Source organism: Mesocricetus auratus, unplaced genomic scaffold (genome assembly GCF_017639785.1).
Source record: "Mesocricetus auratus isolate SY011 unplaced genomic scaffold, BCM_Maur_2.0 Super-Scaffold_100045, whole genome shotgun sequence".
NCBI classification, from domain to species: domain Eukaryota; kingdom Metazoa; phylum Chordata; class Mammalia; order Rodentia; family Cricetidae; genus Mesocricetus; species Mesocricetus auratus.
Genome location: NW_024429222.1, coordinates 3,749,860 through 3,892,346, shown reverse-complemented (window position 1 = coordinate 3,892,346; position 142,487 = coordinate 3,749,860). Strand labels below are relative to the sequence as shown.

Genomic DNA, 142,487 nt, shown 5'->3' with positions numbered 1-142,487 from the left:
AGAGTTGTGGTCCAGCTGCAGGGCCACAGGCCGCTGGAGGTACCTCAGCACGAAGGCCAGGGCAGCACACTCTGCAGGGCCCACCCTGCAAAACGTCAACTTCAGGTGCCCAATGTCCAATCGACGCACAGCCTCCTGTGCCAGCTGCTCCTCCTGCATCTCATACAAGCTCCGGATAAGCCAGATGAAGCCAGGCATGGCATGCATGCTCTTGGCCTCACCAGGCACGGCAGGCGGGATGTTGTGGAAGTGTTCGCGAAGGCTCTGGGCCAGACAGGAGCGGGCACATGCTTGGCGCTGGAGCAGCACCCTCTTAGAGACCTGGCATGCGGCCAGCAGGTCCCAGTGCTCCTTGGACAGCAGACCCGCTAGGAAGGCCGCTGTGATCTGCAGGTTGTGTGGCTCAGCCTTCTGTAGGAGAGCCGCTTCGCTGCCCTTCCTGACTCTGGAGCCCTGGATACACAGGCTGGGCAGCAGCCGAACCAGCAGTGAGCTCCCCAGCCGGCCACAGCTGAAGAGGTGCCTGAGTGAGGCCGCTGACGTGTCCTCACTGACTGCCAAGTAGAACGCGGCAAAAAAGCACTGGAAGGTAATGTGCAGAAATTCCAGGGGTGTCTTGCTCCCGGGCGCAACATTTTGGGCACGTACCAGGAAACCAAGAGAAATATCATCAGCGTCGACCTGTGCCGCCTGGAGCTGCTGGGCTGAGAACACGTAGCAGCTCACGGCCAGGCCCCGGAGAGCCAGGTGGCCAAGGTGCAGGAGGGTGGAGAGGCGGCTTTGAAGGAGCCTGGGTCCCAGGCTGAGAGGGAAGGAATCCGGAGGGGAGGCATGCAGCAGGAAATGCTGTAGGATCAGGAGGTACATGTCCGTGCTGGTCGTCGGGAAGCCCCCACTCTGCAACAACAGTTCCTGGTGGCATCTGGACACCATCCATGAAAAGACAGGGAGGTGGCACAAACCATGCAGGGCCGACGTGGCTCGGAGCAGGCGGATGAGGCGGTCCGCCACTCCAGCTTCCCGGTGGTGCTTCCTCAGGTACTGTTCAATGCCCTCTTCCGAGAAGCCCTTGAGGTGGTATTCTGTCCGGACGAACTTCCTGAGGAGAGCTGACACAGCATCCGGACGACTGGTCAGCAACTTGCGAGCATTCTTTAGCAGGTTCCCCTGAAGAAGGTTAAAAAGCAAAGTCTGGACTGACGTGGGGTCAGTCGGAGAGCAGTGACGCTCCCGGTCTGTGAACCGGAACTTGAACTCATCCAAGCCATCAAAAGTCAACAGGACACGGTCGGGATGGTCAAGGAGGAACTGGAAGACATCGTGCTGGCCAACGTCAGGCCAACAGCAATGCTCAAAGAGCAGCATCTTTAGAGACAGCGGCTTGGCCGTGCATTGCAGCTGCCGGCAGCTGAACGGAAAAACGAAGAGAAACTCCTGGAAGTTCTGCCCCGTGGCCCACAGCAAGTGCAGCCGCTGCAGGAGAGTGCTCTTACCACTGCCTGCTTCACCCACCACCAGCACAGTGTCTGCATCTTTGTTCAAATGGCCATGGGTACCAAAGAGCTCCTCCAGGCCCAGGATGGCAGGGCTCTTCCGCAGGGCTCCAGCCGTGCCCACCTCTGTCCACAGCTCCAAGATGTTCTCCGTGTATATATCCTCCAGGAAAAGGTTCTCCGAGCCATCGTAAGTACTGAGGAAGCGCGACTGGGCTGACACCATGGTCCTCAGCTTCGATAGGAACCTCTGACACTCAGCAGCTGGGATACAGAAGGGCGAATGAGGTGGGGTCGTGGTCATAATGGGACCTATGCAGAGAGAAACCTACACGGGGGATGTGACATGCAGAAGAGCTGACAGGCATCTATCCCGTCTTGTCCACTTATAAGCTGTGGGCTTTGGGGACAGCCATGGAAGCTTCCTAAACCTGGCTCTTTCTTTGACATGGGCAAACACGGATGAGGCATGCCAGCTGGTAAGCATAGCATTCAACACAGAGACACTGGCCACTGTCACACTTAATATGCACACCTGAAAGTGCCAGGGAGGGTATTCCTCACAGCATCTCTATCCTGATTGTCTATTTCTGTTGGGTGGCCCAAGACGCCATTCATCCCCCACCGCCAGTTCCTGAAGGAAAATAGGGGACAGGGCTTAGGTGTCCAGGTTCTGAAGTCTGACACCTGGCCCTGCCACCTGCTTGGCAAGCCACATGGTCCTGCTAGGATCCAGTTTTCCTATCTATGGAAATGGGGACTACTAAGGCTTTCATTTGAAATGTCCCCACAGGCTTATGTGTCTGAATGTTCGGTCCCAGCTGATAGCACTGTTTTGGTAGATGTGGAACATTTAGGATCCAGGGCTAGCTAGCTGACATGGTCCCCTGGGGGTAGGACTCAAAGGTTACACCTGGCCTCCTCCCACCGGAGCTCCCTGCTTCCCATCTGTGGCTGTAACGAAATCAGCCGCATGTGTTATCACTCCTTAGGTCAAGCTACACTAGCCACCAGTCCCGGCCACGACAGACCATCCATAACTGGGACCTAAAACCAGCCTTCCTTTCTCGAGTTAATTCTGTCAAGTATTCCATACCACAATGGGGAAAGTGGTCACAAACTGTGTACAGATCCAATTCCCGGAACCCACAGCTGTGTTACCTTATATGGCTAAATGGACTGGCCAGAAGCAGAGGTTAACTCCGGGAGCTCAGGGTCACCAAGTGCCTGCGCCAAGTCCTCAACAAGATCGTCTGATACTTCCTTCTTGTCCTTTCTTCCTCCTGCCCCTCTGCATCCAGGGCCCTACTGCCTGTGCAAAGCACTTCCCCCTGGGAGCTCAGTTCCCCTTTCAGGAAATAGAGAAGGGCTGGTCAGAGGCTCAGGTTGGCAGGACGTCAGAGGATGCCAGCATCTTCACCTCACCATGACCTCAATAAACCCAGTAAAGTACCAGTCCATTTGTTCTCAACTCAGAGGCAAGCAAGTTCTTGTCAAAGAGTTCTTAGCCCACAGAAGTACCTGCAGAGCCAAGCAAAGCAGGTGCCCGTGATGGTATCCCTTCTATTTTCTTTTTTGATATGGGATCTCACTATGGGGCCCAGACCAGCCTCAAACTAGCCATCTTTCTGCTTGGGCCTCCTTATGAGCTGGGATTAGAGGTTGTACCACCACGCTCAGTATTCAATGTCTCTTGCTCCCAATGGTAAGCATCCTCGTGGCTCTTTCTACCCTTTGACTATATCAGGAGCATTGACCAAACACCGAAAGACACACAGTCTCCTTTCTAATTCCCTGACTTACAATGCCAGTCTCTGGCCATTACCAATATTACTAAAAGCTTCAAACAAACATAGGCCTGGGTAGATGGCCCAAAGGGGGAGGGTAAAAGCACTTGTCACCAAGCCTGATGATCTGAGTTCGGTCCCCAAAATCCATTTGGCGGAGGGAGACAGCCAACCCCTGCAGGTTGTCTTCTGACCTCCACATGCCTGCCCTGGTGCTTTAATATACGTGTGTACACACACACACACACACACACACACACACGAATAAAAATAAGTAGATAAGTAAATAAATGTAAAATGAAAACAGTAAAAGAATTAAATTAAAGAATATCTCTCATTTTCATTTTAAAGAAAATAAACAAAATTTTACTTTTTTTCTTGAGATAGGGTCTCATGGCTTCCAACTTGTTATTGTAATGGAAGATGATCTTGAACTCCTGATCCTCCTGCCTCTACCTACAGGTGTCTGCAACCATGTCCACCTGCTCAGTTATCGTCTTCAGAGGCAGCTCGCATCAGGGAACTGTATAATGGCTATACAGCCAGCTATACTTGATGGCCCTGTCAGCAAATGCTCACTTAAGGGCCGTACTGGCTACCATACAGTGATGTCCACATCCTGCTCTTCTACGAAATAGTTTACACCTGAGTACCAAGCATGGGCCTCCAGCCATCCTGCCCACAGGCTTTCTTCTGCACAGAGGGCAAGGCCAGAATGATAAGCCCATCTGTTAGCTCTGGGCACACAGTGCATGGATCTTCAGTCCACATTAGCTTCCTTCTCCGTTATGTGGAAACAAGACTGGGGGAGTTCCAGGCTTGCATCCTGCCTGCAACTGATGATTTCCTCTCCCAAGCAGGGAAGGTGGAGACACTACAGTCAGATCCACCTCCTGTTCCTTGCTACTCAACTCTCAGTTTTCCTATCTGTGAAATGGAACACAGCAATATCCACTTCTCAGGACCGTTGGCAAGTGATAGAGAATGCCCATAAAGCACATGGCAGGTTGCCTGGCATGTCTCAGCCGTGCCACCCAGGCCTCCTGAGCTACTCAGCTGGTGAGCATAGACATGGATGCGACTACAATCTCTATGTAGTTATGGTTATGAATTCCAGATCATGAGAAGCTAGGCTCTGTGGATCAAGAGATCCCAGCCCTATCTGTGCCTGGTGTGGAATGCAGTTTGGACAGCAAGGTATATGCATAACTGGCTGTCCGCGTACCGTGGCTCCAGGGGGCACTGTGTACTTTTTAGGGAGCACTGAAACGGGAGAGCCGTTATATTGTCATCCTCTGAATATTCACTGCTGCCAAATGAGTCAGGTTTCAAATGGAGGAACTGATTCTGGGGGAATAACGCAACCAACCCATGGATATTAACTGACGTGTGCTTTGCTCTTTAACCAGGAATCTGAGTTGACTTCCTTTTGTTTTCTGGTTAACCAGAAGGGACAAATACATACCTTCATAAGGCAGGGACGGTGAAGGTAATTCTTTGATGTGCTGGAGAAGGAAGGCAGCCAGTCCATTTGCCTTCACTGTGGCGAGGTCAAGCAGCCTTCTTGCCTACAAACCAAAGAAAGGCCATTACTTTTTTCAAGAAGACTGATGGAGGAGGGGTGTGGGATAGTTTCTATTAAAAGTTAGACTACCTAATCAGAAGACCCCCACATCTAAATGCTGTTAATAAATCTAAACCTTTTGAGTGCTGCCATGATGTTACAAATGGAAAATTGAAACATTGTGTAAAATTACCTCCAGGCCATGTGTATATGAAATATAAATGACTTTTGTGGTTAGACATGGGTTGAGCTGTCAAGATATTTGTTTATGGAAATGTTCTAAAAATCCCCCAAATATCTGAAACACTTTTGGTGCCAAGCATTTAAGATAAAAGAAACTTTCATCAATAATACAATTTTATACACAGTTCTCTTCTATCATAATGAGAGCCCAGAAAAACAACTGTGACACAGCCTGTATTTAGCAAACAAAGATATGTAGTCGTGGCTGGTGAAACAAACACACAGCCAGCCTGGCTGTCTCCAACCCCACAGAAAGAACGAATTGAATAGATAAAAATGAAATAAAATGACAAAAAAAAGACACCTAGATCTACCAACCTACAAAACCAGAAAATGATCCACCTGGAAGGCAGGAGCCTCACCAAGTCCTGTGGCCTGAATGTTTGAACTGTCTCTGCACAGAACCCACTCTTTTCCAGCCTCAACTGTTCCGAATCCGGGATCTGCACACCCAATAGCCCATTTTCTTCCTCTACTTAAATGTGTCATAAACACACACACACCACGCACGCATGCAGGCACACACGCGCACACGCTGCACACGCTGGACATGTATGTCCGACCCATAGCTGTCCTCATCCCGGCTCAAGTTCAAGTCTCCTCCATCCTTCTAGCTTTTTTTTTTTTTTTTTTTTTTGGTTTTTACAAGACAGGGTTTCTCTGTATTGTTTTGGAGGCTGCCGGTCCAGCCTGGCCTCGAACTCATAGACATCCGCCTGCCTCTGCCTCCCAAGTGCTGGGAATAAAGGCGTGCGCCACCACCGCCCGGCCCATCCTTCTAGCTTTTCATCCCAACATCTGAAGTCACCTTGAAGTCCCTTCTCTGCACTTCATCAACACATCCTGTGGCCTCCACCTTCAAAGGACCAGAATCAAGTTGCCCAACAGAAACAGAGCCCAATGCATACAAGCAAGTCACACGTGCACTGGAGCCTTCTAACAGCCACATCCTTCAGTGACAAATAATAGGTGCACTTAAGCTTAGTCACAGATAACACTTAACTGCAACATCCAAAATATTGTCATTTCAACAAACCGTCAACAAAAATGCGTTGCTTTTTTTCTGTTAAGTCTTCCGCAGCTGCTACATTTAGACTCCTTATGTGACCCAGCTGTGTGGCGGTGTTCAGCAGCCTCCCAGAAGCTGATATCTCCAAGCTACGGAGCCCTGCACACATGAGCCCTATTGCTGTCCTGCTCCAAGGCGTGCTGTGGCTCACATGGAAACTGCCTAGCTGCCTAACAACTGCCTATCTCTACACTGCCTCTGCCTATAGTCTATCCCCAGCACCACAGCCAGAGGAGAATGCTTCATGTCCAGAGGTGAGTACTTCACAGGTTAGTCAAACCTCACAGCCCTAGCATAAACATCCTAACTACAGCCCACACCTAGTGGTAAGCTCTCTTTATGTAGGCGCTTAGTGCTATGAACTTTCCTCTTATCACTGCTTTTCAAGTTTCCCATTTGGGTATGCTGTGTCTTCATTTTCATTGAATTCTAGGACCCAGGAGTGATGCAATTGAGCATTGTTCAATTTCTATGAGTTTGTAAGCTTTCTGCAGTTTGTGTTGTTGTTGAATTCTGACTTTAAACCATTGTGATCTGATACAATACAGGGGATTACTCCAATTTTTTGTATCTTTTGAAGTTTGCTTTGTTGCTGAGTATGTGGTTGATTTTAGAGAAGGTTCTGTGGGGTGCTGAGAAACAGGTATATTCTTTTGTGTTTTGATGGAATGTTCTATAAATGTCTGTTAAACATAATTGGGTCATAACTTCTGTTAGTTCCTTTATTTCTTTGTTAAGTTTCTGTCTGGTGGTCCTGTCCAGTGGTGAGAGTGGGGTGTTGAAGTCTTTCACTATGAGTGTGTGTGTGTGATTTTAAGTTTTAGTAATGTTTCTTTTATAAACGCGGGTGCCTTTGTATTTGGAGCATAGATGTTCAGAATTGAGACTTCATCTTGATGGATTTTTCCATCTTGATGGATTTTTCCTGTGACAAATATGAAATGACCTTCTTCATCTCTTTTGATTAATTTTTGTTTGAAGACTAATTTGTTAGACATTAGGATAGCTACACCAGCTTGTTTCTTAGGTCCATTTGATTATAAAAATCTTTTCACAACTCTTTACTCTGAGGTAATGTCTGTCATTGAGATTGAGGTATATTTCTTGTATGCAGCAAAAGGATGGATTCTGTCTTCGTATCCATTCTGATAGCCTGTGTCTTTTTATAGGTGAGTTAAAACCATTGATATTAAGAGATATTAATGACCATTTATTGTTGATTCCTGTTATTTTTGGATTTGGTGGTGGTGGGATTATCTATTGCCTGTGTCTTTGCGAGTGTAGCTAACTTACTTGGTAAGAGCCAAAGCAGACAACCTGTGACCCTGAGAATGCAGACTGCATCTCTCCCTGACTGTCTCCTCTTAGCACTGCTCCACTTAGCACTGGCCTCCCCCCAATTTAATGACCATTGCCCAGCATGTGCCTGATTCAGACATCTGCTGGCTACATCTCCGTCTAGAGTGCTACTAAGCCCGACCAGTGTCTGCCTAACTCTATCACCCATTCTAAGTCTTCCCTCAATGAGAACTCTCTAACAACCCTATGGGAAAATGCAATCACTACTTCTCACCCTGGGAACTCTCCACAGACTTCACTCCTATACTAACCAAACGTGGCACCTTCCAAACTCTGCAGTTTGCTTGCTCCCTTCTGCTATGGTCTGTCCCCAGCTGAAGTGGGAACATCTGCACAGCAATGTTGTCTGTTTTGTTCACTGAGGGAGTCACGATGACAGAGGCAGTATGAAAGGACTCAGCGGATGGATGGATGGATGGATGGATGGGTGGGTGGATGGATGGGTGGGTGGGTGGATGGATGGGTGAGTGGGTGGATGGGTGGGTGGGTGGGTGGATGGCTGGATGGATGGATGGGTGGATGAGTGGGTGGATGGGTGGGTGGATGGATGGGTGGGTGGGTGGATGGGTGGGTGGGTGGGTGGATGGGTGGGTGGATGGGTGGATGGATGGATGGGTGGATGAGTGGGTGGGTGGGTGGGTGGATGGATGGGTGGGTGGATGGGTGGGTGGGTGGATGGATGGGTGGGTGGGTGGATGGATGGGTAGGTGGATGGGTGGGTGGATGGATGGGTGGTTGGATCCCTGGGTACATGGGTAGAAGACTCCTGAAGTCTAGGCCCTGCTGCTGTTGAAAAGCATGTCATGCACACCCTACAGTCCACCAAGAGCTCTGCATGGCAGCATCAAGTACGTCTGTAACACAGGAGACAATGAAGATAAGGAATAAGAATTTGACGTGAATCACCAGGCTTTCTTCCCCACTCCACTAGATGCTGTCCCTGCCTGCTGCTATGGCAGCCTGGAGATCTGATAGGATGAAAGAGGATCCCAGTACCGGGAGAACCCTGGCACAAAACCACTCATCCTCTAGGTTCCCAATTAGACCTCTACACCAGGCAGGGGACTTTCTATCTGAGGAGCTTCGTAAAGCCAAGAGGAAAGACCTATGGCTAGAAACACTGCCCTTTCCTGACTGTCTATTGTAGAGGTCACAGCAGGGAGGGTTCACCTCCTTGCTCAGTGAGTTTCAAAATCTGTCATTTTAAAAATAAGGCAAATGCTGGGCATTGGTGGCACACACCTTTAATCCCAGCACTTGGGAGGCAGAGGCAGGCAAATCTCAGTGCATTCGAGGCCAGCCTGGTCTACAGAGTGAGCTCCAGGACAGCCAGGACTACATAGAGAAACTCTTACTCAAAAAATAATAAACAAGATGGGGAAGGAGGGACAATACATTAAAATCACCAGTAAACCATCAGATGAATTTCTCAAGCACAAAGATGCGAATTTCTGGATTCAAACACCTCTTGAGTGCCTTGCAACCAAGGTAGATGATCACAAAAATTCAGCATATTGTGGACTAAAAGAAATTTTGACTACTTTCAAAAAGAGACAGAAATGGTCTCTGAAACTTTCATGGCAGCACTAAACAGGGATGATATCGAAGTAGCGCAAGCAAAATTCAGAAGGAAACTGATGGCCAGAATGGTTGTTTGCATGTTTTCAGTGCTGGGAATAAAACCTGGGGCGCCACACATTAGCTCTCTATTACTCACGCAGAGCTCCAGAGCCTTCTGCTTTGAGACAGGGTCTCACCAAATTGACCAGACTAGCCTTACACCCACTCACTCTGCAGCACACACAATCCTTGTATTTGCTCTCCTCCTGCCCAGACTCCCAAGTAGCTAGGATGCGACACTTGGACTTTATTCCAGTCAAGCGGTCAGTCAACTATGAGGGAGCCTTTAGACACTCAGAAAACTCAATTCCTAAACAGTTTGTCAAAAAAATAGACTGAGGGATACATGGTCTACCAAAATGGAGTAACCAGCCTGTGTCAGCTGAGAACAATGGCTGTTCTGGGAGTCAGAACTGGCTTTAATGATCTCAGAGCAGCTGGGCAGCACAGCCCACTTCCTCGGACCACATTCCCAGGCATCCTTCCCACGCGCCTCACATCACCTCTGCCAGCTGCTCCAGCTTGAACAAGCCCAATGACCTTGTCACTGACCTACTAGCGGGTCCCTGATAGACTCCCAAAGAAGAAGCCAGGCCACATCCCAAGACCCTGGTAAGTTACTCTGACCTGGGAGCCTCCATCTAAGAAGAAAAGACAATATTGCTGTTTCCTGACATCAGTATGTTTAGGTTGCCACTTCATTGTTTTAAATAAAATATACTGTTTGGAAATTGCTAGCAAAAGATACAGAAACCATAAGGAGAAACAAAGGAATGATTAACAGACAAGCCAGATCATTGGCTGCCTCTACTGTATGCACCTGAAGGACACGCAGTTTCTGGATGTGGAGAAGTTTTTACCCTAGACACAGGAAATGCATACACTATTTTGTAGGCATGGTACACTTCCCAATTTGAAACTGTTTAAGTCTGTATTGTGACAGGAGCAAGCAAATTGGAGCTCAGTCTGTCACCTCAGCCCCACTGGCTTTAGCATCTGCATGAGTCACAGGGACAGCTGGTATGACAGTTGGCGTTGCCAGCCTGAGGTTTCCCAACAACTGTTATCCCCAGATGAGCAAAACTACATAGTGCTTTCACATCTTATGACACAAAGGGAAGTGTACACTCCCTGGAAAGAAACAGGCCTAGATTCAACTTCTAGCAGGCCTTCCCAAATGAGCAATTTGTCCTTCAACAAACACACCCTCCGTTGACGGAAGGATGTAGCAGGGCTTAACTGGGATACTAGAGAGAAGGCTCGTCCCATGTCTAGTGCACACCATCCCTGGTGCACACGCTCCCTAGTGCACACCTCCCTAGTGCACACGTTCCTGGTGCACACCCTTCCTGCGCCTGCTCAGGAAACAGGGGCAAAGGGGGCTCTTCAACTTGCATTCTGCTTTATTCCACAGTGTGTGTTTTCAGCTCCCAACCTTCAGCCAATGAGAGCCGCCTCCACAAAGAAATTAAGGGTTAGTGCTAGACACACGTTAGCTGGAAATGCCATACATCCCTCCTGCACTGAGTTAGAAATTGAGCCACCGAGGAAAAGAAAAACCAGAGACCCTGGAATGTCAAAGCTGAAGGGAACTAAGAAAAAGTGGCTTTAGTCAATTAACTTCAGGCTGTGGGACCCCTTTGTCACCTCCAAATTCTCAGAGCTGCTTTTCTGTCCCTTCTGCCGTCACATCCCTCAGCTCACTCCCTCATCTTCAGGGACCGTTTCTGTGGTCCACTTAGTCCTTCCTCCTGTCCTCCCTTCCTTCCTCCCTCCCTCCCTCCATTCCCTCCTTCCTCCCTCCCTCCCTCCCTTCCTCCCTTCCTTCCTTCCCCATGTAGCCTTAGCTGGCCTGCAACTCACTGAGTGCTGGGATTAAAGGCGTCCGGCCCCACTTTGCTCACGGAAATCCAGCCTTTCTCCTTTCTAGTAGGTTAAAGGCGCCTCTGTCCTGCTAATCCCATAGATTTGGGGAAGATCATGCTCTCCTTTCTGTTTTTCTGGGTATCTACAGGCATCCATTGGTTGCTTCTTTGGCCTGTGAGTTTTCTTGGACAATCTCAATACTTATGATATTCCTGCTCCCATCTCCTCCAGAGTCTAAGCATCTGGTGGCGCTCTTCAGAAAATCTCTCCCCGGATGCACAGCTGAACACTAGGTCAAAGGTGAGGCGCTCCAATCTGGTAACTCCTTCGTGAGCTGATTCTACCCTCACAACAGGTCAGTCACAGGAGGCACCAAGGAGGGACAAGAAACATGTGCTTTTGAGTGCCAAGGGAAGGCACACTGAGGCATACCTTCAGGCCCCTCACGCAGTAGTGAGAAGGCCCAGGTCATGAATGTGCTGTGAAGACTTAGCCAACCAACGCTGGAAACAGATGCTCATTAATGTCCACCTCGGCCTTTGCCTACCCAAACTCACCTGAGGTCCGACCTGCCCATCCTCGCACTGAAATGTATGTGGTTCTACTAACTTACTCATCTCATCAACCACTACTGCCCAAACACCTATCACCTGCAAATTCTCAACACAGCCAGCTTTAGCACGGAACCTGGCATACCGTAAGCTTCGTAGATTCCAACTGAACGAACGAGTCAAGGAAAAGTCCACCACTGACCGCCCCTTCACTACTGCGGATTTCCCGAAACTGTAAAGTAGAATGTCACTATTTTCCATGCTTCTCAGGAAGCCCGAGGATCACCATTTACAGGAAAACAGAGGTTTCAGAAATACCCAGCGATACTTTTCTGCCCTTGTGGTTTCTGCTGAATCACTGCGTTTCATGGGCAGTTACCTGCCAACTCGAATGCAGTTTCATATCTGAAATCCTAGGTGGCATTTAAACTATATTGGCACACAGTGGGCTGTACTATTAAATTCAGATTTAATATAATGCAGAATTATTCTCCATTGAGCAGTAAAAGTCTGCAAGCACAGAAAGCCAGCAGCCAGAGACGATGGTTAGTGGACTTCCCAGACGCATCTCTAATTGATGCATGGGTTAACTCAGTGAGTACCCCCCCAAACCCTTGAGCATCAGAGATTAACAGTGAGACGGGAGAAATGAAGGGTGGAGGCTAAGGCTAGGGTAGAGCAAAAGGCCCCTGCACTGCATACAAGCAAAGGAAAAGAGAAAAGAGAGGGAGGAATAGCTGGAGAGCTTCTATGTAGAAACATCCAGTCACAGGGAATTGCCCTAGAACCCGCATCATCCTGGCTGCTGAGTCCAAGCCCTGCACTGCCGAGCCACAGCTGCCCCCACCAAAAGTGACTTGCTGGCACAAGCAAGAGCAACTTTGACCTGACTGGTCAGCTCTGCATGGGAAATCTCACCAGTCATGCTATCCCATCGGGCTGACTGCAACCGTCTTGGTGACTAAGCAGCCTGCCCCTGTGAATTCTGCTGATACAGGCCGCAGCTTACCCTCTGGGATGACGTGAAGATTGGCAGCCTGATCTCATCACATTCGTACTGGCTCAGGAATCCCCGTTCCCTTGCCAGCTCCAGCATGGCTTCTACGTGGTTGTAGAGTCCCCGGACAATGGCTGGCCGGTGACTCTGCAGGACTCTGGTTGGATGAACCGAGTGAGTGTCCCAGCAGCCATGCAGTTCAAGGTTGTGACTGTTAGCCTGGGACTCCTGGACAGCTTCAAGGAGCTTCTGACAGCCCCAGTCACCCTTGTTCCAGACTGTGTCCAGGAGGCGCCTGGCAGAATGGGAGAGAGGCTGGCCGGGGAGGCTGAGGCCCTCATAGTCCTCCCAGGACAGCACATCCCAGGACAGCAGCCAGTCCAAGATGCTCTCAAAGCCCTCCAAGGACCCCGAGACCAGCAGTGCCACCAGCTGGCTCCTCTGTGCCTGGAAGTCTTCCTGTGAGCACATGTCCCAACCTGTAAGAGAGCAGGGGAGGTCAGAGGTCAGGACATGGTTTCTCTAGAAGTCAGGCTGGGGAGGAGAGGTCAGGAAATTACTTCTCTAAAAGCCAGGCTATGTAGAGAGCAACCTACTCCAAGTCCAAGTGGGCTACAGTTGTACTCAGGCACTCTCCAGTCTAAGCACCCCACAAAGGGACCCCAGGATGTCAGGAAACTAGCTGGAGTTCCCATGGGTTTAACGCAGCCAGACACTTAAATCCTGGAGGCCCTGGGCTCCCATAGCTATGCTTGCTAAGTTTCACAAGGCAGAGTTGACCGAAGTAGTCTCCTGAGGATCAGTTCCCTTCTACACAGGTCACACTCACAGCCATACGGCTTTGGAACCACTGGACCCGTTAAGGGCATCCTAAGTGCCTCATTGAAACATTGCATGTCGCACTCTCAACTTCTAGAAAGCAGGTGCTGTGGCCAGCCCCTCTGCAGAGAGGGAGCCTGAGCAAAAGCAAATTTTGTAGTAATTGTCATAGCTGGGAAAGACAGGGCTGGGATTGGAACCCAAGCAGTGGGACTCCTAGCCTGATGCAAACCTTTGTCTCTTACTGGTCTCCCCACAGGCCCCCAGCCCTGTCTGCACATAACCTATGACTGCTCCCGGGCAGAACTGGGGCTTGCTGCAAAGATGCCAGACCAGGTGAGGTAGGATGTCAGGGTGCACACAAAGTTGGCTTGAAGCCTACTGGTACACTACCCGACAGCAACACATACACAGACACACAGGCACACAGATACACACACAGAGACACAGACACACATAGGGACACACACACACACACACACACACACACAGATACACACACAGGGACACACACACACACAGGGACACACACACACAGGGACACACACACACACACACACTCACACACACACACACACCCCTAAGGCCCTTGCTCCCTCCCAAGCATGTAGCAGCACACACTGCTTGCTGCCCTGCTATCGCTATGCTCAGGAGCTAGTACCGAGCTCAGCCTTCAGTCCCAAGAGCTGGGGCTTTGAAAGCTTGGGACCATCAGAGTTTCAGGCATGGAGATCCCTGAGCCGCAGAGAAAAATCAGAAAATTTCGGTGGGCCAGTTTGTCTTTGCCACTGTCCCAGATAAGGGCTGGGCCCGTGCCCAGAGGAAAATGAAAGTGAAAGAGGACAAGGCACAGAGGGAGAGGAACAAAGGCGTCCTTTCACAATCAGGGACATTCTAGGTTGCTCCTGCAGTGGGGGGGGGTGCTGGAGTCGAAGCCTTTCCTGTTAGAGAGTGGCCATCTTCCCTCTACGGCAGGCGCCCACTGCAGGCTAGATCTCCCTCATTCTGACACCCTGAAGCTTTGCCCAGCACTGGGCTCAGTGAAAGCCCTGGGGATGTCAACTCTAAGCACACCCATGGAAGCCTGGGGCTGGAATGCTCAGGGCTAGCTTCAATCTCTAACTCAGAACCACATTACTAGCATGCAGGCCAGCAGCCTGGGGCTGGCCAGATGGGCAAAGTGAGGCGGGGAAGCTACCTAAGCCTCTGGCAGCTTAGGAGAGAAGGTATCCCTACTGTGGAGGCTACTGTAAGCCAGGAGCTGAGAGTTTTCAGTGGTCAAGCAGGTCACCTGCCCTGGGCTCCAAGCAGAGGAGCCAAGAGTAGGGGACAGGGAGACAACAGCAAGGGGCAGCGTGAGCTAGGGTCAAGTCATGGAATGCTTCTCATCTGCGCAAACCAGCCCAAGTTGGAGCACCAGCTAACTAACCCACCACGCCTGCCCAGGTCCTGAGGAAAGTAACCGCCGGCCCCTCCTACTCTGGGAACAGCACGCAGCAAGGGCAAGCACCCTGGCCTGAGCACTGAGGTGCAGTCCCGAAGTATGGAGGGTGGGAAGGGCTAACATAGGATGCCTGGCTCACTTTACCTTCAGGGTACTGGGTAAACCACCTAATGTTTCCTTCTTCTGCAAGCACAAGGGCCAAAAGGCCCAGAGGCATTGCACAGGCAGTCCCTAATCCAGGCGACCCACCCTAGGGGAAATCCTACAAGCTGAGCAGGAAGCCTGAGCTGGCAGGCCAGCACCCAGAACTTGCTAGTTCTTGGCAGTCCTGGCACAAAGCCTGGGACATCTACCCTGGCTTTCAATCAAAGACCCTAGGGACATGAGATGTCTCCAACCAATGTGCTTGCCCAGATAGAAACAACTGGGAGAGGGCAGGAGCTCTCTCCAGATATGCCAAGAGCTGGCCGGATACCCAAACCATACACACCCAGACGATGACGTCAGTGGTGTGGACACAGGCAGGGTGAGGCAGGAAAGCCGTGTGGCTCGGTACTCTGCCTCCCACCCGCAGCTGGAAATTCCCATCTTGCCAGTCTCCTGCAGACCACAAAGCAAGGCAGAGCCCCAAAGACCAGTTCCGTCAGTCCCCTGCCTCTGAGTACGCCATCTTCCTATCCCATCTTAAGCAGCTGGAAAAGAAGACCTGGGTTTGATACTGTCCTCCTGACTAGCTGAGGAGGTCTTCCATTAGCTCATCTTGTTCGGCTAAGACTGGAAGAGAAAAGCAAAAGGGGTAGATGCTCTTGTCACCTATTTCATAAAAACTGGTCCTAGAATCCTGTTCTTGCGCCTTCCTACTCTGCCAGACTCGCCCTCTCCAGGTTAAACACGACGTTCTGACCTCCCTGCCTTTTCTTCTCTGTCCAGCTAGTGCCGCCGCCGTGAAGTCACCCTTAGGCTCTTCAACATGGAACCCAACCAAAGGGGGCACCTGCTTGCTGATACAGAGGGTCAAGGGGATCTACAAAGATCCCTCTCATCCCCAAGCCCCCAAACTCGCGCGCACGCACGCACGCACACCTCCGTGCCCTAGCACCTTCCTTCCTTCCTTTCTTCCCAGGATCATCAGCAGCCTGGTTTTCCTTGAGGTTCCCAGCTGAGGATTTGTTTGAGGGCTGAGCAACTCTTGCAATGTCCCAGGCCTCCTGCAGATAGGAGAGAAAGGGTACCCAGAAGAGTGCAGGGTGCAGTTTCTGAGCTGTCCTCGTCCCTGGCTGGCCAAGCTTTCCCGGGGGGCACTAACCCCACTCTCCCTCTCCTCTGAGTTGATCCCCTGGACATCAGTTCCCCTCATAGACCAAGCAGACTAATTCACTCTCCACTTCTGCCTTCCCTTGTCTGGGCCTGATCTGCCATCCCCAAGTCCTCCCTTCATCCTTCCCCCCTCCCACAGCCACTGCAAGTGAGAATGCAAACCATGACGTGCAGTTTTGGCCTTCCTTTCTGACAAGGACATTTGTTCTACCTGCTCACCCTCCTCCCTGGAGCACTTCTCTTGAGGCCATGAAGGATTTCTCTGACCTTCCTCCCCAGATGCTAGCTGCTCTTTCTAACCATTCTACCTCCATGACGGGTAACACCCCACCCCACCCCCACGCCCCACCCTGTCCAACTGAATCACTACCACTTCTCTGAGTACTCTCCCTACATAAACCCACCTCCCCACAGGCTTAATTCCCAACTGTGTGTCAGCAATGTCATGACAGTTCTGGACAACATTTAACATTGTGTGGTGCCTACCAGCATCTCCAAACAGATACAAATCAATCACTGGACTGCCCCCTAGCAGCTCCTCTCTCAAATGAAAGTGGCCCCAAGCCCCCAGAGTCTGACACTCTCATGCATCACAGACTATCCACCTAGCCTTCAGTAGACCCCAAATTCGAAAGCCACAGATTCTCTCTCCACCTCTCTCTATACCATGACATAAGCCCTGAAGCCCCCTCATGGTTCCTTCATCTGCCATGACCCCCCCTGGAGGCCAACGTCAGTCACACAACTAGATGAACCCGCCGGGCCTTAAGTCAGAGCAGAGACCTTCTCTGTTCGCAGCCCAGCCCACCAGTGGCTCTCATCATAGTCAAAGCGAAAGCCAAAAGTCTCTACAGCAACCTCAAGCCCAATACAAGAGACCTCAGCACCCACCCGTCCCTCCTAGCCTCCATGGACTCCTTCCCACCCTGCTGTAGGTAGGCCCTAGCCTGCTCCCTCACCCTCAGGACAAGGGAGCTGCTCTGGTCTGCCGTGCTCCTGCCTTTGCCTAAGATTTATGCTCAAAGGGCACTCACTCTCTGTCCCACAGATAGTCACATGACTTGCCCATCACCTCCTTACGACTTTGTTCAGTGGTCACTGTCTCAGAGGGGCCTTCCTAGCCTATGCAGAACCGTGGTCCCCAAGCCCTGTCCCAGTCCTTCCTGTCATCTGCGATGGCACGCATTAGCAGTGCTGGAGCTCCTCTCTGGACCCTGGGCTGAATGAATGAGAACGTCTTTATTCCACACAGCTTGGGGAGGTAGCTGTGGAACCAGAGAGTAGCCACTGTAAGGCACAGGCTTTAGCCAATGGGCTAGTAGGAAGCACCTGCTCACTGGGCCACACTGAGTGCTGACCTGGGTGAGAGACAGGGGCAAAGCGGAGCCGGTGCCAGCTTGGAGCTGCATGTGGAGACCACCTGGCATCAAATGGCCAAGAAGCCAGGGGCTCCAATAGCCTCACAACAGACTGACTCGGGGAGAAGCAACAGAGCTGTCACTTTGGTCCTTTTCACCAAGAGGGCAGAGGTGGCCGATAGGACCAGCTTTTCCAACCCTGCAGAACACCAACCCTGGGGGGAGATCATACTCCACAGGAAAGTCAACACCCCTGCCCCCCCCCAGGACCCTGCAGGATCTGAATGAAAAACAGCCCGAGAGCTTCAGCCAGCTACAGACCTCCCCAGAGGCTTGGGAGCTAGCTTGCCCAGACACAGAGGCACGGATGGCTTGAGAAGCCTAAGAGAGATCAAGCCCGGCCTTGGGCAGGTGGTCGTGGGTTTCTCCAGGCAGGAGCAGAGTCTGGCCCCAGCTCCCACACTCACAAATGAGTAAGGACAGCAGGAGATGCCGGCAAGCATCGGGGAGCAGCAGCTGAGGTTAGAGAGTGTCTCTGAAAACTAAAGACAGAGAAACTGAGGCCCACAGAGAGGGGGCAAGTGGGCCAGGAATGGCTCCTACTGTGACCCAAAGCAGGATTTCCTCCTTCTGGGTAAGGACCTCACCTGCGAGTTTCCCCTCTACTGTCTCAGCCACCCCCAAATCTCAGCCTCCCCTTAGACTTCAAAGGAAGCCCGGGGGCTTCGATGGGCTTCCCGTGTCCTAAACCTCTTCATCTCCAGTGACCACGGCTCCCCTCGAGCCGCCCCTTTTCCTTCCACAGCCTATCTGCCGATGCTTCCAGGGGGAAACAGAGTCCCTTCTGGAAGGAAGCACAGTCAGACCAGCTCCAGAGCCAGCTAACACCATCACAGGGGTGGGACATTAGGCGCTCGTGGTCTCCACCACACCGAGCGCAGTCGCCCGGAGCCCTCAGTCTGCCCCCAGAAAAACCTCTTTCACACACCCACCCATTACCCCAGCACCCGCAGACCACAGAAGCAGCAGGCAAGCACTCACCGGCAGCCGCAGCGCCAGCGCAGCGCGGGGTTCCTCCGCCCGCCTGGTGGTGACTCCTCGGGGAGGCACTAGGACTCCCTCCGTGATCTCGCCCCGCCTGGCGTCCCACCCACTTAGCCAGAGACCCCGCCCACTCCGGCGGATTCGGAAGGGCGGCCACACCCCTCCTGATATCTCTCTGGGGACAGGTGGTGAGACAGGTATCTTGGAAGAAGCCTGCCTGCGATGCAGTGTGTCCTACCCTTGTGTGACCCACTTTCTGGGCCACTTTCCAATCAGGAGGAAACTATGGAGTCCCGGGAACAAGAGACAGGAAAGCCCTCCCTGTCAACAGGAACCGATGCAACACCCGGCCTCCAGCCCCTCTTAATGTTAATTTTTAAAACACTTGAATGTGAAGCCTCATAAAAAAATAATTGACACAGTTTTGTGTATAAAGTGAGGACTGATCACTCGAAGGTATGGTTGGGTGGGCAGGCATCTGGAGGGGTCCACAGCAGGGAGAGAAAGCAGTAGCTTGAACCTGGCCAGCAGACAAGACTGGGTCATTGGGTGGGTGGGGCGAATAGGGGGGAGCAAGAGAGGAAGAGGAAGAGACAGCTAAGAGAGAAGGGACAAAGAGAGGAAGACAAACGGGAACGAGCCAAGAGGGTGCATGGCCGAAACAGCAGGGCTACATGGGAATGAGAAGGTGGGGGAGGGAAGCCCCATGAGCTGGAGAAGTTTAGAGTAGGGGGCGGGGTGAGGAGAACCTCAGGTACTGAGTGAGCCTGGAGGCCAGCATGGTATCTAATAGGCGCCACAGATAGTCATTCCTGTGACTTGCTTTTGAAGCTGACAGTGTGTGCTGGCCTCTGCCCACAGTTCATCATGCCCCCACCCACAGAATACTATTCTTGCCCCTAACTTCTTCATGAAAAAAGTGAAGCACAGGAAGAAGGTGCATTAGCCTGTCCACACAGTGAAAGCGCCCGCAGCATGTGTCCCAGTAGCGAACTTCTTAGCAGGGGGACTGGATGTTTTGGGTTTATATTTAAAATTTTTACATTTATTTACTTATTTATTGTCTGTGGGTATTATGTGTGAGCATATGCTTGGCACATGAGTGGGGAATCACAGGACATCTTGCAGGAGTTTTCTCATTTCGCTATGTGATCTGAGGATCAAACTCAGGTTGCCCAGGCTTGGCAGCACGCCTCTACCCACTGAACCCTCACATACGCCCCAGCTGTTCTTACCTCGTTTTGTGGTGGCCGAAGCTGAGGATGAATTTGAAGACCTGATCATCCTTTGTCTTCCACCTCTGCACTGGCTTTCACGAGCTGTCACCCATGCTGGAGTGGGCTTTGGTGATGCAGCTGGCTTTGAGGCATTTCTGCTGCTGCTAGTAGCCCCTCACCCATACTCCTGTAAGTAACCCCATAAATTTGTTGGTTCATCAAACTGAACTTTGGTGGTATCACTACTTTGCTCTGTCGTCGAGTCTCTATCTGAGTGAGGAGGTGTCTGTCCCCATCTCCCCCCAAATAGGATCACACAGTGAGAGCCACCATGGCTGCCTGAGTTCAGATCTCCCTCACTCACCCAGGTTAAGCAGGCGCTGCTGACCGTTCTCCGTATTTCCAGCAGCATTTCCTTCATGGAGCAGCCCTAGTAAATCTCTTTCACAAAGTCAAATCGAGGGTGCTTATCACACTCAGAGTCACGCTGACACGCTCGGTGTCCTCAGAACCACATTCTTTGTCCCCTGTGATGGTTAATGTTGGCAGTCTACTCAACTCAACTGAGATCATCCAGAAGACGGACAATGCATGTTTCTGGTTGTCTATGAGGGCGTTTCCAGAGAAGCTTGGTGAATTGAGTGGGAAGACCTGCCCTAAACGTGGGCAGTATCACCTACTAGGGTGGAACCATAGCAGCCAGATGATCACTGGAGAGGGGTCCTTCGAGGTCTGTTGCTCTGACTTGCACTCTTTCTTTCTTTCTTTTTTAATTTGACCAATGGCTCAGGCTTCTTATTGGCTACCTCTTTCTTAATTATTAATCTATGTCTCTAATACAGTAAAATTATATACCATATGAACAATTATCAAATAAGAATTACATTCACAATGCCTAGTCCATTTGTATTTGGCAAATTTGGAGAAATTACTCCATTATCTACCCTATCTTGGTAAGTAAAGTTTTATACCTAAACCACTTACTATAAATTGTATTACTATCCCAAAAATATCTTTTTAGACCTTAAAACATCTTCTTCTTTTTTTTAGATTTTTATTTACATTATAAACATATCAATCCCAGCTCCTTCTCCCTCCCCTCCTCCTACACACCCCCACCAGCCCCCCAACCCCCACCCAATTCCCACTCCATTCCCCAGGGAGGGTGAAGCCCTCCATGGGGGATATTCAGAGTCTGTCATTTCATTCAGGGCAGGGCCTAGCCCCCCCCCCAAGAGTTCAGGCTGAGAGAGCATCTCTCATTGTAGGACTGGCACCCAAAGTCCATTTGTATACCAGGGATAAATGCTGATCTACTACCCAAGACCCCATAGATTACCTAGGCCTCCTCACTGACACCTACATTCAGGTGGTCTGGATAAGTCCCATGCTTTCCACACAGCCATCAGTCTGGGGTCCAAGAGCTCCCTTGTTCAGGTCAGCTGTTTCTGTGAGTTAAACAAGCCCACTGACTTGCACTCTTAAGGTAAAGAAACAGAGGTCCCCAGAAGCTACTGTCTTCCTCTGGTGGGCCAGCTACCCAGAACAGAGCTGCTGGTCGAGTCCCCACCCTTCTCTGCTCCTTTAACCGGGGTCTTACCTGTCCTTTGGTGGCCACATTCCACAGTCCCCATGGGACTCTCCTTGTGCTCTAAGCTGTGAGGACCAAAGCACCCAGGGTTCATTTCTGGCCTCTGCTTTGTCACAGGCATGACCCCAGCTTGTTGTTGAGTGACTTACTGAAAGGTGGACAAGTTTAGCCAGGCACCTGCCACTGAGCGGCCTCAAGCCTGGAGGGCCCAGTATGTCTGGATATCCTGGATGGCCTCTGTCCTCACTCCATTCCCACCTCAGAATGAGAGTCAGCATCCTGTCGGCACCCCAGTTCCTGTCCTAGGCCATCCCTGAGCTCATCAGTGAACTGGGAAGGTTTTGCTGAGAGGCTGTGACCTGGTCTGAATTCTCCCCAGTTTTACACAGTGAAATCCTGAGGGCTTGGGAGATTGTGGTGGTGGTGGTTCTGTCTTGAGGTCAGAGACTTGGGAATGGATTAGTGATCCTATGAAGGAGACCTGGGGATTGCGTGATGGCAAGATAGCCATGGAGCACAGCCACCAGCATTCTACAGGGGTCCTGATGTTGAGCAGTCCAGCCTCCAGAACCGTAAGAAATACACTTCTGTCGTTAATAAGCCAGATGGTTATAGCAACAGGGATGGCCTAAGAGCATCAAACAACTAAGAAATAAAAGCCAGCTCTCCCACCCACGTTTTCCCATTGTCCCTTAATGCTCCCGGAATCAGCTGTGTTTACAAATCTTATTTTATAAAATAAATATTCCACCACCCAACAGAGTGTTTGAAAAAAATCAGTTCCTTGCCAGGCATGGTAGTACACACTTTTAATTCCAGCACTTGGGAGGCAGAGGCAGGCAGATATCCGAGTTCAAGGTCAGTCTGCTGTACAGAGTGAGTTCCAGGACAACCAAGAGTACATAGTGAGACCCTGTCTCAAAGACAGAAAGAAGGAAGGAAACAAGGAAGAGAGGGAGGGAGGCAGGGAGGGAGGAAGAGAGGAAGGAAGGAAGGAAGGAAGGAAGGAAGGAAGGAAGGAAGGAAGGAAGGGAAAAATGGATCCTCAGCCTCTGCCTTGAAGAGGTGGTAGATGGCGTGAGGTCAAGAGCAGGCTGCTGTAAACAAGAAGGCAGAAGGGAAGCCGCAAGCCAAGGGAAGGAAACGCGCACATGGTGGTGGTCCTCTGTCCGCCCTCGTGGCCTGAGAAAACAGCAGAGCACCCAGATCTGGGACCACCCCTCCCACCCCCAAGCACCCGTCACATCTTCATCAGGCCTGATGAGAAAAGCCCCATTGTCTCCACCTCTGGGCAGCTCCTGACACAGATCAGAAAGAAGCCTCACTGCGCTGAGGTTGAGGGGAGGCTAGGACGCTCAGCACAGTCACAGGCGCTGTGAGCCTGTGGTGCAGAAATGAGGGCAGCTCTCTTGTCCTGCCCACTCTGCCTCACAAAATCAGCCAGCAGCACACTTGGCCCGTGGCTCCAATTTCAAGTCCTGCAGAACTAATAACCTTTGAGATCTTTGCAAAACGGTATGAGTGACATTACAGGTTTGGGGTCACTTGCAAAACACCTTGACAGCTTAGGTTTCTTTGCAAACCTGGAGAGATCCTCCCTAGGGATCATCAATTCCTTTTAACATTTCAAAAAAAAAAAAAAAGAGTTTCAGTATTGTAGTCTCAAGCGCGCCTGATATCTGGAGTGGTGGTGAGCAGCAGTTTATTTACTTATTCATTTTCTATTTTTGAGGCGCTGGTTATTGAGTAAGCAGTAATTCCTGGTGCTGAGTTATTGCTCAATGCAGAGTGCTTGCACATAGAAAAGGGCGGGCTTACTCTCCTTGCGGTTGAGAAGGGAGGGGAAGCTAGTCCAGGTGCACACTGAAGTCAGGGCCTGAGCTGGGGTCACAGTCCAGTTCCTTTTACATTCCCTCACTGTTCATTTGCTTTCACATGTGCTCTGTCACACAGCAGTGACCCACGGAGCCCCCACCACAGGTGGGCACTGTGCTGAGTGCTGGGGACCAGTGTGCCGTTTGCCACGATAAGTAAAAAGGTACGCCATGAGGTCAAGAGCAGGCTGCTGTAGGAGACAGAAGCTGCAAGCCAAGGGAAGGAGAAGTCCACATGGAAAGAACCTAAAAGAGGGTATTTCCAGAAAGGAAACTCCTGAGCAGGCAAGTCTTCACACCACCACGTTCCAGCATGGCTCTGCTAGGGGCAGCAAGGAATGCTGGGAACACAGCAGTGAAGTTGGGAGGGGAAGACAGAGGATGGAGTCTGCGTCGGTTCAGGATGTGGTGGGACAGCGCTCAAGGGTCGGAGCAGGAGAAACACCCTCTGACTTTGGATTCCAGAGAGGGCACCTGGCTCTAAGATGCCAGAATCTCCCCCTCTTCTGGTCTTGGTGTTGACACAAGGGATGCCTGATGTTTGGTCCCGGTCCACCATGATCTTCTCTGTTATAGACCAAATACGTCTCAGACTTTGGCATTATAATCCTAACGCCTAATGTGATGGCCGTGAGGTCACCACACCATGAGGTGAAGACCTTATGGAACTATGTCCCTTATAAAGGAGATCCCTGGGAACTCTCTAGCTTTCTGCTGACTATGGATGGTCACAGCAAAAAGGTTGCCATCCACAAGCCAGGAAACAGGCTCTCACCAAACCCTGAATCTGCTATCACCTGGATCTCGAACTTCCCTGGCCCCAGGACCGCAGGACACAAACATTTGTTGGTTAAACCTCATAGCATAGGGTATTCTGTTACAGCAGTCCAAGTGGACAAGACATTTCCCTGGTCTTTCTCTCCCCTCCTCCTATCAGGCTCTGGGCTTCAGGGAACAGCCAACACCCAGCAGGCGACGAAGTCTTCTGGTCACACTGACCCAGTTGTGTTCTTCCAACACAACCTCCGTGTCAGGTGGTTTCCAAAAAATGGGCCCCAGCCCCAAAAGAGGAAGCAGCGACTGCCACACTATTTCCCCATGGCTGCTAACTGCTGTGATGAGCTCATAGGGTGTAGAGCCTGCTCTCTCTACTCACTGTAGAGAGGGTGGTGTCTCCAAAGATTTCAAGCCTGGGCAGAGATTGGGCAAGACAGCTGCATGATGGGAAGAGGAGGGGCAGAGTAGCACAGCCTCTCTGCAACCTCCCGCCTCCTTGCCACACTGGGCCTTCTGTCAGGCAACGTGAGGCCGCGGCAGGTGAGATACGGCCCCTGGCACCAGGACTAGCGGGCCAGAGGCACGGCATACACAGCAGTTCTCGAAAGCCCATGCCAGAAAGCAATTGTTACGGATGTGGGTGCTCTTGGAATGACAGCGATGACAGGCAGAGAGACAGCACTGGTCCCACTCCCATAAACAAGGCCAATAGGTAAAGAGCACAGGGCCCCGAGAGAAAGGCAAACTATGGAGATCTTAGCATGACATCAAAGGAGATCTTAGCATGGCATCAATCGCCAGCCTCACACTCAGCATGACACCCTCTGATGTTCATCACACCTTGACTCATCTTAAGCTTCCTGAGGACTTGTGGGGTTGAAGCAGATGCAAATAAGGGAGAAACCTCTGTAACTGTGAAAGGCAAGATTGATCCAGTGGATCACGGTCGGTCGACGCTGTCTATTTATCACAGGGTCCATTAAGTGCAAGTGGGAGCCTCGGGAGGGAGAGGATATTAAGAAGCACATGCACCCAAAGGAGCATGCATGGTCTCTCTACAGCCATTAAAGTAATTCAATAAAAGACAAGCAATGGACTCAAACAGAAGAGACAGGCGGGAGACATGTGCAGGAAAAGATGTCCAGCATAATTAGTCTTCGGGAGATACAATGTAAGCTATGAGGTGACACCACTGCCCCACTGTATGGCTACGAGAAGTACTGACCATGTCAAAGACTCATCAACAGCTGGGAACGGGCAAGATGGCCACTCCAGGCAGTGGCCGGGCCCAGTCCAGTGCAGTTGGAAACTCTCTTCCTTAAAGACCCAGCAGAGTCCACTCGGACAGTCACATGTGGCTAAACGCCTAAGAATTGAACCAGTGCGGCAACTATGGTGGCACTCCAGAAACAGTGGAAATGGACATCACAGCTCCAGAATGTGAAAGTAGTGACATGTTCAAATAAGGTAACAGCAGAACAACAGGAAAATATAAAACTCAGCAACACACACACACACATGTACACAGGCATGCATACACACCAAAGAACTAAAGGAGTGTGCATGGATCAATGCATATAAAAATTGAAAGTGAGTAAAATGAAACTCGAGTGTCAGGGATCTATTCCTCGGTGTCAAGTTTATGAAGAAGGGGAGACAGATGGATCACAGCTACCTGTGCCCAGGAGAGAAGAGTAGGGCTACTCTCATGACAATGAGGGGCCTTTGGGGGCTGGACAAAAAGGTTCTAATTTTTGTATTTCTCTAGCCTCTTGCCCCTAAGGACACACACACTGGTTTCCATAAGGGACATCCCTGTGCTATGGTCTGTCTCCTCTGTAACTTTCTGTTATTAATCACAGACATAGCTTAGCTCCAACCCCATAGCCTTCTGTGTCAGGCACCAATCAGTGTTGCAAACATCAGCTCCCCTGTCTGTCAATAGAACATGAAAGTCCCCATTATACCTAGCTCGTAGCTAGGACGATAATTACTAAAAGTATGTGTCCCCAAATCCTTGTGTTAGACTGTGATACCAACAGCATGGGCTTGGGAGGTGGGGCCTTCTGAGGGCTAGCTTCATGAGGGTAGTCTTCATAAAGGGATTCATGTCATAACTGTGAAGCTGGGGTATATAAGGTGGGCTCCCTCTTGCCTGTCCACCTTCTGACGTGCCATGTCCCATGTGGCAGGAGAGCCCTCACCAGACACTGCCACTGTGCTCTTAGATGTCCCAGACCCAGAACCATGAGCTAAATAAATGTTTGTATGGAATTTTTTCAGTCTGTGGTTTCCTGTCATTGCCCCAGGAAGGGACTGAAATAAAGGACTGTGGGATCTACTCTCCAAATGCCAGCGATTGTTCAGGTGTCTAATATGCAGCGAGCTGCTGAAGGCTGCGAGGAAGTGAGGTCAAACTGCACCCCTGTGGGTGGCCTGGTACCACATGGCCTGCCCCATGTACTGCAAACATTTGCCTGTGGGATTCCATGTACATCTTTCAGCAGCCAATAAGCTGGGGCCTCTGAAGCAGACCGCTCAGCCTATTTCCTGTTTTCAAGCCGGGGACTCAGCAGAGCAGCAGACGCTCAACTGTCTTGTTGGACCTTACAACAGAGATCGGAGTGGGGCATGTGACTCTCCTGGACCCCTGGACCCACAAAGCCTGAAGATCCCAGGTCAGTGTTTGACCCCAAGCTCAGCTGACGTCTGTCCACGGAGACTCAGTGGCTTCCTTGAGAGCCCCTCTGGGAACAGACGGGGGAGGGACAGAGCGGGAGGAACCAAGGTTGGTGAGAGCCTCTATCTGTAGGGCTGTCCTTAGAGACTGGGGGCAAAATGGGCACACCCCCTTCACCTTCTAGTCCTTGTTCCTTTTGAAATGCCAGGCACCATGCCTGTTCCTGGGAACAGGTCTAGACTTGCATTTCTCAAAGAGTGAAACAGCAGCGTACAGAACCCGGAGCCAGCCTACCCCCAAGGCTGTTGGAGTGTTGTGAGGTAGACAGCCTACCAGCCTGATTTTTTTTCTTGAGTCCCAGCACTTCCTCTCCCCATCCCAACGGGGATTTTGATGCACACCCACATTCGAGGGCACTTCCTGCAATGGGGCCTCATGAGGAAGCACCAGGGGTCTCATGGTGCTCACCCTTCCCTGGCAGGGCAAGCGGGGATGCTTCAGATGACACTCCAGTGAGACCCGCGAAACCTGCCCAAGAAAGAAGGGGCTTAGAATAAAACTCCAATGCCACTCTCGCATTTCCTTCCTTCTTCTCTTTGGATGGTTGCCTCTCGATTCTTCTGTCTTCCTGGGAAGAGCAAGGGCTTTTATTACATTCTACTGGACGCTCATCCCCTCTGCAACCCCCAAGAAAGGTGTCCTAGGCTCTGCAAGTGGCCCCGTGTAGCCAGGAGGAGAGGGCAGGAGTCCCAGAAGCGGGGCACAGGGGACCCAGAAGATGGGAGAGCAGTTGCCATGCACAGGATCTGGGGCGGGGGGGGGTCACATTTCTGAGGGCCTCCAAGGCCCTGAGGAAGGCGTTCCCTACTTCTGTCCTGGCACCAGATGCCCAAATCAAGAAAGGGGATTTGGAAAGGCCTGGACCACTGAGGCCAGTGCCACATGTCACCATTAACTTCACAGACAAAACGACAGAGGAAGAGTACCGTGTGCCCACAGAAAACACCGAATCCTCGCTGGGTAAGTCAGGTGTGGTGACACACACCTGTAATCCCAGCACTCGGGAGGCAGAGGCAGGAAGACTATGAGTTCCAGGCAGCTTGGGCTAAATAGTGTGGCACTGTTTCCAAAGACTTCCATTAGAAACGACAGCACGTGGACGGACCACCTGCCACCTAAATTCTGCGTTAGCGCTTAGCACAGTGGTCCCAACCTGCGGGTCCCATATTCTGCATATCAGATGTTTACTTTATAATTCATAACAATAGCAAAATTACAGTTCTGAAGTAGCAATGAAATAATTTTATGGTTGGGGTCCCAAAAACATGAGGAACTGCATTAAGGGTCGCAGCGTTCGGAAGGCTGAGAACCTGAGGGGCCCATCCCATCACTAACAGTGGGATAAGGCTTGTAGCCACCCTTCCCAGAGAAATAGGGAAGTAGAAAACAGAAGATAAGAAATAACTTGCCCAGGGGCCATAGTCAGTGGGATGGAGGCCGTGTCTCCTGACACCTCCATAGAGCTGAGGGGTTGGGAAGGGTTATAATCTATTGAGTACCCAAGCATTTACAGAGCTGGGTCAACCAGTCTTCTGTTCTGTGCCTCTGTTTGCCCACATATAACTGTGAGGCTGGATGCAGGGTTCCTGAAGGCACTTATTGGACCAGTGCTTAGAAGCCACCCAGGAAACAGCTCAAGGTTGCTTCCAGCTGCCATATCAAGAACAGTCCCTTGAGGCATAGGCTCAAGGTCCACTAGCCTCCCCACGGCCAACTCAAAGTCCTGAGAGGAGATAATGATATCATTGCACCCTCTTTGAGTTCCTGTACTATGGTGGTTAATCTTGCCAACTTAGCTGGATTTACAATACCCTGGGAGCCAAGAGAAGTATACCTCTGGGTGTGTCTGCACAGTGTTTCCACAGATGACTAAGTAAAGGGGAAGACCCACCCTGAATGTGGGTAGCCCTATCCCAAAGGCTAGAAGGAAAAGAGCGAAGTGTGGTTCAATGAGATGGCTTAGCAGGGGAGGGCGTTTGCTACTAAGCCTGATAACCTGAGTTTGAGCCCCATAACCCATGCCCCCAAGCTGTCATAGGACCTGCATATGCTTCTTAGCTGTGGGACATGCGCAGCCATGAGCACACGTACACACAAGCATACACATGTACACACACGCATACACTTTAAAAAGCAAGAAGAAAGCTGGGCGGTGGTGGCACACGCCTTTAATCCCAGCACTCGGGAGGCAGAGGCAGGCAGATCTCTGTGAGTTCGAGGCCAGGCTGGACCGACAGCCTCCAAAACAATACAGAGAAACCCTGTCTCGTAAAACCAAAAAAAAAAAAAAAAAAAAAAAGCAAGAAGAAAGTGAGGAAAGCCTGTTAATGTAAACATAGTCTCTCCCCCTCTCCCTTCCTCTCTCTTCCTCCCCATCTGCTTCCTGATCCTGATCACCTGGGCCCTCTCTACTGTGATGAGCTGAAACCTGAAACTGAGCAAACCCTTGTCAACTGTCTCACAGGTGTTATCAGTGATGAAAAGAAACCCTAACGCATGTGCCTAGAAGGTGCCCGGCCATTTGTTCATCCGAGATGATGTTTTTATTTCTCTTCTAATTTGCAGCCATCTGTAAAAAGCATACACTTCTAGAGTTGTTTCATTACTAATTCTCAGACACCTAACGCATCAGATCCTAGTAGCAAAAGGACTGTGTAGTCCCTGGTGTGTGAAGGTCCCTGAGTTCAAACTCTATGGGGTAGGCCTAGCTTAATCCTCACACCAGCCTGTGAAGGTGGGTTCTGATATTGAACCCATTTTATAAGACGCTGGGATATAGGGAAGCTAGGTGGCCTGACAGCTACCAAGTCATCCATTCCCTATGTGCACAGACTGGACACTAGAAGCCTGCTGGCCTGCTGTTTGCCTCCTGTCCACTTCTGTAAGAGCAAAGATCCTGCCGTCAGTCAACTTGAGCTCATGTTCCAGTCCACACCTCAGCCCTTGCTGCCAGGCAGCCTGAGTCTTAGTGCCTCACCATAAAGTGAGAATATAGGTAGCCCCTGCAAAGGACGGTCATCAGACTGAGAACGTGTAAAGACAAATCCACAGTCTTGGAGGCAGCTCCACCTTGCTCCTTCCAACGCCCACCAACCACAAGACCTTGGCCTAGACCTGTTTCCTTATCTGTTATTTGGCACGAATGGCAAAGTTTTGTGGGTATTCTATTACAAAGGAATGGTGAGCCAGGCAGTGGTGGTGCACACCTTTAATCCCAGCACTCAGGGGGCAGTAGTAGATGGATCTGTGAGTTCCAAGCCAGCCTGCTCTACAGAGTGAGTTCCAGGACAGCCAGGGCTACACAGAAAAAACAAAGTATGAAGAACCAGATGAGATGAACAAGGCATAGTAAATATTTGCTTAGGAAGATAGATGTGTGGGGGCTGCACTGTAATTTAAAACTGGGTGGTGAGACATCTGAACTAGCCAGCATCTTCCTCCAAGGCAATCCCCAAAGTTATTGCTGTCATTATACTCCATTCCATGTGAAATCCAGAGCAACTGTATATACTTCATGGATCACAACGCTAACTCTGTCCATCAGAGGGGAGGGCTAGGTTTGGTCTGGCTGGGCAGCAGAGGACCAAGCAAGGTGATCTTCTGCCATTCCTCCATGCCTGCCAACATAGATTACAACCAGAATCCCAGGCACCCTAAGATCCTGCAGGAGCCCCAACATGAGCTGGCCGTCACTATTCTCTCTTGCACCTCTAGCAGCCTTGGAGCATGGCAAGTCTGGATCATCCTGGGAGCCCTGGCTGGACAGGACCCATAAGCCAATGCACACCAAGGACCAGGCAAGAAGTACTGCCCTCAGGCCCAGACCTCCCATGTCCAGGACCAGAAGAACACTTAGGTAAACTTGGGCTTGGGGTTCAGGGAGAGGGGTAGAAGGTAATTCAAAGACAAATGAAGCTCTTCAGTGGCTACACTAAGGTGGCTGGGCAGCTGACTGGGGTCACCCCAAGCATCCGCAAGACAAGAATTTGGTGCAGGCTCTTTACATGAGAGACGATCCTCAGAGGCAGAGCAAGGACTGGGAACGAGAGCAGCACCTTGTATGATTGGGGGTGGGGGTTGTCACATGACTGGAGTAGGTGACTGGGACTGAGTCTGGATGGGGGTCCATGGGAAGACGGAAAGAACATAACTAAGTGTGCATCCAAGGGGACAAAGAAGCCAGAGATTGTCCACCATGCCTTCTTGCAAACGCTGAAGAGACACACCCGAGCACGTTGCTGTGTCCTAGAGAGGCCTCAGGGCCCTGAGTCAAGGGGCTTCCCTTAAGAATCCAATAGCGCATGCTCCAGAACACAGCGGCTGCTGCCAGTGGGTCCTAGCCTGGCACCGGCAATACCTGCAATAGTGCCATCTCCTGGACGAATCTCTCTTTACACCTGTTCAAGGTGGATCTGCAGAAGCCTGACATGGGCCAGGCATGGAAAGTAAAACTGCTCACTCTCCTGGCCTTCAAGCTCAGCAGAGAGACATTAGTGAAAACGTGTTAGAAGCACCACAAGAAGGCTACGGGAACTGAAGGGGAGGCACTTACTCCAGTATCAAGGGGTGGGGGCGGGCGCCACATGCAAGTCACGTAGCACAAGATACGGATTTCCCAAGCCTGTGCCTCTTCCAATAAATGCACAAGTATTTACGCAATAGTGTTGGAGGAAACTACACAGATTCTCAGATGGGTGTGGGGCTCATGTGAGGCTTAAGAAGCACCGTAAAAAGCTGGGTGGTGGTAGTGCACGCCTTTAATCCCAGCATGTGGGAGGCAGGGGTTGAGGCAGACGGATCTCTGTGAGTTCGAGGCCAGCCTGATCTACAGGGTTCCAGGACAGTCAGAGCTACACAGAGAAACCCTTTCTCAAAACAAAACAACATCAACAACAAAATGTAAAACACTGTTGGTTTCCAGGCAAGGGAACAGGGGAGCTGAATCCAAAGCAGAGTGGCAGGTACACCGGACAGTGTTAGTATAGTAAGAGCTGAAGCTGAAACATGACCTCCTCAGGGCTTCCTCCTCCACCACACGATGCGCACTGACGGGCTCCGTGGCTCCCTGGAGTCAACGCTGTAGGGAGTACAGAAGCACATGGATGGGTCCCTGTTTGCCAGGTTACAAAATGGTCCATCGGCAGGCTGGGAGTGGGTGGCGCAACATCCCACACCGAGCTTCGTGACAAGCAGCAGTCAAGCGCTGGATTAGCTGAGGTCAACACACTAGGTAGATTCCAGGAGGGAGGGTGGAGGAAGAGTATGCTCTTCCAGAACTCTGATCGCCCATCCCAAGCAGACCCAGTCATCACCCCAGAATCCTTAAAGACACTGTCCTTCCAGAAGCCCAGGATAGCCCCAGCTCCAACTCCAGCATGACCACGAGGGAGCTACAGGAACACTGGCAGAGGGAGAAGAGCGGCTGGAGACACGTCAAGCTGCTCTTTGAGATCGCCTCAGCCCGAATTGAGGAGAGGAGAGTCTCCAAGTTTGTGGTAAGCAGCGCTTAGATGTGATGGAGGCTCTGTCAGTCACCTCTTACATGCTCCTGGGAATGTCTTGGGAGACCTCAGCTTGCCACTCAGGACATGAGGCACTGACTCCCGGTCTTCCGAGAAATGAAGGTTTCATGGTGCCACATGCAGGGTCCCCTGGAGACCAGAGATGTGTGAGTCATGTGTCTGACCCCAGGGTACCAGGTGCCAGTTATCTGCAACCCAAATTCACGGATTCTGTGATATCATCCAAACTGCTTGCTTCGTTTTAATTTGAATTGCTTTAAAAAAAAAAACACTACATTTCAGTGAAAGATCCGTTTCCTGTGACATTAAGAAAAAAATTACAAAAGTAAACACAAAAGAAAGCTGAACTCATACGAAATTCTAGTGGCTAGTCTTGGCTCTGCTGGGAGCTGCCATCTCTGTGAGACTGGGACATCAGCCTGTTCTAGGAAGATAGAAGAGTCACGCCAACCCCAGTCATTCTAGCCTCACCGGGACCAGGGCACCTCGCCATTCATCCTCTCTGGGTCCAGTACAGTAGCCGCCAGGGCATGCTGGGCACAGCTCCCTCCCTCAGATCAGTGAGTTCACTCACTTATTTAATCCCCATGTAGAAAACAGGAACTAATCCCATCCTCGAGTTAGCGAAGCTGAAGCTCAAAGAGACTAAATTAGCAACCTAAGACTAATGTGCCTAAATGTGTTATACCTGAAACAAATGCCCAGGTGTACCACGTGCACTCCCAATGCTTCCCAATTCAGAACGGAGCCCCCCACCCTCTTTAAAGATAAAAAGCCCAGAGAGACCCCAGCTTCACCAGCGAGTCCCCGTGCTCTTTTTCTTCCAAGATGCTTCTAAGCACTGTTATTCTAGGGCCAACTTTGGCCACTACAGCAGGGGAGGCACAGAGTATGCGGGGGGGGAGTGTGACAATCCTCAAAGGATGCTATACGCATGCACGAAAATGGGTCCACCAGATGGCTCAGCCAGTAAAAGCACTTGCTGCCCAGCCGGACCACCTCAGTTCGATACCCAGAACCCACATGGCGGAGGGTGAGAACCAATTCCCACGAGTTGTCTCTGATCTACACACGCACAGCGTGCATTCGGGGTTGTCCTCTCCCTCTGCCTGCAGATGTATCAGGTCGTGGTCATCCAGACCGGGAGCTTCGACAGCGACAAGGCGGTGGTGGAACGGCGCTACTCGGACTTCGAAAGGCTGCAGAAGGCCCTCCTGAAGCGCTTCGGGCCGGAGCTGGAGGACGTGGCCTTCCCGCGGAAGCGCCTCACGGGGAACCTGTCGGCCGAGACCATCTGCGAGCGCCGCCTGGAGCTGCGCGACTACCTGCGGCTGCTGTACGCCGTGCGCGCCGTGCGCCGCTCGCGCGAGTTCATCGACTTCCTGACGCGGCCCGAGCTGCGCGAGGCCTTCAGCTGCCTGCGCGCTGGCCAGTACGCACGCGCGCTCGACGTGCTGGGCGGCGTGCTGCCGCTGCAGGAGAAGCTGACGGCGCACTGCCCGAGTGCCACGGTGCCGGTGCTCTGCGCCATGCTCGTGTGCCTGCGTGACCTGGAGCGGCCAGCCGAGGCTTTCGCGGTGGGCGAGCGCGCGCTGCAACGCCTGCGGGCCCGCGAGAGCCACCGCTACTACGCGCCGCTGCTGGACGCCATGGTGCGCTTGGCCTATGCGCTGGGCAAGGACTTCGCGTCCCTGCAGGGCAGGCTGGATGACAGCCAGCTCCGGAGGCCCACGCACAGGGGCTTCACCCTGAAGGAGCTCACGGTGCGAGAGTATCTGTCCTGAGCGGGCCTGGCAGGTGCCCTGGCAAACAGGCTGGACAGAGACCTGGGTCACCATCGCTGGCCGGCTGCTTGGGGCAATCGCGGGTGGGTTTTGCTGGGCAGCTTTGGACGAAGACCTCTTTATTATTTCTGCTAAGCAGAGGGTCTCCTGCGACCCCTGGAAGAGCCATCTTGTGCCCCTTGGGTGTAAGGTTCTCTGAACTCTGAGCCCACAAGCTTAGCTGTCAAAACTTTGCAGGTAGTCTATGAACCTTGCCATCTCGGAATAGGGAGGACTTGCCTACCACAAAGAGTTCAAGGCCAGCCTGGGCAATTTGGTGAGACTGTCTCAAAATAAAGAGTTCTGAGAATGTAGCTCAATGGCAGAATGCTTGCCAAGCATATGAGATGCCTTTGATTCAACCCCTAATACTAAAATAAAAGAAAAAGAAGTACCTGTTTTTGTAAGCAGCCAGGGGAGAGATTTGCAGGCTCATCATGCACAAATGTGCAATGCACTTCCTCGAAACTGCTCCCTCCTTCTGTCCCAGATCTCCCCATTGCTCCTATTTACCCAGCATCGGTTGCAGGAGTTTCCACCCATTAGCCCAGAGTCCTAGTTCCTTCCTTTGGTGTCACCCACTCAGTTCTCAGGGGAAGCCTACCCCCCCCCCCGTGGCAATTGTGTGATTCTTTGAAGGGCAACAGGATGTTGGGGACTCAGGTGTGGTAGTTCAAGTAGGGATGCTGAGGCAGGAGAATCACAAGTTTAAGAGCAACCTAGGCTTAAAGAAAAAGTGGGTCTCAAAAAGCAAAGGAAGGAGGGAAGGAAGGAAAGGAAGGAAGGAAGGAAGGAAGGAAGGAAGGAAGGAAGGAAGGAAGGAAGGAAGGAGGGAAAAAATTGGATCAGAAAGCCACACAAGCCAAAGGCCCTGTGGCACTGGTGACTTTTGTAAATGAAGTTGCCAGTAGGGATGCTCAGCCACGGTGCCCTGGGGTGGCTTTTCACTCATAAGGCAGCTGTGCCTTAGCTTCTTCGGGTCTTGTACACACAGAGGGAAGGAAGTGGAATGAGATATGGGATGGACTTTGGGAAAGTAAAGGAATCCTCAACAGCTCCCCCTGTGAGACTCAGTGGAATACTCTGATAGCTTGGGGTGCTCTTGATGAAACCTACTGTCAGGAGAAGACAACCTCGGACCGCATTGGGAAGGGGGATCTGGACTAACGATCCGAGCTTACGGTACAGCCTGGCTTGGAGACTTAACCAGCTGCTGAATTTAGAGTGAGTGAACCAAGAGACCAGGGCACCGTTGGACCTGGGCTGGTATCTGGTATAGGAGAGTTAGGTCTTTCAAGGTAGGCATTCACAAAACTGCACCCAAACCATGATGTTCAACAATGACCTCTTGTGGCAACTACCGTAATGGTCCCATGAAGGTCTTCAGAAGGAAGCAGACAGAAAGGCTTCCTTCCCTCCAGCAGCTCTTCCAGGAAGACACTGCAAGTGGGGAAATGCTGGTGTTCTTGAAAAGCCGGTCTTGCAGGAAATTAAAGCACTCAGTGACAAAACAAAAGCTATGTCTGTACTTTGTAAGCTATTTCACGTCTTAAAGGTACTCAATAGAATACAACAAACAAAGCAGTGCTATACAGAGAGCTAAATAGGAAATTCTAGGAAAAAAAGGCTGAGTAACCAAAGAACTGGATTCGCACTGTAAGGCTCAGCACTGAGCCAAAACTTCTGCCATGATTTGAATGCCCTCACTTTGAACTCTAATTGGGAAATATTAAGAGGGCAGGAACTGAAGTGTGGGCGCACACCTGTGATCCCCAGCCCTCAGGAGGCCGAGGCCGGGACTGGAGGGCTGTGTGTTTCAGGGCTGCCTGGGATAGGCAATAAATTTCTTTTTGGCCTGGGCTGTTAATTATTGAGTTCTAGGTCAGCCTGGGGTGCCTGTCTAAATAAAGAACGGGGTGGAAACTTATTATATCTAAGTATGGTATCTGGAGATGGCACCTTTTGGAAGAAATGGGTACTGGGCATGAGGACAGGCCCCAGCAATTGCCCTGGTGACCTCGTCAATTGCACCATGTAGAAGTCCCTTTTCAGAAACAGTCCCTTGACTTTGGACCTCCAGAACCAGGCGCTGAGCAGGCCTCTGTTCTTTATGAATCCTGCCGTCCATGGTATCTGGCTACTGAACGGAAAATGGGCCAAGACTCATGCACACTCCACCCTGCAACTGAGGACAATAACGACGAGACTGAGGGGGAGAACCTCTGGGAATCTGAACTGCAAACTAGCACTCACCACACCTCAGGGCTGCCTCACCACAGTTTGGTCCAAAATAGCTCAAGCAGGGAGGGAGTCTGGGCTCAAATGCTCTCTGGTACTGTGAAGGCGATAAAAGGATTCTTATTCAAAGAGAGGGCTCAGCACTAAAATGAGCATCTCAAAACCATGGATGGGTCATGTGGGGGAGGGGAGCATGAGTAAAAGTATTGGATGCATGGATGTGGAGGAATAGTCAGTGTGCATTCTACAATAGCTATGGCATTGTGTAGGGGAGTTCTCCTCAGTACCCCTGAAGAAGGACGCGTCCTGTTTGCCTGAGAAAGCAAAAGCAGCTGCAGGACCCCTGCTCACCTCTTCCTAACGGTGCCCTGTGATGCCCTCCAGTTTCGTGAACTTTTCATTTGGACAAATTTGAATAAACATCTGTCACAGCATATGGCGCTTCGGTGAAAGAACCAAGTTTGATGCCACCAAAACTCATTTTGGTGAAACACACATTTATTGAACTTACTTACAGAGCACAAGTGAGGGTTACTTTTTGTGTGTGTATGTGTATGTGAGAGAGAGAGAGACAGAGACAGAGAAACAGAGAGAGACAGAGATAGAGAAACACACACACACACACACACACACACAGAGACAGAGAGAGACAGAGAGAGAGAGTCCAAAGCAGTGGCACCACAGAAAAGTCTTGCTCCAGCATAGGTGATGACTTCCCCACGGCTGCATAGACGGAATCCCCCTCCACTTAACCTCCCACAGTCTATAAGCTCTGGCACCTTCTGGGACCACAAGACCACGTGCAACCTTGGGCAGAATTACACACAGCTAGGAGGGAGGCGTGTGGAGGAGTGGCTGGACCTCAGTTGTGTCTGACCACCCTTCGTACCCTCTTCCATGAGGGAAGGTCCACAGGCGGCTCTAGAGGGGCTGTTGCTAGCAGTCAGAGCCGCACTGACGGCTGTGATAATGGCCTTACGCTTGGAAGGCCGTCATCTACAGCACCTGCCCGTGCCTTCTACAAGCCTTCATGGCCATTGCAGTGTCTGCTGTCTGCACACTGTGTTCAGCCATGATGGCAGTCTGAGGCCACCTTCCTGGCACCTGGAGTCAGACAGACCTTCTTGTTTCTTGGATTCCGGGTGACTCCTCCAGGGAGCTTCCACGTCGCTCAGCGTGATCCCACGAGGGGTAGCCCACTCCCGCTGTGACTCCAGGCAGCACTCCATTGCCCTGCTTCCCAGAGCTCCTCCCATCACCAAGCCTTACTTGGTCCTTGTTCCAAAGGACGTTAGGAATCGTGGCAGCTGGGCCTGGACCTCCCTTTCTCAAACCAGCTCCCAAGGAGTGGCACAGAGTGCCCGCCCTTAGTGTCCGAGGGGCACAGCCGCGTATTAGGGGTGCGCTTTGCTCCCCCACACCCTCTCCATCATGGCGTCTTTACCAGGAGAGAGGCCTGCCACACAACATCCATGGACACAGGGTCCAATGGGACGTCCATCCTCACCCACAAAGACACACGAACTCTGGCCTCTGAGACCCAGAGCCAACACCAATTTCCCTTTCTTTAATCTGTTTCTCTCAGGTATTTCTCAGTGAAATAAACACAGCAGCAGCATGAAAGCTCACAGCCATGCCTACAGACTTGCTCTGGGTGTTTAGCACTAAAGCCTGGGGACTAGGCTCCCATGTGAGCCATCCAGGTAGACATGGGCAACCTCATCACACCCTGTGTCCATGGATGCTATGTGCCAGGCTTCTCTCTCGGTGCTGCAAGGCCCACCCTGCCCAGGCCACACTCTCTTTTCACTTACAGCTGGGGACAGACACCCTGAGGTGTTAAAGTGACTTTCCCAGGGCCACGTGACTCCCATAGAACAGGAAGTGAAGCTTAGGCTGTTTGTCCCCAAGTCCTCACCTTCATCACAGGGTCTCATGCTGGAGGGTGGAGGGAGGTTGCCCTGAGTCCCTCACCCAGAAGAGTTTTTCAAGGACATGCCACCCATCTATTTACAGATGTGGAAAACACTTGGGGACATTGCATAGTGTCTGGATGGCCCATTATAGCGTGGTGGGTGACATGCTCCAACAGGCAAGGCAGATGGAGGAATCCTGGTTTCAAATTCTAGATGCCCTTGGTGGTCATCTAGCTGGACTTGGGAGGTGCAGGTCAAGATAGATGCCTGGCTTCTGGACTCCAGGCTCCGGGCTCCGGGCTGCGGGCTGCGGGCTCCGGGCTCCGGGCTCCGGGCTCCGGGCTCCATGACTGGTGCGGGGGATGCTCAGTTGTGCTCTCTAACTCTTAGCTTCTGTGACTCTCTGCTTTGGAGCTGCTAGGGCCAGTTCCCCCACTTACCCAGCTTGTCCAGCAGGCCCATCCCTGTGAGATTCGCTGGACAAGCGCTGGGCTACACTGACACACTGTCACACGCAATCTTCCTACTTGGGCCTGCAATGCCATTGCAGGTTTTGTTTTCATATAGGGTTTCCCTATGTAGCTTTGGAGCCTGTCCTGGAACTAGCTCTTGTAGACCAGGCTGGCCTTGAACTCACAGAGATCCACCTGCCTCTGCGTCCCGAGTGCTGGGATTAAAGGCGTGCGCCACCACCGCCCAGTTCACTGCAGGTTTTGTCATTTTCTATATGCTGTTTTTCTTTTAGCGGTCTGATTTACTTATGCAAATTTATCTGCAAAAGAAACTTCCTATATAACTATATCTCCAAATGGAAAGTCAGACTCCCTCGCTGCCCTCATTATGACCAACGGGCCTTGCACTGAGGCAGGTTGCAGGCCTCCGCTGGTAAGTCCCATCTGAGTTGACGGACTCTGGGGACTGGCAGGCACTGCTCGTTGGATAGGAGCGTCCACCGTGTGGTCCCCTCCTGCCACTGCTATCCTGAGCCATCTGGGTCTGGCCCACATTAACCCAAGTCACCTGTCTGGCCCAAGCAAGTCATAGACTTCATTAACCACTATTCATTCGTGAGCACAGGTCTGTGTCTAGAAGCTTGTGTCTGCTCCGACTTTGATTGCATGTCCTTGGCCCTCCGTGTCCCATTAGGAGCTGGTATTCAAGCTTTAGTGGCCAACTTCAAGCTGATTCCAGATAACGGCACCCACTCATGGAGGAAGTGGCCTGGGCTGGCCAAAGCCTGACGCTGCAGTGTGTCCTCTGAGGGAGGTCTTGGTGCAGCTAGCCATGCTGCTGCAAGCAGCCCTTCCCGACAGAGACCAGACTCTATGAGACCCACACAGGCCCTCTTGCCTGCCATGTACCTATGTTCATGTCTCCTCAGAACAGGGAAAGTTAAGGCATTTGTATGTCCCGGAGTCTGAGAGCTGAAAGGACAGACACTCAGAGCAAACAGAAACTCCGACAGTATGATGCCCCTCGTGGCTGGAGAAGACTTCTCAGAGGAAGCCTTGCTTCTCCCAGGGTGCAGAGGAGACAGCGTGGAGCCCGAGCAAGGGAAAGGAGAGCACCAGTGCTCAGGCCAGAACCCAGGTATCAGGCGCCAGCTGACAGGAAGCCATTGCTAATGACCAGCTCGATGAAAGCAAATGTGCTGAGGGGCTTGTGTTTGGTGCACGTGGATCCCTTCGGTTACAGACACAAAACCACAAGTTAACCTGACACGGAAAGAACCTACTGTCTGACAATCCCAGCCATAGATTCCGGCCAGCCAAACTGGATCAAATGTCAGCCCCCCACAAGCCATACACACACAGGCACACACTCACACATGCACACACATGCATGCATTCACACAGGCACACACTCACACATGCACACACATGCATGCATTCACACAGGCACACACATACTCACACACAACCCATGCACACTCACACACACAGGCACACACTCACACATGCACACACATGCATGCAATCACACAGACACACACTCATACACACATGCACACACAACCCATGCACACTCACACACACAGACACACAGGCACACACTCGTGCATGCACACACATGCATGCATGCATTCACACAGACACACACTCATACACACATGCACACACACAGGCACACACTCATGCACGCACACACACAAACACACACATACACACACACGCATGAGCACGTGTGCTCTGTTCTGCTTCCTTTGCCTTGGTTTTTTTCTCCGCTCAGTGTCAAGATGGCAGCAAACTCTCCAAGATCGCACAATCTTTTCTTGGCAACCCCAGATGACTTTCATGCAGGCTTCTTGTGAGATCTTCCCATGTAGGATTTGTGGGAAGCATACACCTGTCCCTTCCCGAGGGACCCAGAGGGGATCCTCACACACAACCGCACTAGCATGGGCATCCATCCGGGCAGGCTCGAGCAGAAGGAGCTCTCGAGCATGCCCTTTGTGATCCGCTTTGTAAAGCGCCGTCGTGCTGGACTCGCCTTTCTCTATAGTGTGTGACATTCTCACCCTCTGGATTTTATGCTTCACTGTAATCTGATACATCTGCCATACTTTGCCACCCTTACTATGGCACTTTCTTTAGGTAGGGGCTTACGTCGGATACATCTTCCGGCACTGGTGTACTCTCTCACCGTGCCGTTTCTGAGTTTCTAAACACTTCTCTAGAATTAGATAGTCTTTTATATTATGTTTACATTGACCAAAGTTGTCTTTGTGAAGCATCAGCACTTGCTTTAATAATCCTATTTCATTTCTCCTCAGAAAGGCCGCTCTAATACTCTTCCACTTCATAAATATGAGAGCTGTAGCTCTGTCATGTTATACTGATTAATCTAGCTCTCTATTTCATATGTGTCAATAACACTGCCATCCTAACCTAGCCTTAAGTTCAAACGGCTCTTTAGGGAGATCACGGGCTTCATCCGGCCATTCACCAGATGACCAGCAGAGGGTGCGCAACACCCAGTGCTCAGCGCTGAAAGAGTCCAAGGAAAAAAACCCGCATTTCTCCAGGAAAACGGGATTTGGCAACACTTTCAGAGGAAACAATGCTAGAAAAAAAAAGGTTGCTGCGCTGCCTCTGTCACTATGCCCCGATTTTGTTGGGGTGTCCCGGGTGAATCCCACTAGTGATTTAGGACTGCAGAACTCTTTTGGTTCCCCATCCTTCCCCTCCTGCAAGGGGAACCTGCATCTTCGTACAGAAAGGCAGATAATTTCCTGGAGGCCTAATGCCTGTTTAGCCAAGCTCCCATCCTATGTCAGAGAACCTTTCTTGATTCTACACAACCAGGAGTCTGTTCACGCCCATTCCAAGGGCTGGGCGCAAGCTTCTCCTCCGATGTACCCTCCCTCAGCCCCAGGGATAGTGGCTTCACTGGGGTTGCTGTCTGCGCTGGGGGAAGAAAACAGTTTGTGTTCCCAGGAAGGCACAACTGACTTCCCAGGGCTCACTCTGGACACTAGCCACTCCCACTTAGAAATGGAAAGAGGGCTCTGAGGTCAGAGGGCAGGAGGGTTGCCCTCGCCCACCACCCTGGGCAGCACGGCAGAGCCAATCCTATTGGCAGAGGACTGGGTGAGTGAGTCCTGAAGTTATGAGCATGGGAGAGCTGTCCCTATTACTCATCTGGCATGTGGGGATGGGGGTGGGGAGAGATGCCCTCTCCTCCCCCACTCCCTTCAATACCTGAAGCGGGCGGAAGAACAGGCCCTGAGATCAGAAGGGCCGGAGAGCTGCCCCTGTCCACCACCAGCAGCGGCACCCGGGAAAGCAGGTCCTGAGCTTTGCATGGTCAGCACAACAGAGCCAATCCCATCGGCAGGGGTGTGGGTGAACTAGCACCTACATTGCAAGCATGGAAAAGCTGTCCCCATTACTCACCTATCATATGGTGGCACAGGCAGTGTGTGTGTGTGTGTGTGTGTGTGTGTGTGTGTGTGTCCTGCCTACCAATGGCTGAGGCAGGTGGGAAAGCTGGCCCTGCCCCTCGTCAGCTACAGAACTCCAGAGAGAGGAGCCTATGCCTTGCCTGGGCTGAGCTGACCCTGAAGATGTAGGTGTAGGAGATCCAACCCTGAGGGTGTGGAAGCAGGAGAACTGGCCCCGCCCCTTGCTGTTGCTGTGCTGCAAGGGGTGAGCAGGGGATGAGCAGGGGAGCAACTAGCCAGGGCAATGCAGGAGAGCTCGCCTGGCGGTGAGGACAAGGGAGACCTGGTGGGCTGGCCAACCCTGCAACTACCCAGGCCCAGAACCAGGGTTATGGGGTGGCCCCGCCAATATCCACCCCGTTTTTGGTCTGCTGGAGCATGTGAACGGACTGGTCCTGCAGACCCAAAGCTTCAGGATCTATACGACACAGGGCAGCAACAAGATAACCAAGAAGAACTCCAGTGAGAGCCCAGCATCGATAGTGTAGCAGAGACCAGAGGCCTCGAACCAGACCAATGGCTCTTTGCGATGGACACTCCTGGGTAAAGCTACATGGACAAAAGGGTTTACTGCGAGACTCACACTACAGCTTCCATGGGGAGATTTTTCTCCATCCTTTTTTTTTTCAAATTTTATTGGGGGCTGCAAGGGCAGAGGGAGGCTACACAGGGACGGGAATTGAATGGGATCGAGATGCACGATGAGACAGACACAAAGGATAAATAAAAGGGAAGTTAGAAAGAAGAAATGAGAAGAAGGGGTTTCCTCACTGGTTTGACCACTTGAGAAATGCACTTATCCCCTCCCTCCCAATGAATGATGAGCATAAACTGTGTGGCAAGGACCAAAGCCCACTGCAGAGGGACGCCAAGGCACTCTCTAGGAGACCGGCTGGACTGCCTTGCAAGAGTGTCTCCAACCGTACCCCTGCCTGGACAGCACCCTGATGCTCGCCCACAGACAACAGCCAAGTAAAGGGCGCCCTATTTGCCAGTGGAATAGTTCACAGCCATGCAAACAGACACGGTGATGAAATACAATGGACAAGCCTCATATCTCTAGACAAACAGTCTTTGTCACCCCCAGGGCAGGAACTCGAGAGGGCAAGCGAAGCATTTTGAGAAGCGACTGCTCTTTGAGGGCTGTGCAGAGGTAAACACGGAGGAGCCAGCAGGGGACCCCAAGGAAGAGGGTACAGGGGCACAGTTCTGTAAAGAGATTTACAGATTGATTCACAAGCTTATGGTGGCTAACGCATCACACAGCCTCCGTCTGCAAAGTGGAGGCCTGGGAAACAGGAAACGCTCAAGGCAGGGAAGATGGGCGCACCGCTCAGTAGTCAGGCAGAAGGAGGGCAGGCCAACCTTCCCTGCCCTTGGCTGCTAGTCTCTGGCAGGATTGGATGATGCCACCACCTTCTTCACCCAAACCATGAAGCTCAAAATGTGACCCCGGAGACACAGATTAGCCATCGGGGTACCCCGTGACCCAAGCAAGCGGACATAGAAATCATCCACAGCAAATCCTAAGAAGACATGAGGGAAGGCTGAGAGTGGCCGCCCAGGCGATGGTCTTCCCTTCTGTAGAGTGAGGTGCTTTTCAAGGAGACATCGAGGGGTCTCAGAGAATCCTCTGAGGGCATGTTCTGGCTCTTGGTCTTGGGAGATGTGGTGTCCAGAGAGTATTTGTACAGTAACAGTTTGCCAAGATGTGCCTTTAGGTTTTATGTGCTTTCCTCCACTTTCTGCATGGATGGATGCAGAAAACGTTTGGTTTAGACAAGCACCTCCCAAGGGCTCTGTGGTCCCGGCACAACTGGAAGCTGATAGAGATGTCTCAGTGGTTAGGAGCATTTGCTGTTTGTTTGCGGAGGGCCCGGCATCCACGATGCATGAGCACAACCCTCTGTAACTCTGGTTCTAGGGAATCTGACACCCTCTCCTAACCAGGCACAGTGCACATATACATGTGTAAGGAAACACTCACACACATAAAATAAAACTTAAAAAAACAGTGAGGGAGGCCCAGTGGGAGGAAGTGAGGTCTTTGGGGTGTGCCTCTGGGGAGGGTACTGGAACTTCAGCCTTATCCTTTCATTTCATCCATGAGGTGAAGCGTCTTGCCATATACAGCCACCATGATTACCTCAGAGCACCAGAGGAAATTAGCCAGAGACTGAAGCCTCCAAAATCATGAGCCAAAATAGCTAAAACTTTCCTTTGTTGTTACTTCTTTTTGTCTATTTCTCCCCTTGAGACACGACCTTGAGACACGACCTTGCTATGTTGATGAGGCTGACTCTTAGCCACAGGTCCCCCCTTCCTCCGTCTCCTGAGAGATGAGTCACAGGTATGTGCCATGATGTTCAACCCCTGTGCTCTTTGTAAACTGATTATGCGAAGTATATGAAGTATTTCTTACAGAAATGGAAAGCTAATGACAGAGGCACTGGGTACCCTGGTGTTCAGACCTGGAGCTTGAACCTGAGGCTCCTGCCCTGTCTGAGATGTCTCGGGGCTGAGATGGTGATGGGGGAAGAGGGCTGTCTTGATAGGAATGAAGTCTTGGCCCAGGGAATGATCCAGGCCAGAGTAATTATTAATCACTTTGTGATAAAACACCACGGTCAAGGCAACTTAGAGAAGAAAGCATTTATTTGGGCCTATGGTGACAGGGGATAAGAGTCCATCACCATTATGGTGGGGAGGCGTGGCAACCAGCAGGCGAATGGAGCAGCGAGCTGAGATTTCACACCCTAATCCAAGAGCAGCAAGCTGAGAGCCAACTGTTGTGGTGCTACATTGTCTGTGATCTAATAAAGCTTGCCTGGAGATCAGAATGCAAAGCTAGCCACAGTCATAGAGGCCAGGCAGTGGCAGCACACAACTTTAATCCCAGGACTCAGGAGACAGATAGATCTCTGTGAGTTCAGGCCACTCAGGACTACATGAGAGTGAATCAATCTAAAAGAGAAACAGAGCTCACACCTTTAGTCCCAGTACTAGAGGGGTATGTAAGAAGAAGCCCGGAGTTTCACGCTGCATTCGGCATTCAGTCTCAGGGCAATGAGTCTCCAGCCATGTTGAGGACAGGATCTTCTCAGCTCTGATAGAAGTAAGAGATCTCTCTCTGGTAGTTTGGCTGCTTTGCTTCTCTGATCTTCTTGATCTTTTTTATATAATTTATGTAACTTTATTTTATGTGAATTGATGTGAAGGTGTAGGATCCCCTGGAACTGGAGTTACAGACATTTGTGAGCTGTGATGAGGGCAGGAAACAGAACCTAGGATCCCTAGAAGAACAGCCAGTGCTCTTAACCACTGAGCCATCTCCCCAGTCCCCATTCTCATTCGTGAGTGAACTAAAGTTTGGTGATGATCCATTGCCGCATCGTTTCTGCAGAGACCCCAGATCCTCGGCAGGAGGACTCAACTGTGGGCAAGGTGTCCAGAGTCTGACGGTGGGTGAACAGGACAGGAGACAGGCAGAAAATCTTTGAACAACCTCCAGGCACGGCAAAGTGGGCCTGGTGACATCTGCCACTCTGACAGAAAACCTTGGGGTTGGAATGGGGCATTCAGAGCACAGTCTGCAGCCTTCAGGGAGCCAACGCCTTCTCTTAAGACAAAATATGACACAGCACACAGGGGTCAAACCTGAGACCCTCGGTCACAGCACCATGGGGCCCACCACCAACCAGGGCAGCCACGTCCAATAACCCTGCTACTCGGGAGAGTCCCAAGATCACAGAAGACACAATCTCCAGGCTCCTGCCTCCCACTCTGGGCTTGTTCTGTTCCAAGTGCGTAGGGGGAACAAAATTGATTTTGAACATCCACTTTTTTCAAAACGGTACTGGGGCCTCTAGTTGTCATGCAGACGGAATTGACAGTCATCACATTTTAGGGCCTCCCTTACAGCACTTCTGTGTCTAGCTTGGGGCTCACTGGGACTCTGCCCCTTTCTCCATGGGGTCACCTGCTGACTCTGTTGCCTTCACCTCTCTGCACACGGCTCTGTGCGGCTGAGTCCTACAGAGCAGCTGCCTCCCAAGACGTTCTGCTTGACCTCTTGAGTTCCTGCCCCTGTAGTGACAGAGACAGCATGTGTCTACAGGTGGGGAAGATGACTCTGGAATGTTCTCTGGATCAGCAAAGAGGTAGAGAGGCAAGGGAAGCACCTTCATCCCAAAGGTATGTGCAAGTGTCACTGGTGTGGCCTGCACAGCTCTTTCTGTGGTTAGCACCTAGATATCCTCCCCTCCTGCAGCGGAAGGACAGCTCTCTTTGAGTCCTAGTTCATGCCCTTCAGATGGGCGGGGATACTGCAGCCCTCACAGCCTTCACTCGTTCCCCCTCAGTTTCCCTGTTTGAAGGGGCATTCTTTCCCTAGAACAGATCACAACAAATTAGATTTGAGACAAGGTCCAGGGGCTGCTCTGGCACCCAGGTACAGTGAGGCCGTGCTCCCTCTGAGGTCCGGAAAGACTCCCTCCCATGCCTTCATACAGCTTCTGGAGGCTTCCAGCAATCCTCAGCATTCTTTGAAGGGGTAGCTCTCCTCAGAAGCCTTCCATCCCATCACCTTCCTGCCTTCAGGACTCCCTCCTTCTGGCCACCCCCCATACCTGTCTGTCCCTTCCCTCCCAGTATCTCCCCTCCCCCACTGCCTGCTGGTTTGACTTTTTGGCTTGTGCTGGGATGGAGCCCAGGGCACCACCCATGCTAGGCCCTGAGCTGCACCCCACCCAGACCCATTTATTTTTAACAGCCCATGCTTTCATCAGACCACGACTGCCCCCCAAATGTCTGTGTAGTAAAGCCTTGGTCCCCAGGGTGGTCTGTTAGGAGGTAGTGGAAGCTTCAAGGGCTGGGGTCTGGGGCCACAGGAAATGTTTCCTGAAAGGGGATGGTAGGACTCCAGCCACTTTCTTCTTCTTACTTCCTGGCCATGCTGTGAATGGCGCCCTCCATCATCATTTGCTCCCCCCCCCCGTGTCTACTGAACCCCGACCCCCCCGCCAGTGTCTACTGGACCCGAAGAAGCTCAAAGGAATGAGCCTGCCCTGTCTGTAGGTGCCTGTAGCCCTGTAACCTCTAAACTGTAAATCAAGATAAAACTCTCTTCCTTATGAGTTGATGATCACAGGTGCCCTGTCATACATAGTGATGGAACGCTGACAGGCAGCCATATCCCACGGAGATGACCTAGGAGTCCCTTTGTGGTATAGCACACTACCTCACCTCTACAGTCCTAATCCAAGCATGGCTTGATGCTCTGCTATCACCCCCTTGATGTTCTTAATAATTTGGAATGTGTATGTAAAGTGTGATTGATGCAATAATTTTTAACAAGTATCTCACGTCTTTTGTTTTACACTTGGACTTGGAAATCAGGTAACTTGTACTGGTGTGAATAGACAGCAGACATCAAAGTAATAGCTGTTGGGTGGTGCCCAGCACCCCTTGGGGGAGGCAGACCCTGTGCGTGCCCAGGACCCACCCAGGTCTAAGCAGAAAAATAGAAAGGGGTACCGTGCTGGTGGGGGGGATTGAAAGCTGCGGAATGACCTGGATTCTCTGGTTCCTCCCCTCCCTCTGTCCCTTACCTCTGTCCCTAAGTAAGACACCTCAGAATCAGAGGCAGCAGGGCCTGAGGCCAGGTGCCACACCGAGTGTGAGAATGCTCTGAACCGGCCACCCCTGAATGCACACCTGGGTACTAACACCAGGAGGGCCCGTAGCTCTACCCTAACTCAGTGCAGAAGTGCAGCCTACCCAGTGGCTGGTCCCTAAAAGCCCTGAGACCAGATGGAGCATCCAACTTCAGGAACCCCCTCTATTTTGTCAGATTCCAATTGGTGTTCGGGTTTTTGGGGGTTTTGTTTTTACTTGTGTTTCATTCTGCTGTTTGAGGGGGCCTTGCACATGCTTGCCAAGGCTTCACCTCGGCCTTCCAGAGAGAGTAGAGGTGTCCGCTGCTTTTCATCCACAGAAGGCTCTAGAGCAGCGGTCGTCAACCTGTGGGTCGTGACCCCTTCAGGGGTTGAGCAACCTTTTCACAGGGGTCGCCTAAGACAATTGGAAAACGCCGATGACTATATTGTGTTTCATAACGGTATCAGGATTACAGTTATGAAGTAGCAAGGGAGATAATTGTGTGGTTGGGGCCTGCACAACAGAAGGAACTGTATAAAAGGGCCAAAGCATAGTAAGGTTGAGAACCAGTATAGAGAGTGGCAGGTGGCTTTCCAGTGTGCTTATTTTCATGGCTTTCCTTACTGATGCTGTTTTGTCTGTAGTGGGGAGAACTGCCCTCACTAGCACAAAGCATTCATTTGGAAAGGCGATCTCTGTAAATACTGGTCAGGTTGATGGCAACTGTGAAGGAGGTCCTGAGGACAGTTCTGTTCCAAGACCTGCTGCAGAATGGTCACTGAGGCTCAGAGAGGGAGGTACGCTAAGGGTCAGGGAGGGAGGAGGTCTGGTGGGCACACAAGAGTAGGCAGAGTTTTTCTATCCTGACCACCCGCTTGCCCTGCTCCCAAATAACCAACAGGGAGACTCGATATTAATTACAAATGCACGTCCAATAGCTCAGGCTTGTTACTAGCTAACTCTTACACTTAAGTTAGCCCATATTTTTTACCTATGCCTTGCCACATTGTTTGGTACCTTTTCTCAGGACAGCATGCCCATCTTGCTCTCTCTGCATCTGCTAGTGACTCTCTCACTTTGCCCTTCTTCATCCCAGCATCCTCAGTTTGATTGTCCCAACTGACTTTAACCTGCCTTGCTATGGGCCAATCAGCTTCTTCGTTAACCAATGAGAGTAATACACATTCACGGTGTACAGAAGGTTTATTCCACAGCACACGAGATCTTCGGCTCCCAGCTTGGGGTTCTATTCCCACTGGATGCAGCCTTTCCTGATTGCCATCCCTGATGCAACAAAGGCTGTGACTTCTGTCCTTATGGAAATCCCTCTGGCCAGAAGCCACCCCTGGTCTGGTGAGCCACTCTTGGTATCAGAGCTCACATAAGCAAGTCTGCAGTTGCAAGATCATGTTTCCACCCGGGGTCTGGCAGTGACTGCCTTGGCAGCTTCTGTGTTGTAAATGTTCTCTCCTTTTGCTGTGATCAAAGGAATTGCTTGTTCCCCTGATAGGTGACAAAAGATGTCAAAGAGACTAATGAGCTAACAGGGGCACCGCCCTTTTCCTTTTGCCTGGAGGAAAGAGACAAGGGACTGGGCGGTTTAGGACTTGGGGAGGGGTGCAGATATAGGGGTGGAGGCTGCCACAGGTACAGAGAAGGGGACCCCAACCTGGCAGGCTCCAGCAGGCGACATCAGTTGAGTGGGTATCACAGCATCCTCTGGGCAAAGCATCTTAGTCTATTTGTATGTAACACAGCCTCAAGCACTGTAGACTCTACCCCAGCTCTGAAGCTGTGTGTAGTTCAGAAGTTGTCTGTCATTGTGCACTTCTGGCCATAATGATCGACTTTGGAGTAAGCATGTGAACTCATTAGAAGCAAAGAGAAGTGGTCTTGGGGCTCTTCTAGATGGCTACTGGAGGATGCTTCTTTCTGCTGATGTTGGTGTGACAAGGCAAGACTGAGTTCCCAGGGAACTTGTCCAAGAAGAACTAAGGAACCAGAGCCCTAAACAGTGAGAAATAGACAGAGTTCAGTTGATTTTAGCACCTACATCAAGCGGCACCCAATTGGTAATTTTCTCATCTGTTTGTTTGCATAGGCCGGTTGTAATTTCCCTTGTTTGTGGTTGTAAAACAACAACAGTCAGTTCATGACCTTTTATCACACGAGCCTCCAAGACACCACACTGCTACAGCATCTGCCTTCTGAAAGTTCCCTAAGAACTTAGCAAATAGTTCCACCCACCTATCTTCACTTCTAGACATCGTCTTAACCCCTTCTAGACTTATCACACACCAACACAATAGAACCTGTGCAGCTGGACATGGTGGTACAAGCCTGTAATCCCATCACAAGGAAGACTAAAGCAGAACTGAGCATTCAGGGTTAGCCTGGACTGCATAGTAAGGCCTGGCCCCCCTCCCTCAAAGACAATCAAGATAGCTCAGAGGGCAAAGGTGTGGATGGCCAAGCTTGAAACCTGAACTCATTCCCCAGGATCCACATGGTAGAAAGAGAGAAAAGACTCCTGTAAATTGTCCTCTGACCTCCAAAGGTGCTATGGTTCATGTGCAGGTATATATGCATATAAACACACAAATAAATAAAAGTGATTTGTTTTGATTTTTTTGAGATAGGGTTTCTCTGTGTAGCTATGTAGACCAGGCTGGCCTTGAACTCACAGAGATCCGCCTGCCCCTGCCTCCTGAATGCTGGGATTAAGAGCATGTACCACTACCACCAGGCACAAATAAATAAAAGTGATTTTTTTTTAAATCTCTGCTAGCAGGTGCATGTCTAGTGAAGGAAACTGAGGTCTGCTCAAGTTGGGTGCTGCAGGGTAAGTTCCGGGCGGGAGCCACACTGTGCAGTCATTTCAGTCTTGAAGTCTTCCCACGGAATGAGACGGGGGGGATCTGAAGTCCCTGAAGTTCAGTGGGTCTCTCTCTCTCTCCCCCTCCCTCCCCCTCCCCCTCCCTCTCTCCCTCCCTCCCTCTCTCTCTCCCCCTCCCTCCCCCTGCCTCCCTCCCCCTCCTTCTCTCCCTCCCTCCCTCCCTCCCTCCCTCTCTCTCTCTCTCTCTCCCTCACCCTCCCTCCCTCCCTCTCTCTCTCTCTCTCTCTCTCTCTCTCTCTCTCTCTCCAACTTGACAGTCCCATTTTGCAGGTGTGGACACAGTGGTAGCAGAGACATTTGACACCCCTACTATTTAGACAAGGTTCCCTAGATGAAAAGAACTGTGTGTGTTTGAGTGTGTAAGAGAGACGGGGACAGAGACATATCATATGTGATATATATTTTCATTATTACGTAACATTAAATTCAATGTATATATGATAAAAAGGACCTCTTGGCTTGGCTCACAGGAATTGGGCCTGTAAAGTCCGAAGAGTGTCTGCGCACTGGAGAGGCTGAGAGCCTCAGGAGCTGTGGTGACAGTGTGACACTCTCTCAGCCAAGGGTAAAGGCAGGCAGTGCCGCGTTGTTCCTCAGACTTCTTTCTGTCCAGGTGACCTGTCAGAAGGCGCCAGTCACTCAGGGTGTGTGGCAGGGGGTTCTCTTCAGATAACCCTGAATCTTCCCTCATAGACCCATTCAGAGGTGTGTCAGGGTTCCACAATGGCTGTCTCTCCCTGGGGAGGCTCCAAGGCCGGGTGCCTCAGCAGTCCCAATCTGCTGCTGTAAACCTGGAAGTTTCCTGGAGAGTGTGTGTGTGCACGTGTGTGCGTGCGTGTGTGTGTGTGTGTGTGTGTGTGTGTGTGTGTGTGTGTGTGTGTGTGTGTCTTCCCACAGCAGCTAAAGCAGTAAGGACAGTTCTTCAGGTGTAGTTCCCCGCTCGGGTGATTCTAGTTTACAGCAGGTTGTGACAATGAAACCAACTATAATAGGTATGATGGTAAACCTCGGTAGTCAGCTTGACGGGAATCGACTGAGACACCATATTTGAAAACTGTGCCCATGACCAAATGGACACTTACTGTTGTTGTAGTCTGCTTCCCTACGGCTGTGACAAAACCCAAACCAAAAGCAACTTGTGGGAGGAAAGGGTCTCAGGTCACTGCTTATAGGATGCAATGCATCATGGGGGAAGCCAGGGCCTTTGCTGCTATTGTGCCTGCATTGGTGGAGGTGGAGCAGGCTCTGGTTCTGTAGCCCAGGCTAGCCTCTTAGGGCTGGGATTTCAATCCTGAGCCACCACACCTCACCGTCCCAATCCTTGAGGAACACACAGCAAGAGGGAGCGGACCAGGCAGACCCTCACTGAAATGCCGTGAGCAGGCCCATTTCTGCGGTTCTGTGCTGACTTTTGTTAACAGCCCCTCCATTCTTCTTGTCACGCACGTTCAGCTCTCACTCATCAGAACAAATAGCCTCAGTGTTCTCGTCTGTATAAAAGAGATGGTAAGAGTCTCACAGAGTGCAGCTGATGATGAGGCAAGGGACTCTCACGTAGGTGGGGGCGTGGGGTCTGGCTAGACAAAGGCTCTCCCTCCCCCTCCCTGGAGAGGTGAACTTTGCAGTGCTCTCTTCAGACTTTTTTTTGGGGGGGGGGGTTTCGAGACAGGGTTTCTCTGTGGCTTTGGAGGCTGTCCTGGAACTCGCTTAGTAGTCCAGGCTGGTCTCAAACTCACAGAGATCCGCCTGCCTCTGCCTCCCGAGTGCTGGGATTAAAGGCGTGCGCCACCAACGCCCGGCAAGACTTTATTTTTTTAAGCTCTACTTATTCATTATGTGTACGGTGTTCCACCTGCAGGTCGTAAGAGGGCGCCAGATCTCATTACAGGTGATCTCAGCCACCATGTGGTTGCTGGGAATTGAACTCTGGAAGAGCAGCCAGTGCTCTTAACCGCTGAGCCACCTCTCCAGGCCCTCCTTCAGACTTTCAGGGTTTCCTTGAACAAGAAGCCTCCAGGCCACAAAGCATAGTTGGGCTTTGCTTTCAGACAGGGTAGGTGACTAAGGAGGCAACTCTGGCCCTCTCTCTCAGATCATGTGGTCCCAGGAGAGCCACCTAAGTAACCTTGTATCCCGGGACCCAGACAAGGCCAGCTCCAAGTCCCACTGATGTCTGTCCATACACAGATGTGGTTGCAAAACCTACTATAGGACAAACAAGGTCACCATGGCCACCATGAGAGAGACCAGCTAAGCTTCTGGTTAAAACTAGGAGCGATTGCATCTGCCAGGTCATGTGCTATTTAAGCAAGGATGAAAGCACAGACACCAAGTGTCATCTCCCAAGGGACATCCCAAAAGGATGAGCGGGCTTGTAATCCTAGCCCTAAGAGGCTAGCCTGGGCTCAGAACCAGAGTCTGCTCCACTCCCACCAATACAGACGCAATAGCAGCAAAGGCCCTGTCTTCCCCCATGATGCATTGCATCCCATAGGCTGTGAAAGTGGTGTGTTTCCTTGTAGCATCAGTTCCTCACGGGGCTCTTGTTGGGCTTTGAGCAACGTCTGGGCAGCCACTGGACAGTGCTTAGAATGTCACTGTGTTTGACACTGGCTCCTGAACCTGTGTCACGCTAGACTCCTAAGTAGACAATGAATGCTCATTAACTACGGCTTGCAAATCAGCAGAGTGATCCTTCATTAGCTTAATTGCCTCTTCTATTTTATCAGGGAATTGTGTTCCTCCATTCCTAATCCCCGTATCTGATGCTGCCAGCTGTTAGCACGTGAGCTTGCAGACTGCGTAGAGGGAGCTTGTCTGTCCTGCTATCTCCACACACACCCTCCCCAATTACTTTCGTCAGAGAGCAGCCGGCAGCTTCCGTGCCTGGTCCAGGCCAATCTGGTGCCCGGGTCAGCATGTGTTGGAAGACAGGGAGGAAACCGCAAGATCATGTGTGGCCTTCTGCATCAGCGTGGACTGTGGACAGCCCCATTCTTGCTGATGGCAGTGTGGGATGACCCTCCCTGCTCAGACAGGCCAGCGCATGCTAGAGAGAACCATGCTAACAGTTGTAGATGAAGACAACGATCCACCCAGGACTGCGGAGCAAATGCATGGCCATGCGGGGCCTCCATGCCAGTGGGGCTTCACCTGGAACATGCCTACATGTGAGGCAGAGGCAAAAGGCACGGCTCTTTGGGAAGTCATGCCACTGAAGGCTGGGTCATGTGACCTGCTTCAATGAAAAGACATGGGAGCCAGTGAGATGACCAAACAGCCCGACATGTACGTGGTCAAGAGACACTCAAAGAAGGGAAGGAAGGCCTGAGAAAGGAGGCTGGGGTATGGGAGCAAATGAAAGCACACAGCACGGGGCCTGAGGTTCTGAACTGGAGGCAACCGCTGTAGGCCAGTGGTACAGTCTCCCAGCCTCGAAGTCCGCACCTGTAAAATGGGCATGAGAGAGACCCTGTGGTCCACAGGGGCTTTAAGGATCAATGATAGAGTTTTCCTAAGGGCTGCTTTGCCTCCTGAATGCTTTGGGCACCAGAGCCAGCAAGGGTGCGGTAGCGGCATCAAGGGCCTGTCTTCCCAGGAATAGGGCATCTGCCTGAGCTTGAACCAGGCTTCACCTGGAAGAGTTGAGTGTTGAACTAAGTGCACTGCAGACCCACAGAGATGTGGTGGCTGACTGCAGTTTACATGCCATCCCAGGGCAGACTCCCAACTCACCTTCCTAGCACCAAGTCTGTCTTCCTGGCAGGAAATGAGGGTCCACACCCTTGGAGCACACAAGTACCAGGCCAGCCTGCTTCCGGGAGCTGGTCACCCAGAAACACTTTGTCCTGGTCTGAGAAGGCCACTGCCCCCAGCAGTGTCCTCAGCAACACACCCTCATACTTACTCGTCATCTCCAACCTTGCTCTCTGCTTACTCTACGTTTTGGAGAACCCAAGCTAAGGCCAGAGGTGGGAGAGGAGGGACAAGAGTAGGCAGCGCTGAAAGGAGCAGCAGCGTGTGCCAGCACGAGAGTCAGGACAACCCTTAATGCCCAGCGTGTGCCAGCATGAGAGTCAGGACAACCCTTAATGCCCAGGGACCTCAGGATGAACAATACCATAGGAAGCCAGAAGGTGCAAGTGGAAAGACGGGGTGGGAAATGGGTGGGGGAGTTACTCTGAGGCCCAGCCTGGCATGTGAGGACCTGAGCCCTTGTCCCCAGAGCCATGGGCTGATGGGGAACCCTGATCATATTGGTGTGCAAGCATGCTTTCTGTGTGTGGAATTCGGAACCAACAGAAAGGAGCAAGCCCATAAAGTAGCCATCCTAGGCTGGGAGACAAGGAAGGAATTGTGGCTCGGCTACTAGGAGGACTATCTTTGTCATTTGCCAAATTGGGAACAAGTTTTAGGGTGAGAAAGTGAGTTCAAGGCATGTGCCATTAGAACTCTGTTAGCCTAAAGATAGTCACTGACGCCGTGGAGTAGATGAGGGCCAGGAAGGGAGTCTGAGGGGAAGGGAAGGGGCCAGGACTGAAGTCTGAATGATATCACCATTTAAGAGTCTTTTATTTGTAAAGAACCAGCAAAGACACTACAGACAGGTGCCATGCACCCATGTATGCCGTTGTTTTATGAGGAAGATTAGGTAAAGTCAGCTATAAACCCAGCTAGAAAAAAATGGAACAGGCTATGTTATCAGGAAAGCAGCTTCAGCTGAGATTTAGTTTGGTTGCTAGAGAGAGTGTTCAAACAAGAGTGGAGTTGATTTCTTCTCACAGAATAGTGTAAACACAGACATCCACCCCTCGAATAGAGACTGTGCTCCTCCAGTCCTTGGGGACGCAGACTTCTTTCCATCACCCCAGCATCTCTAAGGTATAGTCTCTGTCCTCGTGATCCATTTTGGTGGCTAAAATTGTAGTCGTGACTTCTGCTTTCCATATAGCTAAATGGAGGGAGAACAGGTTAGAAGAGGTGGTGTGTGTGTAGGAGGCCGTGTCTAAGGAAGGGTCACAGGAGCTACACTACTGGCTAGAAGTTAGTCACATCATTTAATTGTGACACAGGCCGAGAAATGTCCTTTCTCTTGAACTCAGAACCACAGGCTGTTCTGCTAAAGGAGAGAGGAGAAAGGAGACAGAGAACAGGGTTGGGGGGCACCTTTGTAGGGTCTAAGAGTCGATGGTGAGCTAAGGGGAGCTGTGGTCAGCACCCCGACAAGCTGCCCCGAGACCAGGAAACCCGCTACAGAAAGGTATCATGGGTCCAGAAACAAGGAAATCCATAGCAACGTGGCAGAGACCATGACCATTGTCCATCCGACCTGAGAGCCCTGGACCCCGAGTGCCTCATTCTTTGCAGGCAGGTGTCATGAAGACAAGGAGGTGAGAATTATTCTTCAGCTGGGAGGCAAACGTAGATCCCAAAGACTCCGGGAGAGGACAGCAAACGGATGAGGAGGAAGGTGGCCAGCACAGGGCAGCAGTCGGGGAAACTAACAGGAGGAGAGGGAGAAGGAGGACTTCCTGTCTTCTTCCGAGGTGGGCCAGGGGTGGGTGGGTGGCTGTAGGAGAGAGAAGGGAAGTCTTTGTGGAGGCATATGTCACAAAACTGAGACCTGAGGTCCTTGGAGATGACAGATGTCAGAGGGTGGGGGACAAGACTCTCTGGGTCAACTCCAGTTCTTGCTGAATCCACTTTAACCTCAGGGTCATTATGACATTTCCCCTAGACCCGGATGGGCTCCCAGGAAACAGATCCTCAACCCAACGCCAGCTGATCCTCTGGGCCGCCCCCAACCTGCCAGCCCTCTAGGAAGCAAGGAATGGGATCCTTGGCAATCCTAGGTCACAGGCTCTGCCCGTGCAGGGATCCGCTGAGCCTTGGTGCCATCCCCACCGCCCGCACACACCTGGCCCTCCTGTTAAAGCCTCTCTGTGTCACCAGGGCTCCTCCTGCACCTGGTGAGCTAAGCTGCCCCCAACAAGTGACTGAAGCAATGAGTGAATAATCCCAGCTTCTCGGCTCTGTAAGGGTGGGCAGGAGGGGGGGTGTCTACCGGAAGCTCTCCATACTCTCCTGGAGAGCAAGATTATGACGGAGTGTCCCTCAGCTGCGTCCTTCCCCATCTGGTGTTTTACCTCAAAATAAACATGCATCCAAATTATTGTCTTGAAATCCTCTCCAGAAAAAAAGCCACATAACTGGATGGCTGCCAGGTACTACAGGAGCTGTAACTCAGTGGTGGCCTCTGGGCCCCCCACAGCCTACTAAAGTCTCAGGCAGCTGGCCAGATGGCTGCAGCCTTTACATTTTGCAAGTACCTCGTGGACTACACCTTTACATCTCATAGGACACAGTCTGGTCGCACGACCTTAGCCAAACCACTCAGTGGCAAAACTGATCCCTTTGCCCAGGCTAGTTTAACTACATACTTAGGGACAGAAAGGGTGTTGTGGTCAACCATAAACCCAGATGTGTCTTTTTCAGAATAACTGTCCATGGTGGGTTTGGAAGGATCATGAAAAAGGCAGGGTTGACCATCCTTGCCAAGAAGTTTCATTTTGTCATCTCTGTCATTTCATTCATTCATTCATTCACTGAGCACATGTGGCCTGTTTCCTAGGCTCCCTGAGGGGCTCCCCAGCTAAGTGTTAGAGGAAGTGGGGGGCAGACAAAAACAACACTGGGAACCATGTATGGAAAGGGTGGGGTGCAGGATCACGCTGCTCCCACAAAATGCCTCGTCCAAGGTTTCCCCAAACCCTTCATGCCTGTGAGCCCCTTGGGTGTTCTAGGCCTTGTGTTGACACATCCTTGGCTGGCCCCGAAGTGTCCTAGTGTCCCCATCGCCGCGACACTTAGAAGCAAGCAGAGGCTATGTCAGCAGAGCTGACCTCAGCCTGGGCAGCCTTACACTGCGACCTCAGACCCCACAGGAGGGGCACGGCCACACACACACACACACACACACACACACACACACACACACACACACACACACACACATCTCCCATCAAGTTTTCATAAAAATCCATTTCTGTCCCGTTTCTGCAGTGTACATAAAAGGCTGTGGCATCAATTAGCCTTCGGTCCCTCCCATCCTCTCCTCCTGTCTTTTTTGGAAGCCTCGTTGTAGGAAAATCTCATATTTCAGCAATTTGCAGCATCCACACATTCCGCTTTGAAGTTCTAAGTTATGGTAAGAAAACGACCCACTTATCTGCCCATAAAAAATGTTCAAAGCTTATAAAGTCCTGAAACAGATGTACATTATCATTGGATTTGCGGCCTTTTTGCTGGAGCGTGCCTAATAGCTTCCGCCGCCCCTGGCCCCTTTCCCACCCCCATGAGCACAGCCTCTTCATAAAAACGCGCCCGCCCCTCGGCCCTCCGGCACCCCCTCCCCGCACTGAACCCCGCCCTCGGCTCCTCCCCACATCTCTTCTTCACAGAAGCCCTCCCCTGGCCCTTCTCAGCATCGCCTTTCCACAAAAGCTGGACCCCGCCTCTCCCACGTCTCCTCTCCACAGAAGCCCTCCCCGTCCTGCATCTCTCTCTGCAGAAGCTGCTCCCCACTGGGCCTGGCAGACTTCAAAGGTCCCCGGTTGCCTGTGAGAAGCTAGGCACAAAGTGGGAACATAGGCCCTTTTAAATCCCCACGTTAAAGTCAATACTGCACCACCCCTCCCCCACCTTCGCTTGCAGAGGGGTGCAAGTCCGCTCTTCCCTTCGTGCCGCCCTCCCGCCCGCCACCAGTTCGGCTGTTACCAGGGGCACACGCAGGCCCCAGATGTCCATCCTTGCACGCTCCGCCCTTTCTTTTAATGAGTTTGCCCTTTGACAGTTTCATATATGTGTAGAATGTATTTTGACCAAGTTCAGCTCCATCCCTCAATTCTCTTATCCTCTCCCGCTCACTCCCTTTGGAACTCTTTCCCACTGAGTTTGATTTGGATGTCTGCATGGATGCATGTGTACTGGGCCATGGGCCACTTACCACCTGCTATGACCTCAAAGGAAAAAGACTCCCCCTCAGCCAACATTCCACTAACTCCTTAGATAGGCATGGGGCTTCCTTACCATGCCCCGCCCATGCGATTGGGTTCAATCTCATGCATGTAACCACAGCCCCTCTGTGTTTATAAACGCAGTGGACACACCGTGTCCAGAAGACACTTGTCCCTGTTCTCTGGCTCTTAACATTCTTTTCCAGTCCCCTCTTCTGAAATGTTTCTTGAGCCTTGAGGGCAGGGACTTGATATAGATGTTCCATTTAGGGATGGACAACTCAACAGTCACTTATTTTAGTTAGGACTGAAATTTGACCAGTATGGGTCTGCATTAACTACTGACCGTTGCAAAAAGACTAACTTCTGGGTATGAGCATGACTATTTACAAGGTAGCTTGACAGTCTGTCCATCTAGCAAGACAACAGTAGAACCTCACCCCGACCCCGCCCAGGGATATGACCTCCCCAGCCACAGGCTTTTGATGACTTACAGACCAGGCGTGGATTCCCTCCTGTGGAGCAGGCCTCATTGCAATCAGAAAACGGTTGGTTGTCCCTGTAACGCGGTGCCACTATTGTACCAAGGGCACGTCTTCCTGGAAGGTTGGCATTGAAGCATCCAGGGCTCACTGCTGGGTAATACTGGTGACTTTTCTCCCCCAGTACTCTGAGTAGCACCCCTGGCACTATGAAAGCTATTCATTAGGGGGAGGTTTTCAGGACAGCTCTACCCTGACTTCTCTGTGTCTTGAGTCTAAAGCATCTTGCCTCTTCAGCAGTAGGGTCTTAGTATCTAGTCATGATGGCAGCCAAAAGCAACGGCAACAGCTGTATTTGGGGCATCTCTGGGGCCTCCCTGCCTAACAATGGATAGAGGTATCCTAAACCTAGTACCGGGATCTTTGTTTAATAAATTATGGCTTCTGGGAGTAGCAGTCTCCACTCATACCTGGCATCTCTGTTCAAACTCCTTTTTCGAGAGATTTATTTTGAATTGCCTTACAAAGCAATGGGCTTTTCAGCTTTCCTATACACCACTAGCTGTGCTCAACCTTCCCCAATCTCCCTCCTCTCTCTATCCATTCTGCCTCCAGCCTTGCTAAGACTCATCCACATCTTTATACTCCTTTGCACTTAAAGAGATGCGGCTTGACATCGAGGGTGGTAGGGCTGGTTCAGGATGGAGACAGACTAGTGTACCCTGAGCATCTTCACAGGGAGGCATCTTCACACCCGCTGAAGATGGTGTTGAGTCACCATGTGCATATAGTGCGGCTTCCCTGTCCAGAACAGTTTCCAATCCTTCCACCGTGCACTAGCTAGTGGCAGTGCTGTCCCACACTGCTGAGCTTCCAGTATTTTGATGTCTCCTAGGTTAGAGGGCACGGTCCACCACGCCTCCTTCCAGACTCCACCAACCCTGGCTGGTTCTCTTGCCAACCCTCATCCTCACTGACCTCCAGCCATTCACCCAATGCCTCACCTTCTCTTCTACTTCAGGTCCTGGCTGGCTTCCTATCCGGCGAGCTCCTAATCCGCCTTGCAGTCTCACCCACACATGATCCCAGCTCTCTCGCACCCTCAGTCTGTTACGTGCAGTTACACCTCCACGTACCCACAGAAGGCATCCCAGCCTATAGCAATGCAACCGTATGGCAGCTGCCCCACTAACTGTGAGCTCTGCGAAAGCCCATCGAGATGGGGTCTGCTTTGGTTCATGTGAGCACTTTTGATTGACATGAAGACTCTTCCTGACACAGTTGTCGATCGCTACATACCAGGAAAGTGTACATGGATGCAGTACTCTAGAGATAAACATGGTATGGGTGTGGCCAGGGAGCGGCCAGCTGAGTCTGAGATGCTCACCTAGTGAGGCCCAATTCTTTGTTCTGCCCAAATCCTTTGCAAATCCTATTCAAGTTTTCTATCTCCTTGTAACCACAGACTGATGAGTTACAAGTAAACTAATACATTTGGGGCACGCCCAGGCCAACACTTGGGGAAGGAGGAGGAAGGAAGCCAGCACGGGAAAGGTTGGGCCAGAGTCTCAGGACCAAACACATCACAGTCAGACACTGCCTTGAGGTCAGAGTCAGGGACGAGGGACCAAGTGACCTCAGTTAGGACAGTCAGGCTCTCTCTTCCAACCCTAGGACATGACTTGGTGGGGTCACCCAGGGCCCCTGTAGCACGGACCCCTGCTAAGACCCCACAAGATAACATCAGTTCCTCTCTTCTACATCCCAAAAAATCCACACTAGAGTCTTAGTTTTTAGCTGTGCTAACTTCCTGGAAACAGAACAAGCATGCTACAGGAGCTGGGTAGCGGGATTCAGTGACAGCAATGCCACTACCCATTTGTGCTTCTAAGTCAATCACTAAGGACACTTCTCAGGCTGGGTCTGGCTGGAGGCTGTACAAGAGCCTAGAATGTGAATCCGTTAGTCAATCCTCAGCTGGGCCCTTGATCTCCGGTGAACAGACAGAGATTTGGTGGAAACCACATAATTGACATAAACAGGTCTGAACACAGGGTTCCATCCTTGACAGGTGGCATACTGTGCTTTTAGCAACCTGTGTAACTTCGTGTGTAACTCCGTTTTCATGGTTGTTCACGAACATGGGAAGGCACCGAAACGGCGTTGCCCGGCTGCTCGTGCCCAGCTGGGGATAAACAGAGCACTGCCCTGGCCTCTTGTTCTAGCTCCCATCTTATAAACACATGTCCTTGTCACAATTTCTTTCTGGGCTATGCTCTGTGCTGGGGATTTTACTGTTTAAAATGGTCCCTGGGCTTCAAGCAGGAGGACTGGCTCTTCCTAAGCACAGGGAAGCGGCGACGGTCAGGAGGAGGAAATGCCAGGCTGGAGATGAGGTCCTACAGATACGCTCAGTGTGAGTTATCAACGTGCAGGAAACAAGTGTCTTTGAGCAGTGACTACATAGAGCAATGTGGGCTGACTGGCTGACGGCAATGTCATGACAGGCTGGCAGGGACCTCACCCTGTTTTCCCAGGAGCAGCAGATAAGCACACACGAATTGAGTGTTCAAGGCAACTTGATAGACTAAGTGCAGAGATGAGTGTGAACACAGACTGGCCACAAACATACATGATCAACACTGAGAAGGAAGCAATCTCAGGACCCATGAGCCTCTGGACCCTTGGTAAGCGTGCAGTGTCTCCAGAACTCTTTCTCTTTCAGCTATCTGAAGGGGTGAAGGTGTCCCGTGGAGAATTAGTGGTCCTGGTTAGTCCTGGTCGATGCCTGTTGGCCACTCAGCCAAAATCTTTAGAAGGCTACTATTTCTCTGAAGGGCTCCACAGACTGACAGTCTCCTGTCCTATCCACCTGTGTGGGCTCAGAGTTGTCACTCCCTGAGACCAGGGCTGGGGCAGGCTCTTCCTCTCTTGGCCAGCCCCTCCCCAGGCTCCAGATACTGACTTGTGTAGTCAGCAAGTGCCTCATGTAGGAAAGAGACCTTGAGCTGGTCTGGGGTTGGCTTCTGGGGACAAGTGTCTGGATGAGTTTGCCTACTGGAGTCTCTGTTCTCCTGTGTCTATGGTGTAAAGAGCCTTCTTGCCCAATCACAATCAATTGTTCAAAAACACAAAGAGTATTTGACTAAATTTTCATTGGTTCCAGGGGAGGTAGGAACCAACCCATCAACCAACCAGAAAAAAATGAAGACAACACAGTGGTGGTTTGTTTCTTTTTAGATAAACTAGATTATTGCTTTTGCTGTTGTGTTTTATTGGCTTTGTTGTTGTTCTAGAGATCAAACCCAAGGCTTTGCATAAGCTTTGCAAGAGCACTACCACTGAGCTACATCATTTTTTTACACACATATACCACAAGCATACATGTGTACAATATACCCCATCCACATGTACATATACATATACACACACCATAGACACATGTACACACACACATATCGTGTACACACCTCACATACATACACACCACATACACATACATACACATACATAGGTACTGCACATACACAAAACTTTTTTGAAAAAATGCATTTTCTAATACTCTGTACTTGCAAGTTTCTAAGCTCCCTTTTGACTCTTCCTCCTGGACGTGGTCACTGCGCTACATCTTAAGCATGTTTTCAAAACAAAATCAAAAGATAGCAATGCTTTTATCCTTAAGACACCACCAGGGAAGATGCCATGACTCACATGGGGCCATGAACTTTCCCTAAGACACCAGCAGGGAAGACACCATGATTTACACGAAGCCATGGCCTTTCTTGTTGCCTTGCAGCAAGTGTCTCGTCTCCCTCCCCATCTTGTTCCGTCTCCTGTTTACTAACCACCTACTGCACACTGGGCCCTGAAGAACCCCTCTTCGGAAGGAGCCCCTGCAGACAGTACAGACCCTCAGGACCAGGTTCTGAGGCACACACTGCTTGCTGCCCTCTGCTGGGCTTGCTAAGGCTCCAGGAAGAACAGCCTGGCTGGAAAAGGATCAACAGTTTTAGTGGTCAGCTTTGATGAATGCACCTGGAATTTTGCTTTTGGAAATATCAAGAAAAAGAGTAATGCCAGAACGCTTGTGGACATAAAGAATAATCCTGTCAATGCTGAGAGCCTGTAAGGTCTTTTGCTTATCACTCTGAGAAGGAAGCCCCAAATGGCTTCCCCACCTACCTTTCTTCTTGGGGAGAGGGGTCTACCCAAACATGATTCCCAAACCTGGCTCTCACAGCGACCCGGCAGCCACAGGCTTGTAAACAAACTGGTGGCCATACTGAGCGCTATGCTTCCAGGTCAACCTTGAGCCAGGGCTCCAGAGCCATGTGCAGGAATCAGGGGGAGAGGTTTTAAAGAGTGTACACACATCTCAGTGCCAGATCTCCTCTCAAGTGAAGGAGGGCAAAGACTGTGTCCATGTCCGTGTCACGCGGACCACTCCAATTGGGAGCTACTGAGTCTCAGGAAGTCCACTTCTCTGGAATGTTTGTGGTTTTGTGGTAATGGTGGGTGGGCTTTTCAGAGCCAATGGCAGCACAGCTAGGAGAGAAACTTGACCCATACAAATGGAGGTACTGAGGCCTGGTCCTCTGCAGGGGTTATGACCACTTGTTCTGATTTCCATGGAGTTTTTGGGTCCCGTTAGAGCACGGGGTGGGGGGTGGGGTGTGTCTCCTTGTCTCCCTCCTATCTCAATACATATACTCTTTGAGCCAAGCATGGGCCACCAGGATTCTCAGGATGGACCGTGGACCAGACACACCACCATTTCCAGGGGGTAGGACCTTGTTAAAAACCACTGTCCCTACTGTATACTAACCCTAAGCCACCTACCACTCTAATCCGGGGGTAGGCCCGGGAGTCTATATTTAACATGCTTCTTCAGTCCTAGAATTCAAGCATTTCTCTCAAAGGGCCTTCTGAAGTTATCTAGGGGATGTTGCAAGGTTCTAGAGTATCACCTTGGCTGTGTAGGGTAGCATCTGGGATCCTGAGCTCTTAATGGCCAGGCTATATCCCAGTCTCTAAAATCAGCATCATCAGAGGTGGGACCAAAAGACTGGCCTTTGAAACCTCCTCCAGGTGATTCTGGATGCAGCCTCCAGCTATTGACAGGCCGGCCTATTCCCAAGTCACATCTGGAGGAACTTGGGCCTCAATGAGTAACTCCTGGCCGCCACACTGATGGGCTACAGGTAGCAGGATTGCTTCCTCTGCTGCTTAGAAGGCTGGGGGAAAGCAAACTGCCCATTGAGTCAGCCGGAAGCAGGGTGTCCAAGCTAAACCCTGCCACTTCCTGGGGCCAAATGCTGCGTATTGGGAGCCCTTCAGAGGAAATTGTATCAGGACAGGGAAGGGCACCAGCTCCTGAGAAGAGAGGCTGGCTTCACGGTTCCGCTGGCTCAGAGTAGACCAGAGCCCAAATGAAGGGGAAATTTGGGGTGGGAGAGTTTAATGGTGGGAAGGATGCTTGTGCCTGCATCCAGTACAGTAAGGCAGGCAGCAGGTTCATCTCCACTCTCTATAGACAGCCCTGCCAGAATGGGAACAGAAGGAAACCAAGGCCGGCACCAGGACATGGGTTGCTAAAGTCAGCCTGGGCAAAGGGCAAGGCTGTCTTGGAAAATTTGGAGTGGGCACTCCCCTAGTGTCAGTGGTGTGGCTGGCAGCCCTGACCTTCACTCAGAGCGGAGGGTACTGGGTGGCATCCAGAGCCTAGGTCTGGAGTCACAGGGGCTGCTCATTAGTGTGACTTTGACAGGAATCTCCACTCTTCCGACTTCCCCTGTCTAGCAGCAGTCTGAGATAGGAACACGGGGCAAAGGAGAAGGGCTAGCAGGTCCCGGCTACGCCCTTTGCCAAAACGCCTGACTGGCATCGCTGGGTGTGTGGTGCTCCCCAGATGGGAGGTGAGAGCAAAGTGGGCATCTACCCCGCACCCTGTGCTCATCATGGTCATGATGCCCGAAATCCAAAAAACCCAGATATTTCTCCAGGATCCAGGGAGGCTGGTGCTAAGAGCTCAGGGGCCAGGGAAGCAGCAGCTGTGCCCAGGAACTGGGTCACATCTACACACAGGATCCAACTATGTCTACCTTCCTCCCTCTCTCCTTTCTCCTTCCGGCTCCTCCTAATTATTTGCTATAACCACTTTTAAGAGGTCACTCAACAAAAGCTTCAAAACGGACACCACACGTGCTCTTGAAACCAGCAGCCCAATGTTGACACCTTCTGCCACTTTCTGTCTCGAGTAGACAGCAAGACAAGTCGTATACAAGGACCCTCCGTGCAGCGCGTCACAGCGGAGGATGAGAGACGACCTTCAGGCCTGCCAGGAGGTGACAGTGCCCCCGAGCAAGAGAGGGCTGAGCAGCTGTTAGGGGGACAGAGTTCAGTGACTCAGGGGGAGGTCCCCAAGTGCACTGGGCTGCAGAGCAAAGAGCCTGGAATGAACACTATGCTCCTCCTTGGATAAAAATAAAAGAACAGGCTGGGGAGGGGACCGAGCGTAACTGTCGGGTTTTCTCTCTTAAAAATAGATCAGAAAGAAATAGTGCAAAATGTCAGCATTTGAAACTTCTGGGTGGCGAGTTCAAGGTTACTGTAACACGACTGCTTCAAACTCTTATGTTTGAACTTTCTTAAAATTAACGAAATGTAAATGGGAGTTATTCTATAAAATGCATTTATTCTAGTAACGAAGACAGCAGCATCTGGAGGGTGCTTGCAAGGGAGAAACAAAGGCATAGTGCTTCACGTCAGGTCTTGCGGGGCCACGGTCTATGTCCCAACCACCACACTGCACCCGGCGTCCTGGAGGGCATCTGGACACAGATGCTGGGATGGAGCTCGGTGAGTTGCCGTTTACGCTAAGCTTCTATGGGCTTTTACGGGTGAACACAACGCTATTTTTATAAGTGACTTTTAAAAGTTAGCAAGAAGTAACAAAATCCCAGAGCAGCAGGGGACCTCCTTCCCCAAGCCGAGGGCCTAAAGCCAGCAGCTCCCACTCCCGAGGCAGAATTGCTTGTGGCAACGCTGGGCCTGGAGGCCGCTGGGTTTTTTGCTTTTGTTCTGCTTTGCTGCTGTCCCTCTCCCCCAGCCCTACTGCTGTCATGTGCGGACCCTGCCTCCTGTGACAAGTGGACACATAGCAGATAGGCCATGGTGACTGATCCGGGGTGACTGCCTTCTCCAAATGCAGTCAATCACAATCCCTCATTAGGCTTTTGTCTCCTACAAAGTTCTTTCCTCCTGATCCCGGGCCCAGAACGTCAGTAGCTCAGGCCTGCTGGCGAGGGAAGTGGGGGGGGTGTCACAGGGGATGGGGATACAGGGGACGGGACTCAGGAACAAAACCTCTACTTCATTCATACTGGATCCTGTCATCTCCAAGCCAGCTCCCACAATGCTTTGCCCATTTGGTTTGGTTCTGGTCACCTCCTGTGCGTTGTATTCTAGTCAAACAGAAACTCACAGCTTCATGTGAGGAAGAGCCAGGGCTCACGGTGTTAGGGACCCTGGAGACTAGAACCCAGCACTGCCACCTACCGTGTGTCTCCAGCAGGTTTTGGCCTCTCTGAGCCTTGGACAAGTCCCTGGACTTCTACTTCCTGCTTCCTCACAGTAACGTCTTGAAGATTGCATCAATCAGTCCCAAGCACACCAGCAACCAGGAAAATCAACACTATAAAAACAACTAACGCTCACTACCTCCAGACACATGCTAACCAACCATGCTAAGCTCCGGAGACAGAGGGGTGGATGGACAGCTGTGATCATTTCCTTGCGGGGTCAGACTTGCTCTGGACCCTCAAGAATCAAAGCCCATGTAACTCCTACCCCTCCCAAGACCTTCAGCAGAAGCCACTACAGAAGCATGTAGAAGAGGCAGGGAAGGGAGTCAGGACACCCACTCCTGGGTTCCACACACCCTGTCACATTCGCTGAATGAAGGTCCCAGCTCCTAGGTGCCTTTCAAGCTCACCTTCGAGGTACAGGGGTGGCTAAGTTGGTCTGGGTTCTGCTGTCCGTCGGGCTTTGCTCCAGTGTTGGCAGTCACCCTGAATTTAGCCCTCCTCACATTACTCAACCTGGAAACACCATCTATTGTACTTAGGGGTCCCAACTACTTGGCAGTGGTCCTTTTCTGGCTTCCTTAGGCCCTTGTCTGATAAAATCTTGTTCTGTGAAGGACGCTGCCCCAGGGTCTCAGCTGCCACCCCCATTCCTATACCCAAGCAGGTTTCTCCAAAACTGCAGGTTTCAAAACCCAAGAAAGGACCTCTTCTTCTGGGGGGGGGGGTGGCTGCTTGCTTCTGATGGGCAGGCGACCCTTACAAGAAGCACATGGGTTGCAGGAGCTTCCGTACAGCAGTGCACTGACTTCTGCACGCCAGCAAAGATACCTGAGAGTGTATTTATAGAAAGATACAGAGACACGGACAGGCAGCATCTACCTATAGATACAAAGGCGGCCAGAGAGCCACAACGTGTATTTGCTGATGGCAAACTCGGGTCTCACACCCTCCACCATGCAATGGGGCCATTTTGGGAAAGCACGCTTCCTTATGTGGTTGCTTCTCTCTGTAGCAGTTTCCAAAAGGAGAAGGCTGGCTTCAAGGACAATCCTCAAACACAGGTACATCCTTCAAAAGCAAAGGGGGGCACAGGAGGAGAGGGGCACTTCCACATTGTGCATGGAAACCAAAAGGGATGGGGTTGGCTTGGGCATGTTCCCTTTGGAAAGGCGAGGCAGTGACTCCACAGCTAGGGTGTCTAGGTTGAGGCGTGAAACACCAGGGCAGAGAGGCCATCGCGATGGCAGTCCACTGAAGTCCCCTGTAGCACGTTACAATCAGTTAAGGGCGAAGTCAGACCGGAATAACACTGAGAGGTAGCAGCTGTTGCCCTCTGGAGCTCTCGAGGGTCTCTGAAGCTGGGCCAGGCAAGGGTGCTCTCCTGGAAGAGCCGGAGTGGGGTGGCTGGGCCGAGGACTCCTGTGGTTTGGGAAGATCTGCGTGGACCCTGCCGCTGGGGTGGCCCAAGGACCCTTCCAAACCCAGAGTCACTTCCTGGGTGCGTTATATAATCCCCACAACATATAAATAAAAGTTTAGTTCTGTGTTTCCATATATCTTCTACATGAAGGCTAGCTAAATATTAGTGGAGTAACAATAATTATTAATAACAATAATTGTCATAATAACAATAATTAATAGAATAATAATGCCTCGAGGCGTGGGGATGGGTCCTTCACGTGGCGGCCGGGTGGGGCTTAGGGCTGGTAGAAGTGGTGGTAGTGGTGGTGATGTTCGTGGTGGTGGTGGTGCTCATGTCTCTGGACGGCCTGCCCAGCCTGGCTCTCATACACCACCACAGCAGGCAGCTCCCTCACCTGCTCTGGCCCCATGACGGTGGCGCCTCCCGCGGCCAGTGGGGCCTGCAGGCCCCGGCAGCTTGCCTGGTTCTCCTTGGCTCGATGCTTGTGCTTCTTGTGCCCCAGGGGTGCCGGGGTGGGGAGGAGGGCTGGACTGGTGGCCAAATGGGCAGAGGGGGACACAGTGTGGGTGGTGGGCACCAATGGGGGCTTGCTTCTTGCACCTCTGGCCACGTGGCCCATTCCCGTGTTCTTGCCCTGGGCCTTGGGGGACCTCACGAAGTGCTTGCCCCCATCCTGAGTACCCCGGAGCCGTTGCTGGAGCTCTGACGCCTTGGCAAACGGGGTGTCCAGGAGGTGGAAGGAGCCCGGGTCCACACCGTGGGGCCTCCGGTGTGGGAGGTGGGCGGCTTCTGGTTCATGGGAGCGGGAGCGAGTGGGGTTGGAGATTCGAGGGGGCAGCTCTGACTTCTGTGCCACCGAAGGGGAGCCTAGGAACGAATCCAACAGATACTGGGTGAGTGCCCACTGTGTGCACTGGGCTGCCCTGGGGGGCCATCGCCTCTCTGTCTGAGCTACGGGCCCTCTAGTGCCCTTCACTGCCCCACAGGAAAGGGAACCTTCCCATCTGCTGACAGGTGATGCAAGATGATGATGACTAGGATGAAGTAAGGTGGGCGGAGCATTCTAAGTGCACACAGGGAAATGCCAGGGAAGCCCAGAGAGAATGCACACAGAAGGGAGGGAGCAGGAGTGAAACAAGGCCCGGGAGCACAGAGGCCGGCAGGGCAGCGCTTTCCTGGACCACGTGGCCACCAGAGCTGTGGTGCCGGGGTGCGACTGCTGCTTTTGCTGCGTCTGAAGCCCCCTCATTCTCTTGGGTGTCACTCAGCTTTGCCCAAGTATTACTTTCCTTTTGAGAACATCTTTAATGTTACCTCCTGTGAGAAGAGCCTCTGACATGTCCTCAGGGAACAATGGCCACTACCCAGCACCGTGTTTCTGGGTATACGCCTTATCCAGCAGTCCCTTACCGGGTCCAAACTGAGACGTGTAGTTCTCTATCCCCGCCAGGTCTAGGTAGTGGTTTCTCCTCTCGATGTTCTCATCTACACAATGATGGTAGCAGCCTGGCTGCTCCAGGTGGCTGTCACCCTGGAACCTGTGAACAAAAAGGTTGTTAAGGAAGAAGGCACAGGCCCCGAAGTCTTCTGGGAAACCACCGGGCTGCCAGCTACATATGCACAACAGCTCATCACTCGTTCTTCTCTGTGACTTGGGAGAAGGGGCCCGAGACAGAAACCGTTCAGTCTGTGCCTTCCTTTCCCTGCCACCTGCCACCACCTGTCCCATCTCCCCATGTTTTACTCAATGCGCCCATCTCTAGCTAGCCTGGAGCCTCCCACCCCGTCCCCTGCCCACCCAGAAGTGCCCTGGCACGTTCTGTCTCTTCATGGTCACATCAAGGACTGGTCCTTCTCCAGCCATGCCCTTAGACACCAGATGTGAAAGATCCCACACTTGCCTGCTGCCCCGAGGCCAGCACGGAAAGCTTTTCTTTAAACAGCCCACCTTCCCTCTGTTTTTGCAGAAGCGACACAGGGACAGATAACTGCACATTCACAAGCCCTAACCTACAATTCTGAGAGTAAGAAGCCTGAAAAATGAAGGTTCTCCCAGCCCTCCAAACAGCCAGGCCATCCTGAGGGCTGGGAGACTTGGGCTTTGTCTCACTGCTGTGAAGTCATGTGCACATAGACCCTGGTAGAAATACCAGTTGTGCTGGGTCCCAAGGTGCTGCCCTAGCCCCATCTATGTTGCACAACACGTCAGGAACGACCAACACACGCTAACCCAGAGCACATGCAGAGGATCTGAAGGATTCTTATACGGAACACAGTGAAGGGCCACAGCTTCGGGAGGAGGTTGTTTGAGTTTTCCTGTGCTTTGTTTTTAAATTCAGAGTCTGATTTGAAAAGCTGTGCTTTTGGAATAAATCCATAGCCCCACAAAGGACCCAGAATAGAGCCTGCTACTCAAAGTCCTTCAGATGGATGTATCTAGCTGGTGCTCAATGTATGCTCAGAGGCATGAGGCTTCCGCCTCTGCCTGTGAATGCCATACCTGAGGGGGGGCCCGCTGCTTCTTCTCCCAGCTACGAAGCTCCTCAGCAGGCTTGGTGTCTGCCCGGGGCCTTGTGCTCTGCAGATCTGGACCCCAGAAGCCCAAGAAACACTAGTCAGTACCTACTCCTGCTCCGCCAGCGACTGCCTGGCAGTGTGCCTTCAAACACCACCCACCCGCTTCACCACAGCTTTGTGGTAACTTTGGGTGGGCTTGCCTGACCCACTCACCTCTCCAGATTCGGCCTCCAAGGCCTGGCCTGCCACTCTCTCCACTACACGTTCCGGTAGCGTCTTGCTACACCCAGTCTGATCTCTATGCCTTTGCTTACATAGGGCCTTCCATCAGCAACCCCTGCCCCCCGCCCCCCCCCAGGACAGAGGCCCACTGAAGCCTTAAGTATACCAAGCAACTGTCCATGGAAGCTGGGTCTCCTCCCACCCTCCCAGGCTGACTTGGGTCCTTCCCGCCTTTCCTAGCATGGGTGCCCATTTTGTCAACTCTCACCAGTGTGGTTGAAAAGGACACTCCTTTTGCTCTGGCTCCCATCAGGAGCCACAGTGAGCTTCACCCGCAGGGTCTTGCTTGATGTGGGGGAATGGTTCACAGACGAATCAACCACCTCATAGATGGTGTGCAGCAAGCTGGTAATGTCCTGTTTGGGAGGAAGCAGACGCCCCACGTACTTTAACCTGGGAGTCACCAACTGTCTGTCGCCACGCCGAAGGCCCCTGGCTCCTTCAAAGAGGGCTGGACGCAGAATGGTGGGTGTGGCTAAAAAAAAAATCTCAGGGAGGGAATGAGGAGCGAGAGCGCAAAAGGAGGGGGATTCATGAAGTCAGAGCGGTACGTGACTGCGAGCCACGGGGGCCTTTAGTAGGGAGGGTGTGGAGCCTCCCTGAGGCACCTCACCCCGGCAGAGGAAGACTTTAAAACCTATCTCTCAACCCTCCTAGGTGAAAGGCACCCAGTGAGGCTACATACCCACGCTCTGAGAGGGAAAACAGAAATGCAATTCTGTCCTTGCATTGAACTGGACTATGCTTCCACCCTTCCCTCTGTGGAAGCCACCTCCACGGACAGTGTAGCTGGACTTGGTGAGTGATGGAGGTGAGTGGGGTCCTGGAGGGGATGCAGGAGGGGAGGTGGAATAGATGTGCTGTTCTGTGCCTCACTCGTCTCTCCTTGTAAGAAGGCAGCCATCCATCCACAGACTAGGAAGGGAGCGCTCCCCATGGAGCCCTAAGCGCCAGCCTCCAGGATGTAAGAGGATCAGTTTCAGCCGCTGAAGTGTGAGGTGAGTGTCACTGAAGACAACCTGATATGTGACAAAGCTGACCGAGTATTTCTGGCCTGTTACCTATTAAACTAGAATGGCGATTCCAGATCTCAGAGCCTTCTGACTGGACTGGGAGAATACAAGTAGCCCCCTTACTAGTGCTTCTGTGCTCCGGGTATCTGTGGTCAGCTGTCTAAGGGACAGCCACTGGCTTTAGAAAACGCTATCCACCAGGCACACTCAGGTACTGCCCAACAATTCCTCACGACTTCTGATGGCCTTGGCGTTCCTTAGGCTGAGGCAGAGGTGAACGACTGACTCTAGCAATGCTCTAGCCAGGCAGATGTGTGATGGGCAAAAAGCATGGAGGCCCATCATGGCGTAGGCGTACCCGTGAAATATGGTGGACATTCTACTAGGCTGACTCTACAAGATGAGGCTACTCAGAGAAGCCAGAAATCCAGACTCTTCTGAGAAATATCCCAGATCATAAACACTGACAACCAATTTCACTTTTAACAAAGCCTCTGAGAGACCAGACCAGAACACGTGCAGGACAGACTGTGGGGGGGGGCGCCAGCCTGAGACAGCCTCCAGCTGCTCCCTCCTGGCACTCAGCTGTCTCGGGCACTCTGGCGAGGCCTCACAGAGTTCTTCTTGTCCTTCTCATAGCTACCTGTGCAGTCCTGCCACCCACTCTCCAGCTGCATTACCTCCAAAAGCCACGATGGAGGTGACAAACAAGGAAACCAAGGGCCACCGCCAACATTCTTCAAGTGCTCTATGCCTTAAAGTGCTTTCCCGCCATCTTAAAAAACCAGGGTCCAGCACACAGGAACCGGCTGCTACGCTTTGTTTCTGAAGTCGGTATAGTCGGGGTGGCATACGGAGCTGGCAGGGCTTTTAGGGGGTAAAACCTTGTGGTGGGCCTTTAAGCCATTGGAGGCATGCTCCTAAAGGGGACTGTGGGACCTGGTCTTCTCTTTCTCTCCTCTCGCTTCCGGGCCCCAAAGTGAGCAGTTTTGTTTTGCCATGCACACCTGCCGGAACGTGCTGCCCTGCCACAGGCCCAAGACGGCAGAACCAAGTGATATGGACTGCAGTAAGCCTGTTCTTTTTTTAAGTCGAGTAGTTCAATATCTGATACAGCAACAGAAAGCTGACTGACACAGATGACCATAAATGCTTCCTATATGTCTGAGAGCCTGAAAGGTCCACATGTACAGCCCAGACACGGGCTCCAGGCAGCAGATGCTGTGCGGTAGGAGCCTGTTTGCCTGGGCACACCAAAATCCATGCATGCACTCACACTAGGAAAAAAAAGAAGGAGAAATGTACAGCAGGTTTAAAGAGGAGCTTTGTGGCTAGAGATGAGGATGGGGGACCAGGCAGGGACCTCAACTTGAAGCCAGCATCCTAGCTTCTCAGAAAACACAGCCCAGAGGCTTGCTTCAGGCTATGCTGGACCACCTGCCTTCCTTGCGGCTCCGGCCTCTCATCACCAACGACGTGAGTGAGAAAACGGAAAGGAGTGTCTGTCCATGTTCCTTCTTGCAAGGACTTTGCAGTGAGGGACATGCATGAGAGGAACCACAGCATCTCTACACCAGGAAGAAAGGAAGAAGGCAGTCGCTAAGGGCTGGCCATCTTCACTGTGGGACAAAGATGCCACACAGATACCTGTGTGTTCTGTGCATCCAGGCCGGCTGAGAGGCCAGTGAGATGTGACTCTGGGCTCTGTGTGGATATTTTGGATGGGAGGAATTCCTGAGAGGGAGGGATCCAGGCTAGAGCTGGCAGCACTTGGTGCCACGGAGAGTGTATACAGTAAGATGAGACTGGAGGGAGCATGGGTAATGCCTGGTCCTGCACAGAGCTGAAGTCAGCCCCCAGATCTGAATTTCAGGTGCAGGAGCCAATTCCTTTCGTTGTTAGCTGCAACAGGATGAGCTAGGGTCCTATCACTTACAGGCCAGGGTCCCGCAAGGTTAGACATCCGTCAGCCTCCTCCTCCCACCTGGTTCTCATCCCCCAAGCTACAGCCCAGGACAGAGGCAGGCTCTGTAAGCCACATCTCACTCTGACAGTTTAAAGGTGACTTCCTGCACATGCTCTGGAGAAGCTGATACTTGTCCCAACCTGACTGGGATAAGGAGACATGGAAGCCAAGCATTCATGCCTCAGGAGACACTGCAGGCCCACATGCTGGACCACAGGAGGGTACAAAGCCCACACATCCGTTCTTACATCTCCACACAGGTGCCAAGCACCACCTCTAACAGGCCCCTCCTCATAACGCAGGAAGGCCTGGAGAGTGAGAGGGAAGGATGCTGAGCCTGGCCCGCCTCAGCTTTCCTGGCACCTGGAATGAAATCTGGGTTGCTTGAAGGGCCCTAAAAAGACCCTAGACATCTATTCTGCAAAGGGGCCACAGGCCAGCCTCCTTCCGTTATTAACCAGAGATCAGCTAGACGGGCACACTCCCAGGCAGGCGCCTTGCATGGCTAAGCCATTTTAGCACAGGGCTGTCCCTCCAAGAAGCTGCTCTCTGCCCCCACTGTTCCCTCCTGTCCCCTTGGTGTTTTCCATGCCGTTGGGTTGTCAGAGCAACACAGGGAGAGCTGAGACTGTGTCTGACCTGCTGAGTGCTCAGTCTGGTACACAGCTGGTGTTCCATTTGCAGAGACAGAGGCATGGAGAGTGGAGAGAGTGAGGGAGACTTGGGAGGAGGTGTAGGAGGCTCCGAAAGGGGAGAGGGGCTGAGAGTAGCCACAGCTACTGCTTGCTCCTGTTCTGTGTGGCCTTGGACCCTCACTGAATCCACCAAGGGTGGCTGCTAGAGACTGGGGACTGCAAGGAGAAGGAAGTAGACTGTTGCAACCTGGGATCCCTCTCGGGGAAGCCCGTGGACTTTGCTGCTGTCTCCCACCTCTCCCTGGAGGGGTACCCCCAACCTTGGACTGTGTGAGGTGCCAGCACACCCTTCAGGATACTCCCAGCAGCCTCTCTCCAGTCTTCCCATAGTCCTGCCCCCACCAGGCAAGAAATGGGGCAGCAGATTCAAGCTGAGTCTGACTCCTGTACCCGAGGGCATAGCTGCAGCACACTTACCTCACGGGTGACTTTGCCATTGTTGTCAAAGTCATAGAGAGTGAAAGTCCATTCCTGTCGGCTGTCTTCCTCCACGGAAACATCACACTGAAGCTCCTGCACAGAAAGAAAGACAAGTGTTCAGTTACCAACAAAAGCATTACCTGATGCTGGAAAAGGCAGAAGGACAATGACTAAGCATGACCAGCCAGGAAAGAGGTCAGAGCCTGAGCAGGGCATACAGGTCTCAGGGCACCGATAATCTCTAGTGTTCAAAGACAAAGAAGACACGTGGAATCTGACAGGAGACAGAGGCCTCACAAAGCCAAACTTCAACCAAAGGTGATAACTTTCTGGAAGGCAACAGCGACCGGTGACTGGGAAGCCAGACAAAAATCCCAGGTTGGCAACTGAACTGGGAAGCAGCAGGCTGGACATGAAGAGGTAAAACTCCCCAGTCTGTCCAGACTCCTCCTGGCATGGCCCCAACAGCTGCACCGTCCTGGGCAGGTCCCTGTGTTTCTGAGGCTCCATTCTCCTTTCATATAAATCCAGAAAATGATCGTATCTATCCTCGTCCTGTAAGGTTGTCAGAACATTAAGTCCCTCGCCATGTGACCCTCCATCAGCTCAGGGTTCCTAGTTCCCCTGCTGCCATGGGGACAGTCCTCAGACTCCCACCTCAAGTGTTCTTCTCCGCCAAGGACAGCCCTCCAGGGCCAGGCATCAAAGACCCAGATGTGATCTGATCAATAGAATGACAGTAGTCAGTGCAGACATGGTGTCCCAGCTCAGAGAGCATGGGGACAGGCCTCACCACCACAAGGGAAAATACCTGCTGACTGGAGTGTGCATGGCAGACAAGGTTCTCCTGCTTGCAGCAGCTGCAGCTTGAAGCTGGTTTCCTCTAGTTCTCAAGTGAGCCATGCTGAGTTCAAAGCCAGCCTTCCCTCATCCATGGCATGTTAATAGGACACCTACCAAGCCAAGTGCCCACTCTACTCCTGAGGAAGTATTTGATATGATACAACACATGCTCTCTCTCTCTCTCTCTCTCTCTCTCTCTCTCTCTCTCTCTCTCTCTCTCTCACACACACACACACACACACACACACCTGCACATATGCATCACACAGTAAGTTCACTAGCTATGCCACTTGTCTGTCCCTTGACCACACTACTTGATCTGCAAGGGCAGGAACCAGGAACCATACCCATTTCACTGCTGGTCTCCTGGCAAGCAATAGGGTTCCATTAGCACTGGGGAAGGAAGGGAAGTCCCAGTATTCTGAGCTAGGCAACCCACTGTATACCCTGGGTTGGGAGCAGCAAATGCTTCCAGAACCCTGCAGATACACACTAACCCCACAGTCCCGGGAGGCAGAAACGTGAAGGGACTTGACCTGAACTCACAGCTTTGTGCCAACGGCAGCGCTGTGCCCTGTGGTCTGAGGAAGGAGGGACAGGTTCTCAGTGAAGCGGTGAGGGTGAGGGGAACCTCCTCCACTGAACTCGGCCTCATTCTGAGCCCTCGCCCTGCGCTTAGTGCCTGGAAGGAGTTCAGATACCCACTCTGCTCCACTGCTTGGGTCAAAAAAGGGCAGGAGAATGGGCTCTGGGAAGGCCCATCCCTTGTGCTGTCTATGTGGTTTGGAAACTGAGGCCCAGATAGAAATGGGGCCCTGCCCAGGGCCTCCTATCTTGGCTTCTTCCATACCATGGGAGGCCCCGTATGCCCCAGGTCATGGGGTGAAAGGGAAGGCTTGAGGAATCTGAGGATCCTATAAAAGAAGGCAACAGCCCAAGGACTAGAGTCCTGTCTTCCCATGTACACCTACACGTTGTCGTAAGGTCCTGGTAGTGTATCCTGGCCATGTGGAGAGGCCATGGCTGAGGTGTTATGGCCCAGAGGCAGCAGAAAGAAGGATTTCCCACCGAAGCAACTATCCACATAAGAGGTAAGAGGTCCTCCATTTAGACAGGCCTCAGTTTCCCCCTTTTAGAGCACCACGTGAATCACAGCCCTCAAAAGGAAACTTACCTCAAACTTGAGCTGCTTCTTGGAGCCGGGGCCAGGGTCACTGAGTTTCTCCATTCTCTTCTCATCCCCACTGCCCAGGCTGTCTGGCTTCTGGGGTGGTAGGGCCACTGTGGGGAGGTACAGGGAAAGAGGAGGAAATCAGCACCAGCGTGGCTATGCTGTGTCCTCCGGCCAAGAGCGCTGGGCCCCTCCTGCCCTGCCTGTTGGCTGTGTGCCATGTCCTTTGACTCTCTGGCCCTGGTGATGCCACAGGCCGCCCCAGAGGAAGCCTTTGTGGTGCGGCCGCACCAGTTACTCAGGTTTCCCAGTGGCCTCTCTGACTCCTACTCTGCCCAACTTCACGGTCTGCATAAGCATCCTGCAGATTCAGCACCCTGGCATGGAGAGGCTTTCAGGGACTGGACAAACTGCGGACCCGGGGACCACAGTCTTCTGCATTCACTGCCTCCTATGCCTGCACTGTGGTACCCTCAAAGATGCTGATGTACTCAGCCTGTTAGTGGGCAGGAGGGGGGACAGGAACTGAGTTTGGGGAAGGGTATGTGTGTATGTGTGGAAGAACATCGTGCACCGCACAATGGCCTCTTGAAGGATCGCACTCATTCTGACCTTGGCCTCTGCTCACCTGGGGTCCTCCCCTCCTCCAAAGGGCATGGTCCTCTATTCATCTGACTTTCGGGAGCAGAGGGAGATGGGAAATTTGTGGCCCACTGGCACCATTTTCCTGTGTCCAAGAGGTACCAGTCTGGTAACACCATCATGCCAGACCCAGAACCCAGGCTACAGGTTTCACCGTGTAACAGAATGTCCCACAGAAGTCCTTTGACCCTTTTCATGTGACACAGGGCCTTCAGTTTACTTTTCTAGAAGATTCTTCCACAAAGTTCAGTGATACCCCAGTACAGTGACTCTGTTGTTCTATTTTGAAGGGAAACTAACTGAGCTATGGCTCCTGACCTCAGAAGGCTACCCTGCCTGAGGGCAGCTAAGATGGCTCAGCCAGACTGAACTTCCAGTTGAACTCTCTGGGGATGCCAGGATCCTGGCAAAATGAGGCACGGGCCAGGAAAGTGGGGCTTGGTCCCCACCCCACTCAATCCATATATCCCAGTGTTGCAATGAGCACCTAAGAGCAACAGTAGGAAGGGGGTGCAGTGGGGGAGGGGCACCCCTTTTGTTCATACTTTCCAAGTCAGAGCTCTCTTCCTGATGTCTATTTGCAGAAGTCCACGTGGTACCCTGGAACCAGCGATCACAGCCTGGGCAAGAGACTCCCATAGTAACCGGGCCCCATAGCCCCCAGCTCTGGCTATTCACTGACTCTATCGTCCCTCGGACCTGACGAGGCAGTTACTGCGATTAGCTCCCCTTTCCAGACAGGAAAACCAAAGCATAAGAATACTTCAAGTTCTAGGAGACCACAGCCAACTACAAACTGGCCTGGAGCAGTGGTTCTGTCCCCTGGGAGCCTCTTTCTTCTCTCTTCCTGCCTCAGCACAGCCAGTACCCATAGGATCCTCCAGCCCTTACGTGTCCAGAGAGGCAACAGCTCCCTGATACTATCAAAATTGCTAACTGTGGAATGGTCTGGTTACTGCAGAGTAAAGACAAGGAACACAAAACTAGAATGGTCACCTCCTCAGAAGTCTCCTGGGGCCCAGCACCCTTACTGCTAGCCAAGCCACTGGCCCCAAGTATTTTGGATTCCATCCTTAATAGTCCCACCCTGATTCTATCGGTCAGATATCCTCCTCCAGGGGACCCTGAGTCCAGGAAGGCCAGGCTGATGACTCACCAGGGTCTCAGAGACAGTCAAGCACCTATTACCCAATCTATTTAGTGCCCATTGGGTCACAGGTGCTACCATAAGCCCACACAGAGCACATGGTATGGCCATGTCATTCAGACACCAGGACAGGCGGCCCTCCCGCTACCCCTGAACCAGGGAGCTCTGCTGAGGCTTCGGCTCTGGTTGCTGCCAACATTTCCAGCAGACACAGCTGGGCTGTGCAGGAGCACCCCAGGGGAGAGTGGCATTCGGTGCTCCTACTTTTCCTACCCAGGCAGCTTTAAGAAAGGAGACAGTGGAGGAAGGGTGCTGTCTCTCTCGCAACGATGCTGGGTAACAGCAGACAGCATCCTCAAGCAAGTTCCAGGAGAAAACTGTGAGGAGACTGCTGGTCAAACACCATGGTAGGTACTCAGCAAGTGCTCAATAATTGCTGACTGTGCCCTAGCCCCGGCTGGTAGCCAGGTCTGAACAATCTCCTTTGCCCCAATCTGGCACCTTTGTAGGAACTATAGAGACATCACAGCCTGCAGAACCCTCCCTCCCGCTCCCAGAGAGAGAAGGAAGCAGAAAGCAAAACAAAGCTGAGTTCCATCTTCAAAGCCACTGCCTGGCTCGGCAGAGGTCCTACTGATGCGAGCTGGCCAGGCTTATCGAAACCCGACTTCAAGTTCAAAGGGAAGTTATCAGACAAGCACCTCCAGGTTCAATGTTGCCTTTCATGTTCCACTTGATAAGCCCAAAGACAAGGAACCGCTGTTCCGTTCTCTCTGGAGTGCCCTGGCTGCCATGAGAGAGCACATGCCTTCCTTCGGCCCTCCCTTCTTTTCTCCCCACCTGGGGTAGAAAGCACCCCCTTTTATCTTCTTGTGTCCTCTCTTCTCCAGGATACCTCCAGGTGGCCACGTCAGCGAACCTGAAGATCCTCCCAGCCTGGGGAGGACAGAGACGAACAGCAGAGACATGCTGCCCCAGGGCTGCAAGCCCAGGGAGACTCCTTGACACCCTGCACCCTACCAAAGAAGACCTTCCACCTCTACTGTCCCCTGACCAAGTGCCAGAAGACATGGCAGAGAACCCACAGAAAGTCACACGGGCCCACACAGAGGGAGGGGTAGGATGCTGGCAACCGGCATGGGATTCACAGATGACCCCTTTGAAACCAAACCAAGGCAAACAGCATTGGGCCCAGGCAGCTAAGCAGAGCATCTCCACTTGGCTATGGCCACTGGCATGAAGGCCAGACAGCAAATGCTGCTCATGCAGGCCACCCAAGTCACATACCCAGGAACAGTTCTATGCTGCCAAGAAGGACTCTAGTAACCAAGACCCCCCCCCTGCTTCTTGTTTCTGCTTAACTGGCTGCCAGTCTCAGACACATATTTCTGATACACTCTGAGCATACTCCGACTGCCAGGGAGAGCCACAGCAGGGCACACCATCAATGTGGCAGGAGAAAGGAGGGCAAAAATGAGTTCCACTGACCAAGAAGCATGTTTGGTGATACGGAGCAGGGTGTCAACTGTGCCTTGTGAGCCCCTGGGTCTGCAGCCTGGCTTTCCAAGTGAAGTTTAATGAGAGACAGCACACTCACTAGTCTCTGGCTGCCTCTGCTGCATACACGAGAGTGGAGTCAAATCACAGCACGAGTCCTCCTGGCCCATGCACTTTAAGATGGAACCTGTCTGGTCCTTCCCAGACTTTGGGTATTGCTGCTTTAGGCAAAGGCAGTCCTCCACCCCTTCCAGGGCATATGCTTAGAAAATAGGGCACAGCCTGGAGTTATCTGTGACTTACTGTTTGGCTAACTGGAAACCCTGTGTGGTACCCAACCTGCTCAGTCATTCATCATGGCCACAGAAGAGGACAAAATGACATTTCTATTTTCTTAAATTGCTTCTTAGCCCAGAAGGACATGGGGGCTATTCGTGGGGCTCCTTCTCTTTGGAAGTTGCTTTCTGTCCTTCTCACGCAGAAGCCATGGCCACCAGGGCTGGCTGACTGATTTTGCAAATGATGGTTCGTTCTCTACGCATCAGCTCCAGCCTGGCCGCACTCCACCCCCAGCAACTGCCAGATTAAATGCATTACTTGACCATCTTCACCCGGCTCCCTTTGAAGTTCCCTTCTCAAGCTTCAAAATACCTTTTGGAGGGAGATCAGACAGCATTAAACAGAATTACTAATTAATTAAGCAAAGTTAAATTTTAAACACTGTTTGTTGTGTTAGCCAAAAGCCTGAACAGAACAGACTCCTTTCCTCCACTGAGATCAAAGACAGCCTTTTTCCTCTCCCCTCCCCCAGTCTAAAAAAGGGAAGGAGGAGGAGGAGGAAGAGAAAGGGAAGAGACTTAGGAACCAGGGAGAGGTGGCAGCTGTGATTAGGTCCTGGACTCCTTAACCTCCCCTCCCCCCAGGCTAATAGGAGGCACCTCTGAGATCACATGCTGGGAGAGTCCCCATCACATTCTGGGGACTGTTTACCCTGGCAAACAGTAGTGACCCAGACAGCAGCCTGGCACAGCCCACCCAGCCCGAGCGCTGACAGCTGGCGCCACCCAAACAGCAGGGGGAGAAGAGGACTAGGAACCAAGTGGGTCCTCCTTGCGCGGCAGTCCCCCCTAAGCTGCACTGGGGCATGCTCACCTAGGGCTCTTGCCCTGTGGCTAGGATCACTGGGATCATCTGGGGTTGCTGGGAGACAGACTGTGAGAAGGATGTGCACTGCTTGGTTCCAGAAGTGTCATTCACACAACACCAGAGCTGTGCACAGTGTACTGCTTCTGACATTTCTCAAGCAAAAGACAGGCAGGTGTGGAAGGAGGAGCGCTGAGCGCTGTCTCTTAATTGGTACAAATGCATCTGAGCTGGCAGGGCGTGGTCTGCTTCCACTCAATCTGGCAATTCATTCAATACAATCCCTATCTGGGGCCGTCTGAGGACCTCCCAGCAGGCTCTGTATCTGTACTTCCTGGAAGCTGGTCCCTGGTAGCTGCTACCCCTGAATTGCCCACAGGAGCTGGTACATTTGTGTACCCAAGCAGAGTAGGGGGTTTTTGCAGGCACGAGCCCAGCTGTGCCATGTCCTACACACAGACATAGGTAAGCTAGGACAGACAGATGCTGTGAGTCTTGGCCTGAGCAAACATGGAGGCCTGGTGTAGGAGATGGTTGAAAAACGGCCCAAAACCCAAACTCAGGTGACAGCAGCCAGTGTTAGCTTATTTTAACACAGTCCACAAAAGCCTAGTTAACAGCAAGCTTGGATAAAAGTGACAAACTAGAAACCAGGTTATGGCCAAGGCAGCTGAGACCCAACATCAGTAAGGAGAGAGCAGAAATGACCATCAAGAGTGGCACACGACTCTCCACCTGCATAGCCAACACATTTTCAAGCAGATACAATAGGAGCGTGAGCACAGGCCAGGCTTCCGTGCTGAAGCTTGGACGCGCGCCCTAACATGCTCGTGATCCCCTGCAATTGTCCACACAAAATATCTGTGACAAATATTCTGGTCTACGGGTGGCTTGCCAGGATGTTTCTGGGCCTCCAGACCTCCAGCAGCAGCTGTCAGGGGGGGGATGCAGATGGATTTTAATATTAGCCTATGCCAAAAATAATTAGGAGGGTAAATCTGTGGCCGTGAGGGGAAAGATCGTGTGTGCATTCCAGGCCAAATGGTTTCTTGGATGACTGGCGCAGGCCTCATGAGGGGAAGGGTTCCAGAGGTGCACAGACGCGCCAGCCTGGCACTGCCGGTCATGTTGGCAGGTACACGTGTTGTCTCATTAAGTCCTTACTAACACAGTGTAGGAGTGTCACCATCTGCATTTCACAACATTGCAAGTGAAGCTTAAAAAGCAAAATTGAAAGCTGGGCAAGGTGGCCCATGCCTGTCTTGGGAGGCTATGGCAGGACTGTGAGTTTGAGCCCCCCGCCAGGCTACCAGGACCCTGTATTAGAGAGAAACAGAGAGAGAGAGAGAGAGAGAGAGAGAGAGAGAGAGAGAGAGAGAGAGAGAGAGAGAGAGAGAGAGAGAGAGATCCTTGGCCCCGCCATTGTACTAGAGTCAGATCACACAAACCTGGAGCTTCCCTGGTTACGAACATGAGAGCAGAATTTCTGCAAAGCATCAGAAGCATGTCTTCTTAGGACAGCACTGCACATTCCACATTCGTAGTAGGGTGGACAGCGTGGTGCTGCAGTTTTGTGTCTTTGCTCAAATTTGGGTGGGAGGGGAGTTGGGCCAAGTGATCCTCTCTGATGGGACAGTTTAGGAACTGAAGAAGCAGGGGCAGACACTAGCCTACCCTTCATGGATAGATGTTCCCGATGCTCTCCCGAAAATTCATCTCAGACTTTGAGGGACAGAAGACAGGTGTGTGTGTGCACATCTGCTCATACTGGGCCTGCCTGCCATCTGCATTCCTAGGTCCAGATTTTAGCTTTTTAGGTTTTGGCTTTTTAAGCAATCCTATCCTGGAGATTTTCAATTTTAAAAGCAAGTTTGGTTGATCTTCCCAAAGAGCCCAGAGTTCTGGACTGAGGAGCTTCACTGGGACCCACTACCGCATCCCAGGCAGCAGACAGACACCTGCCCAGCAGAGCCCCCAGCACTCCCAGGCTCCCCTCCAAATGTGCACACTCCCTTTCCACAGGCCACCACTGGGCCCACATTCCAACACTGATTCCACTTCAGAACACCTGCACTCCAGAGGGACGAGGCACTGGGGGAAAGGTGGCAACTGCCTACAAACACTGTCTGGTCTTCGTGCTCTGAGGCCTGCACGGAATTGAGGGGACAGCATGAGTGTAGGCAGGGACCCTGGACAGAGAGAGTGGTAAGAGCCTGCTACAGTCCATCCATTCTGCCTGTCACCCCTTACCCATGGGAAAGCCCAGGAAGCAGATGAGCTTTCAAACCTGGCCACCACTGTCCATGCTGCACATTCACGGAGAACAGATGGGGAGACTCCAGGTCAAGCTCACTCAGCGGAGATAGCTTAGAGGTGCTGGGGACTGGAGTGTGACTGCTGAGCCTACAGGAAACTCAAGCAGGGAGAGGAGCCAGAGTGCCTGCTGCTCCCCGGAGGCCTCCTCAGCCTCCAGGCACTGCCAGCCAGCCTTGTAGATGGACCTACCCTGGAAGGGTGAGTGGAGCTGCATGTGGCTGTTTCTTGAGAGGCCCTTACCCTGCCTGACCTTCTAGTCCAAGGTCCCTTAACTCCAGTCCCCAGCAGCCAGGTGGCTTGACCCCCTCAGAACCTCCACTTAGATAACCAGCAGGGTTTTCAAACTAGCATCCCTAACCAAATGCCCCGTGCCCAGTGTTTCTCCCTGTCCCCCAGGCCTCTCTTTGTCTTTACCCAGACACCAAGCTCCTGTAAGTTCTATTTGGGGGGCCTAGAAGGGACCGGGCCCAAGGAGAGGGACAGAGTTCAGTAGCCTTGACGGCCTCACTAGTTAGTAAAGAACCAATGGGCTGCAGGCTCTGAAAAACTAGTTTTCTACAGCAGATGCCAAGTGGGCACTGGGGTGGGTGGAAACGCTGCTCAGAGAGTCCTGAGACAGAAGAGAGCCAGGAGGCTGGGCTGGGTAGGGGCAGCCTCAGGCGAGAGGTGACATGTTGTGGGAACTCATCCAGCCAATAGCCTGTGTGGTACTGGACCATTAAGGCATGGTCTCAGGTGCCACATGTGAACTGATAAGGGAGAGAAGACACATGCTCCCTCTTGGGTGGTGCTCTGAGATCTGATCGAAGCTTCCTGCACCCCTAGGGCAGAAGGCCATGGCAGCTCTCAACCTTTATTGTATGAGTGTTCCCCAGATAAATATTTGGTATTTTTTTATTTGGGCTTTCATGGACTCCCTTATCCATGCTTACAGGAGACCCTGGGGATAGGAGACACACATAAGTCAGGGGGAGCCCATGATGGATAGAACACCCTTGGATGCCTGTCTACCAAGCCAGTACTGACTTGCACACAGGGCACAGGCCTGAGAGGCCATGTAGGCGCTGGAAGTGAGGGGCTGCTCCTCCTGTCCCTGGCTGCTGCTGGATTCCCAGAAGGAGGGTCCCCCGCCTTCCCACACCCTGCCACACAGGCCTGCAGTCAGCTTGGAACCTCTGATGTTTACTTTGTTCTTTCCCAAGTTCAAAAGGAGCTCACAGCCCTGCACACCGAGCCAGCCTTAATCTCCTGCCTCGCTCCCAGCTGGCCAGTTAAGGCGGCTAAGACTCGGGATTAGGGGCAGCTTTACAGAACAACCCAGGAGCCAAAGCCCTCCTCTCCTGGGATGGCCAGAGACTCCTTTTCATCTTCACGCCTCACATGGCCCTTTTCTCCCTTAAACAGCTCTCCAGCAGCCAAGAGGCAATGAGCTTGGCCAACAGAAAGACAAAGACGACATTCAGGAACCAGTTTTCTCCACTGGCCAGGAGCATAGAGGATACCACAGCCCCAGAGCCAGCAGGTGTATGGCTGTGTGGCCAGGGCTCAGGGACATCTCTCTGCCTTTGCCAGCCTGCCATGCCCAGCCATATCCCTGCCCCAGTGTGGGTGGGCTTGGGCCACTACAACAGGAGTAGCAGGAGAGCCTCAAGTGAGAATTGGGTCCAGAATTCTTCCAAGGGTTTCAAAGAACAAATAGGGTCCTTGCTCTCCTGGGCTGCTCAACATTGGCCAGGCTCTCCTCCCATAGTGAGTGCCAGGCAGAGTGGAGCCCTCTCCACTATTGTCTGTCATAGTCATGGGAAGTCAGCTGAGCCATGTGGCAGCTGCAGAGCAAGAGGCACTAGCTCCTATCTTACGGACAGGGACACAGGCCTTACCAGAAACAAACTAGAGGCTGGGTCCATGCCACTGTCACTAGCTCTACAGTATGGCACTTCTGGAGAAAGGAGGGGTCTTGTGTGAGGGACCAGAGGAGACAGGCAAGAGGCCAGAGGCAGGCTGGGTGTGTTTATGCTAGAGCACTGCATAGATGGACTCGGGGAAAGAACTATTATGTGCAGAATCCAGCCGGACACTTGTTCCTTAGCACTGACACCGGAGGGGGGTAGCCCTGTGATGGCCTGTCTGAAGTCTGGTAGCTCCTGAGCACAGGGTGTGGGTGTAACCTGGAGTATTGTGAAGGGCTTCCCATTCCCCTACTGGGCTCGGTGAGCCTTTGCTCCACCCTAGTGCCACAGGCAGAGCTACTAAGACCTACCTTCTAGCTGAAAGTCGCCCTCGTCCTCCTCGCCGAGTGCCTCTCTGGAAGTGTCACCCACCAGCTCCTGGGGGAAGACAGGGCAACGGGTTACAAGACAGTGGGACCCAGCAGGAACCCACCTGGCTACACTGGACAGGTGACATTGAGCACAAACTGCCAAGCCAATAGGATGGATCTAGTCATGTGATAGTGCAAGTGGCTTCTCAGTGCGCAAAGTACCCTGGGAGAAACTGCCCAGGAGCCACCCAGGACCCCCATCTCCCAGAGACCAAGTCCACTCCCTTCCTGGAATGCCAGGTAAGATCGGTGTCCCTTGCTCCTCCTTCCCAGTTGATTTCACAGCCACAGACTCAGAAGGATTCTGAGACCTCAGCCTGGATTCTTCCTCCAAACAAGACGGGGCTCTCTGTGCCCTCTTCCCTGGTAAATCCCTATTGCCCTCTAGGGCAAATATCGCACCAACACATTGGCCAATGCCCTGAGCCTGTATGCTGTGACTCCAGTGATCCTCGCTGAGGCCTCCACATCTTGCCCATGTCCCATCCTCCCACTAGCCTGGTCTTGGCACATGCCTGATCTGGCCAATGTGGCAGGGGTCCTTTCTAGCAGCCTTGTCAAGCTGCCATTCAGCTACTGTCATACTGGCAAAGGGTATTTTGCTCTCCTACAGGCTAGGAAAAGTTTGGGATGTCAAGAAACTAAAGCCCCAAATGTCTGACTCACCCCAGTAGACTAGAGATACATAAAGATTAGACTATATCTTGCAAAATTATGAAACCTAAGATTAGTTAGATAAGGTTAAACAAGACCTTTCACTATAGTTATCAACATGTGAATCTCCGTTGCTATATATTGCAGTGTGGGGCAAACATCCTGTCTTGGAAAAAGAGGTCAGGAGGGATGGGTATGCCATATTCCCTCTCCCAATGTCACAATGGTTGGCCTGATGATGCTTCTAAATCCCAGTAAGTGGCAAGCACAGAAAAGCCCCAACACACCAGCTTCTATCAACGCCTCACTGTGACCACAAAAACCTTTGCCTCGGCAAAACTTCCACAGGGTACAAACCATCCACTCTCGGCACTTCAGATCCTTAAAGACCATCCAGGCCTGCCTTGACATGGCACAGCAAAGGATTCTGCGTGCAGTGTGTGGCTCACTGGTTAGAGCCACAGGGTGGCTTCTAATGTCAACTTTTGTTTTAGAGACTAACAGCTCTCTGTTTGCATGAAGCCTAGACCATTCTAGGCACTCCTTCTTCAGGGTGGTTGAAACACGGCTGTTCCTGCTCCGGTGTCCCATTTACTTCAAACCCTGGTGACTTTACTCCCCTTCTTGCTGATTATCATAATCACTGAACATTCCCCAGGCTTGTAACCTGGCTGCTCGTGTTAACAGAGCCAGAGTTGACAGGGAATCTGGAGACAGTGACAGGAAAGGTGCACACACAGGTGGCATCATCAGATGGCAGGGACACCCCAGCATCCAATTAAATCCCAACTTTCATGCCACAAAGACTGCTGCCATCTCTTCAGCCCTAAAAGAATAGCAGGCAGTGTTTGTGACAGGAGCAGCAGCAGGCTTTAAGGGGCCAAAGGCCTTCACGCTGAGTTCCCTAGGAGAGAGTGGGCTCAGCACTGACCCCAGAGCCCAGACAGCACCACAGCAAGGATGCTGGCACTGATGAGCCTTTGAGGTTCTGTGACTTTCTGCTGGTGTTACTGCCGTATCACCCCAACAGAGCAGCCAAGGAAGCCATCCACTGATGCTGCAGACCCACCACCACCACTGCGAATGACAGATCACACCTGCAGGAGCTGAGCTCACACAAAGTATATGCTCTGTAACACACTGCAGTGCTCCCTGGGCCACTCCAGGGTCTTGGCATAAGTGCTCATGGTCTCTAGGCCCAGGGAAATGCAGCATGGTGAACCAACCCTGGGTCATGCCCTGGCTTCTGAGCTCTCCTAGCATTGGGGCTCCAGGCGACTTATCTATACAGAGGCCCCAGTATGAGCCACTCTATGGTAGGACAGCTAACACTCACTGGACACTCCCTACACAGCAGATAGTAATGACACATGTTAAATAGCCTCCTCTGACCAGCGCAATAGTGCTGCTCTGTTCATCTTTTAAGAAATGAGAGAGTACTCAGAGCATGTGCAAGGCCCTGGGTCCCACTCACAGAACTGCAAAAAAGGAGGAGATTGGAAGAGAGGAAGAAAGGAAGGGAGCAGAACCCTTTTTACTGTAATTTGAGGCCATCTTGGGCTATACATTATCTCAAACAGACAATGCATGAAACAGGGCCTGGCTATCGGCTCTGGTGGCTCAGAGGCCATTTGTTCCAGTCTTCCCAGTGGGAGTCAGAGCAGCACAGCTAGGCCCTCCTGCTCTGTGGTGTGGACTTGGTCCTTGCTCCAGCCTGGCCATAAGCCCATTCCACACAGCCACAGACCTGGAGCCTCCCTTTTCCTATAGGAAGGCAGGTGCTGTCGGAACTGTGCACTCAGACCTCATAGCTGTAACGAGCCCCATGGGGCCTGCAGCAGAGGGCACAGAAATGGGATCAGGCAGTAGGGGGTGGTGCAAATGCAGCTCACTGCACAAGCTAAGTCTAGAAGGTGCAGCTCCGCCTCCCATGTGCCTTGGATCCCCGTCCACAGCTACGGCCCACAGCAGTTCCAGGGTGGCTCTGAGGAGAAAGGGAGTGCTTCGCCTCTGCGCTGGAAGATCAATCAGCAGTCACTACCCATTGCTTCCTGTATTCAAAATCAACCAGCTATCAGTGCATGCCAGAAATGTTGGAACTAACCAGCCTTAGCTGTCCTCTGTGGGGTATGCTGTTATTATATCTACTCTATAGATGAGAAAACCAAGGCAGAGCAGTCTTGTGACTTGCCAATGCTATAGCTCTTACACACCAGACAGAGTCCGACCCTTACCACCGTATTCCCTTGTAGGAGGCCTGAGTCTGAGGCTTAGACAGAGAACTATCTAACTCCTAGGTCCCAAAGCCTAGGCCCCATCTCCTCAGGCTTCCAGGACTGTGGGCCTCAGACCAGAGGCCTGGCTTGGTATTCTGTTAGGACATGTGGCCTACATGTGCCTCTACAGTCCCAGCCCAGTGCTGTCCCTCTGCTGCCCCTGGGAGCCAGCCTCTACCCCTCACTGGGCCTCAGGAAAAGCAACTTCTCCAGTCACTGGTGTGCAGCCGGCCCAGCCCCGAGCTAAGAGGCACAGGCACACTGCCTTATAAGGCCTCTAGGACGGAAAACCACATCAAAGTGGGGCCTTGGGGAGTGTTGGCGCAGGCTAGGGATTTTCCTCTTTGTCGTTGGGACTTCATACTCCTGAACTCAGTCCCCCCACAAAAGGCCCCAGCAGGTCCCTGTCAATCTTTCTGTTCTCTAAGAGGTAACAGATGTGGGTGCCACACATTTTCCAAGCAAACTCTTGGTGCCCACAGAACACAGTACCATGTCGACTCAGGAATGCACAGGACTGACACATTCCAGAAGAGGGGGCACAGCCCAGGCCACCCAGGACCCTCAGATCCAGGCAGCCTGTCCTAGTTAGCCCCGGAGATGAATGCATAGCAAACTCTTTCCTCCATGAACCCTGCAGACGCAGCCCAGCCTCACTAATAGCACACTCTACCTCGTGTTGTCAGAGGCAGGCAGGGCCAGTCTTCGCTCCAGTGCCCAGGTGGGCCCAGCTCCTCTCCGCAGCTGAGTGGCAATACAAGTGCCATTAAACTTGTCCACCCCTGTTTTCCTCCTCCATAAAATGAGCTTTTTTATGTCAAAGAGGAGCCAAGGAAAAGGTGGGGTCAAAATGCCCAGGTGGCGTCTGTTATAAAGTCAAGAGCCTGAAAGTCAGCTTCTCCCATTCTTCTGTCAGTCTCCTCTCATGCGCAAGCTCATCTTCATGGCCCATCCTGATAGCCAATCACCTAGTTCCCAGCAGCTCCACCCCCTCTGAGAGCCCATTTAAGTTCACTGACGTCTAGGGTTAAGGGACCTCCCCACAAAGGTCACCCAAAGAGACAGTGTGGCTCTTCACTGTGGGATGATGGACTCCCCTGCCAGTCACGCAAAGCGTGTCCCACGGGAGGAGTGAGGGAACACATGCAGGGGATTATGATGCCACTACTGTGCACCTAGAAAACAAAGGGACCAGAGAGTGTATGGAATGAATGCCCTGGTCACTCACTGGGAGGAGAAGGAGACGCAGAACCTCAGTCAAAAAGCCAGCCTTATAAGAATCCCTCTAGTGCTCTGAGAGGAAGACAGTGGTCCCTTGGGCTCCATGGGGGCCGATTCCAAAGGCATCCACATCCCAGGACTCTAAGGGCTCTTAGGTGAAACAGCACAGCATCTGAAGAGCCTAGTCACCTCTCACGAAGCCTTTACGCCACCTCGGGATGACTCTTAGTTCCGGCAAGTGCAGCTGTGTAAGCAGCTGTCACACTGCTCTGTCTAGAGATTGACAGCCAAGTAGAGGGCCTGTACTTGTTCAACACAAAGGTTGTTTTTTTCCCTGTGCATCTTCGACAGGATGAATGGGTGGGTGTGGAACCCACAGACACAGAGGGCCAGCTGCACAGCCACGTGTCACCTGTGGAATGAAACCCTGAGTTAACAAGACCCCAGACGACGGCCCACTTCACAGAAGGGGGACCTCAAGTTCAAACAGATGGAGGGGGACCTCAAGTTCAAACAGACGGAGACAAGGGTCCAAGATCCATGGTGAAAAGCAGCTTCTCCCCTGTATACAAGAACATAAGGCAGAGCCCTCAGCTCCTCTAGGAGTCTGCCAGCCTCGGGTCACCAGCAGCAGTCTCTCAGGAGCTGGTAAATAAATACACCTGCCTCGCTGGCCGCATCTCGCTTCAGCCCAAATGGGGGCTGGTGAATAAAAGGTTCTGGACCACCGTCTCCAAAAGCAGGTAACATATGACGGGACCTGGATGATTCTGTCTTGGAAGAGTACCTGACACATTCATCGTGTATGTGTCCAACCTTTGACCATTTCAACACAATATTAACAAAACCCCTGCAAATGCCAGGTGTAAGTTTCATTGTGTGTTAAGTTGCACTCACGGCTTCCTGAGATGCCTACAACTTGTGGGTCACGGGTTGGATGCATCTGTTGGGTGCTGGACAAGTAAATGCAATAAATGTCTCCTGGATGGACTCTGGCACTAGGAACACTGCCCCCACCTGTCCTGCAGACATCACAACCTGGGAGGGTGGCAACTGCGATCACACCAACCTCTCCCCTTGCAACAGCTACCCAGGCTAAACTTGTCCCTTGCTACAAATCTTTACTCTTACAGACCCAGGACCAAGCCATAGTCTACAACAAGTGGAATCCAAGACCTGTGCCATGCTCAGGAGCTGTGGGAGGCTTGCTATGCCACCCTCGCCATGCCCCTCCAGTCTCCCCAGCTGACCCACCTGTGCTGCTCAGGGGAGGGAGGCAGCTCTCAGGCACTGGCAGGTCTGGCCTTCTGCCTAGGCTCACAAGGAACAGCCTTCATGGCTCCAAAGACACAGAGCAGTGATTAAAATTCCTTGCATTGCTCCTATTTTTATCTGCCTAGGATGTAATCAGAGTGTTCCTTGCAGCACCCCCAGCTGGCCCCCCACAACTAAGCATACGCCCTGGATGCCTACTCTGCTGCTAGGGAGATGGACATGAGACATCTGGGCAGACCCCACAGAACATAAATGATCCCCAGAGATGGCCTTGCACACTTCTGGCATTGGCCAGCCACAGATCAACAAAATACACTGCCCAGGCTGTCACTCTGTAAGCTACGGACCCCTGCATGGCATCTATATGTCACTAATACCACAACTTCCTTCAAGACACTTCCTACCTAACCTACTTAATATTTCTCTCCCCAGGCTTCTTGTTATATTTATACCTTTTATTTTAAGACAGAGCCTCAGTTGCCAGGCTAGTGACTCCCCCTGCCTTCACTATTGAGTAGCTGGGATTACAGGTGTGCAGTTGGCTAATATTCAAACTTCTCCAAGTATGTTAAATACCCTCATTCTCTCCCCTCCTCCTCTCTCTCCTCAGTCTTGCAATGAGGTCAGTGAAAGCATGGATGTGAGTCCTCATTATATTCGAGGCTTTGGAGGGATATTTCACATTAAACAGATAGTCATTGAAGTGCCAGCTGTCCAATACTTACCATCTCAAGTCCCACCCCACGAAAGAATGATGCCCAGGTGTTCAGAATGGTAAGCTGTGAAGAGCACCATGGGACACCCTACCCTAAGGCGAGGCTCGCTCTAACAGGAGAGTAGGGAGAGGGGAGACCCAGAGCAAGGGAAGACCAGGGACTACTCCCAGGTTCTTCCCACAGGACAGCAGCTACATTTAGAATTGATTTCGCAGAGGGGGGAAATAAACCTAAACCAACAAATGTGGCAAAATCTGTAATACTTTCTTGTTTTGAACCTCAGAGTTTGAAGCAGGAGTCCTGGGCAGAAGAGGCTGTCCAGAGCAGCCAGGCATGGGCCTAGCCACAGTTCAGACATCTCTATAGAGCCCGGGAGCTCCTGGGGGCATGGGGGCACTAGGTCATGAAAACCAAGGACACAGTGATGATAGTAACTAACATACACTGAGTGTGACAGCTTCTAGTGCTATGCTGAGTCTGATACCTCTCTAGCTAACGCCTCCACAGTGCAGGATCTGGGGCCTGTCCCTGTCCCAACACGAGTCTGGTAGATACTCAGATTCAGCCTGCTCATGGGTGTCCCAACTGCTGGAACAGGGGAATGAGTTCCAGATGAGCTCACATCGGGAACAGTGACTGTCCCTGTCACTCCCCTGGCTGGGGCCTTCACTGTCACCCACTGCCCTCTCCTCTTTAAGGTCTTCAGGGCTCAGACATACATACATACATACATACATACATACATACATACATACATGCATGTATATGCATATGCTGTCCCAAAAGGCACATGGTCAGGCTGCTGCCTTCCCTTCCTCCTGTGTTCCACTGACACTGCCAGGCCGTGACCTGTCACACTGCTCACCTGCCCAGCCACTAGCCTGTGGCTGCATAGCTGAGATCTGATGACAGGAGAGGCCAGGAGCACTTGAGCATACCTGACCACCCTGGAGCTGCAGCAAGTGCTGCCCATGTGATTGGTGGAGCAGGGTGGCTGAGAGCCAGGCCACTTATGGCAGGCGGCACTGTCATCTGTTGACCTGTTGACAGTGCCTCTGCAGTCCCCAAGCCACCTTGTTGAGGGGAAGGATGTGTGTTCGGGCCTAGGCCAGGAGTTGGGAGAAGAGGGACCAGAAGCTGGGTTCCTCACTCAGCCTCAGAAGTGAGGTACTGGGCTTCTAGCTTTGCTAAATGAATGCACACATTCAGCAAGACTTTTTCTTTCTGTCCTCACCATCCGTAGGAACATCTGGAGAGGAGAGGCAAACAAATGTCTTGGCCAGACTCTAGGATACTCTTGTCTGTACACACACACACACACACACACACACACACACACACACACACACACACGAGAGAGAGAGAGAGAGAGAGAGAGAGAGGGAGGGAGGGAGGGAGGGAGGGAGGGAGGGAGGGAGGGAGGGAGGGAGGGAGGGAGGGAGAGGGAGAGGGAGAGAGGGAGGGGGTACTCTATCTAGCCCCAAAGGGCTCTGGGTAAATTACCTACGAGGTCACTTCCCACTGGCTCTGCTTCTAGCCCCGCTAAGCCTCCTTTCCCGGCTGCCTCCATCGGGTTCTACAACCCAGCACTGAAAGCTTGTCAGTCAGGGCAGGGAGGCAGAAGCAGGCAGACTTCTGAGCTTGATGCCAGGCTGGTCTACATACTGATTTCCAGGACACATAGGGCTGGAAACCCTGTCTCGAAAAAGAAGAAAAGCTTGGCTCTCTCCCATAGGCCAATGAGCCCAGCCCAACTGTGCTGTGCTACCCAGAGCCCTCTGCCCTTCGAAAGGGTGACCACACACCTCCCTGCACTAGTGGGGGGGATTTACCTCACTTCCCCCACACACCATTTGGGTAGAACCAAGAGTTCCAGCCCTGGGCTCCCTGAGGTCTGATCTGAGCCTCAGCACCTGCGCCCCCTGACACATAGGTGCACGGGGCTCACACAGAGGCAACCTGGGAGACTGGCTGCCAGGGAGCCCACGGGAGGCCCAGTCTGGAGCCCTTCCTGGTATGGGATGAGTGGGAAGCACAGCCACTACCCGGTGACAGGCAGGAAGGGGACAGGAGCACCTGGAGCTCTTGCATCCATCTCCAGGTTCTGCGCTGTGAGAACTGTTACTGCCCTCAGCCCACTCTCTGACCCTGCACTGCCTTTACACTAAACTGTTGATTTAATTATTATTATTAATTACTGTAACAGAGATGTGGCTTCTATCAGACTCACATTAAGCCTCTGCATCCCACACCAACCCACAGCTTCCCCAAGCCCATCTTCCCATGTCTCCCTTGAATTCAAATACAGCAGTCTCCACTGCTGCCCAGGCCAGACCACAGGAGCGAGCTGATGCTTCTCCTGCAACCTTCCCCTCTACCCATCAGCATAGGCTACTGGCTCCGCCCTCAAGCCACAGGCTGACATTGCACACTCTCCTTGACATCCCCAGTGTCCCACACTGACACCAGGACGACAGTGACCATTCTTGTCACCTTGCTCCCCACCACTGCTTTTCCCGGGCCCCAGCCACTGGCCCCACCCACTGCTTCCCTTCCTTCACTGCCTGCTGTGGCCATGCTAGACACCCTCCTGGCTATTCTGGTGTTTGGCACATTGCCTACTCGGGGCTCTGCACCTACAGCATCCTCTACCTGGGATGCTCTTTCTCTCCCTCGGGGTTTTACTATTAAATCTATTTTAAAATGCAGCCCCTCCCATGACACGCACTCCCTCCCTCCCTTAGTCTTCTCTGGGGCTCACCACCATCTGTAACACTATACCAGGCCTGACAGGAGGCACGCAGCAGACACGTGCTGAGCAACCAATGCAGCTCTCTATTTACAGACTGGGAAAACATTCCCTGCATATTCTCCCAAGAAAAAAAGCACTGGCCCAAGACCCCAGCGAACACAATCGCCTCTGCTAAAATTATTCACATGTTCCCATACATCGAGGTTACAGAGACGGCACCAAAAACTCTCCGAGGCTGTGCCAGATGGCATGCAGGTCACCTGGTGTTCATCACCAGCAGGCAGAGAAAAGACAAGGCACTGTGCCAGAAACAGCACCTATGTGGCTAGTTAGGGTTTTCAGAAGTCAACTGGAAGAGCAGTGAGCTCAAGGTGACGGGGTCTCCAGCCGCCACACAGTGCAGAACTCTTCCGTGAACTTAGCCACCTGGAGGTCCTGGAGACCCAGCCTACTTCTTGCTGCTCTTGGTTATACACACTTAGGAATCTAGGGACTGACTCTTGGTCCATTGGATACAGTAGGACCTGGATTCCAGAGGTGACAGGAGACCAGTAGAGCATGTCAACTGAGCTATCACTGGGAGCATCTGAGTAAAGAGGAGGGCACGGTCACCACCGCACACCAGATTTCACTGTTACATTCTAGGCAACCCAAAACACAGAATAAGAACACCCTTGTATGTATGTCAGGGTCCCAGGTCATTGGTCACCGGAGGAAGACTGTGCGTGTCTGGCAAAGACTGTGTGGCCAGCAGAGAAGGAAGGAGGCTATTGAGGTTCAGGGACAGAAGACACCCATAGATGTAGCTTCATCTATCACCTCTTAACCCTAGTAACCTAGAGAGGTCAACAGGCAAGTATCACCCCCTTTATTAGGTGAAGGACTGAGACTCTACAAGAGAATGCAAGAAAGAGGTACAGCTGGGAAGGGTCACATCCCTCTGTGTAGGCCAAGCCCCTAAGGACCAGCATGACCTAGGGGAGACTGCAACACTGGGGGGCATCAGACCAGGCAGGACAGGAGACCTATTAGGGATGCCCCCCCAGGAAATGGCACACCAAGTATATGGATTTTCTGAACCACCCTCTGTCTGTCTATTTGTAGACTTTGATAAGAACCTGAGTACGGACAGGAAAAGAAAGGCAACTTCCCAGTGCTACAGAGTCAATGGCAGCAAAGCCACCAGGAGTACCACCCAAACCCAAAGTAGGGGCAAGAGGTCAGCTTAGGAGTTCCCCAATTTATCCACAGCTGGGAGTAGGTTCTGCTCCCAGAAAGACAGCATAAAGTATCTAGGGGTCCTTCGCATGGAACTTCTCACACCTCTACTGACATTTGCGTTAAGACTGAGAGAGCCTTCGGTAGGGTGACTAGCACACCACCCTGGAGGTTTGGCACGTAGGGCTCCCTGAGGTCTCCCAGCAGCCACCCCTGTGAGGTTTTCTTGGGACCCACCCTGGCACCTGGTCTGAAGGCTTGGAATTGGGTGACTCTGAGGAAGGCACAGGAGGCTCAGTCCATGTTGGGCCTGGACAAACCTCTAAAGAGAAGTCATAATCTAGAGGTTCTCATAGGACCAAGCCAGAGCCCAGAGCCCAGCCAGAAATAGCACCTTTGTTTCTTCCTTCCTTCACTTGACTGTCTGGGGACATCCTTAAGAAACCAGAGACACAATCCTTGCCTCAGGTTCTGCTTCTGGGAGGGGTTCCCACTAAATTATCCGTGGAGTTGGGGAGCAATGACCCCATGTGGTGGCTTCCCAGGCAGTGGACAGGCAACTGGAAGGCTGGCTGCTTTGGCCCACACAAACCAGACAGAGCACGGGTCCAGACCTGAAGTCATAGCAAGGCCAGTCTAGCCCGTGCAGGGCAGGGTCTGACACCAGGCCTCAGTGTCTGCTGGCAGATGGGAAGAACATTTCCTCCCTTCATCTTTAGGGGCCTCAGTTAATGGCCGGCCCTTCCTGAGTATGTCATTCCCAGGGCTTCTCTCTCAGATCATCCATCTGCAAGTTTAAGATGGACTTCAGACCATCCTCCGGGGGATCCCAGGCTGAAGGGTAGCTTTGTCCCTCTTTTTAACTGTTCGTGTTGTAGCATCTATGAGTTGGAAGCCCCTACCCAGCCCCTCCCAGTGTCTGTACCCCTGCCCCAGAGTTACTGATAGTCTTTAGACTGCAATCTGGGAGTCCAGACTCCATCCAGTGTGCTAGGCACCTCATACACAACACATGACTGCTTAGTGCGAGGCTCTCCCGTGCAAGATTTGGAACATATTTAAAACAAGAGCTCTGCGTCTCTATCTGGAATTCCAGTGTAAGAGGGAAATCCCAGTCATCCCCGCCCCATCCACCTGGTGGTCAAGGCTGACTTCTCTCTCTAACTATGATGACAGGCACACAATGCGGCCTAACCAATGAGAACCGTGCAGGGTTCCAAGTCAGACCAAGGAGATCCAGTGCATTCTCGGGACATCTGCGATAATGAACTTGGAATTTCCAACTGCTGGAAACATTTGCTTTCTTACAGGAAGATCCTAGCTGAGTAAGAAGTGAACACAGGAAATCAGGTTCAGTGAAGCAAGAAAAAACAGGTTCCAACACCATCTGAGCTCCTAGATCAAACCGTGCCTGAAGCTAGGTCCCCTTAGGCATTTCAGTGATGTGAACTGCGAAATCTCCCTCTTCCTGCTTAAACCAATTAGAGCTTGTTTCCCATCATGGCTGCCGAGCCCTGTTTGCTGTACCCTCCTTTCAACGCCAGCACATTGCCAGGCCCAGGATGTATGTCCCCAGAACTCCCGGGTGTACCCTTCCCCATGGGTGGCAGTCAGAAGGGCTCAGCTCCCATCCAGCCCTGGCCATCCTCATTCCAGGGCCTGAAGCCCCAGCCTTGGCCTTCGCTGCTATAAACATGCACACCCATCACCTCCATCACTGTCACAAATAACCCAATAACCAGCACAAAGGGAAGATGCTTGTTTGGGTTCACAGCTTGTAGGTGCATCCAGCTCGATGCCCATGGACCACATTCAGCCAAGGGTAGCCACAAATGTACCTAGCACAAAGTCATAAGCTTTCTTAAAACATCACCAATCTTTTCATAATTTTTCTGGGGGTGGAGGCATACTTGATTGAGCCGTTCTTGAGCATGAACCCTGTGAATGACATCACGTATGTAGGACACGCCTGCTAGAGAGTACAGGCCGTGGCGAGGGTGCCACATTACTCCGGGGCTACTGGTAGGTGTACATGGCAACAGTGGGGAGCAAATCACTGGCCTCATGAGATGGGGTGGGAGGAGCTTAGGTTCCCAGGTTCCCTTCTATAGCATCGTTCCCAATGACCTTCAGGTTCTCAAACGCCTACTAGTGAACCCCTGCCAGTCAGCCCTGGGGACCAAGCCTTCAACACATGGGCCTTTACACTCACCCTAGCCAAGGCAGGAGCCCCTAAGCAGAACACCTTCCAGAGTAAAAGGTGTTATGAACAAGGCTAGGAACACAATTGCGACTGGCACTTAGGGTACCTGGGCTAGGGATGTGCTGTCCACCATTTTCCGACCTTCCCTGAGCTAATGCTGATGCCTCATTTGCCCGCCCTTCTCATTTCCATCACTGCCCTCTGTGCAAATGCAAATGTCTCCTCTTGCCTCCTCCTGACTCATTCCTGCAGACTTGGAGAGAAGCCATCCTGGAGACCTGGAGACGTGGCATGGTCCCCCTGAAGCCCTCTGTTCTAAAATCCCTGTCTCCTGAGGCACTCCCTCCCCATGCCTGAAACCCTTCAGACTCACAAGCCTGGCACACCATGCACATGTACACACACACACACACACACACACACACACACACACACACACATACAGAGAGAGAGAGAGAGAGAGAGAGAGAGAGAGAGAGAGAGAGAGCGCAAGCTGTGGAGACAGCCTTTCCCTCCTTCAGGGAGATTGAATTTTTCTCTATGTATTGAGGAAACCATCCCCAGTGATCCACTAGACAGAGGCAAATATTGGGGACCAGGCATCATGAGCCAGGGTGGGTGCAGTAGGGGAGAGCAACAGAGGCAAGGCACTGGCCCTCCAACAGCTTTCAATGACCTGAAGCCCGGACAGGCACCAGCTGGCTTCTGCCAGTATCTAGCCTTGGATCCTACTCAGAACACAGGCCAGCAATGCTGGTGATGCCACCAGTCCCCAGCAGCCAAGTCACTGCTCAGAACGCAAACAAGACAGGTGCAGTGGCCACTGATGGAGACCAGCGCCCCATGTGGAGCCAGCGCCCCAAGCCTACATTCCACTCCCAGGTCCTTCAAGTGACCACTTTGGATTTGCCTCTAGCTGGTTCCTGGTTTGGCAGGGCTATAGCCTGCGGCCAGCTCCATGCTTCCAGCAGAGGTCAGGAGGATATTCTTCTCTACACTGGCAGGACCCTGCACTGCTTTGCAGACCGGGGAGTAGAGAGTGGACATGGCTGAGAATCCTGCTTCCAAAACGCTTGAGGTCAGAGTTCCCCAGGCTGGCCCTGAACTCACAGTTCTTCCGACTCAGCCTCCTGAGTGGCTGGGGTGACAGGCCTTCACCTAATACCCAGCTTTAGATGTCTTTACAGCAGTGAGGCCACTGCACCTGGGGACAAGTTCAAACACTGTAGGTGTTAATGGGATCTCTGCTTAACTCTGTCATGGATACCAGAAGCAGGCACCATAACCTTAGAAAACCAGGGGTAAGGGCAGCTAAAAAACCCAAGCGGCCCAGCAGTGGCAGCAGCACAGTGCTTTCTGAGGCTGTGCTCAGGGTGCCCTGGGAACTGAGCGTCAGAACAGTTAAAGCAACAGGGAAGCTGAGGTCAGCGCTGCAGGGCACCCTGGAGGTGTGACAACCCTGCTCTTAGGGTGCCTGGCCTAACCTGTGCTGGAGTGCTCAGCCTATCCGATGCTCACAGAGGTTTTCCTTCCCAAGCAAGCATGCTGCAGGACCACATGGGACACCAGGGCCCACACAGCCCAGATGTCACAGGCTGGTTCACCAACTGGCCACTCAAGCAGACCATCCTTGGAAGAGTGCCCTTCGGCTCCCTGGGGATTCCATCCACTCTGGTTTGTCACAGGACTCATCCCATGTCCTGCAGAAGGAAACAGTTCTAGTTTGATTCTGTTGCTGTGATAAAACATCATGGCCAGAAACAAACTGGAAGGGAGAGGCTTATCTGGCTTACACTTCCAGGTCCCAGTCCATTACTAAGAGAAGTAAAGACGCACGCCCAAGGAAGGAGTTGGAAGCAGAAACCATGGAGAGATGCTGCTTGCTGGCTTGATCTCTGGCTTACGCTTAACTAGAATTTTTTAGTCAGCACAGAACCATTTTCTCCAGGAATGGTGCTGCCCCCCCACCAACTAATTAACAATCAAGAATTCCCCCCACAGACTAGCTGATGTAGGTGACTCCTCAGTTGACCCGCTCAGATGACCAGGCTGTATCAAGCTGACAATTAAGATTATCCAGGAAAAGTGTAAGATGTGTCTGCCTACAAAGACTTCCTTTCAGACCCATCAAGGCATGCAAGCTGCAGAACGACTTATCCATATGTGACTGCTTCCAGCTCAGAAAAGGGGTAAATATTACCTTAATATCAATAACTAACCCTAAGTAATACACGTTACTAAAAAGAAAAGTAAGTAGCATGGGGTTCAACGAGGTCCTCTACAAATAAAGAGCAATTTGGGCAGACATCCGATGTCAATTGTGGGCCTCCACATGGTCATGCAAATGCGTGCACGCACACCTGCACACATGCCCACCCTCATGCATGTGACGATGCACACGCGCGCGCGCACACACACACACACACACACACACACACAGAGTACCACAGCTCTAGCGTGGGCTGAGGCCTAGCAGTCTCCACAGTCAAGGAGCCTGTCAGGCCTCCACCTGACTTACCAAGTCAGGCTCTCTGTTTCGGAACCCTGCTGTAAGTCATAAGCACATTCTAGTTTGAGAAGCCCTGGTCTAAGCAAGTGCTGGTATTCTTACACTTGGCATGTGCCAATCTTAACACATGCAAGTACTTCACATGTCTTAGCCCATCTGACGGTCACAGGAAGTGTCGGGTTAGAACTATAGCCATCTCCATTTCTTTCTTTCTTTCATCCATTCATTCATTCATCCATTCATCCATTCATTCATTCATTCATTCATTGCTGTCTGAAACAGTGCCTTGAACTAAGTAGCAGAGGCTGGCTTCAAACCCCTGATCCTCCTGCCTCTGCCTCTCCACTGCTGCAATTACAAGTGTATGCCACCATGCCCGGCTGCCATTTCCATCTCATAGATGAAGAAGCAAAGACTCAGAGAGGCCAAGTAACTCCCTCCAGGACACAGAGCTGGCAGAGAGATGAAGATGGGGACCCAAGGAACAGCTGGACAACCCAATGAACGTAGAGAAGAAAAACCCAGTAGTCTGCTCCCACACAGGGCAAGATGACCCCTCTGAAGAGGGCAAAGGTCGATTTAATGTCTCTTGAGGCAAAGCAAGATTAGTGGGGGGGGGAACCAAAATTCTCTGTCCCTAGCTCAAGGAATCAGGTCAGTCCAACAAGGAAAGGGCTGGTCAAGTAGTGAGCTCTCTGTCACAGGAGGTATTCAAGCTAAGGCTGGGAGGTCTTCTGTTTGTGATACATAGGAAGCAATTCCTAGCTCATCAAGGAGTAGGTCTTAATGGGTTGGGCTCTCCTCTCCAATCCAAAGCTAGGAAATCTTTCTATATCACTAAGAAAAGGCCAGAGATGACACAGAAGTTATTAAAAGATGGCTCTAAACTTCGACAGTCTTGAGAGCATCTATGGCCTTAGAAATCTCTGCAGATGGTGAGGTCTGTCTTTAATACTTCAGCCCAAACACCATCTAGATCCCTGACGTGGGGCCCAAGCATGTCTGCAGGCCTGGGGTTCAGGTGCCTACTATTCTTTTTTTTTTTTTTTTTTTTTTTGGTTTTACGAGACAGGGTTTCTCTGTATTGTTTTGGAGGCTGTCAGTCCAGCCCGGCCTCGAACTCACAGAGATCCGCCTGCCTCTGCCTCCCGAGTGCTGGGATTAAAGACATGCGCCACCACCGCCTGGGCAGGTGCCTACTATTCTTAAACCAAGCAGCCAAGGCTGAGCCCCCAGTTGCTGGCATCTTCAGCAATGCACTGCAGTTCCGGCACTCCAACAGGGACCTGTCATCTAAGAGGTCAGAAGCAGGGAGACGCTACACAGGTGTGTAAGGTGTGGATGGAGGTAACGGGGCTGGGGCAGGGCCAGCCCCAGAAGAGCCCGGCTCCACAGAGCAGTCTGTTAGCCTCAGCTTCCGTCCAGTCAAAGATGACTCACGTCACTGTAGGCATGTGGCTGGAGTGGTGCTGGTCTGCAGGAGCCCCACCCCTGTCCAGCCAGAAGGGGCCAAAGGGTGGCTTTGAACAGGGGTCTGCCCCACTGAAGATGTGGATGGTTAAGGCCTGCCGCACAAGCCAGCCTCTCTTTGACTGATGGCAGCTGCCACCGCTGCTGTTCCTCCTGTAACTGCCAGTTCTAAATGGAGAGTAAGCAACACTGTCAGGCCAGCGTGACAGCATGGGCCTGGACCCTCACTCAGCATGCGGGGCTCCAGGCTAGCCTGGACATGGTGACCCTCACTCAGCATGCGGGGCTCCAGGCTAGCCTGGACATGGTGACCCTCACTCAGCATGCGGGGCTCCAGGCTAGCCTGGACATGGTGACCCTCACTCAGCATGCGGGGCTCCAGGCTAGCCTGGACATGGTGACCCTCACTCAGCATGCGGGGCTCCAGGCTAGCCTGGACATGGTGACCCTCACTCAGCATGCGGGGCTCCAGGCTAGCCTGGACATGGTGACCCTCACTCAGCATGCGGGGCTCCAGGCTAGCCTGGACATGGTGACCCTCACTCAGCATGCGGGGCTCCAGGCTAGCCTGGACATGGTGACCCTCACTCAGCATGCGGGGCTCCAGGCTAGCCTGGACATGGTGAGACCCTGCCTCAAAAGCAAAACACACACAGACAGAGACAGAGACAGAGACAGAGACAGAGACAGAGACAGAGAGAAAGAAAACATCCAGAGTCCCAGACCCCAGCATCCTGGCCAGGCAGAGCTGTGGAGCCAAACATCTAGCATGAAGACTGGGCGAAACCACAAAGCCCAGTGTCCGGGTGTGCGCCTGAGGGCAAGGGGCAGGCCTGGCTGTGTAAACGTTTGGCTGCTGGATTCTGGAGGCACGGAGGCCTCCAGAGAGCCAGCTCCGCAGCCTTAGAAGTCAGGCCAGCTTTCCATTCCCAGCATTCCAGGCCCAAGTCCCCGGGTAGGCCTGCTGGCCAGAGCTCTCAGCTCCTTCCAGGCCTGGCTATACTTCCAAGGCAGCCTCTTCACAAGCGCAGGCCAGAATTCTTTGGCCAGCTATCCGCACTGACGGACCCCAGCTGCTGGGCACCACTCCTCTCTCCTCCCACCCTCCACACAGCTCCTGAGCAGACAACCTGGAAAGGCCAGCCCAACCCTGCTCCTGCCCAATATTCAGTACCAATACCCGGACTTCAGTGACTCTTTCTGGTCCTCAGTGTCACTGGTGAACTCTGACTGGTGACTGGTTTCACCATCTACCCACTGGGACTCTCTCCAAGGACTGAAAAGGAATCCCATGAAGGGAGACATCTGGGCTCATGTGTGTCCACAGGCGTTTGGGGCTCAGTACCAGCTACACACACTAGCACCGAGTCCTCAGATATTTGGCTGTGACAGGATGTGTTTGGAAGAGAAGGTATTGTTGGTCCTTGCTGTCCAGTCACAGAGGACCCAGCAGAGTCACATAAGACAGTACAGACCTTTGCTTAGCCACAAAAGCCGAAGAGAAGACGCAAGCAGCCCCAGTAGACCACGTATCTATGTGCCTGTGACCTACAATGGCTTCTCTGATGGCTGGTGTTTGAATAATTGTTCCCATCTGCCTCACGCTCATCTGGCCAGACACTGCTGCGTGCCGTACCCCTGCCTTCTTTTGAAACCCTTGCAACATCCCAGAGTCTATGACTACACCAGTTGGGGGGGTGGGGTTGTTTGTTTTGTTTTAAATGCTCTGTGTATGCATGTTTTGTCTTGCACACATATCTGTCTGCTACATGCACACCTGGTGTTCACGGAGGCCAGAAGAGGGCATCAGATCCTCTGGAACTGTAGTTATAGACCGTTGTGAGCTGCCATGCGGGTGCTGGAAATCAAACCCTGGTCCTTCGGAAGAGCAACATGTTCTCTTAAACACACAGCCATCCCTCAACCTTGACTATACCGGCTCTATAGAGAAGAAAACTTAGACCCAGATAAACTTTCCAAAGCCACATTTGCAAAGCTACCAAAACAAGATTCTGCCCAACGCCAGGGCCTGGGGGCAGATAAAAGACCTCTCTCATCCCAGCTGGGGCGAATACTATATCAGTGGCCTCATTTGTCCACACCCTAACGCCCTTTCTTTGCAGTGTCCTCACATCTGAGCCTTAGCTCAGCCACATGACCTGCCAATGGGACAGGAATAAAAGTAATGCAACACTTGATAAGAAGCCTGGGACCTCACCTTGTCTTAGGCCCCATCACTGTGATGAGAAATGCCTGTGAAACACACATGAAGAAGAGACAACTTGTCTAGATCAATTCTACTGTAACACAGGTGACAGCCAGCCAACCTACCAACTGTCCTCAGAAGTGACATAAATCCAATCTAGTTCAGCTCAGATCAGCCCAAGCATGATCAGCCCTGATCAGATCAGATGAAAGCCAGCCCTAACCAACCCAGCTCAGATTGGTTCAATCCAGACCTAATCAACCCAGTTCAGACCAGTTCAACCCAAATCTAACCAATCCAGATCAGTCCAATCCAAATCAACCAGTACAGCACAGGCTAGATCAGACCAACCCTAATCAACCCAAATCAGTTTAGCCCAATCCAGATCTGTCTAGCTCAAATTAGACCAATCTACACCAGTTCATCTCAGGGTAGATCAGCTCTGCCCTGCCCAGATCAGCCCACATCAGCACAACCTAGATCAATGATACTGCCCCAGCCAGTTTGTATGTGTGCAGGAGAAAAAATGGTTGTTAAAGACACTGAACGCTGGGATGATTTACCACACAGCAACAACTAGGAACTAAACCAACTATAGTGACATTCTCATTTGACATAGGAGAAAAAACTCAGTTGATTTTAGCCAAAGGCCAAGAAGCAATGAAAAGAACCTTCCTGAAAGCCACAGGACAAAGTCATTGCAGAACTAGTGCCCCTTGCTTGAATGAGTGGAAACCGCATGCTAGAGATGTTAGAGGCCTTTTTATTCTTAAAATATCGCTACCTTTGTGCGTGCGTGTGTGCGTGCGTGCATGTGTGTGTGTGTGTGTGTGTGTGTGTGTGTGTGTGTGTGTGTGTGTGTGTGTACGTGCGCAGGTGCCCAAAGAGACCAGAAGCTGGAGTCACAGTGGTTTTAAGCTGCTCAGTGTGGACGCTGAGAACAGAATCTAGAAGAGTTGCAACAAGAATTCTTAACTGTTGGGCCATCTCTCCAGCTCAAAGAGACATTTTAAAAAATCTTTTACTTCTTTATTTTGGAATATTTACATCCATGTAGGTAGGTATTCTGGGAAGGAGGCCCACATCTAAACACAAAAGTTCATTTGTCTCATACATGCTCTATACATACTCTGAAGGGACTATAACTCAATATTCTTAGTGTGCTCATGTTTTAAGTATGAGCTGCCCACACAGTGTGAAATTTTCCATTGTGGCATCCTGTTGGTGCTCAAAAGTTCAGGGATAAGAAGAAACCCTGGTTTGAAAATTACTTGCTCCACAAATATCTAAACCAAGTTCAATCCCTAAAATACATGTTAAAACAGAAAAGCCAAGAATGGTGCTTCACACCTGGGGTCTCAGTTTTGGGCCTGAAACTTACTGTTGGCTTGTTTGGACAGCTCCAGGCCAATGAAACACCCTGTCTTAAAAATGGATGGATGGATGGATGGATGGATGGATGGATGGAAATAAATAGATAACCAAATGAACCCCTGAACAGTACTCAAGGACTAGAACTGGAGGTCAATCTCTGGCCTTTTCTCCCCCCCCCCATCCAGACTTCTGTCTCTCCCAACCCATTCCACAGAAGCATGCACACACACACACACACACACACACACACACACACACACACACACACACAGAGTTTTGGATTCTGAAGCATTTTTGACTTCAGATCTTCAGATTACAGATGCTGGAGCCATTTCCTACCTGAAAGATGAGCTCCTTAAGTCACAGGGAGCTTGCATCCAGGCTATATGTATACCATGAAAGGAGGCAACCTTTAACCCTGGCACACATCTGTCAGACTTTCACACGTATGTACAGCCTGAAGTAGAAGCATGGATTACCCTCGCCCTCTCAGTTACTCATGAGGCAATGCCGTAGCACAGGATGGGTGACAGGGCATACTTCTCCCACGCCTGATGACATGAAGCCACCCTCTCTTTGGATCTGCTGTATAATAACCACTTCAAACTTGGAGGATTACCCCGACCCTGGAGCTATCTCTGGATGCTTCAGGTTACTGGACTCTGCTGAGGAATTCTGCAGGCTACAGATGAGTCATGAGGAGCTCAGCCTGACTGGCGCCCCAAAATGGTCCACCCTGCTTCTGGCTCCCCACTGGGATAGCAAAAAGGATGATATATTTGGGCTTCGAATCTCTGCTGCATTCAGTCTTGGAGTCCCTGCACATAGCTTTTCTAGCAAGAGGGCTCAGCTTCTCACATGGCCACGCGACTTCTCACATGGATCTCAGGAGCGCAAGAGAGAAATGCTCCCAAGCTTCCCCAGCTATCCCTTTTCACTGCCTGCTCTTGGTTAAAGTAGTCCCAGGCAGCCCAGGTTCAAAGTAAGAGAGGACACTCTTAAAAGGACAGCAAGCTCATCAACCGCAACCTCTGAGGTAGGCATGCAGCCTAGCCCCAGGTCACTGTAGCCCTGGGTATGAGGCATAGCAGTGGGACACCAGGCGGCAAGCTTGCGTCGGGTCCACAGCATATTCAATTTAGTGAGCAACTGGTAATTTCCGTTGGACCCAAGATGAAGGCGGTGGCCTCAGCCCCTCAGGATGGCTGCCAAACCCCTCCAGAATGAATGTGTACAAGGGCCACTGAATAACAGTGAGCCCCCCTCCCCAGCACACACAGGTGTCTAAAGACAATGTGCCACCATGTACTTTGCCAAGACCTCAATTTGGAAATGGGTACTTCGAGGTCTGGACTCCTTAGGAACCTAGGGTAATACTCTCTCTCTCCCAGGACAAAAATGATTTGCCTATTGGCTGGGCTCTGGACACAGCTGAGAATGGCCACACTGAGCAGCCTGGAAGAGCTCACCATCAGTTAACTAAAATCACAATCAATGCATAATTAGCAGAAGGCTCCAAGTGTGAGATCTGAGGCCCATCGGCTCTAATGGGCTAATTAGCCGAGACATCCTTGGGCAGGCAATGCACTCTGGCCTTCCAGAAACATGTCAGGGAGCTATGCACATCAAGGCTAGGATTCGGCCATATAGCTGGGCAGATATGTCGCTCCCTGGCATCATCACCAGGCAACCTTGCCGTCACCACTGCCACCCTGCGCATTGGTCCTGTGGTATCTGAGTGCTGGGAAGTGAGAGGCATGCCCCTGCCTTCTGCTCTACACAGTCCTCTCCAAATTAATGTGGTTCACACCTATAAATAATGATTCTGTCTTCCCAGGTCCCAATTTGTCCGTGTAGGCTCACGGCCGCTTCATCATCATGAAGCAGAAAATGAATCATGGGACTGGAGAGGTGGCTCAGTGGTTAAGACCACTGGCTGCTCTTGCAGAGGACCTGAGTTCAATTTCCAGAACCCACATGGTGTCTCACAACCCTCTGGTCACTCCATTTCCAGGGGAGTGGACACCTTCTTCTGACTTCCACAGGCATACAACCGAACATTCATACACATAAACCTTTTTAAAAGTGGAAAAGGACTCACCACCAGCTCTGTGTAGCCCAACAGCACCCAGAGTCACAACATCAGAGAGCAGGTACTTGCGGCATGACCAGCTCTCTCAATACAATTGCTCTGGGTTGGTGGCAGAGATCGCATGAGGCACGAAGAACTGGAACCCTCAGTTGTAAGATGACAGAGGCAAAGGCTCAGCAGAGCTGAACCCGGGTCTTTGCAAAGCCCTCAGTGCATCTGGTCCCACAGCAAGAGAATCCAGAGTTAAACCGTGCATGCTGAGGGAGCACAGTACCCAAGGGAGAGGACTTGGACCCTGTAGTACTACTTCAGGGGGCCTCAGGCCAGACAAGCCTGGAAAATGAGTCACTTAAATGGGAGCAACGCTGACTTGGACCAAAGCTCACATCCGAGATTCACAACACACAGTGGTACAGACAGTCAAGGCCCTGAGAAGCCCTGCAGTAGAGAATTTAATTGGTCACTGTATCGAATCTTTCCCAAACTTATTTTCACACAGAATCTGCTTTCCCCAGACTCTAATGGGATCGCGTATTTGGGAAAGATTGTCTAGGAAACTGGGCAGATGAGGCAAGTTCCACTCGAAGCCCACAGGAGCTAGATTGCTCAAACACGCAAAGTGGGAGCTTTGTTTGCACAGGAAGCTCATAAGAGCATTCCTTAGCTCCATGGAGAAAGGCATTCTCATTTCTCTGAAAACAAAGGACCAGTATGGATCATCATTATTAAAACAAAAAAGGGGAGGAAAATAAAGAAATCAAGAGAGAGAGAGAGAGAGAGAGAGAAGCAATAGCGCTGATTGGACACCATGAGCTCTGGGGATACAGGCTTGTCAATGTGGGCTTCTGGGGATACAGGCATGTCTGTGTGGGCCTCTGGGCACTCAGGCATGTCCACATGGGCCTCTGGGGACACAGGTTTATCCGGAGGCATAGCTGCCCTCAGTTCCAGCTAAATCTAACCAGGCTAAGAAATTAGGGTATGTTGTGCAAACTCAGGAGGCTGAGGTAGAAGAGTCACTGATCAATTAATTAAGTCAATTTAGGTGGGACACCTAAAGCTAGGGACACAGCTCAGTGACAGGACACTTGTCTAGCATACACAGGGGCTGTGTTCTGTCCAAGCATGGTGCCATGAGGGAGAGGGAAGAGAAGCTGCTGTTAAGGCCAGAGACACCAGCTTGCCCATTTTCATGCAGAAGACCAAAATCCAGACTTCTAAGTGAAACTCCACATTGTAAAATGTAAGTCAAAAGGCTGGAGAGGTGGCTCAGAGGCTAAGAGCATTTGTTGCTCTTGCAGAGGTTATGACTCCCAGCACCCACATGGTGGCTTACAACCATCCGTAACTCCAGCTCTGGGGGATCTGGTGCCCTCTTCTGACATCTGTGGGTACCAGGCAGGCACATGAAGCATAGACACACATGCCTGACAGGATGAGGCATAACAAGAGTAGTGACCCAACCTAACAGTGTCAGTGGCTAGCTGTGCCACAAGCTTTGACACATCGTGCTAATGGTGTGCCCAGTGAGGGTGTCCAAAATGTGAAGTATGAGTTCCACAGAAAAGCACCGGCAGGCCTCGGTGGCAATGCCACTCCATGGAGTAAAAGAGGCAGACTCTTCTACAATGGAGAGCTAGACACAGGCACCCGAGGAAGCTGCAAATGAGGCCCAGGCATCTACTAAGAAAAAGGGACCAAGCTGGGTCTTGAAAAGAAATAACTGCAGCCCCAAGGCCACTGCTCCCCCATGTCAGCTGACAGCTCAGATGCGTTACCATCTCCCAGCAGCTCTTGGATCAAGGCAGGGCTGGTATTAATTCCCACTAAGTGTACCTGGGAAGAAGTGGGACCTGTACCTGGTGGCCAGGAATCCCAGCAGAGGGAGAGCTTAAGCAGCTAAAAGCAGGCAGAATGAACCACAAGATGGAAGTCGCCTGAGCCACACTCTTGCTTAAGGCTGGTGCATGAAAAAATTCTAAAGTATTGGGCCACCTCAGCACCAAAGTTCATTTGTGCTAAAGGTGGTTCATCTAAAACAGGAGCAAAAGGAAAGAAAAACACCATAGGTGAAGAGACAAGTCCTCAGTAGGACAGAAGGACTCAAGGCAAAAAGCAGCAAAGGAAAAATCTGCTAGATAGGATCAGCTCCCATCTTCACACAGCTCTCCCAAACTCCAGAGCTCAATTCTGCCTGCCTTGATCAAAAGTGACTTCCAGGAGCTGGCGAGATGGCTCAGTGGGTAAAGCCTTTGCTGCACAAGCATAAGGACCAAAATTCAACCCCAAGCAGTCACCTAAAAAGTTAGCATTGTGGCACAGGCATGTAATCCTGGTTCTAGAGAAGCACAGACAGGTGGATTCCCGGGGGCTCACTGGCCGGTAGCCTAGCCTAATAAGAAAGCTCTGGTTCCCAGAGAGAGAGATCACTTCTTTAAAAAAAAAACCTACCAGGGAAATGGCACCTGAGGAACAATACCCAAGGCTGGCGTCTGGCTTTAACATGCACACGTACCACAACACAAGAGTGACTTATAGAGAAATGGCAAAGAGGCTTTTCCTAAGTGAGACAGAAGGTACCAAACCCACAGATGCTGAAAGGAGAATGGGAGCTGCCAGAGGAGGGGACGGGAGGGGAGACGGGATCTGTTAAATTGTAACAATACTGTACCAGAATTGTACACAATGGTGTATCAAAAACTGACAAAGCTAACAACATTGTATCACAACTTCTGCAGAGGAGACTGCACCATGCAGCTCCTTACTGTGGGATAATGTGGGTGTCTTGAGTATACTGGGGCTCACACCCCAAATCTCGGCCCTGAAACGTTAGAAAAGACAGGGCCACTCCCCTCCTGGTCTATCACCACGTGATCACAGCAACTTGGCAAAGGCATGCTCGGTAGTCCTGAACTAATGTTTAAACCAGTGACCCTCATGGCTGGAGCCTTCCTTCTGCTTTGTCACCTAGGGAGAAGTGACCAAACGCCTTCACATCCACAAGGAGAGCAGCTCCTCCAGGCTCTGCTATCGGCCCACTTATGTAAGTGCCGGTTACCAAGAACCCTTCTGGCCCTAACTTGTTCAAGGCAAGGGGAGGAGGGCCCTGGGAGGAGTGAGGCCAAGTCAGTATATAACCCCAATTTTGAAAAAAATAAATAAACTAGAAGCCAAGACCAATTTCAGGAATTCAGAATCTTTGAGAACATTCTAAAGCCCAGGGGATGGGCTCTGAGGCCATATGGAGGCCATGTGCACCCCAGAGAAGGCTTCTCAACCTTGGCCCTATTGAAATCAGGCATCAAAGCATTCTATTATGGAGGGTTATCCATGGCATTTTACCATACTGGAGAACAACACCCTTCCCCTCTGCCCCATCCAGGGTACCCCATCCAGACAGGACAGAGAGCTCTAGTCAATGGCCCTCCCTGAGAACCCTGCTACAATGAGCACAAAGACTGATACCAGGCCAAAACCTAAATCTGCTTGTTTCTCTCCATTTTTTAAATTCAGGCAACTAATTAAATTCACTGTTTTTGGTGCTAGGGATAGAATACAGATCCTAGTAAGCTTGACCAGCACATTGACCAAAGAGCTTGTTACACTCCAAACCCAATTAAATTATTTTACGCAGTCAGAGACACAAAACACACAGTCATGTCACTAGTTGCCACCTCTACCAGCTCTCTGCTGGGTCACAGGGGACAACAGTACCTACTTCCCAACAGCAAGTCTCTGTGTTCCTGAAAGGTCCAGGAAGATGCCCCAGGATATGTGAGACAGGAACACAGCAGAGACAGACAGATGAGGATCCCAGCCACTTCTGGGGACACCATCTCTGCCAACCACCCTCCTGCACCATCTCCCAGGAGCCCAGGCCCAGAAGTCCAGAGCCAGCTCTCTGAGGGGGGCACCTCCCTTTCCAGCCTCCTGCTGATGTCCCACACCAGGTGTGGGCCAGTCCAGTTGCCACTTTGTGGAGCAACTGATCCTGGCCCATAAGCACACGAACGTTTTGCTGTGGACAGGTCTCCTTCAGGAAGACACACCTCCTCACCTTCAAGCTGCAGAGCCTGAATCTGGGTTACTAGCAGGGAGGCAGTAGAGTCTAATACATCTTAGAATGTGCTCCTTGGCTAGGGAACACACACACACATACACACACACACACACACACACACACACACACACACACACACACACACCACTTACCAAGTGGTGGAACAGCTTTGCAAGCCTCTGAAGTACAGCCCTCAGAAGTCCTTACAGTACCCAGCTGCATTAAATCAAGCTGTGAGAAGCGCCGGGTTATGCTTTTCAAGCGTACCCTGAGCCGATCTGATGTTTAAAGGAAAAAGGGAAAAGTTTCCAAGGGCTCCATAAATCCCGAGGAGAGGAAGTTTCAAACTTGGGTGTTCGCAGTCCATGGCTCCCGCATGGAAACAGCTTGGTTTCATGTATTTGGTTTTACAGCTCAAACTTTAGGTCTTTTAACTTTTTATTTTTACAGGGCTCAGAAGAAAGGAGAGATGGAGCCATTTGCTTACTAAGTGCCAAAGAAAACCCTAGCACCTCCCTCCAAGGGCCTCTGCCGAGGAGCAGTGATGTAGAGATGTGGGGGCTCCTGGCACACCCCTTGAAGCTCCTCCCATCCAAGGAAGGCCAGGCCTTGGAGGCCAGCTACTAATTAGCGCTGACAAGATCAAGTGAGGCCAGTTCTGGGGAGCAGAGACCAGGCTGTCACTGAGCTGTGGCCACCAAGACCAGCAGCAGCAACAGCAGCAGCAGGAACAAAATGGAGCCTTTCTAAAAACAAGACAAAGTCTGCCAGGCCCCATGGAATCCTAAATTTAGTCTCTGGGGAAGAAAGATGGCTGTGTGTGCCCAGCTAGGGAGACCCAGAGAAGTCAAACAACCTCGACAGTTCTCAGGACACTTCAGCCCCAGCCGTGACTTGTGGGTGACTCATGCTACTTTCCTGTCCTCCATCTTCCTTCTGCAGGTGCTGTCCACCCAGGCTGAGCAAGTCTACCCATTTGCTAGCTAAGGAAACTGAGACTTCAAAGTAGCAGTAGTGAGAGAGAATGGGCCCAGGCAGCCCGGGGTTCACACCTGATCAGGGGCTACCACTGACTGCCCACATGACTGGGAAGAAGGCACTCTACCACAGGGAGCCTGGGCTTTGCTGTCTGCAAAGTGGGAGTGAGAGCCAGGCGGTGGTGCCGCACGCCTTTAACCCCAGCACTCGGGAGGCAGAGGCAGGCGGATCTCTGTGAGTTCGAGGCCGGGCTGGACTGACAGCCTCCAAAACAATACAGTGAAACCCTGTCTCATAAAACCAAAAAAAAGAAAAAAAAAGTGGGAGTGAGAGTGCCTACTCCAGAGCAGTGGGAGAAGACGCAGCATGCGAGGACGTGTGGGCATAATGCCTTTCGTTTCTCTGTGTGCTGTGCGTGTGTGTGCTTGCGGTGGGGACGGTACACATGTGTGCACGTGCATGTGCAGGCCTGAGTTCCCACTTTATTTTTAGACAGACCTCACCAATTCAGCAAGTCTCCTGGGAGTCTCCATCCTCTGCCTCCCCAGAGCTGGCCATTTGTTGTTTTACATAGGTGCTGAGGATCCGAGTGCAGGTTTTAGCAAGTGCATTACTGACCAAGCCATCTCCCCAGCCATACACACTCTTTTTGCACGTGTGTTTGTGCAACTCTATGTCTCTCTCCAGACTTACAGCATATACAGCCATTTTTGTGTTCACTCAGCCGACCCCACCTGGTGGTAACAGCGCCCTGGCTGTTCCTTTGGGTGGTCCCCCTTTCCTGTCAAGCCCCACAGAAAAGCAGAGGATAGGAAGGGCCCAGGACCACTACCCCCACTTTCCCTGAGCCTCTGGGAGGGGTGTCATGACTTGAATCTGAAGTGTTGTCCTAGAGGCTCATGTTTCAAACACTCGTTCCTCAGCTGGTGGCACTTTTGAGGAGGCTGTGGAACCTGGAGGGGGTGGAGCCTGGATGGGGAAAAGTAGGTCACTGGGCCATGCCTTTTCGATTACATGGTTCTGGTTCCTGACTACTTCCTCCTTGTCTGCGCTGTGAATAGCTGTCTCCCCCATATACTCCAGCTACCAGGAACGGAACCCCACCATGAACACCCAGGCCACTACCCATCTGTAAAGCCCCTCAGGATGGCCTCTAACCCTGCCCGGGTCCATGCGGAGCTGTCAAGGCCAGCTCAAGGGCAGAGGCCTGCAGAGTTCCAGTGTGACCCTACAAAGCACAGGGCAATGCCGTGGATCCATCTTTCTGCACCAACAAGGGGGTTTAGAGGGTAAAGGCACTTTACCAGCACCTGGGGTTTACATGACCACCTGAGGAACTTCACATACCACTGTCCAAGGAGGAGGTCCACTGACAGTCCCATTTCACAATGGGAGAATCGAGGCCTCAAGACAGCTAGTAAAGCTGCCTAAGCTTGCATTATTAGTAGGCAGCAAGCTCTGGACTTAAATTCATGCACGTGTAGAGTCCTCTCTCTGCTTCTTCTGTGCGGGGAAGTCAGCATCTTTCCCAGTTCTCCCCCAGTAGCAAAGCCTGGTTCTAATATACCCAAGCCAGTGAAGAGCCATGGGCTTTTTTGAGGGTGGGCTAATTGGTGCCTTCCAAATATCTCCATCTCCCCGGGTCAACCAACTGATCCTTGACACCCACCTCCTACTCAGCTAGCGCACAGAGGATGGGGTGTGGGAGCTGACAGCCAGCTCCAGGGGCACGCCACAGAAATACCAAAATCTACCACCACCACGTGTCACAGTCAGAGCACCGAGAAGGAGAGGTACTTACTTAAGACACACAGCAAAGCAAGTCTATTCCCTAAGTGCAAAGCCATGCCAGTTACACACCCAGCATTCTCCTGGCCCCTTGTGGCAATAATCAGAGTGGACAGCCCTGCAGGTGAGCAGTAGCTCAGCTGTCCCATGAAGAAGCCACCAGTGGCCAATGGTGACCACACAGAAATGGAGAAACGGATGTGGTAAGGATCCAGCGAGAAGGAACTCTGTCTCTTGGGCCTTGGGGGATGCTGCCCTGCTAAACCCCAGAGGATTAGGGAAAAGCCCGGGTAAGTGAATCAGGAAGCATCTCAAGAAGACAAAGAGGTGGGACTAGAATGTCTGGGCCACAGGGGAGGGGCAGGAGAACAGCAGGCACTGCTCCATCTCCTCGCCCAGGAGTCACAGACGTCCCTGGAGAGATCCGAGTGACAGGAAGAAGGGACACCTTTCTGCACTGTAAATGTGGCCCGGCTGGAATGCAGACAGGCACAGAGGAGCCCCCAGGGGAATTTGCTGGTGGCTCGCACAGTGGTCAGCAATGAACAAAGATGGCCATCTGCTGGCTTCTCCACCAGGAGCAGTACCAGGTCTGAGCCCAGACAGACAAGGGGGACCTTGAACAGGCTGGTTCATGTGTGTGAACAATGTGAAGAGAGGAGGGCTGTAGATCACTAGCCCCACCCACCGCCAAGCCTAACACACACACACACACACACACACACACACACACACACACACACACACACACACACACACGCCTTGCTTCCACCGGGCAGTGGACAGCCAGGTCGTGCCCCTCCTGGATATGTCGTGACTGGCTATCTCCAGTCAGGAGGCACAGTCTGGGTCTCTTGCAGGTGATGATAGCATATGGCCAGCTGACGCTGTGAGGCTGCCTCTGTATCTCCAAAGCATGGTCCAAGTCCCCATCAAGGCTTTGGGGATCATTAATCCAACTTCTGGGTTCAGTGGGTGACAGGCCCTTCCTGCCACCTTGCACAGTCCTCCATTAAAGACAGCTCTGGAGAGAATTGCCAATATAGCCTGGCCCAGAGAGCTGGACAGAACACAGCCAGGAGGCTCTGTTTGAGCCAAGTGTGGAAATCTCTAGAAACACCCCAGCAATGGGCAGAACCTCCCCACAAATGCTCCCAGCAACCCATTTCCCAGATGAGGACACAGAAGCTAACAGATGTGGTCACAACATAAGCAGGATCCCTTCCTTCATACCTGTTGTGTACACTATGAGTAGCATAGCTACCTGGAATCGCCAGCTCTCAGCTGTCTACACCAGAGCTCTGGGATCACTCCGGTTTACAGATAAGAAGAGAAGTGTAGCAATGAGAGACACTCACCCAAAGTTACACAGCCAGTGGGTGAGTGGTAGAGGTGGCATTGGCATCAGGCCCGGCTATGGACGCTCTCATTGCCCACCCTCCCTCAGCAAGGTCCATTCAGACCCTCCCCTCCTCAGAGCATCAAGGTCTATCTGTTTACTAAATGACATGTATAGCTGTGCCTTCCTGTTTAAGAGTAAGATTTTTAAAGAACCAGCCTCCACTGCCCTGGCGGCAGTAGCCAGTCTCTTAGAGAACAGTCTAAGGAGAAAGTAGTGCTGTTCCCTAGAATACAGGGGATGTAAGTTCAAATACTAGAAGCTACATTTTTCTAAGTGAAATTAGTCCTGATGTTATTAAAACCAAATATCCAAATATTTACATTTCAAAAGTGTCACTATTTATAAAAATGATTTTTTAAAAAATGTTACTGCAAGAGAGGGACTAGAGAGAAGGCTCAGTAGTTAAAGATACATACAACTCTTGCAAAGGACCTGAGTTCAGTTCCCAGCACCTTCTGAAGCCACTGGTCTCCAGGAACATCTGCCTTCATATAAAAGTACATGCAGCTAAAAATAGTAAAATCCAATCTTTTTTAAATTGTTACTGGAAACTCTCATCTTTCTTTTCCCACACAAAGGCTTTGGGACACCCTGTGCCTCTGCATCTCATGCCTGCCAGTCCCTAGGAGACAGAGGAGGCCTTCATGCTGGGCAGGGCCTGCAGGCTCCAGCCACTCTACATAAGCGAGGCTGTGTGTCTTCCCAGAAATCTCTATGGTCAAGCCTTAAGGAATCTCTGCCACCCAGGAACCCTGGACAGAGTCTCAGCTGGCACGTTTTACTCCAATCCTTAGCACCCGCCATGGGAGAGACATGAGGAGCATCTTGCAGGGCTCCTCTGCTATGCAGTGTCTCTCTCAGAGAAGAGACAAGCTGCAATGCATTCAGGGACCAACCCCAGAAGACACTGGGGAAGCTGCTTCTGTGAGAGCATGCACACACTGGTTTTTTATCATTATTCCCTAAACACAGTGCAAGAACTGCTTCAGGCATTTCCTTTGTCTTGGGTACAACAATTCATCAGGGTTGGTTAAAGAATAGGAGGGTGTGCCTATGTGCACAAGTTGTCATTCTTGAGGAGACTTGAGGAGACGCCCAGGGACCAATGCCACAGGAAGGCTATATTTACTAAGAGTTACTGATCCCCAGGCCCTGAGGTGTCCCACTCCCCCCCTTTTTTCCTCTCACTATTGGAGATGAGTTCTGATGACCACTTCAGTTCCCTAATGGGGAAACCGAGGGCTGGGAGGGCATGTATCTCACCAACAATCAAGAACACATCAGCAAAACTTTGTGAAAGATCCCTGGAGCGGGGGAGCAGATGAGGGAAAGCTTCCAGACGGGGAGGGACATGGCATGCCAGTGGCCTGGGAAGGAAGGAGGAAGCAGGTCCCCAGGATGAGGCAGGGCACACACGCTCAGGAAACATGGGCTAGGCGTGCCTGATGTAAGTAAGCACGGGGTCCCCAGGGCTAGGCAGAGGCAGGAATTCTGGGGCTGACACAGATGCCTACGCACAGGCACTGTGTGAGAAGGGTCCAAGTTCAACCACCTCGTCCTGAACAGCACCCACTGCCCACTCCTAGACCATGCCAGCTGAATCCAACTTCCCAAAATATTTACCAGAAGGCTCCGGGCACAGACTCCATTCTGTAAACTTGGATGCGATTCCAGAGCTGGAGACAGATCGCCCGGAAAAGCAGATAAACTCTCCCTCCCATCCTAACTAACGAGAAGGAGGTGGGGAGAAAGGAAATAAATCAGGCCTCCCCACTGCCCAACTTAAAAGGCATTATGGTCCCGAGCAAGGAGGGAGCAAAGATGCCGTGTCCTTATCAGGCACAAGGCCGCTCCAGACACAAACAAAACTTCTGGCAGGCACCGATCTTCCGCATCGGAAGGGAAGCAAGCAGTCCTTGTGCACAGGCTCAAAGCCATCCTGAGTACATCGCAGGCTGATCTTCCCCCAAATTTCTGAAAGAGAAGGGCCCCTTCTGGGAACCAGGACACCAACTGCTGCTTTGAGCAACAGAACGAGACCTGTGAACCCCCAGGTCCCAAGGGTGGCTAGCCCAGAGATCAAGTCTCCCGCCGCTTGGGCCCCGGCAATGGAAAGAGGAGGGTGAGCTAACCCAGCAGTGTGGGTGGACAAGGTCAGCCCTTGCCTCCCAGTCACTGCCCTCAGCATCGTGGATGGAACAAACCAGAAAGCAACCCACAGGCATGGCCACCCTCATTCCTGAGGACACACCACAAGGCAGGTACTGCTGCTGCCTCCAGATGACAGATAAGCCAGAGTCTGTGGCAGCACCAGCTCTGACCAGGCCTCCAGATCTCATCTGAGGCCTCCCTGCTGCTGTACCCTCCCCCAGTTTCTGGCTCCATCTTCCAGCTCTGCCTATCTCCATCCCTGCCCAACACCCTTACTTTGCATAACCCTAAATCCCCCAGAAGGGAGAAGAGAACATGGGCGAATGCTCCCCCCCACTCCACAACCCATGCCATCTCCTGGCACCCACTCCCACTCTAGAAATGCAGCCTAGCCTCCCCAGCGGCCCCATCCAAGAAGTGAGCTTTCCAACATAATATTTTCCTCCCACAGAACGTGAGAATAAAGGGCTCTTTGCTCGTCTCCTGAAATAACTGGCTCTCACCATAAAGCAATCCTCTGCCCAGTACAAATATTTCTGTAAAACTTGGTAACTCTATCTGCGGCTCCTTTTCTGAAAGTCAGAAACCTTGGAGAGTGAAATACGGCCGAGGCAGACGTTATGACAAGCTCATGAAGTCATGTCTACCCCAGGCAGTCCTCCTGGGCACAGTGATTAATTTGCTGTTAACCACAGGGACTTTGTGTCTTAATACACTCAAAGCAAAACACCAGTTCACATTTCTGCCAGAACAATACCCACCACCCTGGCACAGGGGGCAGCCAAGTGGGCAGCAGAGCCATGGCTGGACTCAGGGGCCTGGATTCCGGAGAGCAGAGAACCCCCGAGGTGGCCATGATACACAGGCGAGCTGCCCTCTATAGCTTGGCTTTTGTTATGGAGGCAGTGAACGTTATAAAATAAGTTAGGGGTACTTAGGTCAGTGTAAAAGTGCTTAACCTAACTCACTCCAAGACACTCAGGAAGGCACAATGTGGGAAATTTACTCTAGAGAAACAGAGCCCAGATGACGGACGGGTCCTTCTCAGCCTCTGCGCCCACCCCACAGCAGTTGAGACCTTTCCAAGTGCTGTTTTAGATCCATGAAGACAGAGGCGAGCTTACTAGAAATTTCCCAGTACATGTGGACATAGATATTACCTACTGAGTCCTAGAAACAAGATGAAGGCTGTTCCTACCACCTAGATGAAACTGTAACCCAGCCCAAAGCTGCACCCAAAGCCCTGTATCACCTTGATCTTGCAGACCCACACACAGGAAGGCAAGGGTTAAATGATAAAATGGTGGTGGTGGGGTGTCAAGAGAGGGTAATGATCAAAACACTGTTTATTATTATTAATTTGTTTAGACAGGGTCTCACTATGTAGCCTTGGCTGGCCTGGAACTTGCTATGTAGGCCTCCAACTCATAGATTCACCTACCTTGGCTTCCCAAGTGCTGGGATTAAAGGCATATGCTATCATTCTTGGCTCAAAAATTTTTGAACGTATGTATAAAAATGTTATAATTAAAATCATTTGACGTGTTGTCTGTAGTGCTGGGAATCGAATCCAGGACTAGCAGATGCTAGGCAAGCCCTCTGCCACTAAGATACATCCTTGTCCTTTGCTATTCCATGCAAATCAAGGCAGTTTCTGAACTGAGAACTTGGGCTACATTGGCATTACAGTAAAGATGAAGAGCACACATCCAAGGAGGAGGTCACATGAACTTCAGATGACTGCTATCAGTACTCAGGGTGCGAGGGGCTCCCTGGGATCCCCATGCAGAGGCAGAGAGCCAGGGAGGAAGGAGGTGCCTGTGGGTTAGGCAGGGGAAAGGGCAAACCCAATGGCCGGCCATATTTCTCCCCAAAGCTCAGCTACTTTACCTGACGGTCCTGTCCCCAACTGCTAGCATCTCCGTTTGGTGAGTCCTCTGCATGGGAACAAGGCATGCACAGCTCTTGGCTCTACCCACTCACCAGTATGTGCAGCCTTCCCATGGGTGACTTCTCCTATGGACACACCCAAGGGGCTCGGCTGAGACAGAGGGTTGGGGTGACTCAACTCTGCAGGGACGTAGATGGCACAGGTCAAAACAGTGGAAGCCCGGCCTGGAATTTCCTGGAACTTTCAGCTGAAGATGGAAGCTTGAACTGCTGAGAAGGAACGAGGCGCTGACCCTTGGAGAGAGGCTGCCTACGGATGAAGTCAACCCAAAGCAGGCAGAGACACAGGCTGCGCCGGGCAGAGCTCACCCCAGATGAGCCGCTTCCCTTGAGTTTGCTTCTGCTTTCTCCTTACTCTCCATCTGTGTTTATTTAGCCGCAGACAGGACTTAGGGGAAAGGTGAGACCCTGCTCACAGGGCAAGGCCGAAGAAATCCAAAGCCTTCTGCAAAGACCCAGAACAGCTGGCGGCGCTGAAAGGCGCAGAGCCTGAGTCCTAGGTCCCTGCACATCACTGCTGGGATCCTCCAAGCCCCACATACTGTGTGAGCATCCACCACCTGCCCAGCAGTGCCCAGGTCGCAAAGAGCTGCCCCATGGAGTGTGAAGTATGAGCTCAGTTTCCCCATGCAAATAATCCTGGCCAATTAACGCATGGCTCCGATCAAGGCTTGGGAACTGGAAGCCTCTGGTTAACCTTCGGTAAAGGCCCACCCAGTTGGTGGCTGCTGCTCCAGCCCAGACAGGGGTTTGTCTTCTAGTACCCCACAGCAGAGTCCATACTTGGAAGAAGCCTCACCTCAGCGCTGCACAAAAGGAGCATGAGGAGCTCCAGAGTTAGGTAACATTGTAACACAGGTTACATTGCTCCCTTTGTAGAAGGGAGCCCAGGATCACTGAAAACCATAACTATGGTTGTCAGTGGCCAATGAGGCTGGCTTTTCCTGCTACAACAATCCATGCCTCTAATGTCTATGACATCCATGCCTCTAATGCCTGTGATAGTCCACGGGGAAGGGTGGACTATGTCTCCCTTTCAAGGGTGTAGAGAACATTCTTTCCACCACCTCCAGCTGCGAATATATCTTCATGAACACAACACACCACACACACACACACACACACACACACACACACACACACACACACACACACACACACAGGGGCGAGTGGAGGGAGCAAGGTAAGGCCTAGCTAAAGGCACCACAGTCAACGTCCTGCCCCTCAGACCAGAGCTGAGCAATGCAGGCAGCAGCCATTAGCTTCTGGGGCTCTTTAAATCTGCAAGTCAATTCACTCGAAACAAGCCTATCTTATTAGAGCTCAGTAGCTGGACCACACTCTCACACAGCACACATAACCTAATCACAAGAAAGGCCACTGACTGAATGACACCGCTTACTCATCCTTTTAACATCTCCTCCATTCCCCAGTTCAGAGACCCCGCAGCCCTTTAAAGAGTAGCGGAGTATCAAAACTGTCACTGGAAGGCTAAGTCCCCATGGAGGTTTCCACAGCCACTGCCATAGGTGCAGGAAGAGGGAGGCAGACCCAACTGGGAGAATGACAGCAGTCAGGGTGCCATAGGACTGGGTCCCCTGCACCCAGCACCCGCCACTCTCTTCATTTGGTCTTGCCCAGGACAGCTCTGAACTGATGGCCCTCCTGCCTCAGCCTGCCTAGTGCACGCGTGTGTACCACAGCAGCTGGACGCTTGCTTTGATCAGTACCCAGGAGGCTCAGACACAAGAGAGTCATGCCAACCCCAGCCCCTTCTGCATCTCCCTGACCCTTCAGAGAAGCTTCCCGGGTGCCACCTCCTCAGCTCTCCTTCCCGTTTTAGACCCATAGCCTTCCAAAAAGCATAAACCCTACATCCACTAAAAAGCTAAATCAAGAGGGGAATAGTGTAAAATTAAAACTCTCTATCCCTCAGTGCAACAGTGGAGCCTTCCAGATCCTCCTCTATACATCTAAATACACTCAGGAACAGTCCTGGGCAGACATCTGTGCATGGCTGTCCCCCAACAGCAGCTGGCTCTAGGACTCTCCCTCCAGGGACACCGAAACCTGTCAATGCCCAGACCCTTCCTCAAAAGGCCCCAATGTTCCCACCAAGGGCAGAGACCAATGAATGGCCACACCATGGACTAACATGGTGATTGACATGCGAGTTGTCACCAGTTTTTCTCACGCCATGCACGTTTCTGAACATGTGTCCCTGTTCAGGCACACCGTCAGTACTGCTGTGACCCTCTGGGGTACCACTGCCTTTAATGTCTCTTCACCAAGTCAGCACCTGTAAAACTCAACTGTGGCAGCCCTAACAATCCCGCCCCAACACTGCACCTCACAGACACCACCCCACTACACCTCACAGACACCCCCACTACACTGCACCTCACAGACACCGCCCCCACTACACTGCACCTCACAGACACCCCCACTACACTGCACCTCACAGACACCACCCCACTACACTGCACCTCACAGACACCGCCCCCACTATACCTCACAGACACCACCCCCACTACACCTCACAGACACCGCCCCCACTACACCTCAGGAGCATTGCCCCTGCTCCCACCACACCTCAGGAACACTGCCCCCCACACCTACACCTCACAGACATGGCCCCTACTACATCTCACGGACATTGCCTCCCCCCCCCACTTCTTAAAAAAGTTGCTTTCCCTCTAAGCATACTCTCCACCGTAGGCTACAATGCACCCTAATAGAGACCTCATTTCCAGTTCGTAAGTTCCCATGGTCCCTTCCCTTAAATCTGGGCTAGAGCTGTGAGCGGTTATACCCAAGAGGATGTGGGACCATCAGCTCAAAGCCTGAGCTTTAGAGTCCTGGCAGGGCACTCTTAGGGAAGTCAAATGATTGCCAATGGACAGCCGAGGCTGGCTTCCCCTGAGCAGACCAAAGCTGCTCAGCGTCTCTTTAGGCTCAGATGGTGCCTTCTCAAGGGCGAGGTCAGAGGATTTCTCATTGTCTTCCAAAGAAAAGGGAGTGGGGGTTAGTATGAAAGCTCGCATTCAGTCCCTTGGAGCTTGGACAGAAAAACAAAACAAAAAACAAAAACAAAACCAGCAAGTCAAAGGCTCTGAAGCTAAGACAGAAACTAGAGGCACAGAGAAGTCAGGAAACTTGGCCAAGGCCTCACAGCTTGCAAGAGCTACTCTGGGGCTTGAACCTAGGTACTCATGCTCAGAATCTAGAGCAATGACCAAACACCAATCATGATCTACAGTAAGAATTACATTATAACAGATTTCTGTATATATGAGCATGGTATAAATATGCATATCTAAACTAATACAAAAGGTAACACAAAACGGTAGTCTGACTATAAGTGATACTTGGTTTTATTTTTATAATTTTCTGTTTCATTTGTCTGGTCACAGTTGGTTTCAGGAACAAAGTTGTAACATAGTTTTGGGCCCACTGACATGTCTCTAAGACAACTCTGCAGTTTACCAGGCTGGTTCTGTGTCTGCTCCAGTGAGGTCCTTCCTGTCAGGTGAGCGTCTGCAAGTCAGCAAAGAGGCCCAGCTCCTGAGGCATCAGTCTTTCCGCTAGAGCAGTGCTTCTCCACCTTCCTCCGCTGAGACCCGTTAGCGCGGTTCCTGGTGTGTGATGACCCCAACCGTAAGCTTATTTCGCTGCTACTTCATAGCTGTGCTTTTGCTACTGTTATAAACTGTAGTGTAAGTATCTAATATGCAGGATGTTTGATATGCGACCCCTCCCAAGAGGGCTATCGACCCACAGGTTAAAAACAGCTGTACTAGATGAAGAAGGACTACAACTGTTTGAATGGGACGGTGTCCCCAGTGACTCAAGTGCTCAAGTCTCTTGGGAAGACACTGAAGTCTTAAAGGAGAAGGGTCTAGCTGGGAGTAGGTCTGCAAGGGATGATGATCTTTGGGGATATCTTGTCTCTGACTCCTGCCTCTGCTTCCTGTCCAACATGAGCTACACTGCCCCTCAGCCTCCAGCCCTGAGGGCCTACACCCTCTGAAACTGTAAGCAAAATAAACCTTCCTCCCTTGTTATTTTCCCCTAGTATTTTGTCACAGCAACAAAAGAAAAGTGACTGATACAGGGAAAATAGCAGCGCCTGACAGAACTAAGCAGTGTGGACAACGAATGACAGCATGGCCCAAGGCCTGGCATCCTTGGTGCCCTGTAGGCAGAGGCTATGCTGCAACACCTCCTCTTGGTGGGCACCCATGCTCTCCGTGAGGCTGTGCGCACAGCCAGCAGCCACGAAACATCAGAAGAAGCATGTGCCCAGGACTACCCCAGACACACATTACCAACAGGCAGGGGGCCGAAGGAGGACCCCAGCACCCATAGACACGGCAACTGTGTTCCCAAGTAACCCAAGTTTCCTTATGTCCTCTTTTCACTCTTGTGATCTGTCTACACCACAGGGAGAAACAGGGTAAAACAACAGAAATTCAAGGTCAAAAACAGACCTGCAACACGACACCCTGTGAAGGCCAGGTGTGGAACAGGTGTGGATCCCTAGCCAACACCTCAAACCCACTTGTTGGGGCCCCCTACAAGACAGGCCTCTGACGGAGGCACCCTGTCCAACCTTCTGAAGCGAAACAAAGGAGAAGCCCTCTGGATGGCTGTGGGTCTGCGCTCTATCACAGCCTGAGGGCAAACTAACTTTGGCGTGCCTAACCCCGCTCCACAGTCAAGAGTGTTGTCAAGGTTCTCAGACAACCTCAGAAAGAGGAGTCGGGAGGGCTGCAGTGAGATTCTTCCCCCTGATCCTCCACATGGCCAGAAAGAGCAGCAGCTGGAGTCAGGAGGGTCTGCAGCAGACGCCTCATCTCCCCACAGGACGTGGCACACATCATCACCACCCACTCCGGCAGGCATGGCTGGCCCACTGCTGGTTCAGACTCCTACCTGACACCTGGGAGACCAGAGCCAGACTCCAGGAGGAGGCTGAGGGCTTTGTGCGGCCTCTGTGCCTTGGTACGTTTCCCACCCTGTGCCTGGAAGGCTGGCGCCAAGCCCTCATCAGCTGGCCATCTCCTACTTGTTCCTTGAGCTCAGTAGCTTGAGCACCGGTCCCTAACCGGAAGCATTAGCCCTCACTTTCCTTCACACCCTGCTGGGCAGCACACTCAGATGCCGCGTTCTTGGCAGGTATCTGTTTGGTCATGAGCGGACACTCTAGAAAGCTCTGAGAGGAGGGGCATCCGTTCCGTTTTCCAACTTGCTGACATGAACGTATTTCACCCTCGGAGAACCCCATGTGGCGGGAACAGTTCCTTTACACATCCTACAGATGTGAAGATGGAGGATCTGAGATGAGCCATTGCTGGCCCCAGGCCACCCATCGGGAGGCACACCTGGGATGTAGGCCTATGACGCCAGACTGCACAAACCACAGCCACACCTCTAGGCCAGCAGCACACACACACACACACACACACACACACACACACACACACACACACACACCAGTCCTCAGCAACAATGGCCAATCCACATCTCTGAGGCACCTGCTGTCTGCCCTCCACTGTCCTGCCACAGAAACAAGCCGTGGCTTCCAAGCTCAGGAGGGTGGCTACCTGCTCCGTTCTGTTTGCAGCCCAGCCTAGCTTTTCCTTAGGAGTGGGTCCCTTGTCCACATGATGAAAGTGTCTTCAGGGGGCAGGTACAAAGATCTCACAGGGGATGCAACAATGCATCCAGCTCCCTGCTTCACCAGCCCGCACAATGTGTCATCGCGAACTCCCTGTACACACGGGGCTGACTTGGAAGTGATCACAAGCACAGTACAAGGTGGCCAAATCCAGGCACCTGCTCATCCATACCAAGTTCTCCCTAAAATTTTCTTTAGTTGACTTGCTTTTTAGAAACAAGCTCCCATACATAGCCCCAGATGACCTCAAGCTTATAATCCTCCTGTCTCAGACTTCTGGGTGCTGGCACCATAGATGTATGCCACCATAGATGTGTGGCACCATGCCCACAATGCTTTAAATTCAGAAGGCTCTGCATAAAAATCCAAACAGTAGACTCTCTAAGCCACCATGTTCCCCAGAGGCTAAATGTTGGCTGGCCCTAAGTGGCACTGCCCTCTTGAGGCAGGGTGTGTGTTCAATCGCTGACGCCTTCCACCCAGCCTGCTGCACCCACTAATGTGACTCCTCTGGTTCCATGGGTCCCTGGGAGCTAGTCTCAGCATCCCACAAAGCCCCCTCCCCGTGCCTCCCCCTTCAATCACACTTACCCTTGTCCGTGGGTTACACCTCAAAGAGCCCTAGACACAGTGGGAGCCTTCCTAACCACGCTAGGAGGCGAACCGTTCCCCCACACAGTTCCCAGCTGTGAAAACTGAGGCCAGAGACGCTTACTCTCCTGCTACAGAATGTTCACACACTCCCCACCTTCTCCATGGTATCCTAGGGAAGCCAACCCCTGGGTACCAGTTCCCTAGGGCTCCCTTGCCTGCTGGCCTCTGAATTCAGCCACAAGAAGAACCTGGAAGGTAGAAGGGGAGTGAGTCTCACCGTTTTCCACCCCCGTATTATGGCTGCCACCTCAGTTAATCACCATGCCTACAACCTCTCCTGGCCACCCGCTACCTGTGCCTTAGCAGCAGCTGGTGCCAAGCCCCATTTGTTTCAACACCCAGCAGGTCTCTCCCATCCTTGCTCACAACTCTAGGACCTCAGGAAGCTTCTCATTTAAACTATCTACAATGCAACAGTTTCCCCCCACACTCACTGGTTGGCCCAGAGGCCTGGCTTAGAACCCGAAGTCTCAATGAGAAAGTGTGCGGGCAGAATTAGAACCCAGATTGTGGGCCTCCACAGCCCCTGCTCACCTTGCATCCTCTCCTGTTTCCCCTGGCCCCTTGCCTGCCTGCAGCCTCTTCAAGGGTTTCCTGGATGCCCCCAGAGAACTAACTGCTGTGCTGATCCCAGTGCAGACCTGCGGATTTTCACAAAGCCCATGAAATGCTCTGTCCCTTGATTCCTCTTCACCTTCCAAAGTATTTTTACAGCAGGGATTCACATCTTTCCTTCTCCACAGAATAGGTCGTGCAGCCCACGCTCACACGCTTCCTTCTCCACAGAACAGATCACAGCCCACGCTCACACGCTTCCTTCTCCACAGAACAGATCACAGCCCACGCTCACATGCTCCCCTCTCCACAGAACAGACTACAGCCCACGCTCACATCCTTCCTTCTCCACAGAACAGATCACAGCCCACGCTCACATTCTCCCTCTCCACAGAACAGATCACAGCTCACGCTCACATTCTCCCTCTCCACAGAACAGATCACAGCTCACGCTCACATTCTCCCTCTCCACAGAACAGATCACAGCCCACGCTCACACCCTTCCTTCTCCACAGAACAGACCACAGCCCACGCTCACACGCTTCCTTCTCCACAGAACAGATCACAGCCCACGCTCACATGCTCCCCTCTCCACAGAACAGACCACAGCCCACGCTCACATCCTTCCTTCTCCACAGAACAGATCACAGCCCACGCTCACATGCTCCCCTCTCCACAGAACAGACCACAGCCCACCCTCACATCCTTCCTTCTCCACAGAACAGATCACAGCCCACGCTCACATGCTCCCTCTCCACAGAACAGACCACAGCCCACGCTCACATGCTCCCCTCCACAGAACAGATCACAGCCCACGCTCACATGCTCCCCCTCCACAGAACAGATCACAGCCCAGGCTCACATGCTCCCCTCTCCACAGAACAGATCACAGCGCACGCTCACATGCTCCCCTATCCACAGAACAGATCACAGCCCACGCTCACACCCTTCCTTCTCCACAGAACAGATCACAGCCCACGCTCACATGCTCCCCTCCCCACAGAACAGATCACAGCCCACGCTCACATGCTCCCCCTCCACAGAACAGATCACAGCCCACACTCACATGCTCCCTCTCCACAGAACAGATCACAGCCCACGCTCACATGCTCCCCCTCCACAGAACAGATCACAGCCCAGGCTCACATGCTCCCCTCTCCACAGAACAGATCACAGCGCACGCTCACATGCTCCCCTCCCCACAGAACAGATCACAGACTCCTTTCATCACACTGACCTCACACAAGGCTACCTCATGTTTCCCCTCCTGACAAACATCTTAAACCATAACACAGTGAGAATGTAGCCATGGGCTGGAAAGCAGCAACAGGCAGATTTCTTGGAGTTTGAGGCCAATCTAGTATACATAGATTGGCACAATCTAGTATACCTCCATCAATAGCTCCAACAAACTGTCCAATGCTCGGTAGCTTCCTAAGTCAACTTTTAGCAAACATGCTACCACTTTTGACATTGCCTCTTTTCTCCTATCCCCAACTCACCTCTGGTGCTTAGCTCACACCCCAGTAGTTCCTGATTTAGGCTCAGAGCCTTCAGGGTGTCCCCTAACCTTTCTTTAATGTCTTCACTGCCCAACATCTACCTTCCAAGTGTGAGCCAATCTAACTCTGAAACACCCATGCAAAGACCTGGAGTACAGCGGCTGCATAGAAGGTGCAGCTGCATTTTCAAAAGCCCACAGTACAGTGTCAGCACAACAAGTACAACTGCATTTTAAAAGAATCAGTTGCATCCCTTGGCATAGAGCACTCCCATCTCCCTTATCCTCGCCCGTGAATATCAAAATTTACAGTGCTCAAGTTCCTTATATAATAAGGGATCGTACATGTGTGGTAGATGCATGTATGGTATACTTCTATCAAGTCCACATTGCTTATAAATCCTAACTGGTGGTTTGAATGAGGACCCTCACCCCCAAGGTACATGTTTCAATGCTTGGTCCCCAGTTGATAGTTGATGGAACTGTTTGGGAAGGATTAGGAGGTGTGGCTTTGTTGGAGGAGGTGTGTCACTGGGGGCAGGCTTTCAGATTTCAAATGACCCATGCCATTTTGAGTTAGTCTTCTCAGCCTCCTGCTTGTGGATCAAGGTGTGAGCTCTCAGATCATCCTGCTGCCATGTCCTTGCTCTGACATCATGGACTCTAATCCTCTGAAACCATAAGCCCAAATTAAAAGCTGCCTTGGTCATGGTATCTTATCACAGCAATAGAAAAATAACTAACAGACCTAATAAAATAAAATGCTATGCAGCCATTGGGGTGTCTTGTTTAGAGAATGATGACAAGAAGTAAAGCCTGATTTACCAGCTTGCATGCATAGTTTTCAAATATTTTCGGTTTTCAGTTGGCTATGTCCATGGATGCAGGGCCCACATATGGACAGTTGACTCGATAATGTGTCACAATAAATGGGCTTACTCCAGAAACACAAAAAAAGCTGAACACTAGGGAATTTAGCAATATGGATTACTATACAAATAATACATCCAGCAGGTATGGTGGCACTCACTGTAATCTCAGCAACTGAGAAGCTGAGGTAGAAGGATGGTGATTTCCAGGCCAGTCTAGCCTACTCAGCAAGATCCTGTCACAGAATAAGTTCAGAAACCCAAGTCATACACCACACCAGTAAATGATCCAACCCATCAACACATCAACGGCATTTGATAAAACTGAACGGTTACTCCTAGTTTAATAAACCTTAGAGAGTCAGGAGTCAAAGCAAGTTATGTTAGCTAAACAATAACACATATGACACTTCGCTGCTACTCAACAGAACTCAGGAGATACTCTCACAAGATCTGAGGTAAGGACAAGCTGTTCCTCAGTTTCCACAGCCGCGGCGTAAGCAGAAGGAACAGCCAGTGTGTGAGATGAACAACCGCCCATCAAAGTCCTGAGCCTCAAGGCACCCTGTACCTTTCTGAACCATCTGGCCAACTTATGTTTCATTATGTGCATCTTGTACCAGGCTGTAAGCCTCATGACAATGGCTTCTGGTCAGTGCACAGAGCCGACGTGCATTCCACACCTACTACAGACACACGGACAGTGGGACAGAAGGCATTCTGCACCTGCTGAACCAGAATGATGTCATCTCACTTCTCAGCAGGAGGGGCCAAGTTCAGAAGAGGGAAAGGCCCTTTAGTTGATGTCACCCAATGGCAAAGCCCACCCTGCCCTGAAGCCCTGTAATAGCTTTCAGCCACACACAGGGTCACATGCCATAGCCAATGTGGCTCAGCAAGCAGAACAGTGACGCCCAAACTAATTCCCCAGGGCTACTGAGCAAACACAGCCCTGGACAGGCCCCTCGGACAGAGTCACGCTGGCTGGCCAGGGTTCCTGCGTGCCCTGCTGAAGCTAAGGATGACTTCAGCAGAGGGGCCTACAGCTTTCCTCCTCGGCCTTGTGACTGATGCCCACAAGGATAAACATCCCTCTCAGCTTGCCCAAGCATCTATCAAAGAATTACTTATGCCTGGGGAAGTGCGTGTTTAGAAAAGGCACCCACCCACCTGGGCTTGGCAGGGTGTGGCCTGGCTGGACTCTTGGGCTACCCTTTATAGAGGGCACCCTTCGTGGAGTGGGCATGCCTCTCCTCTGCTCCAGCATGAGAGCTTGCCCCTGTCCAGCAGAGAGGCTGAGGCCACAAGGAAGCAGGCAGCTTCCCAGGATAAACGGAGCAGGGTGACATCAAAGCCCAGCTTCCAGATCCAACAAGTGAAGCCTTCAGCTCTCTCTGGCCTTTCATCCAACGTGTTTTGGGCTCCTGCCTCACTTCTCTCTGACAAGAGGACAGGCATTTGGCTTGTGAGGAACCGGATTCTTTCCTTTCTCGGGAAGAGGGGGCTGGGGAAGAAGCAAGGGGAAGAAAACAGGAGGAGGATGTAAGAGACAAGGGCTGCGAGAGGAACGTGGGAGCCAGAAGGAGAAGCCTGCAGGCAGCTACAGGAAGTGCCTGGGTCCAACAAGCAGCCAGAAAGTTCCCAAAGTCAGTACAGCTAAGCAGAATGTGAATTCACAGTCCTGGGCACCTGACTCATCAACCTTATGGACTCCGTCATGGGCTCCATCCCTGATTCCCCGGTCCCTTTGCATAGGCCTTTTGTTGAGTCTGGAAAGCCTGGGCAAGGGAACTCTTACCGCAGCTCAACCTCCCTGTACTTCATGGCGCAGTGCACTCGCTCTAAGGTTGGTGGTCAGCAGCTTCTTTCCCCTGAGCCCCTGAGTTCACCTTCTCTGCCTCTTAGTGGCCAATATCATCTCTCAGTTCCCTACCCACACAGCTGACTTCCAGCTGAGCTTCTGATCCTTAGGGTGACTTCCACCTGCAACCTGGCACCAGAGGTCACCAACCCACTTGACCGCTGGGTAACGTCCCATCCTCAAACTCCAGATCAAGTCCAAGGAATAAGTAGCAGCCCCCAGCACCTGTCCCTGGACAGGTGTTCAAGCTGCTCACCTGCAAGGCTTCCCAAGACTCAGTTCCAGGGACATTTTCAGCTACCAAGCCACATTCTCTTCACAACCTCCTGGCCTGTCCACCACAGAAGTTTCCCACCTCACTCTAATCCGTCTTACAGTGACAGCATTAAAGACCTTCCTGGGGTGCAGGCCACCCCTTCCCCTACACATTCTGGCAGCCTTCCAGCCTTTCACCTGTTCACTTGGTGACTTTTGCTTCCTTCACTAACACCAGGGGCAAGCACCATGCCTCTTTCCACTGTTTGCCAATGCATGACGCTATGGGACATATCATAAATACATCGTGAATAGTGGTTACTCAGTTAAGTGCCTGTAAGAAAGGCTTGGTCCAGCACCGGGCCAGTGGCGCAATGGATAATGGGTCTGACTACGGATCAGAAGAAAGGCTTGGTTCTACAGTTCCACTAAGGACAGTGGACTTGGGAACAGATGAATCCTGGCAGCAGGAATAAAGGGCATAAGAAGTTGGTTAGGAGGAAGGAGGCATCACGGACCAATATGGTGACCAAATTTTCTTTCTTTATTCACACACAGCAGCACCTGCTACATACCTCAAGAAAGAAGTTGCATTTTGTAGCTGACTTTTTGTTGCTGACAGTTCAACTTTGACCATTTTAAGTGTCCAAGAAGACACGGATGGGGAGGTGATCTTCCTGGTTACAAGCATGAGCACTCTCTCCATCCATCTCCTCTCCTCTTCCCACTATGCAACAAAGTAACAGTCCCCGGTTCTACTCCTAGCCCCACGAAGGCAAAGCTGCCTGGATTGTGAATAGGGATGAACACCCCCGGCTTCTGGGGAACAGACAGCACATATGGCCTGGCTGAAGGAAACCCAGTATCCTTCTTAAAGAAGTTTTAAGGGGAGGAGTTACAGTCCCTCCGAGAAGTCCCATCACACAGGTGACACCACTTGCAAGTCCAGGAGCAACCAGCAGTGACATCTGGCACCTGGCACAGCTCAGGCTTTCCAGGCCTCTCCTTGCTGGCTTCCAGGTACAGGTAGTTCTCAGGACTGTGAAGCTGCGCCTGAGCGCCACTAGCCAAGGACTTGGCCCTCCCTGGGCCTCTCAAAAATGCCTGCGAGTGAAGGCACAATGCCTCTACCCTGAAACCCCCACCAGCCTCAAAGCAAATCATCTTTCTAATTCTTTTTTTTATCTTTTAATTCTTAAACACCAAGTATTTAATTTATGCTGTACCTCAAATGTCAAGTCCACCTCCCAACACATAGCTTTGAAACCACGTAAGGAGGCCTAACACTTTCCATATGGTGAAGACATGGGCCTTTTAATTGTGCCAACTGGTATCATTCAAGGGTAATTCCCCTGGAATCCAGAATTCAGGCAGCAGCTGGATCAGCCCCCAATCTCATCACCCACCGGGCCCCATGCAGCACGCCTGCACCTTCCTAATCTTCCCCAAATATCAAAATGTGCTAGGTGCCCCTAATCAAATTACCAAAGTGCTTGGCGGCTGCCTTTGATCTCCGGGGGGCTTGCTTGCCCCCAAACCCCCAACCTATTTCTGCAAGCAGTTTTGCTATAAAAGAACAAAAAGGATCCTAGTTCACCCAGTAAAAGTTGTTTTGAATCTGGTTACACGTATGCACATACGCATGTGTGCCCATGCTCACGGCATGGGTCACCAGCAAGTTGTCCTCCCTCCTGCCTGAGTCCACTCAGTTGCCCTGTCTTCCTAGGAAGCTTCATCGTGCAGCCGCTGCTCGCCTCGCATTTCTACTGGGCTGTCTCTTACCGCCCGCCGCTCTGTTTCCACTGTCTCTTGGCGATGAGTGTGTTTTAGCCTCTAATTCTGCTCAGTACATGTGTCCCAGGCATGGTATTTGGCTCAGTCTACCGTCCTTGGTTCACAGTGCTTTTCTGTCTCCTGTCACTCACCACTTTTCTCCTTTGAGCTTATATTCCCTTGTGCGTCATCAAGCATCCATGGAAAGGCAAAAGCCCAGGCTTTAGCCTGGGTCCCCCCCAGGTGAGCCTACAGTGGAAGGGTGCAGGGTGAAGAGCACTAACATCAGGACCCTAGATAAGCATCACCCTTTAAGCCGGGTTCTACTCCTTCTCAAGATTTATCCACCTCAACTCGGACGTGGATGACATTACTGTGCCCATTTTACAGATGTGCTTACCAAGACACATAAAGTTAAAGTGACTTGCACGAGGTGGCGAGCTACCGTGCAGAGCCTGACCTCATTCACTTCTGTATGCTGAGGGGCAGGCTGAGTTGAGTGCCTGTGTGGCCACCCTCACACCCTAGGGCTGTGCATGCAACTTGGATCCCACCACAGACATGGGGCAGGGAGGGCTCCTCTTGCTTCTTCCTACCCTGCAACTAGCTCATATGGACACGGTGGCAACTGTCTGTGAGCCCCTCTCTGGGAACCAGGCAATGCTGGGCTTCACACACGCTGACTCTGGAAAGGGAGACATCTTAGTCTACACCAGCTGGCTGCAACTCCAGAGGGCGATGGGGAGATTAAAGTAATAGAAGCAATGTGCTTGGCACATGCAGGCAAGAGTAGATTTCACAGCAGTAATAATGTTGTCAGTTGAATAAGCCAGTAATGTGTCCCCAGCCACTTTGGGGACAGAACAGGTAGAGAAGAGGACACAGAGGCCTTCACCAAGCTACAAGAAGCTGTCAGTCCTGGAAGCTAGCAGACTGCTGGAGCCCACACCCATCAACATCCTGATGATATCATGGAAGGACCTGTCAGCCACCCCTCCCATGCCAGTGGGACTCAGGGAAATGACAGGCTGAAATGTGCTCACCACTAGCCTGCCCCCCTCAACGTCCCCACCGCTGCAGCATTCGTTCTTACGTTCCCAACTATGACCACTTGAACCCAGTATTTTTCCCTGTGCTGACTTTGAACTCGCCTCCTCTTTCAACTTTGATTCATCCTAAGTGATAACATCCACGAAATCGTGTGTTTGATGTCCTAGTTATGTTTCCCTGATTAAAAAAGATAGATACCTATAAAGATAAAAGACATTCCCTCTGAAGACCACCTGAACTGCTTCACAGGCCGCCACCAGTGCGACCCCACACTTCGGCTCAGCCTGGTCATTCGCTAGGGTTGACGCATGGCCCCACTGCTGTGACCACCACAGGTTGGAACCCAGGCATCCAGAGCTGTTAAGATCCACTCTCGAGGAAGCAGAGGCCTCCCTCCCCCCACTCGACATCTTTGATGGCTGGGCCCACCCTCTTAACTATCCAACACATGTCACACTGATGGCTCTATGCCTCACATCTTCAAAAGGACTTTGAACAAATATTAATGACCCCTCCTTTTCAGAAAGGGGGGTGAGGCAGAAAGTGGAGCAGGCACCATCCATCCCATGCTGTCCTCAGCTGGGGGGAGAAACCAGGCAACGAAATTCCGTGACTTCAGCAAAGCCACAGGCTTAAGCAGGGGCCCCCTCCCCCTTCTCCATTTCCCCCAATGGCAACTTTTACTGGCTTGCATTCCTCTTGCTGGGAACACTACTATTTAATTAAAAACGACAGACTTTTGTTTTCCTCTCCTTCTTCCCCCTCCCTCCCATCCTCCCAGCCTGGATGCCAAGGAGACCCACCAAAAACATGCGGGTAACATTTGTTATGGCTTTGAAGATAAAAGTCAATTGAAGCAAGCCCTCGCTGTATTTCAAGTTTCCCCTCTAGCATGGAGTAAAAGCTGCCTGGCAGTTTAGGGGGAAAAAAGAGAGAGGAGAGAGAGAAAGAGGAGAGAGACAGAGCCTAAATAAATGTCATTCTGCAGGAATACTTTATGAAAATAAACAGGCTGAAAAAAAAAAAACCAAAACCTGATTAATGAAAATCCTCTCTGCTGGCCTGTATTGAGCTGCAAATGCATCTGTTCATATGTCTAAATTGGATTGTTTTCATTGGTCCTTAAATAAATAAGTACATCAAAAACTAGGAGTAGTAGGGGACAGAGAAGTTTGTGGTTCTGTTAAAAGGCTCTAAATGCAGCGCCTCTGCCCCCTGGGCCCAGGCCTGACCTTTCTACTAGGGGAGCAGCTTCAATCCCAGACAGCCAGCAAACTGGAGGGCCTGGAAGAGAAGCCTGAGTCACACAGCAGAGAGGGAGCTTATCCCAGAGAGAGAACATTTAACATACCACACACACACACACACATACACACACATACAGACACACACACAGACACACACACACACAGACACACACACAGACAGATACACACACACATACACAGACACACACAGACACAGACACAGACACACACAGACACACACACACAGACACACACACACCAACACAGACACAGACACACACACAGACACACACAGACACACACACAGACACACACAGACACACACACAGACACACACACACACACACACACACAGACACACACACACAGACACACACACAGACACAGACACACACACACAGACACACACACAGACACACACACACAGACACACACACAGACACAGACACACACACACAGACACACACACACACACACACCACCTCCCTGCAATGGTGCTGTCAGGTGTTACCACCCAAACACACACACACACACACACACACACACACACACACACACACACATCTGAAGGCTCCAACAGCCTCACCCAAAGAACAAGACCAAAGAACTAACCAGACCTGAAGCTTGGTCTGTTCCCCCTCTAAGTTTAAAAAAAAATTAAATGTCACATCAAAAAGTTGATTCATCCTTTGATCCTCAGCTTGCAAGAGTTCCACGCAGACCATCTGAAAGCCCTGTGCTGAGTTCTGGAGCTCACAGGACATCTGTGAACACCAGTCCCAGGCCAGACACAGGCTGGACTCACGCACTCCCCCATGCCACTTGCTCCTGCAGAACAACTCTAGCCTCAAGAACCCCCTGAGTGAAGAAAGAGGGTGTACCCAGGTCACTACACAGAACCCCACACACACACCGTACCTCCCCCCTGCCTCCGAGAGCCACACTAAGGGGACAGTCAGGTCTCAGTGCCTCCGAACTCTACACTCAGGTGGCAGATGGCACTGATGAATGCCACAGACGCAGTTGGAGGTGGCCACAGCTCCTGGGCCAGCACGGCTCTGCCCTCTACCCAGACACTCCTGCCTGCCGCTAGTCCTAACTCCTCCCTGTGGAAAAGCCGGCCACAAAAGCAAAGCAGAGGAGGCCTCCCCCGTACACACACACACACACACACACACACACACACACACACACACACACACACACACCAAAGCACAGCTTCCCCACCCACTAGACCTGTTTCACCTCCTCCCTGGCACTTCCTCCCCAAGCAACCCTCTGTGCCCAACTGGGCGGGGGGATTGTGCCAGCTTGGTCAACAAGGGTCTCCCAAAGCATGGGGCACAAGCAGGGCTGGTGCACTGAGAAGGGGTTTGTGTCAACAGGATGCTAAAAGTTGAGGGGGAGGCCGCAGATCCTCTCCAAAGCTGAAAGGGTGGAACAGAGCAGGGGCCATACCCGGGTGCCTCGACCAAGAGTGCCTGCCAATCTCAGCTGTCGGGGTCCTGAGACACTGCCTGGACAGCGCTGCCTCCCGATCCACTCCTCGATGCCTTTCCGTGCCCAAGCAGCGCTCACAGCAAAGCTGTCACCTGAGGCGGGAAGAACACCAAGACCTTGAGTCTGGGGCCCCCCAGCTGGCAAAAAGTTACCTGAGAATGAAGGGAAGAAGACAGGGCGGCGCAGGCCGAGAGTAAAGGCTTGGCAGGGGGGTCAAGCGCGGGACGGAGCAGAATCCAAACCAGGGAGGTAGCCAAGAAAGGGGGCTCAGCGAGATCCTAAGTGCAAGGATTCAGAGGGTGCAAGCGAGTAGGCAGTAGCCTGACTGAAGGAGTTAGGGGTTCGGAAGAAGGAGCTGAGGGTCGGGAGAGAGGGTGTAGTGGCCGCAGAAGCCAAGTTCTCCTGAGAAGGGGCTGGCGGCCAGAAGGAAGGCACAAGATCTCGGGAGTGGACGCCGCCAAAGTGGATAGGGTTAGGGTCAGCAGTGGGAGCACTGGGCTGCGGGGACGGGGTAAGAGGGACAGAGGGGCCCCAAAGAGCGCTCCCGGGGCGGGGCTGGGGGGCTGGGGCAGCCCTGGTAATGAGATCCAGCGGCTGGGCCGGCCGCGCCGCCTCCCTCGCCCCCCCACCTCGGCCGGTGGTCCGCGCTCCTACCTTCCGGGCTCTCCCTGCGCTTGCACACGGCGGCTGCGGGAACATCGCGCGCGGCGGCGGCGGCGGCGGCGGCGGCGGCGGGAGCCGAAAAGAAAGGAGAGGGAGAGTTAGCACCGGCGGGAGGACGCGGGGCCGCGGCCGGCGAGCGGGCTGGGACACTGACCCGGCTTCGAGTGAAGTTTCCCCATGCTGGGGCGCGGCGGCGGGGCGTCCTAAGCCATGCGTCCGGCCGCCAACCCCACGCCAGCCTCGCTCGCCTCCTCCTCACAGTCCGCGCGCCGAGCGCAGCCCCAAGCGGCGCCGAGATGCGCTCCTGCCGCCGTAGCCGCGGCCGGACTGACGCCCGGGCGCGCCGAGCCCCCTGCCCGCCGCCGCGGCCCCGCGCCTCCCCAAGCGCCCATTGGCCGGCAGCGGCCCATCAAAGGCGAGGCGGACGCTGCGGGGCGGGTAGAGGCGGGGCCTTGCGGGTAGGGGCCTGCGGAGGGGGCGGATCCACAGAGGGCGTGGCCTGTGGGCGGAGATAGGGGCGGGGCTTGTGGGAGGGGCTTTGGGTGTGCTGGACCCCGAGTCCCTTGCGCGGACCTAGGGGCGGGAATAGGGACCGGGCGGAGGCTCTGGCTGCTGGGTGGTGGAGCAGCGCTGCCCTCGCTGGTGGTACTGCGACTTCCCTCTTATCTGAATTTCCTCGGAGACATCAGAGTGAGACTCAATGGCTCCAGTTCACAGGTGGGGAAACTGAGGTCAAGACCGGTGACCTCAGCTGTCCGGGTGCACGCCTCTGCTGCTCTCCCGCGGTGTTGTCCCTTCCCAGACTTCCCATGCCCAGCCTTCTGCAGAATGCGGTTCCTGTTTCCAGCCGCGTGCCCTTTTCTTTGACTCCTCTAGGTTTTAGGGTTATTGGTTTTTGGGGTTTTTTTTTTCATTTGGGAGTCCAGTAGAAATCACCAGGACACCTTGCGGGCCACTGCGGGTTCAGCCCACTCCTGTTAACAAGCGTCCAGATGCCCCGAGCTGTCCCCCAGTCGCTAGCAGCTCTGCGCCCATGGGCTCCTGAATGCCCAACTGGGATCGGGGCGAGCTGCCAAGCTATGAGGCCGGGAGCGGTGAACCGCCGGGTCTTTGATCTTTCTTAGTTTCCGTTCCCCCTCCCCCCTGCAGTTCTCCAGACCCCAAGGGCCTGTTTGTTTTGTCTGGGGAGGTCTCTGCAAAAGGGGAGGGCGACTTGAAGGCTTCCACCCCACCTTTGTGGTCCTCAGAATGCTGCCTCTGCTGTCCACACCAGGGCTCTTCTCTAAGCTCATCCTGGTATCTGGCAGCCTGAGCGTGGGAAAGAATCAGTTCAGCTCTTATAGCTAGACTCTGCTGCTGGCCTCAGTTTTATGATCTGTACAATGGATACTTGGTGTTACCCTTTTTTTTCTTTTTCTTTCTTTCTTTCTTTCTTTCTTTTTTTTTTTTTTTTTTTTTTTTTGCCTGTTCCTTGTGCAGCGCTACTCAGTAGAAACAGATGAGCTACATTTGTCATTTTAGATTTACAAGTAGGCACTTCGTGAGAGGAGCTCTGGGACTCACGCCGGGCAGCAAGCACTCTGCTATTAAGTTATGTCTTCAGCCCTAGGCACCACAATTTTTGAAAAGTTAAAAGAAACAGGTGTCTCAGCCAGATAGCTCAACTGGTAAAGGTGCTTGCCACCAAGCCTGGGGATCTGTCCCATCCGCAGAAACCACGTGGTCACAGGAGAGGCATCTGCCGCAAAATTGTCCTTTGGTCTCCACATAAGTGCTGTGGAGTGCCCACATACACACATACTAAATAAATAAATGTAGTTTAAAAATCAAAAAAGGAGACAGGTGAAATTAGTTTGACCCACTATAGCCAAAATAATAAGTCGTCACATTCTTTGTTTCGCACTGTCTTTAAAGTGGAGTGCGTTTTGCACCTGAAACACTTCTCAAGCAGAAAAGCCACATTGCAGGTGACCTTTGCACGTGGCTGGTGGCCACTGCACTGTGAAGCACAACTCCCAGCATTTGCCTGTCTCAAAGGACGAGAGAGCCCAGTGCTGTGTGGCCCTCCAGAATTCTTCATCCCTCATCGTGCTTACCCACCCCTTTTGGAGGACATGAAAGCTAATCTGAGTGCACACCTCAATCGTTCAAGCATGGCTGGGACCTCATGTACAGCAATAGTACAGTTGAGTGTGTGTGTGTGTGTGTGTGAGAGAGAGAGTGTGTGTGTGTAAGAGAGAAAGAGTGTGTGTGTAAGAGAGTGTGTGTAAGAGAGAGAATGTGTGTGTTTGTGTGTGTAAGAGAGTGTGTGTAAGAGAGTGTGTGTAAGAGTGTGTGTAAGAGAGAGTGTGTGTAAGAGTGAGTGTGTGTAAGAGTGAGTGTGTGTAAGAGAGTGTGTGTGTAAGAGAGAGTGTGTGTAAGAGAGAGTGTGTGTAAGAGAGAGTGTGTGTAAGAGAGTGTGTAAGAGAGAGTGTGTGTGTAAGAGAGTGTGTAAGAGAGAGAGTGTGTGTGTAAGAGAGAGTGTGTGTGTAAGAGAGAGAGACAGAGAGAGAGAGAGTGAGAGAGAGTTGAGTGAAGGGCTCACACTGTAGCCCAGGCTGGTCTTGAAACTGCAATGGCGTTCTTGCTTTAGACTCGTATATACTGGGATTGCAGGGGTAAGGCACCACTCTGTTGTCAGTTGTATATTGCCATATCTTTACTACCTGTCGTATTCCTGTCCTCTGTCACCCTCACAACCACTCTTGATACAGAATTTTGTACTTGTAGAAAGGACAGGTCCTGTTAGGTAAGCTTAGGGAGGTGGAGTTACTTGTCCAAGGAGTTACCCATCACACAGCTGATTAGTGACCTAGTTAAGAACCAACCTCAAACCGATCCTTCACTGACACTTATTTTCACTGGCCCAGGTTTCCAGAACATTCTAAACCTAATATCTGGAAAGAAATTGTATGTACCAGCTATGAGGTAAAACATTGTTCTAGCACTTCAAATACGTATCTGAATAAGAGGGATGGTGCCGCTTTCATGGGCCTGTCCCCCACGTGTCCTGGGTAGAAGAAGAGAGACAAGAAACAGCAGCCATGGTGAATGGCACACAGTGTGGAGGACAAAGGTCAACTTGTTTGTATCCAGGAAAGGGTTAATCTTGCCCAAGACAGTAGGGGGTTTCCAAACACCCACTGTGCCCAGGACACCCCCAGAGTCACCTGGCCCAGATGTCTAGGGTAACATACATAGCATGTGAGCTGTGAGGGAACAGAAGAGCAGACCCCGGGACCGGGAGAGAGTGGCCCAGGTCATAGGTCCTGAGCTGTCGGGGACCATCCTGCAAAGCCCTTGCTATAGAAGTGAGTTCCTGTGAGGTCCCTGCTGCCTTTCTCCCCACACCCACCCCACTGCCAGGGGCTTCGAAATCAAAGCGACGCTCTTTCTCACAGAGCTTAGAACACTGGTTACTTCCTTAAACCTGTCATGGCTTTCTTCTTTCATGAGAAAACAGTATCCCCTCTGCCCCTTGGGAATGTCTCTTTGCAGTTCAAAAAGAGATAAAAGCAAGGACTAAAACTCTGTAGTTACCAGCTTGAGTCTTAGGGGAAGTAAATCCCAAGTGTCTGGCCAGACGCAGGGCCCCACCAGGCGCCTGGGACTTTGCTGCTGCCGGACTCTGGCCGCTTCCATCTATGTACGCCCCGGCCCTGGCTTGAGAAGCCAGCAAATGGGGCAGGTGGGGCTTTATCACCTGTCCAGGACTCAGGGGAGGGACTCTCACCAGGGCACCGTCTACCTGGAGTGGCTCTTTGCCCTCTGCGGGCTCCCCACCCCATCGCTTGCTGTCTTTTTCTGTTTTAATAATTTATCTGGCCCATTTTCTTGGGCTGTATACTTACAGTGACACATCTCTTTCTTTGAAGATTTCCCATCCTTTGGGGGAGGAGAACAGGAGAGGAAGGCCATGAAGAGATAAGAGAAAGAGGTTAGAACCACCGCCTGCACGGGGCTGCAGATTTCATGAGGCTGAGTCGGAGAAATATGTCAGATGAAGGGCAAGATATATTTTTTTCAAAAACCCCATCACCCTGGTTGGCTGCCCATATGCCAAGTTAATCTGTCTGATCTGGCTCCTGTCACACGGCACTGTCTGGGATAGAAACCCTCCTTGGCCTTCCATACTCAAGGCTCACTCTCTAAAGAGCCAGGCACCGGCCCGGCTGCATCCAGTCAGCACTCCTTATTTTTAATAAGAAGGCTGCTTTCCCTCCCGTGACTTCCTTGAGGACAGGCTCCCACTGTCTTCCATCTCCTGGTGTAGTCCCTAACATAGTTCCATCCATAACATGGAGCCTCAACTCTTGGGTACGTTGTAGTTCATAAGAAGTA

General features: G+C 51.9%; 3 protein-coding genes and 1 long non-coding RNA gene across 10 annotated transcripts in view; 1 reads left to right on the top strand and 3 right to left on the bottom strand.

Annotated features, from left to right (window-relative positions):
- Nucleotides 1-18,783, bottom strand: part of Nod2 (nucleotide binding oligomerization domain containing 2) — a 39,000-nt gene extending 20,217 nt beyond the window's left edge. Inside the window, exons 1-4 of one of the 2 annotated variants that reach the window (XM_040735309.1) lie at nucleotides 18,529-18,783; nucleotides 12,562-13,028; nucleotides 4,746-4,848; nucleotides 1-1,757 (exon numbers count right to left, since the gene is read on the bottom strand). The exon at nucleotides 1-1,757 is cut by the window's left edge and continues 59 nt beyond it. In XM_040735309.1, the coding sequence (XP_040591243.1) occupies nucleotides 1-1,757; nucleotides 4,746-4,848; nucleotides 12,562-13,020 (2,319 nt within the window). In that variant the 5' untranslated portion in view covers nucleotides 13,021-13,028; nucleotides 18,529-18,783. The remainder of the gene's footprint in view (nucleotides 1,758-4,745; nucleotides 4,849-12,561; nucleotides 13,029-18,528) is intronic. The other variant, XM_040735308.1, reaches the window with a different exon arrangement.
- A 7,728-nt stretch (nucleotides 18,784-26,511) lies between these two features.
- Nucleotides 26,512-35,591, top strand: Snx20 (sorting nexin 20). Of its 6 annotated transcripts, none has more exons than XM_040735323.1 (5): nucleotides 26,515-26,668; nucleotides 27,634-27,690; nucleotides 30,448-30,586; nucleotides 32,074-32,225; nucleotides 33,368-35,591. In XM_040735323.1, exons 3-5 carry the CDS (start codon nucleotides 30,457-30,459, stop codon nucleotides 34,034-34,036), a joined length of 951 nt encoding a protein of 316 aa, XP_040591257.1. In that variant the 5' UTR covers nucleotides 26,515-26,668; nucleotides 27,634-27,690; nucleotides 30,448-30,456; the 3' UTR covers nucleotides 34,037-35,591. The 6 variants fall into 6 exon arrangements, with proteins under 6 accessions (XP_040591254.1, XP_040591257.1, XP_040591255.1 ...); XM_040735321.1 differs by having other exon boundaries at nucleotides 30,445-30,586; XM_040735320.1 differs by lacking the exon at nucleotides 27,634-27,690 and having other exon boundaries at nucleotides 26,512-26,668; nucleotides 30,445-30,586.
- On the bottom strand, nucleotides 31,629-33,410 carry LOC121135930. Its single transcript, XR_005873047.1, has 2 exons — nucleotides 33,276-33,410; nucleotides 31,629-32,506 (listed from the first exon to the last, which is right to left on the bottom strand). It is a non-coding gene; the product is annotated as an uncharacterized LOC121135930 (long non-coding RNA).
- A 32,038-nt stretch (nucleotides 35,592-67,629) lies between the features above and the next one.
- Nkd1 (NKD inhibitor of WNT signaling pathway 1) lies at nucleotides 67,630-138,440 on the bottom strand. Its single transcript, XM_040735293.1, has 10 exons — nucleotides 138,262-138,440; nucleotides 138,099-138,131; nucleotides 137,403-137,536; nucleotides 86,145-86,211; nucleotides 77,143-77,249; nucleotides 75,123-75,218; nucleotides 71,240-71,387; nucleotides 70,740-70,818; nucleotides 69,643-69,776; nucleotides 67,630-69,099 (listed from the first exon to the last, which is right to left on the bottom strand). Exons 1-10 carry the CDS (start codon nucleotides 138,284-138,286, stop codon nucleotides 68,507-68,509), a joined length of 1,416 nt encoding a protein of 471 aa, XP_040591227.1. The 5' UTR covers nucleotides 138,287-138,440; the 3' UTR covers nucleotides 67,630-68,506.
- Nucleotides 138,441-142,487: the final 4,047 nt, after the last annotated feature.

What these genes read in the sequence shown, in the direction of transcription:
- Nkd1 (XM_040735293.1), bottom strand. Translation starts at nt 138,286, where the DNA reads ATGGGGAAACTTCACTCGAAGCCGG. An exon ending in GGGCGACTTTCAGCTAGAAG is followed by an intron (nt 77,250 to 86,144) that starts GTAGGTCTTAGT and finishes ACCTCCCCACAG; the next exon opens with TGGCCCTACCACCCCAGAAG. An exon ending in TGTCCTTTTCAACCACACTG is followed by an intron (nt 70,819 to 71,239) that starts GTGAGAGTTGAC and finishes TCTGGGGTCCAG; the next exon opens with ATCTGCAGAGCACAAGGCCC.
- Snx20 (XM_040735318.1), top strand. Translation starts at nt 27,613, where the DNA reads ATGTCACCATTAACTTCACAGACAAAACGACAGAGGAAGAGTACCGTG. An exon ending in AGGACCAGAAGAACACTTAG is followed by an intron (nt 30,587 to 32,073) that starts GTAAACTTGGGC and finishes CTGTCCTTCCAG; the next exon opens with AAGCCCAGGATAGCCCCAGC. An exon ending in GGAGAGTCTCCAAGTTTGTG is followed by an intron (nt 32,226 to 33,367) that starts GTAAGCAGCGCT and finishes CTCTGCCTGCAG; the next exon opens with ATGTATCAGGTCGTGGTCAT.